This window comes from Rhizophagus irregularis, chromosome 1, assembly GCF_026210795.1.
Source record: "Rhizophagus irregularis chromosome 1, complete sequence".
Taxonomy (NCBI): domain Eukaryota; kingdom Fungi; phylum Glomeromycota; class Glomeromycetes; order Glomerales; family Glomeraceae; genus Rhizophagus; species Rhizophagus irregularis.
Genome location: NC_089429.1, coordinates 3,975,810 through 4,098,305, shown reverse-complemented (window position 1 = coordinate 4,098,305; position 122,496 = coordinate 3,975,810). Strand labels below are relative to the sequence as shown.

The 122,496-nt window shown below is 31.3% G+C and overlaps 22 protein-coding genes across 22 annotated transcripts; 11 read left to right on the top strand and 11 right to left on the bottom strand.

Moving 5' to 3' along the window:
• Positions 1 to 8,745: 8,745 nt before the first annotated feature.
• OCT59_000828 (uncharacterized protein) lies at positions 8,746 to 9,468 on the top strand (the record flags this gene model as incomplete). Its single annotated transcript, XM_066139145.1, has 2 exons — positions 8,746 to 9,198; positions 9,289 to 9,468. 2 exons carry the CDS (start codon positions 8,746 to 8,748, stop codon positions 9,466 to 9,468), a joined length of 633 nt encoding a protein of 210 aa, XP_065988577.1.
• Positions 9,469 to 9,536: 68 nt separating this feature from the next.
• On the bottom strand, positions 9,537 to 9,737 carry OCT59_000827 (uncharacterized protein; the record flags this gene model as incomplete). The annotated part of the gene is made up of 1 exon (XM_066139144.1): positions 9,537 to 9,737. The coding sequence occupies one exon, from the start codon at positions 9,735 to 9,737 to the stop codon at positions 9,537 to 9,539; it is 201 nt and encodes a 66-aa protein (XP_065988576.1).
• Positions 9,738 to 11,115: 1,378 nt separating this feature from the next.
• OCT59_000826 (uncharacterized protein) lies at positions 11,116 to 11,481 on the bottom strand (the record flags this gene model as incomplete). The annotated part of the gene is made up of 1 exon (XM_066139143.1): positions 11,116 to 11,481. One exon carries the CDS (start codon positions 11,479 to 11,481, stop codon positions 11,116 to 11,118), a length of 366 nt encoding a protein of 121 aa, XP_065988575.1.
• Positions 11,482 to 13,787: 2,306 nt separating this feature from the next.
• On the bottom strand, positions 13,788 to 14,039 carry OCT59_000825 (uncharacterized protein; the record flags this gene model as incomplete). The annotated part of the gene is made up of 1 exon (XM_066139142.1): positions 13,788 to 14,039. One exon carries the CDS (start codon positions 14,037 to 14,039, stop codon positions 13,788 to 13,790), a length of 252 nt encoding a protein of 83 aa, XP_065988574.1.
• Positions 14,040 to 15,380: 1,341 nt separating this feature from the next.
• OCT59_000824 (uncharacterized protein) lies at positions 15,381 to 16,281 on the top strand (the record flags this gene model as incomplete). The annotated part of the gene is made up of 8 exons (XM_066139141.1): positions 15,381 to 15,423; positions 15,512 to 15,557; positions 15,641 to 15,676; positions 15,745 to 15,781; positions 15,859 to 15,900; positions 15,992 to 16,032; positions 16,121 to 16,163; positions 16,252 to 16,281. The coding sequence occupies 8 exons, from the start codon at positions 15,381 to 15,383 to the stop codon at positions 16,279 to 16,281; spliced, it is 318 nt and encodes a 105-aa protein (XP_065988573.1).
• A 24,821-nt stretch (positions 16,282 to 41,102) lies between these two features.
• OCT59_000823 (uncharacterized protein) lies at positions 41,103 to 42,302 on the bottom strand (the record flags this gene model as incomplete). The annotated part of the gene is made up of 11 exons (XM_066139139.1): positions 41,103 to 41,143; positions 41,221 to 41,257; positions 41,346 to 41,382; positions 41,471 to 41,507; positions 41,589 to 41,619; positions 41,691 to 41,726; positions 41,796 to 41,841; positions 41,919 to 41,948; positions 42,031 to 42,075; positions 42,182 to 42,194; positions 42,281 to 42,302. 11 exons carry the CDS (start codon positions 42,300 to 42,302, stop codon positions 41,103 to 41,105), a joined length of 375 nt encoding a protein of 124 aa, XP_065988572.1.
• A 4,164-nt stretch (positions 42,303 to 46,466) lies between these two features.
• Positions 46,467 to 47,342, bottom strand: OCT59_000822 (uncharacterized protein; the record flags this gene model as incomplete). The annotated part of the gene is made up of 2 exons (XM_066139138.1): positions 46,467 to 47,142; positions 47,221 to 47,342. The coding sequence occupies 2 exons, from the start codon at positions 47,340 to 47,342 to the stop codon at positions 46,467 to 46,469; spliced, it is 798 nt and encodes a 265-aa protein (XP_065988571.1).
• A 933-nt stretch (positions 47,343 to 48,275) lies between these two features.
• Positions 48,276 to 49,186, bottom strand: OCT59_000821 (uncharacterized protein; the record flags this gene model as incomplete). The annotated part of the gene is made up of 2 exons (XM_066139137.1): positions 48,276 to 48,921; positions 49,140 to 49,186. 2 exons carry the CDS (start codon positions 49,184 to 49,186, stop codon positions 48,276 to 48,278), a joined length of 693 nt encoding a protein of 230 aa, XP_065988570.1.
• Positions 49,187 to 50,397: 1,211 nt separating this feature from the next.
• OCT59_000820 (uncharacterized protein) lies at positions 50,398 to 51,086 on the top strand (the record flags this gene model as incomplete). The annotated part of the gene is made up of 2 exons (XM_066139136.1): positions 50,398 to 50,473; positions 50,851 to 51,086. 2 exons carry the CDS (start codon positions 50,398 to 50,400, stop codon positions 51,084 to 51,086), a joined length of 312 nt encoding a protein of 103 aa, XP_065988569.1.
• A 1,368-nt stretch (positions 51,087 to 52,454) lies between these two features.
• On the top strand, positions 52,455 to 53,354 carry OCT59_000819 (uncharacterized protein; the record flags this gene model as incomplete). Its single annotated transcript, XM_066139135.1, has 5 exons — positions 52,455 to 52,470; positions 52,569 to 52,903; positions 52,975 to 53,038; positions 53,180 to 53,207; positions 53,276 to 53,354. The coding sequence occupies 5 exons, from the start codon at positions 52,455 to 52,457 to the stop codon at positions 53,352 to 53,354; spliced, it is 522 nt and encodes a 173-aa protein (XP_065988568.1).
• A 4,529-nt stretch (positions 53,355 to 57,883) lies between these two features.
• OCT59_000818 (uncharacterized protein) lies at positions 57,884 to 58,398 on the bottom strand (the record flags this gene model as incomplete). Its single annotated transcript, XM_066139134.1, has 5 exons — positions 57,884 to 58,000; positions 58,079 to 58,095; positions 58,173 to 58,205; positions 58,275 to 58,311; positions 58,396 to 58,398. 5 exons carry the CDS (start codon positions 58,396 to 58,398, stop codon positions 57,884 to 57,886), a joined length of 207 nt encoding a protein of 68 aa, XP_065988567.1.
• A 4,861-nt stretch (positions 58,399 to 63,259) lies between these two features.
• Positions 63,260 to 63,775, top strand: OCT59_000817 (uncharacterized protein; the record flags this gene model as incomplete). Its single annotated transcript, XM_066139133.1, has 1 exon — positions 63,260 to 63,775. One exon carries the CDS (start codon positions 63,260 to 63,262, stop codon positions 63,773 to 63,775), a length of 516 nt encoding a protein of 171 aa, XP_065988566.1.
• Positions 63,776 to 79,880: 16,105 nt separating this feature from the next.
• On the bottom strand, positions 79,881 to 80,351 carry OCT59_000816 (uncharacterized protein; the record flags this gene model as incomplete). Its single annotated transcript, XM_066139132.1, has 1 exon — positions 79,881 to 80,351. The coding sequence occupies one exon, from the start codon at positions 80,349 to 80,351 to the stop codon at positions 79,881 to 79,883; it is 471 nt and encodes a 156-aa protein (XP_065988565.1).
• An 82-nt stretch (positions 80,352 to 80,433) lies between these two features.
• Positions 80,434 to 80,928, bottom strand: OCT59_000815 (uncharacterized protein; the record flags this gene model as incomplete). Its single annotated transcript, XM_066139131.1, has 1 exon — positions 80,434 to 80,928. One exon carries the CDS (start codon positions 80,926 to 80,928, stop codon positions 80,434 to 80,436), a length of 495 nt encoding a protein of 164 aa, XP_065988564.1.
• A 6,018-nt stretch (positions 80,929 to 86,946) lies between these two features.
• Positions 86,947 to 87,995, bottom strand: OCT59_000814 (uncharacterized protein; the record flags this gene model as incomplete). The annotated part of the gene is made up of 4 exons (XM_066139129.1): positions 86,947 to 87,118; positions 87,187 to 87,392; positions 87,490 to 87,830; positions 87,929 to 87,995. The coding sequence occupies 4 exons, from the start codon at positions 87,993 to 87,995 to the stop codon at positions 86,947 to 86,949; spliced, it is 786 nt and encodes a 261-aa protein (XP_065988563.1).
• Positions 87,996 to 89,313: 1,318 nt separating this feature from the next.
• OCT59_000813 (uncharacterized protein) lies at positions 89,314 to 89,998 on the bottom strand (the record flags this gene model as incomplete). Its single annotated transcript, XM_066139128.1, has 3 exons — positions 89,314 to 89,549; positions 89,704 to 89,725; positions 89,804 to 89,998. The coding sequence occupies 3 exons, from the start codon at positions 89,996 to 89,998 to the stop codon at positions 89,314 to 89,316; spliced, it is 453 nt and encodes a 150-aa protein (XP_065988562.1).
• Positions 89,999 to 91,159: 1,161 nt separating this feature from the next.
• Positions 91,160 to 93,801, top strand: OCT59_000812 (uncharacterized protein; the record flags this gene model as incomplete). The annotated part of the gene is made up of 4 exons (XM_066139127.1): positions 91,160 to 91,206; positions 91,424 to 92,538; positions 92,647 to 92,888; positions 93,073 to 93,801. 4 exons carry the CDS (start codon positions 91,160 to 91,162, stop codon positions 93,799 to 93,801), a joined length of 2,133 nt encoding a protein of 710 aa, XP_065988561.1.
• Positions 93,802 to 94,734: 933 nt separating this feature from the next.
• Positions 94,735 to 95,546, top strand: OCT59_000811 (uncharacterized protein; the record flags this gene model as incomplete). The annotated part of the gene is made up of 2 exons (XM_066139126.1): positions 94,735 to 94,847; positions 95,030 to 95,546. 2 exons carry the CDS (start codon positions 94,735 to 94,737, stop codon positions 95,544 to 95,546), a joined length of 630 nt encoding a protein of 209 aa, XP_065988560.1.
• Positions 95,547 to 106,089: 10,543 nt separating this feature from the next.
• Positions 106,090 to 106,428, top strand: OCT59_000810 (uncharacterized protein; the record flags this gene model as incomplete). The annotated part of the gene is made up of 1 exon (XM_066139125.1): positions 106,090 to 106,428. One exon carries the CDS (start codon positions 106,090 to 106,092, stop codon positions 106,426 to 106,428), a length of 339 nt encoding a protein of 112 aa, XP_065988559.1.
• A 1,217-nt stretch (positions 106,429 to 107,645) lies between these two features.
• OCT59_000809 (uncharacterized protein) lies at positions 107,646 to 108,234 on the top strand (the record flags this gene model as incomplete). The annotated part of the gene is made up of 2 exons (XM_066139124.1): positions 107,646 to 108,134; positions 108,214 to 108,234. 2 exons carry the CDS (start codon positions 107,646 to 107,648, stop codon positions 108,232 to 108,234), a joined length of 510 nt encoding a protein of 169 aa, XP_065988558.1.
• Positions 108,235 to 116,812: 8,578 nt separating this feature from the next.
• On the top strand, positions 116,813 to 117,348 carry OCT59_000808 (uncharacterized protein; the record flags this gene model as incomplete). The annotated part of the gene is made up of 3 exons (XM_025310101.2): positions 116,813 to 116,909; positions 117,005 to 117,228; positions 117,280 to 117,348. The coding sequence occupies 3 exons, from the start codon at positions 116,813 to 116,815 to the stop codon at positions 117,346 to 117,348; spliced, it is 390 nt and encodes a 129-aa protein (XP_025186182.2).
• A 566-nt stretch (positions 117,349 to 117,914) lies between these two features.
• On the top strand, positions 117,915 to 120,388 carry OCT59_000807 (uncharacterized protein; the record flags this gene model as incomplete). The annotated part of the gene is made up of 4 exons (XM_066139123.1): positions 117,915 to 118,487; positions 118,565 to 119,203; positions 119,275 to 119,638; positions 119,709 to 120,388. Exons 1-4 carry the CDS (start codon positions 117,942 to 117,944, stop codon positions 120,386 to 120,388), a joined length of 2,229 nt encoding a protein of 742 aa, XP_065988557.1. The 5' UTR covers positions 117,915 to 117,941.
• Positions 120,389 to 122,496: the final 2,108 nt, after the last annotated feature.

Genomic DNA, 122,496 nt, shown 5'->3' with positions numbered 1-122,496 from the left:
ATTGTAGTCAGTTAATTTCACTATGGACACGATTTGTTGATGCTCCTTTCTCACCGAAGTTGCTCCGAGAACCTAATCATCTTCTTTGGCTTTCTATTCGACAACTTATCATGGATCGTAATCTTAATGTTGAATTGATTAAAGTCCCTGCTCATGGCGATGATACCTACAATATACAAGCGGATTCTTTGGCAAAAGATGCTCATTCGTCTTTACAACCCACTACTCTACTTTCAACATTTTGTTATGCTCCATGCTTGTTGACTTTTAACTCCTTGCCTATTGACGTGAATATTCGACATTTTCTCCGCTCTATTGCAGACGCTCGTGCTCTTTTATCTTTCTGTTCACTAGCGCGTTTTACTGCTCTTGGTTCTCCTTCACTTTTTGATTGGGCTGGTATATATTTTTGCCTTTCACAAATTAAAGGTTTCGCTTCACATAGGAATGGTCGTCCTGAATTTTGGACCTTCCGTATCAAACTCCTTTTGGATATGTTGCCTACCTTAACTACTCTTCAACAACGCAAACCTTACTTATATTCTCCTGACTGGCTCTGTCCGCAGTGTAATTCTGCTCCTGAAGATTTGAATCATCTTTGGACTTGTCCTTATATTTTACCAGATTTAAATTCCTGTTTAACACATCGGTCTGAAGTCATTAAATTTAGAGATTCTTGTTTATCTTCTTTCCTATCCTTAAAATCTTTGGATATTTCTTTTCATACCGAATTCTTTGCTTTGGATTGTTGGAACTATGAAGCTCCTTCTTCATCCTGTCTTTGGCTTACTCGAGGATTGTTGCCTGCGCATTTAACGGCATTTTTGAATCGACACTTTCCTCTCTCTGTTATATACAAGATTATTTCTCCCCTTCTTAATGACTTCCAAGTCGAATTGTATGGTGAAATTTGGCTGTGTCGAAATGTTCTTTTCCATGCTTGGGAAGAGTCGCAGGGTATCTCGGCTGCTTTCAAATTACGTGGCCCATCTACAAATTCTTCTCCTAATACTACTTCTCTACAACAACACAACTCTTCTTTGGCGTCAGTCTCTCAGGATTCCTGGATTTCTTGGATATCCTCTTCTATAATTCGGGGTGGATCTTGGATCTCGCACTTGGATTTTCTGCGCCGCTTAACAGTTCAACCTCTTAGGATTTCTTTCTGGTAACGGACTGGATTTTTGGATGTTAGATAGTTGACTCACACTGGCCTTTGGGTAAAGTTGGGGTATGCGATTCTGTAATAGTTCAGCTTTTCTTTGCTTTAATTTTATTTTAGTTTAGATTTCTTTACTTGTATGAATCGTGAAGCTACTTTTTTTATTTTTTATTAGTTTATTTTCTTATTTTTGTAATATTGTTCGATTATATTTTCGAAGTTCAAAGTATAAATAAAAGATAAAGTCATAAGACTGTTTGTAAAGCAAAAGGATAAAACTACCACCATTCGATTCATCTCGGTGAGACGATTCTAACAAGCTATGATACATCTTTGTACGATTATTAGATGCCAAGTTATTTAATATATTCTTTATATAACTGTGATTATAAACGGTTCTTTTTAATATAAGATTTTTGAGGATAGGTGTGATAGTGACTATAGATAGATTGTGACTATATAGGATAGTTTTTAATAATAAAGTGTTTTGAACATTCAACTGGTGTGACTATATAGTAGAATGTGACTATAACGGGAGTGACTATAGAGGGAGTTGACTGTAAATAAAAAAAAATGTTTTTTTTAAAAGTTTCGAAGTTTACTTCGAAACTTACCCATATATCCAAAGACCTATAACCGAAAGAACCTACAAAATATAAGAAAGAAAAAATTAAAAAAAAATTAATTATTTTTAAAGTTTCGATTCTTTTCGAAACTCACCATATAAATCTAACGCCCAAGAACTGAAAGAAACCTACAAAAAAAATTAAAAAAAATTAAAAATAAAATAAAAAAAAATAATTTTTTTTTTAAAAGTTTCGAAGTTTACTTCGAAACTTACCCATATATCCAAAGACCTATATAACTGAAAGAATCTACAAAATATAAGAAAGAAAAAATTAAAAAAAAATTAATTATTTTTAAAGTTTCGATTCTTTTCGAAACTCACCATATATATCCAACGCTCAAGAACTGAAAGAAACCTACAAAAAAATTAAAAAAAATTAAAATAAAATAAAAAAAAATAATTTTTTTAAAAAAAGTTTTGAAATTTTACTTCGAAACTTACTCAAATATTCAAAGCCCACCGAAAGTCGAAACCTACAAAATAAAAAATATAAATAAAAAAAATTTTTTTTCTATCAATGCCAATAGAAGAATAAGGGCGAAAGAAAGAAAAAGAACGAAATAAGGGAGGGAAATACGAAATGAGAGGGGAAATAACGAAATGAGGGAGGGAAATAACGAAATAAGGGAGGGGAAATAACGAAAAAAGGAGAAAAAAAAAGGGAGAAAGAAATAGATAGGGGTGAAGGAGCCACATTAAAAAACCCGCTTTTTTTTAACTTAATCTGGATAATCTCACGTTAAAGATGGTGCCGCAAATAGGTAATTGCGGTGCAATTACGCAAATAATCTGTAATTGCGGATAAATTTCGGAATCGCAAAAAAATACAATTTTAAACTAAACGATTATTTCTTATCATTAAAGTAAAAGAAAAAATCGTTTTCATTAATAAATTTAAAAAAAGAATGATTCTTTTAAAAAAAACTGATCAGCCGGTTAATTTGACGGTTATTGTTGATCCAGCTGATTTGATTTTTTTAATATTCAGCCATAAACCGGATAATTCAATGGATATTGGATAATCCGTCAAATTATCTGGCTGAATTTGGATTTCTTTATTTGCAAAAATGCATTTTTTTACCAATTCAATTGCATTTTTTGAAAAATATGATAGAAACTGTCAGTAAAATGTGTTTATAATAATGCCACAGTTCCACATTTGCAGACTAATTGCGGAATTGCGCAATATTATTGATATTAATTAATTAAAAATGGTTAAAAATCGTCAAAAAAGTTTTAAGTTGATCATCATTGTTAATAAAAAATCGATAAAAAAAAGTATTGGTCGATTTATGGTTTTTTTTATGTTACAACTCAACCAAAAATCGACCAAAAAACTTTATGCCAAATTTTTTCCAATTTTTATGATTAGCCGAATGTGTGATGAATCACGTGATGGCGATGATGAACTTTTGACGAATGGTATTAATGCTGAAAGAAATGATTTCGACCAGTGTACGCCACCTGAAACATCAAATTACGTTACAATTGCTTAAGGAAATAAGACTTACTCAAGCAAACTGGTGTATTACATTGATCAAATTCGAAGTGGCAATGTTTATACATCAACTGTTAAGAAAAAGGTTGATAAAAGAATCGAATTTGGTAATACGATGTCCGTTGCGAAGACTAGTGTTCAAATTGCTGTGGTGGAAGGTGCAACGGGGGAACTGACTGGACTTCTCTCTCAATTTATAATGAAATATCAAAACAACACAGGACTAAATATATATCAATGAAGTCCAAGAGACCTTTTCTTATGATGTTACGAAGAATAACTACCAACGGCAACCATTAGAACCGTTGGTTATAGTGGATAATAATAGTATTCCAGAGATATCAAATCCCGAGTATCACAAGCCAAAAGGGCATCCTCCCAAACATTATAAGTCGCAAATGGAAATGACCAGTAAACAAAACATAACTTCATCTTCTAAGACGTGTAGTTATTGCTTAGAAAAAGGTCATAATATCAGAAGCTGCGCAAAAAACAAAGCTTCTGTTCAGTAAATGTGTTTCTTCGGTATGGTAGCTAGATAAAAAACACACCCAATACTTCTTTCATTGGGAATATATGCACTCGTTGTGGGAATAAATGATGTACTGTACGTTATACAACATTTGATTGGTTTAATATTAGCGGGTTTAGAGATTAACGAGATTGTAGAATAAAAAATGAATGGGTGCAAACTTTAGTTAGGTTTTGGAGGTTAGGGTTCATAATTTTAAACGTCTAGCCATATTTTATTGTCAATTATAAACATGATTATAAACTTAATAAATAAAAATGAATGTTTTGCGATAAATTCACTTTCTAATTATAATCACGTGACACCGGTGATGATTACCGCCGGTGATAAATAGCAAACTTCTATTTATTAAGTAATTATTATAATTAAAAGAAAAATAAAACTATCACTTGTTCATGAAAAGCTTCATGATGATCACAACCGCAAATATTGACTTCTAAAGAGTCTGGCTTTTGCCAAAACTTTTGGCAGCCACAATCCTTTTTATAGCATTTACCTGAACCAAACATAATTTTACGAAAAAAAAGTAAACTTTAAAAAGAAATGGAAATTTATTGAAGTATAGATTGTATAGAAAAAATATATTAAATGTGAAGAAAAGTAAGTTGTTGTGAATGAAAAAGAGATTTTGTGAGAAAAAAGAGACTGTTATGAGAGAAAACGAGACATTTATGTAGAAGTACGTGTACAAGGAGCAATATATAGTAGTGGAACATGTTCACTAAAGAAAAAATTAGAAAACGAAAGTTTGCGAAAATAGGTATCATTGATATTTGGAAATTTGATGTTAGATTTTGGTCATACTATAACAAGTAATTCTAAATTTATAAAATTGCCTTTTATATTTAAAAAAAATTACTAAGAATAGTTAAAATTAAAAAATAGCAATATATATGCTAGATTTATTAGTAAATGATTTACTTAATCAGGCAACTGTTTGCCTATCAGTAAACTTTTTTAAACGGTTTGATGGTGAACGACAAAGATTATAGCTGTAAAATCAAACAGTTTGACGGTGATGGCAAAGGTTATGGTGAAATTGGTAAAATATTTGACTGTCACAGTTAACCTTAAACGTCAAATAATTTAACCCTTAACATTAAATTTCTGTCCAGTCTGGCATGCCATATCTGTCCAGCCTGGCATTCCATACTATTCTAGTAACTGGACATATTCCATCAGGATTTTCTAAATACGGTAGTGATATAGTGATAATCAAATCGAAAACATAATCACCATTTTACTTCTCTTATTATTCATATCTTGCAATAAAAGCTCTGCATCTTTAATGTTACCATGATCACGAAATAAAAAATATGGAAGTGAAATTGAGTTCATACACTGGTAAAAAAATGATTTATCCTACACATATCTTACACATATTGGGTACTCAAAATGTAGAAAATCATACACAAATAATACACATATCATACACATATCGGGTACTAATATATATATCATACATATATCAGGTACCTGATAGGTATACTATATATATAAGTACCCGATATGTGTATGATATGTGTATTATTTGTGTATGATTTTCTACATTTTGAGTACCCGATATATGTAAGATATGTGTAGGATATGTGTAGGATAGACCATTTTTTTACCAGTGATAGTGAATATGGAAATAGTTCTACTTAAGTGCAAACAGTAAAGGGCTTGAGATTGGTTATATGCAATGGCGAAAAGGTAACTATTTACATAAACATATTTATTTACGATAAAACTGTTTATTATCTAGTAGTTAAGAGGTATACAATAATGGCTGAAGAATCATATTACTTATTTTTTCACTGTTTCACATTTAGATATATTGTGGACTCGAAAGTTCTTTCTGTCGAGAAAATAATGTAAAACACAAGAAAATCTATTCTTTATTATTGTTGTTTCGCAACTGACAAAACATTTATCCTATATGGGTTGTGCGTAGTTACAACAAATACAATGAATTAATGGAACGATTTGGGAATGCTCCACATTTTGTTTTCGATTACTATCCTTATCTATTTCCTATCTGTCTGGACAATTTCTTTTGAGAATCTATTTGTTGTTTAAGAGCAATGTCGAATAGACCCCTAGTGATGTGTAGAACCATACAAATGTGCTATAATCAATAACCCTATCATGACCCAATGCTTAAGAACATGGCCACGTTTAAATCAGTGTTATTATGGACAGACATTTTCTCTTATATTTTAGAAGACGTGTTGTTAACAACATGGTATGATAAGGTAATTATGTGATTCTGACTGAAGACAATAACAAAAATGGATGATAACAGAAACATCAACATCTGTATGAGAGAAATGAAATATGTATCATGTGAACAAGATATCGATATAGGAATTCGATATAGGAATTCGATCACGTATGTATTTTGATGAAGGATGATTTCTCAAAACTAGTAATAGAAACAGGGATATTAGAAAAATGATGACAAAAATTATGCGAAATAATTTTATTTCCTGGTGGTTATTGTTTTCAATAATCAAAACGCCAGATAAGTAATGATAGACACAATTATTGATATTAAGCATTCAACTACAAATATCAATGGCAATAAGAAAATTACCTGAAGGGCGCTATTCCGGAGGAACTCTAAAGAGAAGCGTAACTAGTGGGAATGCGGTAATCATTTTTTTTAGTAATCGAAAACAAGAATAATGTCCGATATCTAACTATCCTATACAATAGTGTATCTTCTTGATAGTTTCATGTTATCCTAAGTTAATTAGTCTTCGATTGACTACAAAAATGGGAATATGTTCACTCCTAAGTCAAATTTCAATTACCCATGAATTATTAGGTATTTCGGATATTTTATATTTTTGTTGAAGCCCCTTTCGAATAGTGACTTATGTAAACAAGTATACATGCAGTTTAATACAAATTCTTAGTTCCTACGTTAACACTAATTACCTTTTCATGTTTATTCTAGGAATTACTTATTGGAGTAATAATATTCCACCGTTTATTTTGGATAGAGTCGATCTTCAACTAAAACGTTTGATAGACTTAAGAGGTGTGTTGTCGATGATGTGCGATACGAAGGATCATTTCTCCGAAACTAGAAATCGGAATTCAGAAATGCTGATAGATCAACAATATATTAGCGAGTTACTGTTAGATCATTTGCATGCTAATATATTCTGGTTGTTTGTACACAATAGGATTATTGCTTATATGTAGACAGCTAGAGTTACAATGTTATTAATCCAGATTTGTGAAACAGATCCCTGATAGTCTTGCCATTCATTACGATTTGTTTTTGAAGATTCCTAAAGTCGGTATGGTTCATTGAGAAAATCTGAATTCCGATAAAGTAAGATCCTATGTTTTATGCTGTCAGCAGAATGCAGTTGGAGCTATCCTACGTCCAAAATGTTAATACTTTTATTTCGATATTCAAGGATAGAATCGTACAATTTGGGATTTGCAATTCATGGGCTAAAACCCGTTACTCAATCAGATTATCGAATTGTTACCAAGCCCTACCGATATACTCTGCAAATCATCGAGTTCGTATAAATACTTTAAACAAGACAAGTTACTTTATTATGTACCACTTAGAGCTCCGAATAGGTCAGCCAAATTCAGGTAACCTGACCTAACCTGACCTGAAATTCAGGTCAGGTATGAGATTTTTAAAAAAAATTCATGTCAGGTATGAAGATTGACCTGACCTGATTGACCTGTTGACCTGAAACTATTGATTCTACTATATAATAAAAGTGAGTTGCAGTATTGCGATTCACTTTTTTATATTGATTTTATATAATAAAAGTGAGTTGCAGTATTGCGATTCACTTTTTTATATTGATTTTATATAATAAAAGTGAGTTGCAGTATTGCGATTCACTTTTTTATATTGATTTTATATAATAAAAGTGAGTTGCAGTATTGCGATTCACTTTTTTATATAGATTCTATATAAAAAAAGTAAGTTGCGGTATTGCGATTCACTTTTTTATATTGATTTTATATAATAAAAGTGAGTTGCGATATTGCGATTCACTTTTTTATATTAATTCTATATAAAAAAAAGTGAATTGCAATACCGCAACTCACTTTTTTTATATAGAATCTATATATAAAAGTGAATCGCAATACCGCAACTCACTTTTTTTATACAAAATCAATATAAAAAAGTGAATCGCAATACCGCAACTCATTTTTTTTATATTAATTCTATATAAAAAAAGTGAATTGCGGTATTGCGATTCACTTTTTTATATGATTTTAATATAAAAATGTTGAATCACAATATTTTGAGAAAAAACGGCAACGTTTTTTCATAATATTATATTAAAAAAATGTTTCATAACGTTTTTTTTTTGATATTTCAATAATAACGTTGCGAAAACATTTTTTTCATAATGTTATATTAAAAAAAACGTTTTGCAATATTTTTTTCAATATTTTAATAAAAACGTTGCAAAAACGTTTTTTTTCATAATATTATATTAAAAAAAAAAGTTTTGTACCGTTTTTTTTTCAATACTTTAATAAAAATAGTCCTGAAATTTTTCAGGTTTCAGGTCAGGTCAGGTCAAACAGACAACCTGATATAACCTGACCTGACCTGACCTGAAAAAAAATTTCAGGTCAGGTTTATCAATTAACCTGACCTGACCTGACCCATTCGGAGCTCTAGACTACCACTATGAAACTTAAAAAATTTTTCAACGTTAGTTTCCTTTCACGACACAATAATAAAACAAAAACAGATTATCAAACTAACTCTCTAAACTGACTGTCTTGCCGCTCAACCACGCTGTTTATATAGGAGGTCCTAGGAACCTGGGTTCATAGGCTCAGACGAGAATCCACAGCAAGTAAATAGTCCTGGTAAAACCTTAAAATGTTATATATTAAATTCTTTTTTAATGATTATGATAAATTGTTGCATTATAACAATAATGACAGATCATAGTCTAGCTATAATCTTACAAAAATTGAGTTCTCTCGAGAAGACTGTTCAAGAAATTAAAGGAGAGGTAGAGAATAATTTGAAGGAGTTAAAAGATGTCAAAGACAAAGTAGAAAAGCTCAATGAGAAAGTAAAAAAGCTCGATGAGAAAGTAAAAAAGCTCGATGAGAAAGTAAAAAAGCTCGATAAGAGAATAGAAAAGCTCGATGAGAAAGTAGAAAAATTGCGAACAGAAAATGGTCATACTTTTAAAATGATAGCTAGAAATGAGATTGCTAAAAAACATGGACAACATTATTCGGAAGGTTTCGTAGTCTTTGATGTAAATGGTCTCGTTAGGTTATCCACACCAAAAGAAAAACTTTCGTCCAAAGAATTGGAATATGATAACCAGGTTTCTATTTTAGAACATAGAACGAATAAGATAGCAAACCACATTTTTGTGAGTGATGACTTGTAATTATTGTTTCTCCTGAAATAATCACGCACTTTCGGAGTTTAGTTTTTATAATAATGTTTATTTTTCTGATAGGAAATGAAGTTAATTGATAAGTTTGAGAAAAATCTCAAAAGGGCTAGAGAAGTGTATCCAAATTCAAATTGGGATAATCCTTATTCTCGTGCGGACAAACTCATAAAAGAAGTTAAGGAAAGAAAAGGTAGAGTAATAGATGTTATCATTCATGAACAAGATAGTACCATCATGGGATAGACAAAAATTTCGTGATTATGGTGGCTACAATCTTACAAAAATATCGGATAGAGAAACTAACATATTTGTCAACGGTTAGGAAGTAAAGAACGACGCTCTTTTTTAATCCATGAACCTGGGTTCACGATCATGCTTTTTTCTTCTATGGTAATGAGTTTACAAAGCGCCATAAAATACAAACAAGTACCATTTGTAGAAAAACTGGAAATAGATGAATGAGGACTGTTAACACCTTTGACATCAAATGGCGAAATTGAAACGTTTAACATTGAGATTGGAGAGATAAAAACGTCTGATAGCACAGATATGGTAACCAAAGGATATCGTCAGTTATGGTTACGTTTAGCGGTCATCGGTTATGCTCTAAGTATTATCGATCCAAAACTAAAGTGTAACTTGATAGGTAATTTATATACACCTAAAATAGATAAGACCTTTAATTCGCAATATGATGATGGGTTTGACTTTGTGAAGAAAAAAAAGGGTTACAACTATTATATAAATCACATCCCTATCTAATGTTTCCGTTTATTGTTGATGTATAACTGTTATTTTAAGTAATAAAAATATTCGATTCTGTAAAACAATTAATAGATATCCTGAAGCTGTTATACATAGCGATAATGTAGTTTTTGTAAAGCCACTTTTAATACGGCAACAATTTTTCGTATTCAAATGATATTTCACAAAATAAAATACGTAAATAGTTTTGCTCATCACTAGATATTAATTCGAAAGTTACTACATTAACGCTCAAGAGCACATGACATAGGACCCTTGGGTATCGATGTCACGTTTAATGTCTGTTGTCCACTAATAATCTGTCCCGTGTGGTCATATGATACACTGAAAAAGTTCAAGCGGAATATGACATAACAACTGCGAAAAGGAATATAGTGGACAATATACCGTAGGTGATAACGTACAACGGATATCGCCCACAGAGAAGAATATAAGTGGACAACAATTGTTAGCCAAAAACCACGCTCAATTGCCTTGTAATATTATAATTAACCGAAACAATAAAATGTTTGCAACACTCATCTTATTTTTATGTTCTTCAAAGTTAACCATGGCTTTTCATTTTATTCACAGTTATTACTGTCCGCTCTGATAGATGATCTTATCGATAACATCATTTATACGCTTAGCATACTAAACTTCACCATGTTATTCTTAATCATTCAGAATGGATTCTTTAATTATGGATATATGCTTAGGTACATATGAGGTTGTATTAATATCGGGATAAAAAGTATCCAATAAGTAATTTATATCTACGTGTTTTCCAGATGACACAAAAACCCTCATGTTTGTGAACAATTGTATTCTCCCCATATTTTGGTGGTAAGCATAGTCTTCCCATATTTTTTAGATAAATACACCCTTGTATAGTTATGATTTTTTGTGTGTTAAAAGTTACGTGCTGAGACGGTGAACTCAGTTCAGGTATTACTGTGCCTGTTAACCAGAGAACATTTTCATGTGATAATCGTAGAGGCTATGATCAGGTTTCATTTTTTCCCTTAGATATAACCTACAAATCTCTATCCATTATTTATCCACAAACGTAGATGAACATGATTAACTGTACGTAAGTGGAATAAGTTTGTTAGTGTAGATAGCTTTTTTAATCCCAGAGTATCGTTAACTATCTTGCAGATATGATGAAACAATGAATATATAATCGAGTCTTGATGGAACTGAAAGTGTTTTGCTTTTGACGACAATTGAACCAAACATTAACGATATTCTTCCCTTTATTCTCATATGTTTCCAACGCAGGTAAAGCCACTCTGTCATATGATGTTTTAACGATTGCGTGCTTACAGAAATATATGGATTAGCTGAGATTCTGTGTATATGTGTCCCTCCAGAACTAAATAACAATGAACGAAGTACAACAGGTACTGATGTACTCGATACAAAAGACTTGATGTTGTTGCCAATACGGGATCCTTCAAAAGTTAGGCTACTTTTATCTTCATCATGATGGCGTATTTGTATCTCCATATCGTTAACAGATATTTTATTATTACCTTAAATAGCTAGCTCTATACCACATGATGTGCCGGTTCCTTGTATTCTAATCGTCGTGGACATCATCCCCATTATCTGTCTATTTTTATCCATCGATTCTGTGTGCGAAGACAAGTTTCTTCCTCCCTTCACTTCGTGAGCATAGCACGGGACTAGGCTCTGTATTACAGTGTACTAATTCCTTTAGGTGAAATTCTTGCAGGTAACTACGGGACTCCATGGCACTTCTCATAGGACTGTAAGTTGATGAATGTGGACAAGAAGAGAGATTACTTGTTTTTGCATCGTCTGTGAATAATGGAATGACAGAAATACCAGCATACTCGTTACCATCACACTTCGGGTTATTGGCAAATTCTGGGCGTTGTCCACGAGGTGAATGACTTGGTTGTGGCACTTCTTTGTTCTCCTTTCCTTTCGACCATGACTCGCTTAGGGGCAATGAACACGAATTATTAGTATCTCCATTGACAGTTGTGTTAGGTTTCAATTCACCTTTAGTGTTAGAAGTAAAGCTCCGAATGGGTCGGTTTGGTCCAGATTATAGATGGTTCGGATTAGAGCCGAAATCCGTAAGAACTGAACCGAAAAACTGGCGGTTCAGTTCGGTTTAATCCGATTTTTATAAAAATGCGAAAAATCGAATAGCTGGTCATCTAGTGATCGTACAAAGTCGAGCCATATATCATTGGATTCGTCTCGACGAAACGCGTCGAATGGTGGTAAGATCATATCTCTAGCATCGATAGATCACACGTTAGCCTACGCTAAATGATTTATAAATAATTGGAATTAACAAGCTATCTATCGGTGCTAGAGACATGATCTTAGCACCATTCGACGCGTCTCAGTGAGACGAATCCAATGAATATAAATTCGTCTGTGTACGACCACTGGATGGCGAATAATATCAAGTTTCGCATTTTTTTAAAATTTTTGAGCGTTAAAAATTAAAAATTCCGATACATGAATTTATTCGTCGTCCAATGGTCGTACAAATATAAATTAGGACTCATTGGATTCGTCTCGATGAGACGAGTCGAATGGTGGTAAGATCACGTCTCTAGCATCGATAGATAGCTTGCTAATGCCAATTTTTTATAAATCATTTAGCGTGAATTAAAATACGATCTATTAATGCTAGAGACATGATCTTACCACCATTCGACTCGTCTCATCGAGACGAATCCAATGAGTCCTAATTTATATTTGTACGACCATTGGACGACGAATAAATTCATGTATCGGAATTTTTAATTTTTAACGCTCAAAAATTTTAAAAAAATGCGAAACTTGATATTATTCGCCATCCAGTGGTCGTACACGGACGAATTTATATTCATTGGATTCGTCTCACTGAGACGCGTCGAATGGTGCTAAGATCATGTCTCTAGCACCGATAGATAACTTGCTAATTCCAATTATTTATAAATCATTTAGCGTGAGTTAACGTGTGATCTATCGATGCTAGAGACATGATCTTACTACCATTCGACGCGTCTCGTCGAGACGAATCCAATGATATATGGTTGGACTTTGTACGATCACTAGATGGCCGGCTATTCGATTTTTCGCATTTTTATAAAAAATTGGATTAAACCGAACCGAACCGCCAGTTTTTCGGTTCTAATACCCGAACCGAACCTAACCGAATTTTGAGCCGGTTTTGGATCGGTTCCCCGGTTTAGCCCGAACCGTTCAGAGCTTTAGTTAGAAGAATGTCCATTAATACTTGCTACGAAAGAAGCAATACATTCCGAATAGTCGGGGCGAGCTAGCATTTCTCGCAGAGCATCATTCATGACAACAGGTAAAAACGCAGACTCTAGGACCCCAGATATCTCCAAAACAGGTCATAAGTCACACTTTCGGCAGATTGGCCCATTTTTCAGGGCTCAAAAAATTGTTTTTTGTAAATATCTCGGCATCCAGTGGTCCAATTTTGATGAACTTTTTTTTAAATTGTAGAGCTAAATGAGGGCTACAAAATAAAAAAATGTTCATTAAAATTAAATTACTGGATGCTGAGATATTTACAAAAAACGATTTTTTGAGTTTTAGCAAAAAGGGGTGTTTTTGGCCAAAAGTCCATTATGACCTTTATATTAGATATCCGGGGTCCTCAGACTCTTGATTGATATGAATTTGTTTATTTTGGAATTTATTTTCGACTCTGTCAATACATGCTCTGAAATATTTTTCGAACAAACCATCGTGATAACCCTCTTCGGAAATGACAAGAAAGTCTTCAGGCTTAAGGTTCTCGGCACCGTATTTCTCTACGAGTTCAGCGTTAAACCTTTCACAGATGAATCTATATTAGCACGATTCCTGGCATGGTACTCAGCGTCTGTCCTTGCAAGATATTGGTCGATCATCTCCTGTTCTTTGGCAGTAGGAGTGTAAAAATCAAACTCAGCCATTTCTTTTTTATATAGGGGCTTATGTTTAAAATGATAATTTTTATTTTCATGTACACCAGCATTCAAGGATTGTTTTTCATCTGTTACAGAATAAAAGTATTCGACCATATCTTTTTTATATGATAACCCCTGTTCAAATCGATAGATATGCATCAGCGCTACATTTCTAAGTGCTACGTATCCCTCAAAGAGGCGAAAGTAATACAGAATATAAGCAGAGGTTTTTACTCAGATGATACGAAGTAGATGACATAAACCGGATATTAGCATGAACGTGTTTTACCTGGCTATGTGGCACAATTCTTAGTTACAACGACACATATTCTGTTACAAAAAATACATTTATGAAACAAAGATAAAATCAAACTTCATTACCCAACTATATGCAATGCAACAAAGAAAATACATCCATCATTACGAAAAAAATATATCAACCTTATTACAAAAAAAAATATACAGACCGTAACTAATATACACATCACTGTTACAAAAAAATATGTACAGAAATTGTTACCAGTGGCCATGCAACAACATATACTTCATCACTACAAAAGATATACTTTAAGCTCGTAATATCATCAGGAAGTTACAGGAAAAATGTTTATTACATGTACATTTTTGTAGATCATGTATATTATAATATTCATTATTTTAAATGAACATGTAATATTTAACATTAATGAGCATCATCAATGAGATTTTTATCATGATGTGCAGCATTAAATAATGATAATTCAATATTTATCAAATTTATAATTTTTTATATTAGCGCACTAGTCATGATCTACGATTAGACATTGGTCAACTGAAATAGTGCACTAATTAAAACATCACGCGTTACGCATATTAAAAGTTTAAAAAAGGATCATCATCATCTTTTTTTAAACTTTTCATTTTTCATCCTTCCCCTATCGTCCTTCCTTTCCCCCCTTCCCTTCCCTTATCTTCCTTTCCTTTCCTTTTGTCCCTCCCTCCCTTTCGTCCTTCCCTTCCCCCTTTTCTCACGCCTCTTTTTCTTGAAAGTAATGTAAGTTTCATTTCGAAACTTACATATTTTTTTTAATTTATTTTTTTTTAATTTTCTTTTTTTTTAATTTAAGAAACAACTTAACATTTCTTATTGTTATTTTTTTGTAGGACGCGCACTAGGAGGACGCCGGCTTGAATACTACGAAACCGGACTTTAGGTAGTGAGAAATGGGAAAGGAGGGGAGATTTTTGTTATTTTATTTTAAGAAACGAACTACTAACGTTTCTTTCATTATTTTTTTTTTGTAGAACGAGGACGCCGGCTTGAATACGAAACTGGACTTTGAGGTAAAAAACTGGGAAGGGGGGATTGGAGGATGGGGACTTGAACAAAGATCGTAAGAATCTTGGTTTTATTTGTTTTTTTTTTATTATTTTGAAACAGTTACTAATAACCGTTCTTTTCTTTTTAGATTTCGGATGGACTTCCAATTTTCGGAAAAGGAGAAACCAAGATTCGTAAGTACGTACGAATCTTGGTTTTTTATTTTTATTTTTTATTATTTATTATTACGAACGGTTACTAATAACCATTCTTTTTTTTTGTTTAGGTTCGGGTGGGCTTCCGAGTTCCGAAGAACGGAAGACCAAAGATTCGTAACGGTACTAAGTACGAATCTTTTTTTTATTTTTAATTTTATGGAACGGTTTACTAACCGTTCCTTTCTTTTTTTTCATAGGTTCGGTGAGCTTCCGACGAACGGAAACCAAGATTCGTAAGAATCTTGGTATTTTTTTTATTTTATGGAACGGTTTACTAACCGTTCCTTTTTTTCTTTTATAGGTTTGGTGGGCTTCTGACGAACGGGGAACCAAGATTCGTAAGAATCTTGATTTTTATTTATTTTTTTATTATTATGGAACGGTTTACTAACCGTTCCTTTTTTTATTTTTATAGGTTCAGTGTCTCAGAAGAATGGAAAAACCTAAAGATTCGTTGGTACTAGTACGAATCTTTTGGGGTTTTTTTTTATTTTTTTTAATATTACGAACGGTTACTAACCGTTCTTTTCTTTTATTTTTTTTTATAGGATCTGGTGGTCTTTCGAAGAACGGAAAATAATAAACTGAGGTTAGTAAGTATTTTACTACGAACTTAGTTTAGGATTTTTTTAATATTACGAACGGTTTATTAACCGTTCTTTCTTTCTTTTTTTTAGAGGATCAGGTGGATTTCCGAAGATCAGAAAAAGGAGAACTAAGGTTCGTAAGTATTATATTACGAACCTTAGATTTATTTTTTTTTAATACTATGAACGGTTCTAACCGTTCTTTTTGTTTTATTTTTTAGGTTTCGGGTGGGCCTCCAATCTTCGGATAAAGTGGAACCAAGATTCGTGAGTACGAATCATGGTTTGTTTATTGTTTTTTTTAAATATTATGGAACGGTTACTAACCGTTCTTTTTCTTTTTTTTAGGTCTCGGGTGAATTTCCGAAGAATAAAACAAGAAGATCAAGATTTGTAAGTATATACAAATCTTAACAGAACGGATTAGTAAGTTTTGAAGTTTTACTTCGAAACTTTTTTTAAAATTTTTTTTTAAATTAATTTTTTTATTAATACTTTTTTTATCTTTTTATTGTTAGGTTGTACTTCTTGGACAAGTTTCGAAGAATAACTGAACTTCAAACCTTTTTTTGTAGGTCCCGGAGTATTTAGTTAATTAATATAAAGATTGTAAGTTTCGTTGCGAAGCCTACTGTCTTTTTTTCATTTTCTTTAACAGTTGTTACTTTTAATAATAGAAAAATTTAGCTAATATTATTGTTATAGTGTATTTAATAAAATAAATTCAATAATATTATAAATTTAATATGATGTTTATTATCTTTAAATAATGTACATCGTTAATGGACATTAAAATTAGGTGATGCACATCGAATATTGTGACATTGGTAGTACATTGCAGGGTCCGATGTTTAGCGTTTCTTTATGATGTACATCAAGTGACCGATGTACATTTGATGAACATTTTTCCCGTGACTTCCTGATGATATTCAGTACATTATTGTTATGTTATTGGACACCCAATGGGTGATGTAGCAAAATGCATACCTCATTGTTCAAAAAATAAAATATACGTTACTGTTATCAATAGTATCTATAACAAATACGTTCATCGTTACAAAAATGTAACAAACTTGTAATAAACATATACGTTCATTATCATTACCAAACAAAAAATATATACGAACTCGTAACAAATATATACTATCGTTACCAACAGACTGCAGCAATACAATATACAGTGGTGAGCATAATTTTTTGGAAAAAGAAAAAGGCAAAAACCGTCTAATATAGCCATTTTTTCACATTCGTCATTCCAAATAATTTTGCTTTTTGAGCAGTCTCTGACTGATCACCACCATATATACTTCATCGTTACAAAAATATATACAGACCAAATATACTCAGCCATTCAAAAATATATACGAACTTGTAACTATTGTTCATTTCTAAAGGAAATGCTCTTCAGCTAACAGATCACAACAATATACAGTAACGATACGTCATCGACAAAAAAAATACATACGAACTAGTAACAGGCAATGACTTCCATGATTTTCCCTATAAGGCGCTAAAGAGTGAGGAACAAAGAAGCCTTTGGTCCATTCCATGAAAATAAAGAGTTAAAGAGGTAAGCGTAATGAAGAAATTTATACAGGGGGCATCGTCCAAATATATACCGTAGTTACCAGAAGATTACTGCCACAAACAGAACATTATCGTTACCAACAGATTTCAATGATATATTTCATCATTACAAAAATACATAGCCCACTGTTACTAACAAATTACAACAAATGTGTTCTGTATCGTTACAAAAAACAAATTCTGCACTGTTGGAATAAATAATCGTTTTCCAAAGAAACAGGTTTTAAGGATATGTTCTCGGGAATGTTTGGAAACATAACAACAGTACATAGTTACAGTAGTCCTAGGAGAAAACTAGTCCATAAATAGACCTTGTGAAAGTAGGGGGTTGTGTAACAAAATGAAAATCTGAAAGGATTCGCTACACAAATTTAGCACTAATATTATTTCATACAAATCTATATAGAATAGATGAGTCAGTTCTAAGGTGTAGTATACTTGAGTAGTTACATCGTTGGTCATGAAACATCTAATGTGATAATTTTCCCAGAGAATAGGGCAAGACGGTCAGTGTAGAGTATCATGTGTTTTCGCAGTAAGTAACAGTTGTCCACTAATATTCAACTCGCAGTAGTAACTCATAAAACACAGATCACATTCATCACAGCGGACAATATGTAGTTAAAATAGTTTGTCAGATAACAATGAGCATATTTTTTACATATTAGAAGTCCCATGAGTGTTTAGAAATCATGTGGTAATGTTGTTTTTATTTCTTTGTTCAGAAAAACGGTAACGAAATTCAGTACCCTTAATCAGAGTTGTTATCATGTAAGACAGTAGATATACTTGCGATATAATTAAAAGTTTTCATCCCATAACAGTATGGATCAGTTGCCATCAATAACTCGAAAGCTTTTCGTGCATGTTTTTTCCATTATAATTGTTTTGTCTATTTGGCTTTGGTGCCCTTTAGCGAATTTCTTCAGTAAAATAAACAAAACAACAGCATGTCTAAGCGGGATACAAAGTAAAAACTCGTAGAATTTTTTATCTATGGCAATGAACATAGCTCAGATAGAGGATATGGAACTACGTAGTGAAACTATTGTAAGTGCAGCACATAATATCGCTTATATAGTAAGTCCATAATTAGTATGATACTTTTGTTATATAACATATGTCAACTAGTTTTCTCTGCATAAACATGTACGTTTACACTTGGAAAGTTCGAGATTGTATATTTTTTCCAACAAAATGGGATCAATCGTTACATCTTGTTACACTATTGAGAACTAGCGAAGCTACCATAAGTGCGCCCTAAGACAGTTTTTTACATGTATTTCATTTTTTAATCTACTTTTGTAGAAGTTACAAGTCTCACGAATAAATAAAAAAATGTGGTTGAGTTCAGGCTAAAGCCATATGGGTAAGTACTTATGCACTTCCATGGAAATAGTACAATTACTGGTAACCGTTACAAATAAGAAAAACTTTTGTGAATCCTATCAATTCCACAATATTCATGTACGAATATTATTTTTGTCTAATCTTGTAAAATATGATGAACGTCATTAGTAAAGGCAGTTTCGCATTAATCAGAAATGGAAATGCATAAATATTCCACAGGCAGTCCCACTGAATAACTTGAAGTCGTTAACGTTAATTGAATTTGGCCAAAGGATTGGCTGAAAATAGATCATGTAATATTTTTGTCTATGTTGTCAACCCGAACTAAACACTATTTCTTCCTTCATAATGGACTGGTCATTCATATTTTCATCGCATCTGTTACCTATTGTAGGCAAAAATTTTGGCGGAACCAAAAAGGAGTTCCGTTATGCGTAAAAAAATGGATAAGCATCAAACATTAAAGTATATACTATCTACGCAGCCATTCACGTGACTTTGGAGTACAAAACTTGGAGTGGATGAACGGATCCAGACTCTAGATTTGATTTAAATAGAATTCTTTTTATTATAAATATTTATAAAGATTACATAATTTTTTCGGTCATACGGTTGATCTTCAATAATAATGTGTAAGGTTGCTTGTCTAAACCTCTTCAAAATCCTACGATTAGTTTCGTCAAAATTTTACTATAGATTTATTATAGTTTCGGCAGAGTTTTGGCAGTTTCGGCATTTATAATAAGTTTTGGCAGTTTTGCCATTCTCCAAAGTTTCGCCAGTTTTTTAATATAACTTTAATATAGTTTTGGCAGAATTTCGCTTTTCGGCGAAACGCCATCTTGCCTAAACCCCTAGGTTTCGGCAAGCAACCTTAATAATGTGCAACTTCTTTCATTGGGAATAATAAAATATTTAACTTGGTGCCTACTACAAATTAATGGAATAACATAAAAACATGATATATTTTGATGAAAAATAAACTGAAAATTATTTGCGTAATTTATTAATTTAACTACTAAAAATAAAAATTTATATTCATGAGGAACCTTTAATACAAAACATTCTAATTCTAGTTATTTCTCCACTACTCTAAAATGATACTAAAAAAATACTGCATTTAGCTTGATATTGCGTCAAATTATAGATATTTTACGTGAATAAGAAAATTTTTAAATTAATTGGTTAAATTTAAAAAGATTGATCTTAATTATAACATAACATGCAGAATTTTGTAAAATATACTTATTAATAAAAACAAAATTAGATATTATTTATTATATAGTTTAATAATAACTAAAAATTGAAAACTAATACATTAAAAAATTAATAAATTACAAAATCTTATAAATTTATATTTTAGAGGTCTATTTGGCTGGAACGAATAGATCTAATAGAATGGACAACATTAATATAAAATTTTATACAATGCTACAATTGTGTCGAACATTAGAGTACAGAATAACAATAACAATAACAATAACAAAGTTAGTTTAGAAAATATTGATAGTTTTTTACTTAGTTAACGTATTGGATATGAGGAACAACAACGAATAGACTTAGACGCGTTATACCTTACGCTTCATATTGGAACCCACAACATTAATGGATTGGCAGGGGACAATACAAAACTATATAAAATATTAAATTGGATGCAGGAAAACCAAGTAAACATTATGGCTTTAAACGAAACCAATTTAGACCAGAGGAACGGTTTTTTTAAAATGCCTGATAGTTTTAAAGAACAGTTTCATATTTATTGGTCAAGTAAACAACACGACAAAAATAAGGGATCAGGAGTCACGTTAATATGTTCAAGGAAATGGAACAAACATTATCAAGGACATAAAATCCATTCACCATATCTACTCTCGGTATACCTTTTATTTAGAAATGTTATGTTCTGTATCTGGATTGTTTACGCGGCACCACAAAAAAAGCCAACAATCCTTCACGATACCCTTAAACAACTTAAAAAAGAAATGTGTGATGAAATTATAAGAAAAAAATCAAATAATATAGTACACATATTAATGAAAGACTTTAATTTAATTACAAACGGTCATATAGATCGAACTCCACCACAACATATCTCAAGACCCAAATTTTTTAACAATCTTGAGACACTAGGTCTTATAAATTTATATAGGAAAATTAATAAAGAGGAACTAGGGAACACTTGTCACAAAGAAAGTGTTAGCACGAGAATAAACCAAATTTGGGTATCAGAAACCCACAGTAATAAACTGTTAAATTTTTCAATTACTCCTTCAACATTCATCATAAGCAGTGACCTGAGGTTGCTTGCCGAAATCAAGTAGTTTAGACCAAGGCCGAAACTTTTTTAAAACCGAAAGTTTAGGCAATTAAAAGTAAATTTGCCGAAATTATACAATGCCGAAACTTTACCGAAAGGCCGAAATTTGTCTGAAATTATTGGCCAACATTAATACTATAATTCTGGCCGGAATAATGATCGACACGTAAATTTCCTTTTATGGAAATTTGTGTAACATTTGTGTGACACATTTCTCCGATTTTACTGGGAAACAAAATTTCCTTTTTTTGGAAATTTGTGTAATGTCACGTGACACAATATCATAATTTCGGCTGAATTTTAATTTTGGCCAAAATTAAGACCGAGTTTCGGCCTAATTTCGGCATTTTCGGCATTTGATTTGATTGGCCGAAACCTTTCGGAATTTCCTTTTTAGTTTCGGCAGGCAACCTTACAGTGACCACGATATTATTACATTAACCATGGACACCTCAGCCCTCATACGGAATAACAGGAAAAATACGGTATATGATAAATTACCCACTGATATTGCCTACACCAGAGTCATATATAATTGTGATAACATCGAAACGGAAACGTGGGATAACTTCTGGCTTAATATAAAAAACCAACTAAATAATCTTGATCAAGATTTTCTCGAAGATAGTGCCAATCTAACGGAGTATTCCCAGGAAAATATAGATAGGTATTGGGAAAAACTCAACGGCATCATAATAAATGCAGCGGATATAGAACTCCCTAGGAAAGTTCTCAGGCTCCATAATACCTTTAAACGGTTTAATAAAAAGAAATCGAGACCGGAATGACATACAAATAAATTGCTGCAATTATTACATAACTATTATTATGACAGCTAACGAATGCTCACAAATAAGGACGCAAAATCAAGATGGATAATTAAAATTGCCAAATATAATCAAGACTATATTACATCAACCGATGACAATAACAAATGTAACATAGACACACATGACATATTTTCAGAAGAATGGTTTGACACTCTTAAAACAAAAGTGAATTATCGCTTAAGAGCAGATTACAAAAAATATAAATCAGCAGAAACGAAGTCCATTAAAGACAAAATAGACAAACGAGTAGAAATTACACGAGAAGATCAAACAACATGGCTGTCAAACTTATTAGATAGAAACACTCACACTAATATAATAATAGATAAGGTACTAGTGAATGAGGAACCAGGAATTTCGACTAAGAGACTGGCTACAGAACTGGGTGAAGTTAAGAAAGCAGTGGACAATAATTTCGCGAGAATGTTTAGAAAAAGAAACACACCACTGGAAATAATGACACCACTTTGGCAACAAATTTACGAACCCGCAGGTAAATTCAAAGAGGCGATGGAATCTACAATAGAGAAGATCACTAAACAAGACAGTTAGAGAATTAAATAAAAAGTCGGCTGCAGGGTTGTCTGGTATTAATTATAAAATTATTACACAATTACCTGAGGAATTAGTCCTCCTCTTGGTCAAATTCGGAAACTTGACGTTACAAACTGGACTTGTACCCATGGCATGGAAAACATCGGTCATTCTCCCCATACCTAAGCCCATCAACTTTGAATACGACATTCTGAATACTCGACCTATTGCATTGTTAGATTGTTTTTGAAAAACCTTTACAAAGATGATCACGAACAGGTTGAGCTCTGTATTGAAATGATATAATGTACTTCAGGGCTACAATTGTTGCAGATTACCAGGAGAATGCACAAACGAACCAATACACCTAGTCAACAATTTTATTGAAGACGCTAGGGAAAATAAAAAGGAACTATGGGTCCTCACACAGGACATGAAAAAGGCATTTGATTCAGTTGGGTTAGATGTTTTAAAACGAGCCATGCTTCGTATAGACATTCCAGCATTGTTGGTCGAATGGATTATAGCCCTTTTCAAACACAGATCCCTTAGAGTAGCCACTGCATATGGTTTAAGTGATGGGTTCACCAGAAAAGACGGAATTGATCAGAGCGATGCACTCTCTCCACTACTATGGCGAATTTTCTATGATCTGCTTTTAGTAAGAATACAACAAACTAAAGATAGCGGCTATGAAATGAAAGTTAACTGGCCGAATGATATTAATGATCCTAAAACATGGACGCAATACAGGCTTCAGGTTCCCGTATGTGCATATATAGATGATACGGTATTTCTAGAGTCCTCAAAGTTTAGGATGCAAAAGATAGTAGATATAGCAAACGAATTTTATTCGATTAATGATATTGACATCAACACTAAGAAGTCGGAAATGATAATCATCAACCCGACAGTAGAACGACAAGAACAAACTATTGAATTAAGTCGGGATCGTCCCATAGTTCAAGCCACAGACGACGAAATAATGTATCTTGGGGTCTGGTTCTCCAACAAGCCGAATAGGAGAAGATGGATGCAACGCCTATCCGCGACAATTAAAAATTTTTGCGACACAGTCCGTAGGAAGTTCGTTCCAGCTGGTCAATGTATTTACCTAATCAATAGAGTATTAATACCTAGACTAATATATATAGCTCAAATCATGACATTGACAGAGCAAGATTGGAATCACGTATTCGCTCCAGTAATGAAGTTGGTTAAAAACTGGATGAAATTACCTAAGAACACACCTTTGTCACTGATATTTCATGAGGGGTGTCTCGGATTGGACCATTCATGGAAAATATTTTGTATCAATACTATAACGGACTTAACGATTAGAATGAATAGTGATTCACATGCAGCGATATCTACACATATCAGACTCAGAGACGCGCAGCTTAAATTACTGATCACAGATCCGATTTTTGACTTTGATCTTCACGTAATGCCTTGGATAAAACTTCAAACTAGGAAAAACGTCTCATTTAATGCATTAGTAATAGCTAAAGTTCTCGATATATCTATGGCAACGGACCCGATTGATAGAACAACCTGGAATGTTTCAGGAGGAAAAGAGCCGTTATTAAAGTTCTTTAAATAGTATCAGCTTACAAAATATATATTCTGGATCAACCAAAGCCCACATTACCCGATATTCTATATTGATCAATTATTTATTAGAGGTATACATCTTATGAAATGGAAGCAATACCGTAGTTTAGCATTACTCCCGGTACAAGGAAGGGTAGCTAGATGGTATCGTGATGTGGCTCATTTGTGCACATCCAGAATAGATAATATGACAATAATTGATGATATGGAAATTGCCGAAGTTAATCATTGGGCCTTTTTACTGGATATCATACCAGACGCGTGCCATAAACAAGTTATTTTTATTTGGGAAGATTCAGATATATGGTCATTAGGCAAAATTAATAAAATACGACGCCATGAACAGGGGATTATAGTGAATTATCGTCCGGTGAGATCCCCCAATTCCCTCTGTCATCAATTTACAGAGTTGCCACATCGAACGGGCATTCTCATGGTCAAACGAACGAATGAACGAACGAACGAACAATTAAACGAACAAGCAAATAGTCAACGATATAATTAACAAACAACATACAACAACATATAACAACAACATTCTTGGTTCACGACATAAATAGCGTTAGTAATATAAAACGTTGAACGATATAAAATAAAATTAACTTCTCTAAATTTTCCCCAAATTATATCCACTTTTACCTTTAATTTCAAACTTCGATAGCTCTCGCTACGAATTATTACTTTTCAAAAACATATATTTAATTCACCTTAAAATTTCCATTTATTCAATTAAAATTAATTAAGCAAACATTAATTAAAGTTTAGGGCGAACCTATTACCTTTAATTAACATTAAACTTTACTAACAAATAATTAAAAAAATAAAACTTATATTTTTATTGAGTTCTGTGGATGAGAACTAAGGAATTACCTTGAATTCCGCTCTCTATATATACAATTTTTATGCTACTTTCTATTCTATCTATATACTATCTTTTATGTTCTTTTTACATATTATCTTTGAACTATCTTTCTAATATACTATCTATATTTTAAATACGCTATCTTTTAATATGCTATCTTTTAATATGCTATCTTTTTATATATGTTCTTTTTAATATATTATCTTTTACGTTCCATCTTTATACTATCTTTTTATATTATCTTTTACATTATTTTGTGTTCTTTAATCTTTCTGACATTATTTTATATGTTCTTTTAATTCGCTTTATGTGTTTTGCTTATAATCTATCTTTTGTGGCTTATAATTATTCTTTCTTATCGTTCTTATTGTTAAAGATTGCTAAGCCGCAATTGATCGACTCTATTTATCCTATTGGTTCCTTGTCAATCATTCAATAAATATTACATCATGTAGATCATTACTCTTCCTAAATGTTTATCCTTTTCGGCTAATTATTTATCCATCTTCGCCAATCCACGATTAATTTGTTCGTTCTTAATATTTAATAATTACATTTGGTGGTTGAATTTTATCATCTTTTCGTGCTTGATATTTGACCGTTTACATTATCCCCCTCTTCGCTATTTGTGACCTCACAAATAACTTTAATAGAATCGAACTCGTGTCTTATCCATAATAATTTTAATCAAATCGAACTCGGGTCTTATCGAATACCTCTTTTCCTTTAATTACTATTTTTGGTGTAAATCCCCTTCGATCATAAAATTTCTTTAACCATTCTCCATTTTGTGGTGTTTTTAGTATTCTTCCGTCTAATTCTTTGAGTTTATACGCTCCATTTCCAAATTCTTCGTGAATTAAATATGGTCCTTTCCATTTGTTCTGCAATTTTCCCGACCATTGTTTCTCTCCTCCATGCTTCATATAATAATACTTTTTCTCCTATTTCAAATTTAGGTTTTCTAATTCCCCTTTTGTCGTGTTGTTGTTTTTGTTTCTCTTGAGCTTCTTTCACATTTTCTTTTATTTTCCTTCTTATTACCGGTAGCTCTTCAATTAATATTTTTACTCTGTCAGCTAATGTTATTTTATTTTCGTCTTTATCCAATGGTAGTTTTGCTCTCCTTCCGTATGTCGCATAAAAAGGTTTAATCTTTGTTGATGATTGCTTCTTTGTTCTATATGCAAATAATACAGATGGTATATGTTTATCCCAATTTTCTTCTCCTAATTTGGCTAATCCTTCGCATAAAGTTTTATTGAATCTTTCGACCAAACCATTTGTTTGTGGCCTATATGGTGTACTTAATCTATGGTTTATTCCACACCTTTCTACTAATTCTTCCATCATTCTATTGTTAAAGTGAGTCCCTCTATCACTAATTATTTTCTTTGGACACCCATGTCTACAAATTATGTCCCTCCAAATAAATTCTACTACCTCTTTCGCTGTAGCTTCTTTCAGTGGTGCGGCCTCAGGCCATTTTGTAAAATAATCCATTGCTACTACAATATACTTATTTCCCTTTTCTGTCTCTTTTAATGGTCCAACTATATCTATTCCAATCATCTCGAATGGTTCATTTATCTTTATCGGCATTAATTCGTTCTTTCCTCTTGGTTTTCCTCTCATTTGACAATTCCAACACGTTTTTACATATTCTTCTACATCTTCTTTCATATTTTTCCACCAATAATTTTCTTTTATTCTATCTAATGTCGCTTCTACTCCAAAATGTCCTGATAATTCGTTATCATGCATCATGTACATCAATCCTTCGTATTCATAATCCCTGATTACTCTAAATTTGTTTTGTCCTTTTACTCTATATAGAATTCCTTCTTTCAATTCATATTTATTCTCCTTTTCGATATTGTCAATTATTCTCTTGTAATTATTTTCTTCCATAATACCTCTTTAATTGATTTCGCTTCTAAATTTGTTATTTTCGTTATGTGTTCTGTATTTTTAGTTCTGTGCTCTTCTCCATTTCTCCACCTCTTTAAATACTTTTCTCCAACTACTATTGTCATTTTTAACTTTTACTCGACTGTATCTTTTAGTATCTTTGTACACGCCCTGATTTTCTTCAAACATTCTAACCATGTCCAAATATTCATCCTTCTTTAATGTTGGATATGATGATTTTTCCGTTTTCTTTGTTTCTCTTCCAATGTAATTTTTCCAACATACGTCGCCATCTTTTTCTAAAAATATCACTATTGATTTATCTATTGTTTCTTTCAATCTGAATATTTCTTTTTCCATCTCATGATTTCCATGTGGAGTAATTAATCCTCTGTCAAAACTTTTCGTCTTTTGATAATAATATTCACAATATGGTGATTTGTCCAAAATTATTATATCTGTATCTTCGTCATATTCTAACATTCTTCTGTTTATTTGTTCTACTACTTCTTTTCTGAATTTCCATTCTGTCTCCATCTTTGATTCATAAAATTCATCTTTATCTTTTCTTCTTCTCTTATAAGTGTTGAATCTTACTTTTAATCCTTGCTTTTCCCATTCTTTAATTAGATTTTGTACTATACTTGTTTTCCCTAATCCATCTACTCCATCAATTATTACTATTTCTGGTTGATCCTCTACTATCTTTAATAGCCTACTTAATGCGTCAGCATTCGTATTTTCCTTTCCTGATCTATGTATTACTTCAAAATTATATTGCTGTAATTCCATTACCCATCTTGCTCTTTTTCCTTTCGGTATCTTTGCATTCATTAATCCTTTTAATGCACTGTGATCTGTTATTACTTTAAATTTTCTATCGATCAAATATTTATGAAAATGTTGAATTCCCCAAACTATTCCTAAACATTCCAATTCTGTTATCGGATAATTCTCTTCTGCTGGTAATAAACTTCTACTTGCATATGCTATTACTACTTCTTTTCCTTTTTCATCTTTTTGGCTTAATACTGCACCTAATCCTTTTCCTGATGCATCTGTTATCAATAGAAATTCTTTCTTCCAATCTGGATGTCGCAATATTGGATATTGTATTAACTTTTCTTTCAACTTTTCAAACGCTTCTTGTTGTTCTCTTCCCCAAATGAAAGGTATTCCCTTCTTTCTCAAATCACTTATTGGTCTTGCTATCTTTGAAAAATTCTTCACAAATTTTCTGTAATATGAACAAAGTCCCAAAAATGATCTTACTTCTTTCACTGTTGTTGGTGCCTTCATTTCTTTTATTTTTTCTATCTTTTTATCGTCTGGCCTTAATCCATCATTTCCTACTATATGTCCTAAAAATTCTATGTTTCTTTCCAAAAATCTGCATTTCTTTAATTTTATTATTAAATTATTCTCCTGTAACTTCTTCAATACTTTTTCCACATGTTCCATATGGTCTTTTAATTTTTCTGAATATATCATAATATCGTCAATATATACTACTACAAAATCGTTTATGTATTCTTCTAATATTTCATCCATTAATCTTTGAAATGTTGCTGGTGCATTCGTTAAACCGAATGGCATTACATTATATTCAAACAATCCTTTCAAACATACAAATGCTGTTTTTTCTTTGTCTTCTTCTTTCATTTCTACCTGATTAAATCCTGCCGCTAAATCTATACTTGAAAACCATTTTGCTTTTCTGTATTTGTCTAATAATTCATCCATTCTTGGTAAAGGAAAACTATCCATTATAGTTATCTTATTTAACTTTCTGTAATCAATGCAAAATCTATATTTTCCTGTTTTCTTTTCTGCTAATGTAACAGGTGAACTCCATGGACTTTTTGATTTCCTTATCCTTCCCTGTCTTAACAATTTATCTACTTCTTCGCTTATAAATTTTGCCTTTTCATCTGTTTCTTTATATCTTCTTTGCTTTATTGGTTCTACCCCATCTTTTATTTTTATCTCATGTTGCGCTGCTTTTGTTCTTCCTTCTATTTCCTCATCGTATTCCAAAATATCTTGATATTCTAATAGTAATTTTACCATATTTTCCCAAATTGGTTCTTCTACTTCCCCTATACTTAGTTTTTGCATAAAATTTTCACTTGGTTCAAGCATCTTTTCCGTCTCTCTCTCTTCAGAGCCAAGACTCTCTATTTAAAATTCTGGTGCATTTTGAATACCTCTCCTTCATCATTGCTTTCATATTCTTCATCGTCCTCACTCTCCTCACTTTCATATGCTACTTCTCTTTCATATCCTACTGGAATCGTTATTATTTCTCCCTGTTCTTCTATTCTTAAGGTATGATCTTCAAAATTTATTTTTGCATTATACAACTTCCATATGTCATTTCCCAAAATTAGATCCTCTTCTTCTGAATCGATTACTTCAACTTCTTTCAGTATTTCTAATTCATCTTTGTACCTCAAAGTTATATTCGCCTTTCCTAACGCTGCTATCTTTTGCCCATTTGCTATTGTACATCTAAATTTACTTTTTCCAAATATAGGTATATTCAATCTTCTTCTTAATTTATCTGTTATCACGCTTACTGCTGCTCCAGTATCTATTATTACATTCACTAATTGATCTTCAACTTCTAATTCTGTTCTCATTGCTGTAGTTCTCTTTTCTTCGTTTTTCATAGTTTCCACCGAGTGTAGTCAATTTCTCTCATTTACACTTCTTGGCTTATATGTTCCTTCCCTTAATTGTTTATGATACTTAGTATTCTCATTTGTTAATTGTCCAAATGTTATATTCGCTCTACAATTTTTCACGTCTCCCACAATGTCGTAAGGTGGTATTCCATCAGTTAATCTCGGTCCATATTCTCTGGACTTTCCTGTCCCTGATGGCTTTGTTCTAACCCAATTTCCAAATTCGTCTTGCCGCATTCCAGGGTAAAATGCTTTGCCTTCTTTTGTGAACATTGGTTTATAAAATCTTCCATCTTTTGTCATGGGTCGACGACCATAATTATAATCTTCTGGTCCTATTGGATTATCCCAATTTTGACTATCTTTGTATACATTATTTTGTTCTGTCCTTTCGGGCGTATATCTTGGTGTTGTTGTTCCACTTGGTATTTCTCTATCATCCATTCTATTTCCCGCTTCTCTTAATTCTTCTTGTAAATTTCCTTCTTCATTATTATTTTTATATCCCACTACTGGATTCGACCTTCTCGTTTGTCTTCTTGTTTTTACTGCGTTATCTTTCGCGTATAATTCATTGTGGTAATTTAATTCCCTATCTTCATAATCATCGTAATAACCTTGTGTATAATACATTTCACTGTATTGTGGTTCCTCATCTTCATATCCATTATAACCATATTCTTCTTGGTCATCGTATTCGTCCATCATATTTACTCTTGCATTCCTTCTTTTCCCCAGACACTCTCTTGAATAATGACCAATTCTACCACATGTATAGCATGTCGGTACCCTTTTTTGATTTGATTGATAACTATTCCTATTACCATCATTTAATCTCCTTCCCATATTTGATCGATACCTATTATTATCGTTATTTAATCTTCTCTCTATATTTGATACCAGTCCTTCTAATTTACTAATTCTTGCCTTTTCCTCAAACGCTTTGACTAATTCGTCCTCATAATTTTCGTTCAATGGTTTTGTGAACATATTTTGTCTATTATCATCTCTTCCGATGTCTATCTTTGTACTAACTGGTAAACCTATTATTTTCCTATAAAATTCGTCCCTTGCACTTTCTTCTCTTTCTGCCATTTCTATTGCCCCATTTAAGTTCTCCGGATTCTGTCTTCTAATTTGAAACCCTATTGCTGGTTCCAATCCATCAATATAATAATCTACTTGACAATCATCTGCTAAGGCATGTCCTCTAGTTGCTATCCTTAATATTTGTCTAAATCTTCCTGTGTATTCCTCAACATTTTCATTTTTTCCTTGTCGAATTTTTCTTAATTCTTGCATTTTCTTTCTTCTGACATCCTCTCTAGTAAATCTTCTTTTTATTCTATGCTTTAAATCATTATCATTATCTGCATCCGCCCAATTCACTAAGTTACCTGCATTTACTTCTTTCATTTCATTATACCATTGTGATGCTGCCCCTCTTAAATGTGCTGCTGCGTATGCCGCTTGTCTTACACCATTAGCTCCTGCTGCTTTTCCGACTGCTGTAAATGCTACCTCAAATTGTCTAACCCAATCGTTAACATTTTCGTCTTCTTTTCCATAAAAGAGTGGTACACTAACCATTCCTCCTGCTTCATTCCCTGCATTTTCAATTCTATCTATCAAACTCGCTCCTGCTCCTACTGCTGCATTCAAAGTATTAGCTGGATAACCTAAAGCGTTCTCTATTAATCTCTTTACTTGATTCTCGGTTGCCATATTTTCTTGAAATAAATCTTGTAAATTGTAATCAGATAATTCACTTTCGTTGTCCGAATTCTTAATATTTAATGAACTATTCGTATCTGAGTTTTGACTTAAGTCAATACCTCCTCTATTTATAACATTTTCAATTTCATCTTCGAACTCTTCTTCATTAAAATTTTCGATATTTTCATTCCATATTTCATCTGGACTTAATATTTCTCCAGTTTTTTCTGAATCATCTGTATTATCTTCTTCTGATTCTTCATTATCACTCTTTTCACCACTTTCTTCACTATCTATTATTCCTGCTTGTTCTTTCAATAACTTATCTAACTTTTTCTTCAATTCTTTTTCTGACTCATTCTTGTTTTCTTGAAAGATCTCAATGAATTCTTTATCTAAAATTTCTCCATTTGTATATCCCATACTGGTTAATCTTAACAATTCTTCTTCAGTTACTATTGTTTCGATATCTTCAAAAATCTTCTGCAATCTTTTTACCCGATCATCAATTTCATCAACATCTTCTTCTTCACAATCTTTGCATACAGTTCCTCCAAATCTAAACATATTATTCATCCATCTTATTTCGCACCTTTCGCACCAAGTTGTATTCTCATTTAACCACTTATGAATTTCTCTTCTTAATTCTTTATCTTCCAATTCTATTATTCCCATATATTCCATTATAAATTCTTCTGTTATTAATATTCGATTATTTACCCCAAAACTCTTCATTCTTTGAATTTCTGATACATCTATTTCATATCCTAACTTTTCTATCTCATCTTTTAATTCTGCTAACTCATCTTGTTCATCTTTCTGCATTTCTTTAATACATTCCCCACATTCATTATCTGTTTTGTCCATTTCGAACCTTCTATTACCGCATCTTTTACATATTACTGTTTCTTTTTCTAACCATTCTCTTATCTTCAATTCTTTTTCCCTTTCGTCGATTTCCTCTATCTCCTGAACTTTATCTATAAATGTTTTCGTTACCAATATATCCATTTCTATCATCAACTTTATTCCTATCTTCCAAATGTATCTCAATTGATCTTCGTCTATAGAGCTTGTCCTTCTTTTTAATTCACTAAATTTCCATGATTTGTCCCCTATTATTATCTCTAATTCTTCCTCAGAACTATTTTCTAATTCATAACTTGCTGGACTATCTTCACTTTCTGAATCTTCTGGTTCTTTTGTAAAGCCCCTAGTATCTATAAATATTCTTATTATCTTTTGTACCATATTCCTGTGATATTCGTGAACATTTTCTATATTTATGTTCTCGTATTCCATATTGGACATTAATTCCTTTACTTTCTCCTCGTTCGTAGCTATTCCTTCTTCTTCATATAGTAATTCCCTAAATGTCTTCATTGCTCCCATCTTTACTCGTAATGGTCCAATTTCTTTCGATGTGATTCTGTACCATTGCCAAAATTTCCCAAACTTTCTTTCAACATCCCAATCTTCTAAAATATATTTGTGTTCTATCAATTCAGGATTTCCAATCAATCTATCAAATACTTCATTTCCCAGATTTCTTTCAATACAATCCCTCACAATCACTAATATGATTGTTCGTAATCCCTTCTCTTTTATTTTCGGCTGTATCCTATATCTTATTGATTCTGTTATTCTATCCATTATGTCTCTACATTTCCCCTTATGTATTGTATCTTCTCTTTCTGAATTATCCATACTTAATAAATCTAATAATCCTTTAATTGTTACATCATTATATATTATTATTGCATCTTCAAATTTAAATAATGCGTCCCAAAATTTCTTGAACACTATTGGTTCATTTACTATCGGATGACACAATTCACAATTTAAACATTCGTCCAATTCTTCTGTTCCTAGTTCGTGTTCCTCCTTATGTGTTCTATATTCACTTTCCCATTGATGGTACCATTCCATTGTATGCTTTAGTTAAATTGCTATGAATATCCATCCAGAATCTCAATCGGATTCCTCTCTTTATATATATATATTTCACTCTTATCATTTCTATTTTTGATCTTCTAAACATTCTTTTATCTTTAAATAGATTACTTCTTTCAATCTTTAAACTCCATCTTTCAATTTTATATATTTACTACGCCATGTTTTACTATTAATTTTACTGCGCCTCAAAATTTCAAAAATTATTCTAAGTCCACGATCTCCTCAGACTGCGGAGGTTTTTACTGCGCCATAAAATTTATCTTTTATCACCGATATCCATAATTTCACATTCTAAAATTTATCTCCTATCACCGTGATTCATAATTTCACATATCACATATCACATCTTTCTTATCATCCACATAAATCCTTCTTGCTCTATATATTCTATATTATATAAATTAATCTATAACGCACAAAATGTCGTTCTTTTCAGATAAATGTCCTTCTTTTCAAATAAATGTTCTTTTTCAAATAAATATTCTTTTTCAAATAAATGTTCTTCTTTTTAATAAATGTCCTTCTTTTCGGATTTTACTCTATTATTAAATACTGCACATAATATTCATTATACAGCTCGTTAATGTGTAAATATCCTTCTACTTTATCTTCTTTTAACAGAACATTGTAATGAAAGCGTGACCTAGCACACTACACCAGGAACCCTCATCTGAAATGTAGCCTAGGACCTGTAACAATACAACGCATCTGTCTTTCCTCCTTCGTTGGCCGACTCGTCTCTTAACGGGTGAATCTAACCTTCCAAAATCCAGTTTCAAAAGTCATCAGCTATCCATAAAACTCATCTAAACCAACTTATCTTTCCTCAAATTGGTGGACCTATACTGGGCTTATCTCTATCTTTTTCCCATTGGGTAAAAGCATGATAGTTTACAGGTTTGTCCCATTTTATCCATTCAATGTTTCTTGATAGTAGGTGTCTTTACAATTTTCGTTCCCCGTCCCCAAAGCAATTTGCGCATTATTGAGCTGGGTATCCAGATTTGACGTAACCCATACGTTATAATCTTTAATGTCGAAGAATAAAAATTTTCCAATCTCGAGCATTTATCCAAAATTCAAACTCAGAGGTAACCCATACCACACAGATGAATCCCAGATAATACATTGGTGTTCTCCCATTATTAATCTTTATTTCAAAATTCATCTTTCGCTTCCACATCTCCTTATGAAATTTCTCAGGTACTTTATTCCCGAAAGAAATATTCTTGTGCTTTCTATCGATTAAATGATTACTTGCACAACAACAAACTCCAATCTTTCACCTTTCCAAGTTTTTAACTCGATTAAATCCTTGTTGACTTATTGGTTCCTTTTGAACTCGTCAAAAACCTGAAATCTAAAAATAAATTCTAAAAATAAAATATTGATTAATAATACCTATCAGTGACTTACTAACGAAATTAAATTTTCATATTCATTATAATAATAATCATGTGATGATGATCATTTCCTTTCTTGCGAGCATGCACCATATGAGATCCCCCAATTCCCTCTGTCATCAATTTACAGAGTTGCCACATCGAACGGGCATTCTCATGGTCAAACGAACGAATGAACGAACGAACGAACAATTAAACGAACAAGCAAATAGTCAACGATATAATTAACAAACAACATACAACAACATATAACAACAACATTCTTGGTTCACGACATAAATAGCGTTAGTAATATAAAACGTTGAACGATATAAAATAAAATTAACTTCTCTAAATTTTCCCCAAATTATATCCACTTTTACCTTTAATTTCAAACTTCGATAGCTCTCGCTACGAATTATTACTTTTCAAAAACATATATTTAATTCACCTTAAAATTTCCATTTATTCAATTAAAATTAATTAAGCAAACATTAATTAAAGTTTAGGGCGAACCTATTACCTTTAATTAACATTAAACTTTACTAACAAATAATTAAAAAAATAAAACTTATATTTTTATTGAGTTCTGTGGATGAGAACTAAGGAATTACCTTGAATTCCGCTCTCTATATATACAATTTTTATGCTACTTTCTATTCTATCTATATACTATCTTTTATGTTCTTTTTACATATTATCTTTGAACTATCTTTCTAATATACTATCTATATTTTAAATACGCTATCTTTTAATATGCTATCTTTTAATATGCTATCTTTTTATATATGTTCTTTTTAATATATTATCTTTTACGTTCCATCTTTATACTATCTTTTTATATTATCTTTTACATTATTTTGTGTTCTTTAATCTTTCTGACATTATTTTATATGTTCTTTTAATTCGCTTTATGTGTTTTGCTTATAATCTATCTTTTGTGGCTTATAATTATTCTTTCTTATCGTTCTTATTGTTAAAGATTGCTAAGCCGCAATTGATCGACTCTATTTATCCTATTGGTTCCTTGTCAATCATTCAATAAATATTACATCATGTAGATCATTACTCTTCCTAAATGTTTATCCTTTTCGGCTAATTATTTATCCATCTTCGCCAATCCACGATTAATTTGTTCGTTCTTAATATTTAATAATTACATTTGGTGGTTGAATTTTATCATCTTTTCGTGCTTGATATTTGACCGTTTACACCGGGATATAATGATAATAGAACATTTGGTTGGCAGGACATGGGACGATCCATACCAGCTCACTGCTGTAAAGTGGCAATATTAAATAAAGAATCTAATATGTGCGGCTGGAGTTTTCCTAGTGAATGGCTGTCATCAACCCATCAATTTAATGTCTCGATACCTGATGACAGGTTATCAACATCAGCTCCAAATCCCATAATTAGCCTACCGATGGTCCAAGACATATGGATTCACAGATGGATAGATGATGATAACTTGAAAACGCAACTAATGAATATTAGAAATATACTAGCAGAGAGAACAATGGTAGAATATTATACAGATGGTTCTCTCAAGCCAAGCACCCCTACAACAATGGGTAAACAAGATCTTAATTTAGTGTACACAGACATGGGTGCGGCGTTTTGTGTTAATAATGAACCTGCTTTGTCAGCCCAAGCAAATGTATCACTATGGCCTTCATCTACACGTTCAGAATTAGTGGCTATATTTCTAGCATTACTCACAGGTCCTATGAATGTAAATATGATATTAATATGATATCGTTCCAACATTAATTCAATATCAATATGATATCGTAAAGATATCACTTTATAATTATTTAATCGACATCATAACGATATTGACGAAACATCAAATCGATATCATTTCGATATTTCGATATTGTTATAACAATAATGAAAAATAGAAAGTAAATACGATATTAATATGATATCGTTCCAACATTAATTCAATATCAATATGATATCGTAAAAATATCACTTTATAATTATCTAATCGACATCATAACGATATTGACGAAACATCAAATCGATATCATTTCGATATTTTGATATTGTTATAACAATAATGAAAAATAGAAAGTAAATACGATATTAATATGATATCGTTCCAACATTAATTCAATATCAATATGATATCGTAAAAATATCACTTTATAATTGATCACGAAGTTAAACCAAGCATTTACCAACTGTTTATTAAATGCTTTAAGAATATTTAATTTAAGCGCTTATTAAATAAGTTTCAATGCAACTTGTATTTGATAAGCATTATTTTTTTATTGCTAATTGAATAATAATATTATGTATTAATTTTGCATTAGAAATTAGTATAATTAAAATACTTAACTTTGCTGAAACTTGGAGTTTACAATCAATATTGATTAGATATTGCAATGATATCATTACGATATCATTACGATATTTTGATAAAAAATAGATTCGACGTCATTAAGTTAGTCGTAACTATATTTATTTGACATTGATTAGTTTGATATCTCTGCGATATCGCAGCAATCATTATGCGATGTAAATATTATCACGTAATCACATCGTAGTGATGTCATATTAACATTGAATTAATATTACAAAATATTTGACATTTTATTTGATATCGTAATCACATCGTATTGATATCATATTAACATCGAATTAATATTCAAAAATATTTTATCTATTTGATATCGTAACCACATCGTAGTGATGTCATATTAATATTGAATTAATATTACAAAATATTTGACATTTTATTTGATATCATAATCACATCGTAGTGATATCATATTAACATCGAATTAATATTGCAAAAATATTTTACATCTATTTGATATCGTAACCACATCGTAGTGATGTCGTATTAATATTGAATTAATATTACAAAATATTTGACATTTTATTTGATATCGTAATCACATCGTAGTGATGTCGTATTAACATTGAATTAATATTACAAAATATTTGACATTTTATTAATTACATCATAATAATATCATATTAATATCGAATTAATATTACAAAAAATGTTTTACATTTATTTATTATACATTAATAATAATAATTTTTTATTAGTGGATTATTATGGGTGAGTGGAGTACGTTTCTTTTCTTCCTTTTTTTTTATTCTTTTCTTCTCTTTTTTATTCTTTTCTTTCGTATGTAAGTGGATGGATACATCATTTTCAATTTTAAAAAATATATATATATATATATATATAAAACAATCATGATTAATAAAATGTACTCTTTGTAAAATATATTTAAAATTTAATACATAACCTTGGGATAATAGTTAGAGCAGGTAATTCTGGGATTTTGTAAAGAATAATAAAAATGATAATATTTTTAAGTTAGTTCTTTCTTTAAATTTTTTTGAAAGTGTTTTGTTTCTTAAAATCATAATATTGTAAAAAAATGCTGGTTGCTACGACTGACGGACAACGACAAATTGTCAGGCTATCTCCGGACAAAGTAATTGGAAGGCAGAAAATGTCATAAAATATCCAGCCCTATTTTATAACATTTTCCTCCAGGCTAAAGCAAATATTACAAAAGAAATTGCAAATATATTTAACAAGCAATAGATACATGGCCGTTGAAAAATATATTCACACTTCATATTGTAATACCACAGTTTAACAAAGAAAGACAAAAAATTGCAAATATATTTAACAAGCAATAGATACATGGCTGTTGAAAAATATATTCACATTTATACCACAGTCTAACAAAGAAAGACTCAAACCACAACATATTGTAAAAAAAATATGAAAAATACGCGTATATCCTATTTTCATACCTTGCTTAACAGCTCCACTATTTATTTAAAAGCGGCTTTTCTCTCTTTTGTATGTGGGTAGTGGGTACATTTTTCCTTTCTTTTATTCTTTTCTTTCGTATATGAGTGGCGGGTACATTTTCTTTTCTTTATTCTTGCTTTTATTCTTGCTTTTCGTATGTGAATGTCTTACTATGTTGAATATATAAACTAATAAAGTATTGTTAATATTGTAAAGAGATAATTAAAGTATACTTTAAAAAGAGAAAAGAAGAGACGAACTAAAATATCGAATATAAGAGACAAGAGAAAAGCGTATTTTTGAAAATAAACAAAAAAATCTCATTAATAAACGCGAATTTTAGCTATTTTTAGATATCACATGCATGTAATTAAAGTGATTTTAATTGGTTAATTTTAAATTATTATTACATCATGCATATGATTTTATTGGTTAATTTTAACCAAAATTTTATACGATACAAATTAAAATAATTATTTTATTATATTTATATAATTAATATAATTATATGGCTGTAAAATAAAAATTATTTTTTATCCAAATTCTATTTGTAGTATCATGATTTGGTAGTTGGCACCTTTCTGAATTACAATTATGAATAAAGTGTACTTTTTGAACATTATCTATTACAGTAATTGGAAAAATACGTCTCCATTTATCTCCTGTTGCTTGAAGATGGTAAAGTGGACATTTTAATACTGAATGTTCAACCATAGTATCTTCAAACCAATCTACAACAATAAATGCATAATATTTGTTATTATTACCCTTATATTGAAAGATACCTTTGATTATTGCATAAGATTCTTCATGATCTTCTTCATAAATTGTGATAAAATCATCAAGATGTAGGTGAACTTTTGAAAGGATACCTAAGGTTGCTTGCCAAAACCTAGGGGTTTATGCAAGATGGCGTTTCGCCGAAAAGCGAAATTCTGCTGAAACTATATTAAAGTTATATTAAAAAACTGGCGAAACTTTGGAGAAAGGCGAAACTGCTGAAACTTATTATAAATGCCGAAACTGCTGAAACTCTGCCGAAACTATAATAAATCTATAGTAAAATTTTGACGAAACTAATCGTAGGATTTTGAAGAGGTTTAGACAAGCAACCTTAAAGATACCATTTTCTTCTTCAATCATATATGATGCAAATTTGTACCAATTAATTGAAGAGTTTATAAGTGCCGCCTCAAACTTCATATTCACATAAGATAAAAACAATTCAGTTTTAAAATTATGTAAAGTTAAAAGAAGTTTATCACGTTCCTGCTTTGACATTCTTTTTTTTAATGAAATATTGGAAATAAAGTTTACTGGAGATATAACTAAATTAAAAGATTAGTAAATATAAATATCAAACATGTACTACTATATGCAATAAAATACTTACTTGTTGTATCATCATCATCGTCTTGAACTTGTTCAGTTGCTTCAGTTGAATATTTATCTTCTGTAACATACCAATTTAAAAATAATTGTCCAAAATTTGAATTTGTAAATCCAGTCACTGGTCGAAATAGTCCAAATCAACTAGAAATCGGATGTCCGATTTTAGGCTGAATTTGGTGATAAAGATGGCCGAATTATCAATCCAAAAAAAGTTCCGATTGGCAGGCCGATCGACGCCGATCAGAATATCCGAATTGTATCTGGATTGCTTAGTATTTTTAATTTGAATTGTTTAAAAAATATATTCATAAATTTACCAAATTGCAAGTGAATTTATTCTGAATTATGATAAATTTTGATAAATTGTGATAAATTTTAATCTGAATTGCAGTAAATTTTAATCTGAATTGCGGTAAATTTTAATCTGAATTACAGTAAATTTTCTATTCTGAATTGTGGTAAATTTTCTATTCTGAACTGCGGTAAATTTATTCTGAATTGCGGTAAATTTTATTCTGAATTGCGGTAAATTTTAATCTGAATTACAGTAAATTTTCTATTCTGAATTGCAGTAAATTTTCTATTCTGAATTGCGGTAAATTTTAATCTGAATTACAGTAAATTTTAATCTGAATTGTGGTAAATTTTATTCTGAATTGCGTCTGAATTGCAGTTAATTTTATTCTGAATTGCATCTGAATTGCAGTAAATTTTATTCTGAATTGTATCGCAAATTACAGTAAATTTTATTCTGAAATTTAAAATATTACATATACATATAAAACAATTTCGCCCAAAAATCAATATTCCAGTTGCCTGAAAACTTGAAAGGTGAAGTAGCTGTTTAAAATCACCTTACTGAATTTCCATGCGTTTAAAAGACCCCAGAATAACGTTAATAATGTTTAATTGCGTAAATAATAAAATACTTTTTTATAAAAGTTTTGAATTTTTTATTTCGAAACTAACCTGGGATTCCGGTATATGTTAAATTCCTTAATTCCCAGAAAATCAAAACGTTACCTGTAGGATGGCAAATTGGAGCCGATTTCCCTACAAAAAAAATAATAAAAATAATAAAAAAACGTTAAATTAAACGTTTTTTATTAAGTTTCGTCAAAAAGTTTCAAAAATAGAAACTTTACTTGCGGGATTTTGGTATCCAAATTGGAGCCGGTTTCCCTGCAAAAAAAATCAATGAAATATAATTAATGTTTTTATTAAGTTTCATCAAAAAGTTTCAAAAATCGAAACTTTACTTGCGGGATTCCGGTATCCAAATTGGAGCCGATTTCCCTGCAAAAAAAAATCAATGAAATATAATAAAAAAACGTTAATGTTTTTATTAAGTTTCGTCAAAAAGTTTCAAAAATCGAAACTTTACTTGCGGGATTCCGGTATCCAAATTGGAGCCGATTTCCCTGCAAAAAAAAATCAATGAAATATAATAAAAAAACGTTAATGTTTTTATTAAGTTTCGTCAAAAAGTTTCAAAAATCGAAACTTTACTTGCGGGATTCCGGTATCCAAATTGAAGCCGATTTCCCTACAAAAAAAAAATAAAAAATAATTAAATAACGTTAAAATAAACGTTTTTTTATTAAGTTTCGAAAATACGAAACTTTACCTATAGGATTGGCCAAATCAGAGCCGATTTCCTATAAAAAATATAAAAAACGTTAAAAATAACTGTTTTTTATGAAAGTTTCGAAGGAAGAAACTTCAAAACTTTACCTATAGGATTGGCCAATTCAGAGCCAATTTCCTATAAAAAAATATAAAAAACGATAAAATTAACGTTTTTTTATTAAGTTTCGAAAATACGAAACTTTACCTGTAGATTTGGCCAAATCGGAGCCCCGCACTTTGGTGTTCTGGACCTACAAAATTAAGAACGAACGTTAGTTAACGTTTGTTAAAATAAAATAAAAAAAAAATTTTTTTTTCGAAGTTTCACCTTCGAAATGCCGCCTGGGAAGCCAAAAATCTAAAAAAAAAAAAACCGAAACGTTAGTCAACGTTTCGTTCAAATAAAAAAAGAATAAAAAATCGAAATTTCGAAGAGGTACCTTTGAAATTCCATCCAGACATACGGAAACCGAAGAGCCGAAAACCTAAAAAAAAGAAAATCGAAACGTTAGTAACGTTTCGTTCAAATAAAAAAAGAAAATGCGGAATTTCGAAGAGGTATCTCGAAATTCCGTCCAGACATATGGAAACCGGAGAGCAAAACCTAAAAAAAAATAAAATAATGAAACGTTAGTCAACGTTTCGTTCAAATAAAAAAAGAAAAAAAAATGCGAAATTTCGAAAAGGTACCTTCGAAATTCCATCCAGTCATACGGAAACCGAAAAGCTGAAAACCTAAAAAAAAAGAAAATCGAAACGTTAGTAACGTTTCGTTCAAATAAAAAAAGAAAAAAAAATGTGGAATTTCGAAGAGGTACCTCGAAATTCCGTCCAGTCATACGGAAACCGAAGAGCTGAAAACCTAAAAAAAAGAAAATCGAAACGTTAGTAACATTTCGTTCAAATAAAAAAAGAAAAAAAAATGCGGAATTTCGAAGAGGTACCTTCGAAATTCCATCCAGTCATACGGAAACCGAAGAGCCAAAACCTAAAAAAAAGAAAATTAAAACGTTAGTAACGTTTCGTTCAAATAAAAAAAGAAAAAAAAATGCGGAATTTCGAAGAGGTACCTTCGAAATTCCATCCAGTCATATGGAAACCGAAGAGCCAAAACCTAAAAAAAAAGAAAATCGAAACGTTAGTAACGTTTCGTTCAAATAAAAAAGAAAAAATAAATGCAGAATTTCGAAGAGGTACCTTCGAAATTCCATCCAGAAATACGGAAACTGGAGTGCCAAAATCTAAAAAAAAAGAAAATCAAAACGTTAGTAACGTTTCGCTGAAATAAATTTTTTTTTTCCCTAAATTTAAAGAAAGTTAAAGAATTGGAATCTCCTTCTTTCTTACATCATGTCAAATATAACAGAAATTTTAACACTTCTAACAGAATTAATAGAAGTTTCGCACCTTGATACTCCTTGATTATTAAATTGTCTTTATCAAAATAGAAAATTTTTTTCTTTGGCGGTTCCATTAATTTGGGAAAATTTGGGTGATCGTTATTGGGTGCTGGACCAAAAACTCCATTGCGCTGGCTTTTTTTTTATCCTTTTTTTCTTTTTCCTTTTCGGTTTCTTTTTTCAACCCGATTTTTCTCTTTATCCCTCTCCCAAATTTTTTTTTCGTCTTTATTTTTTCGATCGAAGGTTTATACCTTCAAAATGGAGTCCAGCGCAGGTAAAAAAAATGGTCTATCCTACACATATCCTACACATATCTTACATATATCGGGTACTCAAAATGTAGAAAATCATACACAAATAATACACATATCATACACATATCGGGTACTTATATATATAGTATACCTATCAGGTACCTGATATATGTATGATATATATATTAGTACCGATATGTGTATGATATGTGTATTATTTGTGTATGATTTTCTACATTTTAAGTACCCAATATGTGTAAGATATGTGTAGAATAAATCATTTTTTTACCAGTGGCAGCGTCCTGGACCTAATAAAAAAAAAAGAAAACAATGTTAGTTTATACCTAACGTTCCGCATTAAATAAAAATAAAAAAATTCTTCGGGGCATTACCTTCCTTTCAAGGTTCCTAAAAGTGAAAAGGGTCTTGAGGGTCTACAATAAAAAAAAGAAAGTGGAACATTAATAAATGTATATTAACGCTCCAATTTAAAAAAAACAATCCCTTCTCCTCTCTAAATACCTTCTAAGTGCCGTTCCATTAGTTCTGAGGTTGCCCTAAATGAATTTTTCCGCCATCCGCATGAGGATCAGAATGTAAAATGGTGTCCGGAAGGTTAAAAAAAAAAAATTTTTTTATAAAAAAAAAGATGGATATCCGATGATCCATCTGATCAACAAAAAAAGAGCCGTTTTTGGAAACACCGCATATCGATCTACCGTTAAAAAATTAGGCTTTTTTTTGCATTTATTATAATATTTTGCAGAAAAAACGTTCTGGTATTTTGCCGATTGTTCAAATTGCTTGTTCATACTTGCAATTACAGCAATTTCCTTTTTCATTTTGAATAATTTTTTCCAAACCTCCACCATTTGATTTAGCTGATTTGATCATTAAATTGGAATGCCAGAAATACAAAAAAAATTATTAATACCGGCATACCGATATCCATCTACAAATAATCGTTAAATCGGAACATTGGAACCTGCAAATGATAAAAAAAGATATTTTTTTTGATACCAGCATACCCGATATCATATACAAATAAAGAATATTTTTATTAAATCGGAATGCCGGAACCTGCAAATAATATTAAAAATAATAAAAAAAAATATATTTTTATTATTTCATTTCATTACAGTAAATCGGAATGCTGGAATAAAAAAAATTTTTTTTCTTCAATACTGGCATACTGATATTTATTAAATCGGAAAAAATTGAGATTCTTTTATCAATTCCCAATTTGAACCATAGAGCAATAAAAGAGAAATATTTTGTTTTGAGGAAAAAAAAGGTTAAAAGGTTGTAATCTTAAATTAATCTTAAAGCTAAAATTATACTAATTATACTTTTAATACAATACGCGTCGCATCTTATTATAATTGATCAACAAATAGTAAATATTATAATAGTTTAATTTTGATTGATACCCAATTGAAAAATGAGCAAATTTCTAACTATTGAATAAATCAGGTGACAGATTATGATTTAAACTATTATATAGTTTAAATCATCCAACAATAATATTAGGGACCGTTCATGCAATTTTTAATGAGGATAACTGAATATTTATTATTTATCATAAATTACATATATCAATAATATGAAAAGATTCAACCATAAATCATTAACCAGTATGCCACAAATCAGAAGTGCCAATTTGTAATTTTAACCAATATTGGGCAAATTTTAGGCTGATTTGCCATTTGTCTGATTTTTTTTGATTTTTAACTAACATCAATCAGCCGTCAATCAAATATGATGATTTTTTTGCCGAATTTTTATCAAATTTTTATTGAATTTTTATTGAATTGTCAATTTTTCATAAATCTGAAGTATCATATTTGAATATTGGGTAAATTTTAGGTTGATTTGCCATTTTGTCCGATTTTTTTTTTGATTTCAACCAGCATCAATCAGCCATCAATCAAATATGATGATTTTTTTGCCGAATTTTTATCAAATTTTTATCAAATTTTTATTGAATTGTCAATTTTCCTGAAGTATCATATTTGAATATTAGGTAAATTTTAGGTTGATTTGCCATTTTGTCCAATTTTTTTTTTGATTTCAACCAGCATCAATCAGCCGTCAATCAAATATGATGATTTTTTTGCCGAATTTTTGTTGAATTTTTATTGAATTTTTATTGAATTGTCAATTTTTCATAAATCTGAAGTATCATATTTGAATATTGGGTAAATTTTAGGTTGATTTGCCATTTTGTCCAATTTTTTTTTTGATTTCAACCAGCATCAATCAGCCGTCAATCAAATATGATGATTTTTTTGCCGAATTTTTATCAAATTTTTATCAAATTTTTATTGAATTGTCAATTTTCCTGAAGTATCATATTTGAATATTAGGTAAATTTTAGGTTGATTTGCCATTTTGTCCGATTTTTTTTTTGATTTCAACCAGCATCAATCAGCCGTCAATCAAATATGATGATTTTTTTGCCGAATTTTTGTTGAATTTTTATTGAATTTTTATTGAATTGTCAATTTTTCATAAATCTGAAGTATCATATTTGAATATTGGGTAAATTTTAGGTTGATTTGCCATTTTGTCCAATTTTTTTTTTGATTTCAACCAGCATCAATCAGCCATCAATCAAATATAATGATTTTTTGCCAAATTTTTGTTGAATTTTTATTGAATTTTTATTGAATTGTCAATTTTTCATAAATCTGAAGTATCATATTTGAATATCGGACAAATTTTAGGTTGATTTGCCATTTGTCCATTTTTTTTTTTGATTTCAACTAGCATCAATCAGCCGTTAATCAAATATGATGATTTTTTGCTGAATTTTTATCGAATTGTCTGATTGGCATCAATCAGATGTGCCGATTTATAATGTTAGCCAATTTTGGTCTGATTTTTGGCCGATTTTCCATATATCCGATTTTTTTGATTTCGACCAGTGAGTACGAGATCTATTAAATCTTGGATCAATACCACCATCTGCTAAATGTCGAATTGCAAATAAAGTATTGTAACGCTTTAATAAATCTAAATCTATGTTTTTGAATACGATGGACCATTTCTTTTATACCAACTTGGGTATTAATAAGTGTTCCAAAGGTTTTAGCATGCATCAAAAGATGCATATTAACGTGTATATTTGGTAAATTAACAAAATTTATAAAAACCTATAAAAAGTAAAATATTGTTAATTATTTGAAATTATTCCATATTTCAATATCAAATTTGTAACTATACCTTTGGAAGGATTGAAAACTCTTCTTCAAGACATTGTTGCAATTCCTCATAGCTATCTGATGTAAATTTCTTGTTAAAAACCGCTTTCATAGTTTTTGCAACATGTATCCAACAAGATATAATAATTTTTAGAACTGAACTAACTCGAAATGCATCAATTCTTTGTTGAATCATGGCTGTTTCATTACGTTTGATACTTGATTCTTTTAAAAACTGGTTTAACAAAAATGGCATAATCATAGCTAATCTAAGTAAATCCGACATCATAAAACTATTGTAGTGAGTAATCGGATTTGGTAAGTGAGACCATCTTTTTGGGATTTCAAAATTTTTCCAAATTTCGATAAAATTATCTTCTCCTTCTCGTGAAAATAATTCACAAGTTAATTTTAGTAGTCGCCCAATCTTTCCTGCAGTCGCATGATAAACATCCTGCGGCGTCTGTAAATGTCTTTCCCTTTTTAATTTATCTAAAATACTAGGTAATGATCGTAAACCATATTCCGTACAAAGTTGATCTCTTCTTGACATTATAGTCTTATGAGAAATTTTTAAGATTTCTTCGTCTGTAATATGATGATAACGTAATATTGTTACGATATCCTGATTGTGAGCACTCAATGATTCTTTAGTAGTTTTACAAGTACGACAACCCTTATTTGCATTATGTCTAAATTTATTTTTTAAACAATTTTAATAGTTGTCATAAAATTATATTATTATATTATTAATTAAATTGAAAAAATACCTTAATACTCCTGTCAAATCGTTACCTTGAGGTAAATCTGCCGTAACAACGCCTAAACCAGCAATTATCCATGCATCTTGTCCTTGGACAGTCATCACCTTTCCTTTCTCTAATTCCTTCATTTCTGAAATAAATGGTATCATAAATTCGTCAAATTTTCCTCCAAATGGGATAAACCCAATAACAAAATGATTCTTTATTAGCTTTCTTTGATGTGCTGGCATATTTCCAAACTGTACATAAACACCACCTAGAGAATGGTATACATTTCTAAATATACCAAAATCATCATAATAAAGATCTAAAAACAGCTTATAGATTGGCATAGATGATGATGGTGGATTTCTGATAGAAATGTAATCAGATGGATGTAGGTATGAAAGCTTTACATTACGAACGTGCCAACGGTCATTACATTTATAAATTATTTCACTAATCCGTAATGAACCATCAGGAATATTTTGATGTTGAAACATCATCAATATAGTTACTTTTTCTAAAATTTGAGAAGTCATTATAATTAAAAATGGTTCGTCTTGTAACCATACTTCACCGGTAATAGAACGACGTTGTCTTGGTAACCCTTTTAAATTTCTGGGTAAATCTCTATATTCCAAAATTTTTTGAATTCATAACTAATAATATCCATCATCATTTTTTAAAATTGATCTTAATCTTCCAAGTTTTTTTTGACCATTATCATCATGATAGTAAACAAAATCACCAGATCGGTACAATACTATTTATTAAAAATAACTTTAATAAATATTATCAATGATAATAAATTATAATTGTATCAAAGTGTATTATTTTATAACCTTCTGATATTAATATTTCGTATTGTCCAAAAAGTGGGGATTCCCCCCATAAATTTCCATGCCAAAATTCTGATTTTTCTTCAGAATTAATGCCGGGTCCAAAATACATATGCTTCATTAGCATCGGATTATTAAGAACACGCCATATAATTTCACTGATTGAGAGTTGATACGAAAGTTTTGATCCTCGTGAGGTTGATGGAGTTTTTTTTAGTGAAATTTTAATAGACTTTGTTATTATTGGTAGGAGAGGAAGACGTTTTCTCCATGATTGGAATCTTCGGATATTTTTACCATATGGGTAGGTTCAAATTGAGAATTGTGAATGATATCGACAAGATCTTCATATGCTTTTGTAGAAACATTATGCTTCTGAAGCCAGCAAAATAATGCCGTAGTTGTATAATTATTAAAGTATAGTGCAAACTCACTATTGCAGAACGGTATCTTGTCTTCATCTAACGCTTCAACAATTTGATCTATTTCTTCTTCTTCATTATTACGTTCCTCTTCATCGTTATTACGTTCCTCTTCCACTTGATTATTATTATCATCATTATTACCTTCCTCTTCCTCCTCTTCGTCATTGTTTTCATTATTATCTTCTTCCTCTTCCTCCTCTTCATAATTGTATTCGTTATCACTTTCTTCTTCCTCTTCAGTATCAGATGAATTGACATTATCTTGCGAAAATATCATCTCATCATTGTAGTCTTGAGGATTAATTGATCCATATGCATTATCGTCATCATTAATGTCTTGAAAACTTAAATCATCTTTATGATCATACTGAAAGTCCATATCATCGTTATCATTATCAGGTGAACGTACAGGCGAACGAATTGCAACTCTCTCGTCAGAATCTGTTGTCTCATTAGGTTTGCTGTAAGAAAACCGATTTCGAATTCAAATTGGCTCTATTGGTTTATTGTGACTATATCGTCTTCTCATCCTTTGACAATTTAAATCCTTAACTTAATTTAGAATTTTTATAAAATTCAATAAATCTTTATAAAAATTATTTATTAAATACCTTAATACCTTTTATATTGTTTAGCGTATCGACAAAAAAACCAAAATCAATTCAGTTAAAATTATTACCGATTTGCTATAGATTCTGATTGGAGTTTTGAAAGTAACACAATCATCAAGTTTTGGAACACAATCGTATACAAAATCAAGTAGCACATTGGAGTTTTAAAAGTAACACAATCGTCAAGTTTTGGAACACAATCGTATACAAAATCAAGTAGTACATGCTTTTTTTATCGTTAATCAATACATAAAAATTCAATTAGTATAAAAAAAATTTATTTCATACTTGCTTAAATCTCACGAATGCGTCAAAAAACTCGAAAATTAAACTAATTGAATTGCGAAGTTTTTGACCTGTAAATTCATATGCAGGATTATAAAAAATAGTGGTTGAAAATTATACTTAATAAATAGAAAATGCTCTTGCGAAACAATAATTTAGTTAATTTAGTAGTAGAGTATTAAAGTTTACGATTTAATAAAATAATAGATAAAGTATGATTTATTAATTTACGATTATATATTTAATTTACGATTATATTTTTCGAACATCAAAACTAATGAAGCGAATTCGTTAAACACCATGATTGTTATTAGCAGACCAATTAAATTAATTTTCGTTAATTAATTTTCATTAATTTTAAGTCATTGTCAAAATAAAATAAATGTTGTGGTAAAACTTCTCTGATTGAACCTCTAAATCAACCACCATAGAAGATAATTACGTGTATAAAAACATCTTTATTATTCCATAGTAAGTCCTCAAATTGACCCGCAACTCACCCACGGTAAATGCTTTAATTTACCATAAAGACACTGCGACACACCCGTGACACACCCGCGACATATCCGCGGCATACCCATGGCTTATCCAAATTTGTTTAACAAATTTGTTTAAACTATTTATTCTACATCATTGCAATTTCTTATTGTGTTCATAGATTGTAGGCATAATAATTTGATTTTATTTTTTTACAAGGATTTTTTTTTTACACAGATTTTTTTTATTTTCCCACTCTTTTTACAAAATTCTTTTGTTTCATTAATTCTTTCGTTTTCATTAATATAATTCTTCGTTTTATTAATTCTTTCATCTTCATTAATATTTCATTAATTCTTGTGTTCATAGATTGTAGGCGTAATAATTTGATTTTATTTTTTTTTACACAGATTTTTTTTTTTTTACACGGATTTTTTTTTTTTACACGGATTTTTTTTTTTTACACGGATTTTTTTTTTTTACAGATTTTTTTTATTTTCCCACTCCTTTTACAAAATTCTTTCTCTTTCGTTTTCATTAATATTTTATTAATTCTTTAATAACATGTGGACTGATAGACAATTGCGAGTTTTAATTAATAAAAGAAAAAATCAAAACAATAATTTTCACGAACTTAATGGTAATATGAAGCATAATTTTTGGAAAGGGCTAGCAAGCAAAATAAACCTTGAATTCAGAACCACGTATACTGGGAGGAAATGTAAAAAAAAATTTAACGGCTTAGTGCGAGCTTATAAAGTATATAAACATTATTTCAGGTTCAACTACTATTTTAGCATATTAAATAGTACTAATATAATTTTATAATTTTATTAGAAAATGCAATTATATATCGAGAATAAGCCAAAGGGAAGGAAAAGTGCTCTAGGAACGAAGTACTACGAGGAATTCCGGCAGTGAACGTTTTTGGGAAAAATGACTTAAATATTAGAAAACCACGTAAATATTTTATTTTTTTTTTATTTAATTCATAAATTAATCTGATTATTTATTTAGAAATAATTTATGATATTGCTCACGAAATCAACACAACAAGCCATACAACAACTTCGTCATCTTCACCACTACATTCACCAATATGCTCACCTATATCACCTCTCCGTTCACACTCATCATTATCACCTACGCCTCTCCATCACTCATCACCTACACCTCTCCTCCATCACTCATCACCTATACCTTACCGTTTACGAGGCTCACCTTCATATTATGAAATCATTGAAATTGAATAATTTCGCCTCTCCGTTTACACTCACCTCACTTCATATGAAATTGTAAATCTTTCAAATCATAATTACTATTTTGTTATATTGATGTCTGTACAACATTTAATTTTGCTTAATATTATATTGCTGTACAACATTCAATTTTTTGCTTAATATTATATTGCTGTACAACATTCAATTTTTTTATTTTCTGAACGATGTATCTTTCATTATTTAGAAAAAAATACTATTTACTTTACTACATAAAATAATAAAATATGCTAAATCATTAAATAAGCAAATAAGCAGATCGTCACTGTATTATTTCAATTGGAATATTTTAATTATAACCTCCACAATTAATCATGAAAATTATTTTGAGAGTATTCTAGCAACCATCAAACTGTACTATGTTTCATCCATTTATCGTTTAAAAATTTCTCTTCCTTTAGCAGTTAAGTTTATAAATTTCTATTTAATGGTACTATTGAAATGTAAATTCGTTACCAACTCTAAATATTTTTGAATTTTGTAGCTTTACATAATATTCTATAGACTGCTCACGACTTTCTTTTCATAATTGTACAATAATATACAAAAATCATATGTTAAGGAGTTGCATTGTCTTTTCGCAAATTTAGTAATCAGTCACATATGAGTAAAAAGGTTTGATTGGGTTATTTGGATGCAATAATATCTTTAACATTACGTAATTTAATGCCGAATGATAATAGTAGCTATAATGGTTATACTTTTTGAGTTTGGTGCATATTATTGTATCACATAAAATGATACTTCACATGATTAATTTCTTCTCACTTCTTTCTTCTAATATTTTTCTTCTCACTCCTTATATGGCCTAAAAAAGTATAATAAAATTTATGAAATTGAATCGTAAATACGCAATAAAATAAAGATTTGGAACTGATTTGAAGTAATCTTCTATATAAAAAAAGTGTCCAGTATTCACTTTTATTATTAAATGAAATACAAATTATTTATATAAATTAAATTTAATTTTCGATCTTGAAATCATAATTTTTAGTTTTCCCATCTCCTGATATTTTTAACTGATCCTGCATTTTACACAATACACAATGATATTGAGATCATGTATATTTTCCAATTAAATACTACAATCATAATTACAATAGCTAAAATCTCAAAATTATATCATGATAACCTCGCCCTTTTTTTTGTTCATTCAATGTTTATCACCTACTTTTTTGAGCAAGAAAGTTGCTCCACATTTTTTATTCATTCATATTTCCTCGATATATATCACCTACTTTGAAACAAAAAGGTTGTTCCACTTTTTTTTTTGCTCATATTTTTTTTTATATTATGACGACTAAACGTAAATCACCTAATAAATCGTCTGATGATAATTAAGAAATGGAAGTTGAAGGAGGTATGTAGATATAACTCTTTTGTAAATTTATAGTAAGTTTTGTTATATAGTTATATGTAAGAAGAATAATTAATAAATACCAAAAATATGTATAATAGGATCGAAAAGAAAACAAATTATGAAAAAAAGAAGAGATATTGACATTGAGAAAGCCAATCAGTTGATGAAAAAAAGTAAAAACCATAGTAATAAAGAAGCTGCCGAATCTGCCGATAAAGAAGTTATAGTAGTAAATGAAAAAAGAAGTAATGATGATGATGATGATGATGATGATGCGAGTAAGACGGAAGATCATAAAAAACCCAAAGTATTTCAATCAAAGTCAAATTTAGAAATAGTTGCTTGGTTCGTCGACCATCCAGAAATTTTAAGATTGGCACTAGAAATAAACAATACAGATGTTGCTATCTCATCATCCAGTAAAATTATGGACGTAAGTATTAAATTAACATGATAATATTTATTTGTCTAAATCTTTTAAATAATGTATTTTTAATATTTTAGGATAAAATTCGTCTATGGGACGAAAGTGTCAAGTGTCTTTTTTTAGGTGCGAGAAGTCCACGTGGTAAAGTTTTTGATGAGTTGATAACAAAAATTTTCAAAATAAAAATACATTCGAACGAAGCTAAAAGCTACCTCAAAAAAACCTGAAAATTTTTCATCGACTTCAGAAATAAGTTTAACCAAATTATTTTAACTTCTGTAGAAGAATTTAAAGAAATAAGAAAAAACAGGTATTTATTTAATTGTTTCCTAGCTAACCAAATAGTGCTGTTTGTATTAATTATTAATTTAATTATAGAGCATCTACCGGAAGTTTATCTCAAAAGGAACTTATAGATTACGTTGATGAAGAATTTGTTCAAAAGATTTTAAGCTGACAGCTTGTAGCTGTTAATATTTCAGAATTAACAAGAAATGGAGGGTTCGATATCTTGGTTGATTTCGTAAGAGAAACCTTTAAGGTTTCGTAGAACAGAAAAAATTTGTCCGCCGTTAAAGAATTAGATAATATAACCAAAGAATTAACGATCCCTTCTAGGAGCGGAAACAAGATCGTTGATTCTTTATCGGTAAGTTATTTTATTTATACTGATACTTCATATCCTTTAATCATAGTTATTAATAATATTATTAAATTATACATAGTTATAAATCTTAGCAAACGCTCTAATTTTTTTATAAAATTATGCATTTTATAACGATATTACATTGAATAAATTTAGTAAATTTTACAAGTAAATGATAATATGAAACATCATTATTCTAAACATTATACCATAATGTCAAGTGATAATAATATAAAATAAAATGGATGTATAAAACTATAAAATGTTTGTCTAAGATATAACACTTTCAAGTTTAAAAAGTAATTGTTGTTTTGTTAAAAATGGAATGGTTATTATGTGACGTTTCTTCTTTAATGTATACGGCCTAAATATCTCTATATATTTGACATTATTATACAGATCAAAAAGAATACATTTACGTAACATTTGCGTAAAGTAAGAACTTTAAAGTTTAAGCCAATTCTGACTGGTAATTTACAAAATAACAAACACATTTCTTAAAAAAATTCTGAATCAGAATACTTTTCCGGTTTTCATCTTCGATTCTGCAAAAAATTGAAAAGTTCAGGTGATAATTCAAGAAATATCCACCTATAAAAGACTAAACAATTATCAGGTTGATCAAGTTCGTGTAATACCAAATTTAATAAATTGTCTGATTAAATAATCACGTATATTAAATGATCGCGTATATTATAAGGCTATTAATTCCTAAAAAGTCAATTAACCACTATTTTATTTAAAACTATTTATTTTGTACATTTTTTTTTTTTAAAAAAAAAACTTTCTTTCTGAAAGTAGAGTCTGCCTCCTATACCATTTGCCGTCATGCATAGTGTGTTATAGGAAAAGGCGGACTTGAATTATATAGGTGTAAGCTTATGTTATATAGGCGTAAAGCTTATATAATTAACGCAATGAAAATCCATTAATCAAGGGTTAAAATAGGCATGATGGGATATTTTCATATATCATGAACTCTGTCTGTTCAAAGTGTCGTTTTATATATAATTAAGTAGGCTTAAGTCGTAAGTAACTTTTTTATAACATTGATTATTGGAGAATTAAGTGGCAAGAATAATTTTTAGTTTGTAAGACTTTAACTCCATACCAACTTGTGTGTGTTTGGCGTATATTTTATTCCCTAAGCCTTAGACCCACTCGTGAGTTGGTAGGTTGCTTTGCACTTCTTGCAACCTATCTTTAATGGGTTTTAGGTCCACGTTTGCCCATTTAAAATTTATTAAACAGGATGTCATTCATCCAAACACATTGCAACGTTTGTTGATGAAGCTATGGTTGTCTAATAAAAGTTCGCTTTGCCAGGCAATTTATGGTGGATTCAATGGATCAAATTACAAACAACAATAATGCAGTCATATGAGAATTCCAGGCCAAAGAATAAGGGTGAATTGTCAAAGTTGAAAATATATTTGTATTTTTTTTTTAAAGCCGTCATTCTCATGAACTTTTTCATTGTATCCCTAAGTTCAATGATTTTGGTAATGATGAAACTGCAGTTATTTACAGGGGTTTCCCGCCAAACTTCTGAGGTGAATTTATATCTGGTGTTTTCGAATATACTTATCCTTTTTGCAATAGAGTCGTAGCGAGTCTTCTTAAAGCGTACCTGTGACACCCCATCCAACTTGGGTAGTGTCGCTGAATCTAAAGCAAGGTACCCAGTTAATCCTCAACTTTGGGTTGATGAGTTATGATTCTGGAGTATTAAGGTATAATGTTTTGACTTACATCACCAATTTAACTCATAATTCTAATTTATTGAATTAGTTTATTATAGATTTATTGATATTTTTTTTTATCTGTTATATAATATTTAAACTAATGTATACTTTATCTGTAATTAAAATTGTTATTGTAATAAATAACCGGTAACTTAAATCTATTATTGAAATTAACTTTTAAATTAGATTACAAATTATTAAATATTATTAAAATTGAATTTAACGATATTTGATTGATTTGATATTTTTAAAGGTAAATTCAATATTTATAGATAATATCATTTTGATATTATTTTGATACTGAATTAATATTAAAATAATATTATATTGATATTGCATTTATTAAAAAAAAATCATTATTGTTATAACAATATCAAAATGATATCGTTTCGTTATATCAAAACGATATCATATTAATATCGTATTTACTTTCTATTTTTCATTATTGTTATAACAATATCGAAATGATATCGATTTGATGTTTCGTCAATATCGTTATGATGTCGATTAGATAATTATAAAGTGATATCTTTACGATATCATATTGATATTGAATTAATGTTGGAACGATATCATATTAATATCGTATTTACTTTCTATTTTTCATTATTGTTATAACAATATCGAAATGATATCAATTTGATGTTTCGTCAATATCGTTATGATGTCGATTAGATAATTATAAAGTGATATCTTTACGATATCATATTGATATTGAATTAATGTTAGAACGATATCATATTAATATCGTATTTACTTTCTATTTTTCATTATTGTTATAACAATATCGAAATGATATCGATTTGATGTTTCGTCAATATCGTTATGATGTCGATTAGATAATTATAAAGTGATATCTTTACGATATCATATTGATATTGAATTAATGTTGGAACGATATTATATTAATATCGTATTTACTTTCTATTTTTCATTATTGTTATAACAATATCGAAATGATATCAATTTGATGTTTCGTCAATATCGTTATGATGTCGATTAGATAATTATAAAGTGATATCTTTACGATATCATATTGATATTGAATTAATGTTGGAATGATATCATATTAATATCGTATTTACTTCCCATTTTTCAAAAAATTCATTGTTGTTATAACAATATCGAAATGATATTGATCTGATATTTTTTCAAACAAATATCTTTACGATATCATTTCGATATATTGAATTAATATTGAAATGATATCATTGCGATATCATAATGATATCATTTGCAAATCGATATCGCCACGATATTTATTTAACATCATTATTATATCAATTCGGTATTGTTTAAAAATTCAAGGTTTCTGTAAAGAAATTAATTACTATATAATAAATAATAGTATATTACGCTATTTTAATATTGATATTTATTATTATTTTACTACTCAATTTTATTATTATATATATACATATTGTCCTGTTATATTACATATAATATTACAACTAATTAAAATTTTCAATACTTCCAAAGACCCTCCCTGCCATTTAAAATTAAAAGATTTCCAATTCTTTAACGAATTTTCATGCATCTGGAGACCAGGTTATCTAATAAAAAAGAGAATGAAATTAAATAAATAAAACTAGGAAATATATTCAAAAAAAAATACTTCAGATTCCTCTTACCAAAATTCTATGCTTTCAAAGATCTGGTCATCTGGTCATCAAGAAAAAAAAAGATAAAAATCAAACGTTAGTATAGAGTTCCAATCCGTCATCTGACGGATAATCACATTTTGACAGTTGTACGCTCATTTAATTAATATAAAAGAGCATTTTTTTTTAAGGATATCCTAAGAGCATAATACAGTATATAATTTAATAAATAAACTTTTTTTTCAAAAATGAAAGTGAGGAGAAATTAGGAACGGATTAAAATATCATCTGACGGATGAAAATTTCAATCCGACTAAGATTTCACCCCATTTATTTTATGTTCAATTAATTAAATAATGCATAGTCTGATCACCTTACATCGAATGCAGTTCCTAAATTATAAATTATGAAACATAAATGTCTCTTTCCAAAAATAAATGAGAAGAGATTGATCATCCGTCGGATGACGGATTGGAACTCTACGTTAGTAAGACGTTTCATTAAAGAAATAAATCAAAGAAACTCCAATACTTACTGAAGTAGAAGTACCTAAATCCAACGTGTTCAGACCTGGAGAATCAGAATCCAAGTTCCGTTTAAAAAAAAAATAATGAAACATTAATAAACGTTTCATAAAAATAAAAAAAAAACCCATTGGAATCAATGTAGCTATCTATTTATTTGATGTATTACTATTAGATGAAGTACGAGAAGTAGGATGGACCTGTTTTTCACTTTCAAGTGTATTATTATGTTTATTATTATCCATATCTTTATTAAAATTCCCGATAGAGAACCAGAGAACCAGTTGCCTAAAAAAAAAGAAAAAAGAGAAACCAAAATGTTAGCAAACGTTTTGTTAAAAAAAAATTTTAAAGAAAAACAATTACCGAAATCTCACATGTCCAGGTCCATCTAAAAAAAGAAAGAATGAAACATTAGAATACATTTCATTCGTTTCGTTAAAACAAATAATAGCGAAAAAATAGCTCACCTAATCCAATGCGTTTTCTATTATCCCATCTTGATTTTCATCATTTTTAGTCACAGATTGTAACAAAATGATTTCATTCAAATAATGCATGCCATCCAAGTCTGAAGAGCAAGCTGTCTAAAAAAGGAAGATAACGAAACATTAAAGATGGTTCATTAAATAATAAAATTAAAAAATTTTCTTCTGGTTTCTTACCAGAATCCAAGATCCGTCTAAAAAAAGAAAAATAATGAAACGTTAGTAAACGTTTTGTTAAAATAAATAAAAGAAAAAAAAGAAAAAAACTTACGAATCCACGTCAAAGAAGTTTTAAAGAAGCTGACTAAAAAAAAAGAAATAAGACAAAATGTTAATAAACGTTTCGTTAAAATAAATAAAAGAAAAAAATTACTTACTGAAATGTCATGTCCAAAGAGCCGAAGACCTGCCTAAAAAAATAAAAAAATGAAATTGTTAGGTTAACATTTCGTTATAATAAAAATGTTTAAAAAACAAAAAAAAAATATATATACCATAATCTGCGCGTATAAAGTAAGGTTGCTTGCCAAAACCTAGGGGTTTAGGCAAGATGGCGTTTTCCCGAAAAGCGAAATTCTGCCGAAACTATATTAAAGTTATATTAAAAACTGGTGAAACTTTGGAGAAAGGCGAAACTGCCAAAACTTATTATAAATGCCAAAACTGCTGAAACTCTGCCGAAACTATAATAAATCTATAGTAAAATTTTGATGAAACTAATCGTAGGATTTTGAAGAGGTTTAAACAAGCAACCTTAGTATAAAGACTTGAAGAAAAAGAAGCTGTCTAAAAAGAGAAAGATAAATGAAACGTTAGTAAACATTTCATTAAAGAATTATAAAAAATAGCCCCTCTCTTACCAAATTCAAGTACTCAAATCCAAGCCATCTAAACTCCAGAAACTAGAAAGATCTGCCTAAAAAAGAAAAAGAAATGAACTATTAGTATAGTTCGTTAAAAATAAAAAATTTAGTAAAAAAAATTAAGACTTACCGAATTCCTAAAGAAATGTGACAAAAATTTGAAGAGCCCTAAAAAAGAAAAAAAAGTGAACTGTTAATAACAGTTCGTCAGAGTAGTTAAATTAAGGAAAATAAAAAAAAATATACCGAAAACTTACATGTCAAAAGAAACTAAAGAACTGTTTAAAAAAAGAAAAAATGAAACTGAATTTCCACGCATCTAAATATACAAAAAAAGAACAAAACCGTCTAAAAAAAATTAAAAAAATGAGCCATTAGAAACTAGCTTGTTAAAATAAATATAATTGAAGAAAAAAATAGTTTACCGGAAATGTTGTGTCCGGGGAGACCGAAATAACCATCTAAAAAAAGAATTTTGGATTTTTTTTGTAGGTGATTTTAACTTTTTTTTTAAACAGAAGTGGGGAAGGATGAAAAAGAGGAAAGAACGAATTTGAAGAAGAAAAAGAATGAAGGAAATGGAAATGGAGAGAATAAAAAAAAGAACAAAAAAAAGAAAACGAAGGGAAGGAAAATGGGAAAAGGAAATGTAATGTAAATCCTGATAAATAAGCTTATAAGAAATTCGGTGAAGAAAAAATGGAAAAGGTGAAACTTCGTTGGAAAAAAAAAAATTATCAATTTGATAATCTATATCACATGATTCTCGTCACTAATTTTAGGAATTAAGACATTTTTCCTTCAGATCGGGTCAACTGGCGAAACTTTTTTTCAGGTTGAATCAGATCAGGTGACCTGTACCGAACCTTTGACCTGAATAGGTCAGGTCAGTTGGTTAATCTGATTTTTTCAGGATGGGTAATTATTCATAAATAAAAAGTGAAAAAACGCCGATTGGCTTTTTTTCATAAAAAATAATGAAAAAATGCCACAAACTGGCATTTTTCATAAATAAAAGTGAAAAAAATGCCATAAACTGGTATTAAAGTTAAAAAACGCTGGAATGGCATTTTTTTTTTCATAAAAAATAATGAAAATGCCATAAGCTGGCATTTTTCAAAATAGAAGTGAAAAAACGCCAGAATGGCTTTTTTTTTCATAAAAAATAATGAAAATGCCATAAGCCGGCATTTTTCATAAATAGAAGTGAAAAAATGCCAGAATGGCATTTTTTTTCATAAATAATTATGAAAAAATGTCACGGCCTGGCATTTTTCATTAAAAAATGTGAAAAAACGCCAGAATGGCATTTTTTTTATAAATGAATATGAAAAAAATGCCATAAATCGGCATTTTTTATAAAAAAAAGTGAAAAATGCCAGAATGGCATTTTTTTCATAAATAAATATGAAAAAAATGCCATAAACCGGTATTTTTCATAAATAAATATGATAAAAAATGCCATAAACCAGCATTTTTCATAAATAAATATGAGAAAAATGCCATAAACTGGCATTTCTTATAAATAAAAGTGAAAAAATGCCGGAATGGCGTTTTTTCTCATAAATAAATGTGAAAAAATGCCATAAACCAGCATTTTTTGTAAATAAAAGAAATAAAAGTGAAAAAACGCCAGAATGGCGTTTTTTTCATAAATAAATATGAAAAATGCCATAAACTGGCATTTTTAATAAATAAAAAATGAAAAACTATGTTTTTTATTTTCAGGTTAACAGGTCAACCAGGTCAGGTTGAAGCTTTCATTATTATTTCAGGACAACCTGATCAGGTCACCTGAAATCACCTGACCTGTTCGAAGCACTAAGTCAAAGTTTATATTATTATACTAAAGGTACTTATGAAAAGCCTCTAAGGCTTAATATAAAAAATAATAAAATTTAAATGCCCATATTTTATACCTTTTTAATGATAAATTCAAATGCTTAATTGGTATTTTTTTTCATAGCAATTAATAAGTATTAATCTAAAATATTTTTTAAGCGTTTTGTTAAAGCAGCAATTATAAAGTATTTAATGATAAATATTTAATTTGTAATCTATTATAATGATAACTAAATACTGATTTTAAATACAAATAGGTATTCATAAAACATTAAGCATTCAGTAAATACAAAATTTAAGCATTTATTAAATAATTTGTGTTTGATGAATACATGTCTAACATTTGATCAACTTCGTGATGTTATCTAATCGACATCATAACGATATTGACGAAACATCAAATTGATATCATTTCGATATTGTTATAACAATAATGAAAAATAGAAAGTAAATACGATATTAATATGATATCGTTCCAACATTAATTCAATATCAATATGATATCGTAAAGATATCACTTTATAATTATCTAATCGACATCATAACGATATTGACGAAACATCAAATCGATATCATTTCGATATTGTTATAACAATAATGAAAAATAGAAAGTAAATATGATATTAATATGATATCGTTCCAACATTAATTCAATATCAATATGATATTGTAAAGATATCACTTTATAATTATCTAATCGACATCATAACGATATTGACGAAACATCAAATCGATATCATTTCGATATTTCGATATTGTTATAACAATAATGAAAAATAGAAAGTAAATACGATATTAATATGATATCGTTTTGATATAACGAAACGATATCATTTTGATATTGTTATAACAATAATGATTTTTTTTTAATAAATGCAATATCAATATAATATTATTTTAATATTAATTCAGTATCAAAATAATATCAAAATGATATTATCTATAAATATTGAATTTACCTTTAAAAATATCAAATCAATCAAATATCGTTAAATTCAATTTTATAATATTTTAATAATTTGTAATCTAATTTAAAAGTTAATTTCAATAGATTTAAGTTACCGATTATTTATTACAATAACAATTTTAATTACAGATAAAGTATACATTAGTTTAAATATTATATAACAGATAAAAAAAAATATCAATAAATCTATAATAAACTAATTCAATAAATTAGAATTATGAGTTAAATTGGTAATGTAAGTCAAAACATTATGCCTTAATACTCCAGAATCATAACTCATCAACCCAAAGTTGAGGATTAACCGGGTACCTTGCTTTAGATTCAGCGACACTGCCCAAATTGGATGGGATGTCACAGGTACGCTTTAAGAAGACTCGCTATGACTCTATTGCAAAAAGGATAAGTAGATTCGAAAACACCAGACATAAATTCACCTCAGAAGTTTGGCGGGAAACCCCTGTAAACAACTGCAGTTTCATTATTACCAAAATCATTGAACTTAGGGATACAATGAAAAAGTTCATGAGAATGACGGCTTTAAAAAAAAAATACAAATATATTTTCAACTTTGACAATTCACCCTTATTCTTTGGCCTGGAATTCTCATATGACTGCATTATTGTTGTTTGTAATTTGATCCATTGAATCCACCATAAATTGCCTGGCAAAGCGAACTTTTATTAGACAATTATAGCTTCATCAACAAACGTTGCAATGTGTTTAGACGAATGACATCCTGTTTAATAAATTTTAAATGGGCAAACGTGGACCTAAAACCCATTAAAGATAGGCTGCAAGAAGTGCAAAGCAACCTACCAACCCACGAGTGGGTCTAAGGGTTAGGGAATAAAATATACGCCAAACACACACAAGTTGGTATGGAGTTAAAGTCTTACAAACTAAAAATTATTTTTGCCACTTAATTCTCCATTCTCCAATAATCAATGTTATAAAAAAGTTACTTACAACTTAAGCCTACTTAATTATATATAAAACGACACTTCGAACAGACAGAGCTCATGATATATGAGAATATCCCATCATGCCTATTTTAACCTTTGATTAAAGGATTTTCATTGCGTTAATTATATAAGCTTTACGCCTATATAACATAAGCTTACACCTATATAATTCAAGTCCGCCTTTTCCTATAACACACTATGCACGACGGCAAACAGTATAGGAGGCAGACTGTCGTCGGGCTGGTAGTGTGTCTCGCTACGCTCAACCCACCTCGGCCAGGGGCCTCGCAGTACCTACATCTCCCCTCCGTGGGGTAGGAATCCCCTATATCTGTCACTATCTGTCATTAACATCTGTCATATAATAATATACTAAAAAAGAATGAAATAAGGGAAAAGAGAGGAAAATACGATAGAATCAGAGGGGTATGACAGATATGACGGATATGACAGATGTTTCAGAAAAATCGGGAGAGGTGATACTCCCAGAAAAAAGTTTTGATTTTACCCCCCCAGATCTGTCATTCTGTCATAGATCTGTCATATGATCAGGATTCAGTCTATTCATCTGTCGGAAGCAGTGAGATAGCAAACCGAGTAAACAGGTAGGTTAATAGCCCCTAGAAGGTCTGTAAAGCCACAGAGAGATAACCGGGTAGAAGCGCGGATCTTTGGAAAAAATACATTCGGCAATTGAAGATTAGGTAACTATAAGTAACATACAATGATAAACTTACACGCCGCCACTTCTCTTGCCGAAGATCTTGGTCTCGATCTTGTAGACATCTATGGAATCCGTAAATGGATCCAAATGCAGGCTTCGCCCTTCAACGACCCGGACATAGTAAGAGAGATGGTCAGAAACCTTCCGATCAAAGAATTCGGAAAACATCTCAAGATAAACAGACTCTGGTACAACGGTTGTAAAGCCGAGTTGTGGAAGCGATATAAAGAAGCTGAGGAGGTATACAAACAGGCAGTAGACTACTACAGGGAGGCCATTGGCAATTTCAATGAAGCCGATCAGAAAAAATACACTAGGTTCGCAGGAATGGTGGCAGTAGAAAGAGCTCTTCTCAGATGTGGCTTTATAACGCAAGAGTCCGACTGGGAGAAATGGACTCAAATAACGTACAACATCCAATTGCTTAAGGAAGGCCGCACTCTTGATGACTCGGACGATGAATCAGATGATGGAGAGGTATCTCTCGATGACTCGGATGATGAGGAATACTTTTAGAAGGCGGTACTAATCCGTCTTCCTCTTTTTGCCTCCTTAAGGCATTTATCAATACACTGCTTACACGTGTCATCAGAATCTAAGATTTTCTGCCCGAGTTTTTTGCATTGCCGATTGTACGCCGTCTGATGTCTTTTAGCCGCAGTTTCTTTTTTCTTCTCCTTGGTTTTCTTTTTGATAACCCAGTCTATCCCAGTAAAAGTATTCATATGCATACCACAAACTGTGCAATCGCCATGCAGCCGGTAACGCCCATTTGTGGTCATATCTTGTATTTCACTAGCAGTCTCGGTTTCCTTCTTACACTTTAGGCAGTAAAATCGTGTCATTTTAAGATTTGAAGTCCAAAATCTTTCCTTTAATTTGTCGTAATATGTCGCAATTAGAGAATTACTACAAATACTACAATCTCTCCGGAGTACCAGCACGAATTCTAAAAGGTGAGGAGCACTACAACCTATACAAAAAGCCCCTAAAGGAGAAGTCATCAGAGCGTCCACGAGTAGTTGTATGGAAACCAAATGCGACGCATCAGGCAGATCTCGCAGAGATGCCAGTCGACCCCAAAGGATTCCACTATTTCCTCGTATTGGTGGAAGTCGCGGGTAAACGAGTCGACGCAGAACCCCTAAAGGATAAAACTGCAAATAGGGTTCTCAATGGATTTGTTAAAATCTACAGAAGAAATCGCATTAAGCCACCAACACATCGAATAGAGACAGACTCTGGATCAGAATTCACCAATGATCAGGTACGTGATTTTTTCCTGAACAGCCTAGGGGTGATGATGAGGTTTGGAGAACCGGGAAGACACAAACAGCAATCATACGCTGAACGAGCTATCCAAGCTATTCAAGAACCCCTTCTCAAACGAATGGTAGCACAGGAGTTGAAGACCGGGGTGACATCCGTGGAATGGTCAGAAGATTTCCATGATGTGGTTAGTAAAATAGATGAAATCTGGCAAAGAAATCCCCCAGACATTCCGACTGGATCACCAAAAGTGTCAAAAAAGACGGACCTTCTCTCTGAAGGAACGCGTGTCCGAAAGTAAAGTTAGATGAACCTATCTCAGTACTCGGTAATAAACTTCATGGAAAATTTCGTACAGGTGACATAAGATGGAATCCCAATATTCGTGTCATCAAAAAAATGATACTCTCACCCGAACAACCTCCTACGTATCTTCTTTGGACCACACGGGCGACTAGGTGTATCCAGATGTGCGTACACCCGAAAAGAGTTGCAGATTGTTCCAGAAAATGAATATCCCCCACCTGACTCCGTGATAAGAGGGCAACCCGAAAGATTTGTACCTGAGCGGATACTCCGGCATCGCATCAGGAAGGGTCGAGACCAGTATCTAGTCAAGTGGGAACGATACCCAGATACCGAAGCCACTTGGGAACCCGCTGACCGGTTGGAGGAGGATGTCCCTGCCTTAATCCGCAAGTTTTGGGAATAAAAAATAAATATTCCCTATTTTTTGTCTCCTCGATTCACGTCAGAAACTATCGGGATAAAAACATTCTTCTCATTACAAGTAAGGGCGATATGTTCACGTGATTCATGGACATCATAATTGTAACGTTTCAGACACGTCCGGCTCAATCCAATCTCCCTATGCTTGTAATCGCTTAAAACCGCGAGATTCTCAGTGATTACACAATCAGGGGTTAGTTTGATTGACACACCTTTTACCATGCCGAATGTCCTACCAGAACCCGGAGCGCCGGATATGTTATGTGTAATACTCTTGTCGATATTCAACCCTAATTCTTCAGCGGCTTCCCTCTGAATAAAAGACGCGTTAGCACAAGTGTCTGCTAAACACTGAATTGCTATCCCATTGACCTCCCCATCCAGCGCTAAAAGATCTTTAGTATTCTCCAAACGAGCTATGTCAATATCCATCGGATCATCTTCCCTGATATCCTCTTCTTGTTTTTCCTCAACTAGGTCTTCCGGAATCTCCGTACTTTTACGAGCAGACTTTAATTCTTCCCGAAGAATCTCGCGGAGTAATTTTCTAAAATCTGCAGACCTTAATAAACTTAATGAATCATTTTTGGTGACGGCTTTTATAAGTGTGGGCTTACTACTAGTAACCTTCACAGGAATCTTAATAGGAGTCATTTTAACTGATTTTTTTGGAACAGATTTAAGAAGTTTCGAGATACTTACACCCTTATCCGAGTTTACTTTTTTTTTGTACTTCGAACCGCACAAATCCGAAAACCACCTTCCTCATCAGGAACAATTTTCAAGTCATCAAAACTCGCGGTATTAGTATCAATATCCATAGCATCATCATTAAGATCGAGGTTTCTCATTGCTCGGGCTAATTCCAAATCATCGCGTCTATCTTTAGCCTTCTGAAGTCGCTTTGGAAATCTTTTAGACGTCTCATATCCCATAATAAGATCAATAACATGTTGATCATCATCACTAGTCCATTCAGGAGCATCAGGGGTCATCACCAACATCATGATCTACATAACCATCATCCCAATCGCGGATCCTGATGATCCTGAACAACGCGTGGCCGTGGCTTCGGCCGAATAGGTTTAATCTGTTGTCTATAGACCGGTGGTTTACGAACTGGCTTAGATGCTTGTAATTGTTTAAATTGTGCCTGGAAGTTCTTGGTAAGTTCCTCGGCTGCGGCTGGAGCAATTCTTGTAATCGTTCTTGAGTAATAACGTCTGTTGACCTTTGTATTACAGCACCTTCATGTGGAGTCACGGGATGAGTATAGCCAGCCAATTCCTCTTTTTTAGCTTTTTCAATACCCTGACGCCTTTGTAATCCATAGAACATTTCGCCCTTTCGTCGCTCAAGATCACTCAATCTATCGATTAATATATTAAGAGGTGCCGCCCCGATTCTGGAAGCTTCAATAACGTTTTCCGGCAAAAGTCCTCTATAGAACTGGTCAGTAACCATAATTCGATTATATCCTACAATATCCCCAGCCCTCTCAACTCGCTTATAGTAAGATCGAACAGGTTCACCTTGTTCCTGGTAAAGGTTACTAAATCGTATTTGAAGTCTTTCTTCCACGACGGTTGGAAAATTTGTGCGCATATGCATAAATGCTTGATCCAGGAGAATCCCCTGTAAGACTATCGGTTGATTCTGGGCAGCAGCATTGAATGGACCTCCATGATCTCCCAACCCATTAACGGGTTGATGAGTAGGACGTCCGCCCGCACGCCTCCACTGCTCTTCAACTTTAAAATTCGTTCTAACGATATCAGCGCGTGATGGGAAAAATGTTTCTCCAACGGTTCTCGCCGCATTACCTGCAACCCTTGAATATACATCAGCATCAGACCCGGGAGTAAGTAGTACAACATGTAATCCATTAGCAACCTCAGGAACAGCTAAAGCTCTGAACGCTCGGCGAGTAGCACCGGCTCCACCATTTGCAGTAGCCACTAACCGAATATTCGAGAGTTCCCAATTTTTTCCAGTAAGTTCTGCATCAAACCACCTCGCCGCTTCATCTCTCATACAGCTACGAAGAACCCCCATTGCTCGCACCCGACCCGGAGGCGCACCGGCATCGTCCAATGGATCAATACCAACGGTATTAATATACCCTAAAAAGTTATCAATAAAAAGATTAAGATCTTCATCTTCCCGACCATGAAATATGGGGGCAGCTATACCAACGGCAGCCATATCGTATTTTGTGGATGGTTGAGAGGAGGTGGAGGAGGGTTCAATTGTCTAATCCGAAACCATTGTACTTGGATACGCAGAGCGGCTATTTGTTGGAAAAGTCGATTCCTAAGACGTCCCAATGTCCGAATTCCAAAAAGAACCCGATTATTGGCATATACAAGCCGATTTCGTGCCACATCACGCTCGCCTATAGCTCTATTACGTTCACCTATAGCTCTATTACGTTCTCCTCTCATAAGATTATATTGCTGCTGAAGACGACGATTAGTCGTCCGCATACCACCAAACTCATGTTCCAATTCAGCCAAATTAGCTTCTAAACTAGTAATAGTATCTTGTACGTTATTTAGCTCATCTTGTGTAAGACCTAACAAACCCGTTTGAACCTCGAGTTCATCTTGTAATTCATCACGTTCTTTTCGAGATCGATCACGTTCTGCTTTTAATATATCGCGTTCTTCGTATGTTTCTCTACAGCGATGAATTAATAAATTAAGAGCATGTTTAAGACGATGGTTTGCATTTTGTACATCTCGATTAACAACCATGCGATCACTGACAGTTAAAAAATCTGTTAGATCCTTAATTACCGCAACTAATGGTATATTATTCATATCACGCAAATCCCTAGGAGGCGGTCCAGTAGGCTCTGAAGGAGTATAAATTGCAATTGGTGTCGACATCGTATTTAAACTAAGATAGAATAAAATTCAAATGGATCTTTATGTATACAATTTGGACGAGTACACGACCGACTCGAGACAGGGTAATGAGTTTGCCCCATCATGGCCTTTCCGTCTTGCCGTAGCAGGAAGTTCTGACTCGGGTAAGACAACTATGATTATTAATTTGTTAATGGGAGACAAGAAGGCAAAGGAGGATGGCGAAAGGTACATATTATGTGATGCGGTAATTCTAGTTGGCAGATACCTCGATGAACCGAAGTGGGCAGTCGTACGTGATTTTTTCAAAGAAGAAGAAATTCCGTTTACCGCAGTATCCCATAGTGAGATTCCAAATGTTAAGGACTTCAACTCCACCCAGGCTACTGTGGTAATCTTCGAGGATTTGATGGATGCGCCTAAAAAAACCCAGGATCTCATCACTGGATTTTTTACACACGGGCGTCACAAAAATATCTCGTGTATCTATGTGGCCCAAAGATTCTTTACCATTCCCAAGGCTATTCGTGAAAATGTGAATTATATTTCCCTACATGGAGGTCACGGAAGTTTGACCGATACTAAGAGGATCATCCGCCAGTATACAGAAGAATCGGAGTCACTAGCTCCAGTAATCGATGACCTTACTCTACAACGCGAATTTATAGTATTTGATCTTAGAAGATCCAAGAGCGATCCGTTATCTATTCGGGTTAGATGGGATACTAGTCTCAGTTCGATCACTGATCAATCTCAGTTCAATCCTAGTTCGAACTCAGTTCAATCCCCGTTCGATCCGAGTTTGAACCCAGTTCGATCAAAGTTTAGTCCTTATGGCCAGAAAGCTGTAGCTGAAGCAAAAAGTCCTCCCAGCTAATTGAGTTTCGCTCGGGAATATCCATCGCCTAAAGAGAGAAAACACCTCCTCGTATCTGGTATTATAGCTAAGAACGCAGATACCTGGATTAAGTACGTCTTTCGGGAAGCCTACGGACTATCTGGTAAAACCCTGATCAGACTTCCAAAAATTCTTAGCAAAAGTACGGGATAGGACCGCGAAGACTGAAATTCCAAAATCTGAGACCGTAAAGGAGTTATTCTTCCGATATGAAGTCCTAAAGTCTAGTCACCCTTTGGATAATAAAAAAATAATAGAAGGCATCGGGGTCCTTTTACAGATCTTTTCTAAGGGTCATATGGACCGTCGAGCATTACGAGTAGGGATCAATAGTATTTTGTAAGAATCTGGTTGCTTTAGCAACCCATCTCACGAAGTTCTTCCGCAGAAGCCCTAAGAATCATGGCGCTTTTTTTACGTCCTTCGAAGTCAATCCGTAGCATCCTAGCTTTTAATCCAATAGCTCCTAAGGCTCGAGAAGCAAAGTTCTTAGTCATCGGATTTCTTACATGATTTACATAGTTCTCATAGAATGTAGTAAAGGGTTCGTCAATACCATCCGGGTATATATTCCGTAAGAACTGATATAAGGCAATTTCCCCACTGTCACATCCAATGGCTATAAGCTGTTCAAGAAGCCACTTCCTAGTATCCTCGTATGAATCTCCGTCCATAATTTTCATATCTAGTCTTTGTGTGAATAATTGCGTAAAATCCGCATTACTTGCCCGACGGATAATCTGGACCAACTTATCCCTGGCAAGTCCCAAGGCTTGTAAAGGTTCACTCTCGTCACCAATCTTCTTTATAATCTGTCTATACAACACGCTGGATAATCCTCTATATGCCGCTTTTGCAGAGAATACTCCACAGTTCTGACACTGGTTTATTACGATTGATGTTGACATGGCTATCTTTCTTTGATTATTCGCTCACTTAGTATCCTTCACAATCTTTTTTATATATTGTTATCTTTAAATACCTGTCATTTGTATAAAAAAAAAATAACTGGCATTAAGGGATCAACCGTTGGAAAGACCGGAAGACCAGAGGACCGGAGGACTCACCATTAGGAAGCGCAGTCCTTGCACAACTTGTCCGTTAAGTCACTTGGGCTTACAGGCATGAGACATTCCCTACACAACTCAATATTAAGCTCTGCAAGTCTCGGGGCATGGTCCTCCAAAGTTCGTGGATGACCGGAAGGACCGGAGGAAGGTGTCCCGTTAGTCGTATTCTGCTGTAAGATAAAATCATCATATTCATCTTGGTCAGCTTGAATAGCGGCTCTGATTTGTTGTATATTATTGAAAGTTAACCGCTGGCCATCAAGATTTTCCTCATTATAGCGTGTTTCATTGATGATTTCATCTATAAGCTCCTCCTCTTCAGAATGAACAAGGTAGTAGTCCTCAACTACCTCGTAGTCACTCTCAACCAGTCTATGATACGTTCTAGTACCGTGTTGAATATAGCGTCCTGTATCTGTATTTAAATATACAGGTTGTTCCTGGGGTGGAGGCGGTACGGTTTGTCTACGGACAAGCCTTCCATCGATATAATCATGGGATTCCATAACTATTCGATTAAAGGTATCTCCACCAACACGGATTGGACGTCCGGTTATAGGATTAGTTATATAAGGGTATGACATGTCTTTTTTCTGTACGTGTCTACATACCTAATTGTTATCTTCAATTTACAATAACCAAGTGACATCGTCATCAGTCCTTGTCAAGGCAAATATGGCATAGTAGCCTTTATCTTTATTAAAATTATTTAACGAACTTACAAAAAAATAAAATAAAATTTTCAAAGTACAAAAAAGAAAAATAAAATTAACTAAAAATAAAACTATATAGTCTCCAAAACAGTAATAAAGCTATAAAATTAATTCAGAAAGGAAAAAATCGCATAACACTAAAACTATCCTGATCCCCCGCCTAGATATATTCCAACCTAAGAAGAAGCAACTATGCAAGCAAACCAACGAACAATGCGCCCATTATTAAAATCGACACACCACCCTGCTAAAGCTGTTAGTAAGTTGCACCGTTAGACGACCCATAAAACCCGAATAGTGATTAAACCAAGGCAAACCATATTTCATCGAGTTCTTTAAATAATCAACGTCGGAGTCACGTGCGGCGTCGGAAAGGGTCGGAGGAGGTAAAGTTGAGAAAGGTAAGTACGTAGACTTTGGCAAATTTGAAGGCCGAGAAAGTTTAAGTTTTTGAGTGATGTTCATCGCATTTTCCCATTTAGATTTGTCATAGGAACGCGGTAGCCAAATTCGTTTTCTGATCTTTTGGATAAAGTGATTGTGGATGGCAGAGATAACCTTCATCGCAGAATTACGTGGGATAGAAAGTTCTTCAAAAATTTCAACAAAGGATTTCGGAAGGCAGCCACGGACAAGGCTATATGAAGTCCAATTTGAAGAAGAAAAGGACCAACAAGGAAGAGATTTAAATTTGTTAATAAGTAAAGAGGGATCTTTCTTAACGAGATCACCAGCTTCTTGAAGTTTGGTGATAAAATGATGTTGGTAGGAGAGGAGAATCTGTTCCATAGCGATTCGTCTACATTTGCACATAAAAAGGTGCATGAAATCTTCCTTGGAGTCGAGACATGAACGACATGATAAAATGTCGATATACAAGTCCGGGCGAATTCTTTTAAGATGTTCCAAAGTAGGCAAATCTTCCAAAAAGAGTTTGAATTTGAAGGTGCGATGAGAGGAAGCATGAGCTCGAGTAAAAGAGGCATCATGTTGAGGTTCAGAATTGAGCGAAAACCAGGTAAGATCCCAATCAATCACGAAATCTGAAGTAAAAGATAAATCAATGGTGAAATTAAAACGTGATAAACGCGTTAGTCTATGCATCCACAGCATTTGCGAATATTGCTTGAATAGGCGTCGTGGGTTGGATTCGCATAAAATATCATCATATTTTAATAAGAAATCGTGAGGAGATACTTGATCCAAATCAGAAAGAAGAACTGCTGAAGAGGAAGTATGCGCAGAATTGGCCAATGAGTCCGCGTAGTCATTGTAGAAATTACCAGAGTGACCTTTCACTTTAACAGCCGTGACAGATAAAGATTTAGAGAAAATGAGACGTTCAATAATAGCCCAAAGTTCAAAATTGGTGGTCTTGTAATAGAGCCTACTATTGGAATAAGAAAAGGTAGCACATAGACGAAGACCATCTATGGCAGATTGAGAGTCAGTATAAATAGTCGACCGTTGAGAAGGGAGGAGTGACTGTAAGAGCAGCATGTATAGCGGCAATTTCAGCCTTCGTAGAGGAAGGCCAGTTACGAATAATTCCATGAGCGTAAGCAGCGATAGATTGGAAAAAACCAGCGCCATCGAGGACTTGAACCCAAGACCAACCCATAGAAACATCAGGAGTGCCAAGGTTAATTAAAGAACCATCAGTATAAAAACAATAATGGTTATTAGGAGGAGTCGCTAACGGTGAGGCAGCAAAAGCGAGAGAAGCAGCCGAGCCCAAAGAGGAAGAAGAAAGAGTAGGAGAGGAGTAACCATCTCTACTTGTGAAAAATTAGGTTGAGTGTCCAAACGACCATAATATGATCTTACAGTTTCATCAAGGTCCGCCCAAGTGAAAGGAGAAGTAATAGTAGAGGTATCATGTCTAATACGCTCCTGCGTTGTCGGGAGAATTAAAGATCTAAGAGGAGAAAGTTTTGGGATGATACATAAAGGAGTAACATCTGTAGGATTACTTTTAGTATGGGTAACCGGTATATGTTTAGAACAACCAGGACAAGGAGTGAGCGTGATAACATCATTAGGTCGAGTCACACAATCAGAAGTCCAATGGACAATCTTGCAAGAATATTGTTGTTTGCCGAGCTGTTTTCCAAATAAAGGGGGAACCATCTTCGTCCAAAGACACGATCCATTTCATGGATTTTCTAGAGGAACCAAAGGCAGGAACCAAATCAACGCCTGAAGGAACGGCTTCGGAAGAGAATTGATCCAAGAGTAGAGAATTGGAATTTGGAACGGTGACATTTTGATGAATGTCATTGAACCACTTATGCGGGAGGACTCGATGACCTTTCCTACTTGATAAGCTGGAAAGATAAACATTCCAAGTGATCATATGGGTTCCTTGAGGCGTGATAAATTGAGATAGGTAATAGAGTTGCAGACTTCTTAGACGTCGGAAGTAAGAGATAAAAATCTTTGGGGTCATTATTTCAAATAAAGGCGTATGACCATCGGATATAGTAAGGTTAGGCAAAGCTGAAAGTGGAGAATACGACAACTTGAAAGGAGTGGCAGTCAGGAGAGCAATAGTGCAAGCGATATAATCCTGCTTAAAAGCAAAAGTTTAGACCATATAGTCCAATCTTTAACTAACAACGGAGAAATAAGAATCAAAAAAGAAAATTGAATTAAACGTAATCTATAGAAAAATAAATTTTTCATAAAAGAAGAAGAAGAATTAGCTAATAAAAATAAATTAGTTAAATGTGTTTGTGATTGGTGAAAAAATAAATTAATCAATCCCAAGCCTTGAGATAAAAACAAAATAGAATCTGGGAGTACACGTGAAAAATTGGCCTTATGTTTAACCATGGAACGAATACTACTGGTTGCCGAGGCACATTCAGATTCGGAGAGGTGAGTGACTTGCATGCGATATTCCAATTTCGGGATAAGGACGGTGTTGTGCAAATAGACAACTTGTTTAGCAGATAATTTGGCAGGACGAACGGTAGCAGCGAAAGAGTTACATTCTCTAGCAACTTGCTTTTTAACAAAATCGCGAGAACCAGCGACATTGAACCAGACGCCCAGGAAGCGGAAAGAGCTATTCATGGAGATGGGCACAATAGAAATGGAAGGAACTTTGTTCAATCCAGATAAATGTAAGTCAAACACGACAGGAGAAGGTGAAGGAACTGAAGTGGAAGGCAACGAATTAGTAATTAAAACATATTTGTTGTGATTAGCGGAAGTATTATTAATTTGATAAAATTCTTCCGTAATAGAGAGCATCGATTCCATTCCGGATTTGGATGATGAAATTAAAGTGGAATCATCCATAAAGACCAAGTTATTGATACGTAATCCATCAGAATTGGTCATAGCCAAGGGATTAGATAATAAAGGAGCATGAAGCGTATACGGATCCATCATTTCATTCTTAAGAACAGTTAACAAAGGGTCTATATATATAACCCAAAGTAAGGGAGAGATAACTTCGCCTTGATCTATACCAATTCGAACACGGTAAGAAGGAGTAGTTCCATGAGCAGTAAAAACGCGATTGGAGCGATTCATGAAAAGGGATAAAATAAATTTTGTAGCAGAAGCAGGAAGTTTAATGCGTTCAAGAGCGAAACGCAACATCTTGAGATCAACCGAGTCGAAAGCCTTCGAAATATCTTGCGAAAGGATCCAAAGCGGCGATTTGTTGACATGAGCATCATGGATAATAGATTCAAAAACGACAATAGGGTCGCGACAAGAACCACCAGGCAGACCAGCGAAGTTTCCTCCTCTGAGCACTTCATTTGAAGCCAAAATGGAAGCGAGACGGTTGTAAAAAAGTTTAACCAAAGATTTCCTAATTACTTCAAGTAAAGTAATAGGTCTTGTGTTCTTGAGTTGACATTTCCATTCGTGAGGTTTAGGGATAGGGAAAACCATAGCTTGACGCCATAAATCAGGAATATCTGCAGTACGAAGACATGATTGGACCAGGATTAAGATCAAAGCGGAAGTGTTAGGGCCCAGATGCTTAAGCATCTCATAAGTGATCATAGAGGGACCAGGAGCTTTGTCATTAGGCATAGAAGAGACCGTAGACAACCATTCGTCCAGAGTAGGAGGATCCAATAAAGAATTATAAATGGAGGAATCCACATCGTCCATAGGGCGATAAGCGGAAGACCATCTTTCCGGTAAAGCAGAAATGTTAATAGGAGGAGTCGATTTGATAGGTACGGAATTTTGGAAATGGTTGATAACAGCGTTATCAATGTCGAGTGGGTCCGTTAAAAGTTTGGGATGCGTAGGGCAATCAATAAAGACACGATCCAAAGTGATACGGCGTCGAGTTCTTGAAAGAGCAGAATTAATAAAGGAAGAAATATCAGTTTCAAAATTGTTGTCCCGATCGTCCAATTTGGCACGAATGGAAGAGTCCTGAAAGTCTTTTTCTTTGAGAAGAAGGAAACCATGGAGGGTATTGGAGATAGACTTTAAAGATTCCAATAAACATTTAAAATCGTCTTGCCTACATGTGGATAAAGAAGTAGGTAAAATAGGGGGAGAAGGAATAACCTTCTTATAAAGATGAAGAATCTTTTGAAGTCGAATGAAATGAGCGGACCAAGTACGTTCATATCTATTATAATATGTGGAAGGATATTTTCGCAATAAACGTATCGAATGCAGAAGACGGCTGAGGAAACGATAATGTTGAGTTAAAGCTTCCAAATCCTTAGGCATCGTAGGTGTAAATTGGTTGCCAACCGCTGACAGACGGAAGAGAGGCATTAGCAGCTTTCACGATACGGGAATGTAAATATTCACATTGTTGATTGATGTGCCATGTTGAAAAGGTGGAAGGAGAAACGTTGCATAAGGAGTCAGTACAAGTAGAAAAGGATTCCCATTGCTGAGCAGTGACGGAATCAAATTTAAAAATGCGACGAGTCTGTCGTTGAAGTTGTTTAGCACGAGCAACCTTGATAGACGCAACCAAGAGTGAATCATCAAAATACGTGATGATAGGATTGTGGTCCGAAGAGCAGGTGTCTTGGGCGTCAAAGATATAAGAAGTGAGAGCGAAGCCTTTTAGCATTGGGCAAGACCAAACATAATCTATACGAGTAACTTGGTCATCACGGTGAAAGGTGCCTAAGGAGTCAGAAGCGTTAACAGGAATAGTTTCTTCATAGCCATGAGATAAAAGATGATGTAGCAAACGATATGATCGTTGCGAAGCGGTAGCAGGGCGATTAAAGTAAATAGGGTAATAGGTATCTAGGTGCATATTAAAATCACCACAAATGGCATGATAAAATTTTTGTTGTTTAGTTTGCACCAAAAGTTGTAAAAGAAGATCAATAGTTTCTGATCGTAATTTAGAATCAGAAATAGGGGGAATATAGATCACAAAAATACGAAATTTAACGTTGCCTTTAAAATAAAGGTCAACAGATAAAATTCGTGAGGAATGTGAAACAAAATCTTGTACATGGGAAGCAAGGGATTTTTCAATGAAAAGGGAGACGCCACCAGTAGAATTGACCTGTTTGGTTTTATCTATATCAGATGAAAAGACAGTATAATTAGGGAGGCGTTTAGATAAGAAATGAATTTGTTTAGGGGTTAAATGGGTATCAACGATACCACCAAAGGTAATATGTTTAAGATTAAAAAAGTTTGAGATTTGTTCAAATTTAATTTGACTATTATGGCGAAGACCATTAACATTAAAAGATGAAATATTAAAGGAATTAGGGATAGGGGAAGAATTTGGGGTAGTAAATAAAGATTCATGTTCAGAAAAGATATAAGTATCTACGGGGTTGGGTGGGTTTCGAACAAATGTATCATAATTAAAATTGTCTGACATTAGAGCACAATGATAATAAAGTACGGGGAAAAAAAGGTGAGAAGTCAGTTATTGCGAAGGAGCTGAAGCTCGATCGGAGGGTGAACCACCAAGAGAAGCAATGAAACCTTGAATGGAACCAGTGAGCGATTGTAAAGTATCTTTAATCGCCTTTTGATCTTGAATAACTGAGTTCAATTCGTCTTGCTGGGAAGGGTTAGAAGTAGCAAGCGAGCTATGGAGCCTTGTTGGAAATAGATTTAGGGGAAGGGGGTTTCATAGAACCAGAAGATGATGAGGGAGCATTGGGATGTTGGATTAAAGTGCCAGTGATTTCGGGAGGATCTTCTTCCATTTGATCAGGTTCAGAATTAATGATAGGTACAGAGGGAGGACTAATGCCTAAATGACCTTCTATAGCAGAAAGCCGTTGGTTGTTTAGTTCAAGGGAGGAAATGCGGGATTCCACACGAGCAACATCTTGTTGAAGGTTCTTTAGAACATTAAGAATGTTAAGAGCGGCCTCTAGGCGCACTAGAAGAATTCGAATCAGAGAGCGGAGCACGAGCATTGGACGAAAAAGAAACAGATCTATCTTTGCCTTTTCGGGTAATCGAAGGTGCACGTCCATGGGCAGGCGAACCAGAAGAGGGGGGTTTGTTATTATTATTGTTATTACCATTAGTATTAGAACTATTGGAATTGGAATTAGAACGGTGAGCAGAAGCAGAACGATCCCGAGATTTAGATCGAGAACGAGAACGTGAATTATTGCGCGGTGCGTTCTATTGGACGGGCTTTTGGCCAATATTGAAACGTTCTTTAAGAGCAGCCACAGGGTCACGTGTACGTGAGCGACCACGGCGTTGATTAAGCGGGCAAGAGGTAGGAGCACAACCAAGTTTACCACAACGATGGCAAAGAGCTTTCGAATCATTGGATGAACCCCACCGAAGAGTACGACCTTGAAAACCAATAGTTTGCTCCATAGCGGCATCCATTGTTTCCTGCGAGTTGAAGGTGACATAAGCCCAAGGTTTAGGTTTATAAGAATTCAGGGGAAAGGGAATGTTAATTGCTTTTGCTCCATGTTCTTTAACCAGAGGAGCGAGATGAATATCTTTAGTATTAGCGGGAAGTCCAGAGAACAACACGAACGCTCTACGAGCGGCTTTTTGATCCAAGGAGTAGTGGCACGGGGTAACACGCAAGCAGGGTAGAAAAGCAGTAAACTGCCCATTGAGTAGTGAAACGGGAAATGGCATCGGCATGATCATAGACAATGCGGGCTTGTTGCATCTTAGCACCTTTCCTCGAGTAAAGATGGATGGTAAGGAGGTTGCCAAACTTCTTGAAATAGGATTGGAGTTGCGGTTTAGTAATGAAGAACGGGATATCTGTTACTTGAATTGCACGGAGGTCTTCATCGGACCGGGAGCTGTTTGGGATCGTACAGGTGGAATTGAAGGTCCGGAAAGTCGGAATGTGTGCTACCAACACACAAGTCACGAGCTTCCGCAGTATGAAAATGTATGATAAGACGTTTAGCGTCCCCGAGCCAGTCATACGTGCACGACCGGTATATGATTCATACGTTTCTAAAAATAAGTTGTTAACGGCTTCTATAATTGCCTTATTGGTTTTAAGTTTCTCAAGAGTTTGGGGGAGCGGAGTTGGGCGCAGCCGCAGCCAGGAAATCTTGACGATTAATGGTAATGGTAGGGGAGGGATCAACAGCCTGATCAGGGCGATGTACCATCATTAACGTCCATATTAGGGGACGCGTTAGGGGATGGGTTATTTTCTTTGTTTCGAGGTGTATGAATAGACGCGTTAGCTCCAGAAGACGCGTCTTGGCCAGGCGCAGTAGGCGCAGCAGAATTTTTCGGGGTAGAAGCTTGAGTATTTTCTTGGGCAGTGCTGCGGGAATTATTTTGTTGAGGAATAGCGGTCGAAGTTGAACCAACTAAACCACCGTCAGCCGGCGCGTCGGCAACGAAATCTTCATAGTCTTCATCCATGGAGTCTTTTGTAAGTATACGGGAACGTTTTTGGGAATTATTATCGCTATCGGAACCAGAGTTATCAGAGAGTTGTTTTTTATTATTTTCTTTTCTTGACGAGCAGCCTTATTACTGTTAGGGTTATAGCTGCCGCCACCTCTTCTAGCAAGGTTTCTAGACATGTTAGAAGGTATGAGTTGGGTAAAATATAAGAGTTGTTAGTACGAAGATATAAAATTTTCTTTCCGAAAATTTTTGGTCAATAGATCAGCGGTAAGAGATCTATCATCATTCCTTATCAGTCCTTGTCAAAAAATGCGAGGATGCCTGATGATGAGGTTACATGGTCATCAGTCCTTGTCGCAAAACACGAGGATACCTGATGAATAAGTTATTGGATTATTGGCCTAAAAAGCATTCATGGAAAACTATGGATTATATTACAGAAAATGTGAACGGAGTTCATGTCACGTGATACCCTGAACAAATGTGTAGAGTGTCACGTGATTTCATGCGGTACGTAGATCATTTCCTTTTTGTGCGATACCCGTTCCACAAAAAATCGATTTGGTAAGAATGCGTTTGGAACCTTGTGTAACATAAATTTCCTTTTTCGGTAATTCGGGATTACGCGGTAATGCCGGCCGGATCTAAAAAATATGACTCTGCAGGGTAATTCCTACGAAAGTCAAGTACAAAATGCTTACTCCTGTTGAGTCCATTCATACCACTCCCAGTCCCCAAGGATCGCCTCCCCATCTTTGTTCACTTAATGCATACTCTATGGTTTCTCTCTTGGGGGGTCCACGACCATCCCATTCCTAAGCATTTTCTCCATAATATAAAGCCTGATCCCCTCGTGCAGCTGGTTTATCCATCTTTTATAGAGGTCGTTTACATCTTCAAACGTTATCCAGTCAATTTCCCTCTTATATAATGCTTTCCGAGAGCTCGATTTCACAGTACACATCCCCGATCGTAGTGGCATAATTTTTCCACCTCTTATACGCCTCTCGACGAACTTCCTCGCCACCACACTCTATCTACCTTACTCGCTGCAATAAGGTCAGTATCCGGGATCTTTTGCGACAATGCGTTCGACTATTTCTACTGGTAATCGGTCCAACATGATGTTATGTTACTTATACTATAGTCTATCTTCAATTACTGTATGCCTATTACACATGGATAAAAAATATAGACTAAATTCGTACTAGGGATCGTAGGACCACAGGGAGCCGCTTATGCAAGAAGTTCTGTTAAGGTTTTCTCAGCCTCGTTTTTAGTAATAGCTCGCTTTGGGGGACCGGTTGATGAGTCCTTAGTCGCATTATAATACAATTCGAAGAGGGCCTCAAGCTTATCTAGGAGAGCTTGTTTATTCTTGTATGATTCGCGGATTTTTGCTATTTTAGCAGTATATGCCGCATTATCTGGGAAGAGTTTTCTGGCCACGAACTTCACATATGATACAGGAGAATTTGCCGTTTGGATTCGCTTGATATACTTCACGTGGTCCTGGACGAGGTAACTGGTTTTGCTAAACCCAGATACTAATGCGACTACTATAGTATCTTTTAATGCGCGGATAATCTTGGGGACAGTTTCGTCAGTGATAACACTAGGCTGAATGCGCGATGCCTCGTAAATAACCTCATCACTAGTGCTGTCAGTGCTGTTAACAATGCTTGCGAATTCGGTATATGTTGACATGATTCTTTGTACTTTGTAAAAAATATAAATCTTCAGTTACCTGTTCATTCGAATGAGAAAAAATAAATATGAACCTCAGGGTTTACACTTGGGATACTGCAAGACAGTAGAAGCGTCGCTCGGCCTTTTGCATCAATGGAGAGCCTGGTCTATATAACCAGGGGATAGCGACTTTCTGGATTATCCTAGCCGCTTTATTGTTCCTTCTTTCTATATATCTCCTAAAGGCATTCTGGATCATTTCAGCATGATGAGTATAATAGTCGAAATTAAAATGCTTTGGGCAACTATATAAATGTAGTCGCACCGCTTGATCCATGAAAGCGTCAGCTCCCCATCCGCGATCAATAAAAGATTTACAGTAGGTACAGTACCACCTATTTGGTAGTCGTGATACTATTCTCCTAATGTGCACAATATAAGCATATACAGCTTGACGAGACCTTGGATAAGGTAGCCGCCTATGAAAACCTATTCTACTACAAGTCTCATAATATTGCACAGCATTCTGAATGCGCTTAGCCCACGCGTGGAAACTTTCATCGTCTTGTCTACCTAATCCGTCGGTGTTTTGCATTTGGGTATCTCGTAAGATTACATATCCCATAGGTTTATTCAATTATGCCATCACGATATGTCAGTAAAAAATAAACCTACCAGTTCTTAGCAATCATGTCCAGATAACCTTGTTCGCATTTTTCACATGGCAGTATCCCGCGGTTTCAAACTTGAAAGTCTTTAGAGTCGTATCTGCATTCTCTGAACAAGTGAAAAGCGCGGGGCTATCTGGCTGCTCTTCTAAAATAAATCCATCCGTATGGATACGTCGTACTTTATCCTTGTATGGTTGAATTGCCTCAGATGTGATTTTGCGACCACGTGCTAATAAGAATGGGGCGATCCTGGGATACTCACCTTTGAAGGGATTACCCGGGTTTGTGAACTGGAATCGCCACTGGTCAGATCCTACTGGTATGATAGAGTCGAGTGTATGGCCCTCTGGAAATGTAAACGGGTCTGTTTGATCTGCGGTGAGTGTCTTGTAATTACGCTTCCTCTGGCATAATGCTCCCCATAATGTGTTGAGGACTCGCTTTGCCACGCGGCCAGCTACGCCACCCTGGTTTTTAATTTTGAAGAGGAAGTGTACATACTCACCGAATATTACAGTTCCAGGGATTCTCGCTTCTCTATCGTATATCAATGCATTTGGCTTCCCATCCTGTATTAACTGTATATTGAGACCAAGTTTTTTTGCTCGTTGTAAGTCGATGAATGTATAGATTCCCCTTTTATTCTGTCGGAAGAGAATATTATTCCCACTTACCTTGGCACGGAATAATCCATACAAGGCATAACCCCTGTGGTCAACAAAGTCATTAAGTGTCTGGAATTTACCCCGTCTGATTGGAAAGTTTGCATTCGATTGTTGAATACTCGGGTATAAACTTGTTGCATCGTACTGTCTTCCATAGCCCTTCCACTCGTTATCTGCCCAGATTAATCCTCCCATCATTGCATCACTTAACCACTCTGCTTCTATCGGGTCAAGAGGATCATTGGCTGGAATCCCTACACTTAATCGTTCGAATAACCAGAGAGCCGTTCTTTTGTAAGACCAGTTATGGTATGATAAGTCGATTCCTAAACCGAACTTCTTTGTCTCCTGTAGAAAGGAATTCCGCTCCTCGTGGATTCTCTGATATGCTTCTTCAAGAGTTTCATATACTCCAGTCTTACGGTTTTTCTTGACGGGGATGAAAGAACTTTTGGAATTCTTAGTTTTTTGAAACTGCGCAATTGTGCAAGACTTAACCGTTTTGCCGTTGTATATTGTGACTACATTATTGGTCCCATCTTCATGGTATACAATGGGTAAATTACGCTTTTTATCTAATTTACTGGAGTGGAGTCTTCCGGGATTTAACGCGAGGGAGTAATGGCCTTCTGACAGGATGAGAGTCGCACGTCTATCGGACTTACTCTTAGAGATTCGGGTAATGTCCCCCACAATATTAATTGCGAGACTTCCTGCGAGTTGTTCAACCTTGTCCATGCATGAAACTGGGATGGGAGCATCGCGATTGAGACCTAATGCCTTTTTGATATACTCGGGCTTTTCGATTGACTTTGGCATTTTAGAGAATGTGCCGTAAATATTTTTTAGGCATTCATACAGGCAATCATTTAGCTCCCCATTGCATCCTCCTGCGGCCGGTGGACTATCTCTTGCATAAATTATGAATCGTTCAAAATAATCAGGGTCTGCGTCATCCGGTAGTTGTGCTTCATCATAATGGTCTAATAGTGAAAAGAGGCTGGCTGGTTGGTTTCCTGATGTCCATCCACCGGGTTTCCAGTTTTCATAGGGAAGTAGGGATCTGGAACTTTCTATCTGGAAATCGCGTCTGGAGAGTCTGACCGAGTCTGGCGATAGCTCCTCTGGAAAAGCGAGCACCGGAATACTGAAGTTCCTTGATGTCAGGTCGTGTTGGTAAAGTGCGGGCAATTCTTGAGTATTGCATTTTTATGTATATGATTTGTCTTCAACTATAAATAATATCTTTCTATATATATACGAAAAAAAAAAGAAATAATCTCAAATAGCGCTTACAATATGTCGTTGATAGCGCCCTCAGTATCCTCTTCGTCCCAGTCATCGATGATTCCATTGGCGGCCTCCCATTCACGTTCCATATCAGTTTTTGGACGTTCCTCAGGGATCTCTCGCGCTTTTCCCTTATCTGCCCTCATAGTTTCATAACCAGAGGGGGTGGGAATAATCTCGGCATTACGATTCTCCTTGTATATTCTTATTAAATCTGCGAGTTCTTTACGGCTAGGTATTTTAGGTAAGTATCCATTATATTCAATCCAGTCCTTGAAGCGGTCTACTACCTCCATAAGGTAGTACTGGTACTCGTCCTCAATACGCGTTGTGGGACATTCCTCTATTTCAAACGCGAGTATTTCCCAGTCATATTCGTCTGACGCATCTTGGTACTTGGCCCATAATTCCTTACCTGTATTGTAGAGATCATTGAAGACCTGGTCCTTTAAATTTTTAACCCATGGTTTGCGATCCCATCGGTGTCTTTCTTGCCAAGCCCAGTGCGCTCGAGTGCCTTCCCTTTGGTTCAGGATCCCGGTCAACTTCTGGTTCTGTGTCGGGTTCTGGGATAAATTGCTCTTCAGAAGCCGGTTCTGGGTCAGGCTTAGTGACAGATGCAGAAGATTCTGCGGGATACTCGGGTTGTTGTTCAGGAGCTGGGTTTACAGTTGTAAAATCTGAGTCAGATAGCAAGTCATCTAAAACGTCGTAGTTATCTGGCTCGGGGATAGGTTCTTCTTGGTTGGGTTCCTCGTCAGATAGATAACAGTCTGAGAAGTTATCTATAGGTTCATCGGTGTTTGACTCACTAGTATCTTCATCGGGATCCGGTTGTTCTTCCCTTAACTCTTGTGGACGTTCTTTTAAGTGGTCATGCTTGGGTGGAAGCGGTGGAGGAGTCTTGCGAATTACAGATGCGGGTTTTTCCTCGGCGGGTTCGGGTTTTTTCTCAGCGGGTTTTTTCTCAGCGGGTTTTTTCTCAGCGGGTTTTTCCTCGGCGGGTTCGGGTTTTTTCTCAGCGGGTTTTTTCTCAGCGGGTTTCTCTTGTACGTCTTGTGGATTGTTAGCTGGATTATATATATTTGCCAAGAACTTTTCCAAGGCTTTGGGGTCTGATGCGGGTTTCTTAGAAGTCTCTATATCAATTCCTTCTATATCTATCTCGTCTGTTTCGTGGATCCAGTTTTTGCCGAGGTATTTATTGTAAAGATCCTCCCTGGATATGCTATATACTCGGGTTAACTTTTTATTTATATAAGTCCGATTACTATTTATACTCAACTCATTTGATAGGATTCTAGAAGCGTTTATCTTTGATAAGGGTGTAATGCCACGAGTTTCGCAATATGAAGTATATACCCTATAAAATTCTTGAACAGGTAGGTCGGTCATATAATTTTTCACTATGAGGTATGTGTCCTTTATAAATTGGAATAGCGGTGGAAGAGTTGAGATGATATGTTCCTGTTTGGATGTTGTCATGGGTGGCGGATTTCCATTGAAGTCTGAGTAAGTATTCGCAATGGCTCTCAAATAAGCATAGAATGCCTCACTGGCGCCTGGGTATTTCATAGCGTCACCGAGTTTTTTGAAGTAGTTGAGGTCTCCCTTGCGGGATGGTGACGCATCCAAGAACACTGTGCGCCTATCATCATTATCCACTCTGAGAGCATTTTCGTTGGTTAGGACGATAGTAGACATAAAGTTTTTATAATGTGTTGGTGTCTTGTATTTTTCATGGATTTCCATTATGTCACTCGTTACCTTATCCTTTAAAGAGCGATACAGATTATTCCACTGGCTTTTTTCCGTGGGCATTTCCTCGAGAAGAAGAAGAATCTTACCCTGTAATTGCCCATTGAAACTTCCACGAATCGTCTGAGGATCGCTGGTCTTATAAACGAGTTGAGTGCCTAGGACGCTGCGCTGAATGAAATCTGTTATAATGCCTTTGCCCCAACCCTGTCCAGATTTCAGGTAAAGGATCGAGTACATCTTCCTTCCAGCAGATACACCGGCCAACCACTTGATGATATACTCAGTGAGATTCCAATCACCCGAACACCAGATATCCTGAATGTGAGAGAAGATAAATTTAACCGCGAGGTGAATTGTAGACTCAAAGGTGGATATCGGACGCAAGACGTGGAGGAATCCCGGGAAGATATTTAGATAGAGTTGGCCGGTTAAGGATCTGAAGATTCGCTGTTTATGGGGATCACAGGTTGCATTACATACATCGGTATTCTCGACCATAAACCATTTGTAGATGTTGAACTCGGTCTTTTGAGAGGGTCCTTGTTCAGGTTGTGTGTAGAATACCTTCATAATTGGACGGATAAGTTTACCAATATTTTTGTCAATAACGTGTTTCAAACTTTTACTATCCGGGTCCCACCAGAAAACCCCATGAGGATCTGCACAGGGAATGAAATAACTGCAAAGATACCTCTTGGCTTGATCGAGGTCACTCATACTCTTTGCAGCGACAATAAGCCGTTTAAGCTCATTGATACTAAAGGCTTTCGTTTGTTCACCGAATTTGGGGATAACTTGAGCTTGAGTGGTCATTTTTTCGTTCTATTAAATCGAGTACTAATTTATAGTTACCTAATCTTCAATTGCCGAATGTATTTTTTCCAAAGATCCGCGCTTCTACCCGGTTATCTCTCTGTGGCTTTACAGACCTTCTAGGGGCTATTAACCTACCTGTTTACTCGGTTTGCTATCTCACTGCTTCCGACAGATGAATAGACTGAATCCTGATCATATGACAGATCTATGACAGAATGACAGATCTGGGGGGGTAAAATCAAAACTTTTTTCTGGGAGTATCCTCTCCCGATTTTTCTGAAACATCTGTCATATCCGTCATATCTGTCATACCCCTCTGATTCTATCGTATTTTCCTCTCTTTTCCCTTATTTCATTCTTTTTTAGTATATTATTATATGACAGATGTTAATGACAGATAGTGACAGATATAGGGGATTCCTACCCCACGGAGGGGAGATGTAGGTACTGCGAGGCCCCTGGCCGAGGTGGGTTGAGCGTAGCGAGACACACTACCAGCCCGACAACAGACTCTACTTTCAGAAAGAAAGTTTTTTTTTTAAAAAAAAAAAATGTACAAAATAAATAGTCTTAAATAAAATAGTGGTTAAATTGACTTTTTAGGAATTAATAGCCTTATAATATACGCGATCATTTAATATACGCGATTATTTAATCAGACAATTTATTAAATTTGGTATTACACAAACTTGATCAACCTGATAATTGTTTAGTCTTTTATAGGTGGATATTTCTTGAATTATCACCTGAACTTTTCAATTTTTTGCAGAATCGAAAATGAAAACCGGAAAAGTATTCTGATTCAGAATTTTTTTAAGAAATGTGTTTGTTATTTTGTAAATTACCAGTCAGAATTGGCTTAAACTTTAAAGTTCTTACTTTACACAAATGTTACGTAAATGTATTCTTTTTGATCTGTATAATAACGTCAAATATATAGAGATATTTAGGCCGTATACATTAAAGAAGAAATGTCACATAATAACCATTCCATTTTTAACAAAACAATAATTACTTTTTAAACTTGAAAGTGTTATATCTTAGACAAACATTTTATAGTTTTATACATCCATTTTATTTTATATTATTATCACTTGACATTATGGTATAATGTTTAGAATAATGATGTTTCATATTATCATTTACTTGTAAAATTTACTAAATTTATTCAATGTAATATCGTTATAAAATGCATAATTTTATAAAAAAATTAGAGCGTTTGCTAAGATTTATAACTATGTATAATTTAATATTATTATTAATAACTATGATTAAAGGATATGAAGTATCAGTATAAATAAAATAACTTACCGATAAAGAATCAACGATCTTATTTCCACTCCTAGAAGGGATCGTTAATTCTTTGGTTATATTATCTAATTCTTTAACGGCGGACAAATTTTTTCTGTTCTACGAAACCTTAAAGGTTTCTCTTACGAAATCAACCAAGATATCGAACCCTTCATTTCTTGTTAATTCTGAAATATTAACAACTACAAGCTGTCGGCTTAAAATTTTTTGAACAAATTCTTCATCAACGTAATCTATAAGTTCCTTTTGAGATAAACTTCCAGTAGATGCTCTATAATTAAATTAATAATTAATACAAACAGCACTATTTGGTTAGCTAGGAAACAATTAAATAAATACCTGTTTTTTCTTATTTCTTTAAATTCTTCTACAGAAGTTAAAATAATTTGGTTAAACTTATTTCTGAAATCGATGAAAAATTTTCGGGTTTTTTTGAGGTAGCTTTTAGCTTCGTTCGAATGTATTTTTATTTTGAAAATTTTTGTTATCAACTCATCAAAAACTTCACCACGTGGACTTCTCGCACGTAAAAAAGACACTTGACACTTTCGTCTCATAGACAAATTTTATCCTAAAATATTAAAAATACATTATTTAAAAGATTTAGACAAATAAATATTATCATGTTAATTTAATACTTACGTCCATAATTTTACTGGATGATGAGATAGCAACATCCGTATTGTTCATTTCTAGTGCCAATCTTAAAATTTCCGGATAATCGACGAGCCAAGCAACTATTTCTAAATTTGACTTTGATTGAAATACTTTGGGTTTTTTATGATCTTCCGTCTTACTCGCATCATCATCATCATCATCATCATCATTATCATTACTTCTTTTTTCATTTACTACTATAACTTCTTTATCGGCAGATTCGGCAGCTTCTTTATTACTATGGTTTTTACTTTTTTTCATCAACTGATTGGCTTTCTCAATGTTAATATCTCTTCTTTTTTTCGTAATTTGTTTTCGTTTTGATCCTATTATACATATTTTTGGTATTTATTAATTATTCTTTTTACATATAACTATATAACAAAACTTACTATAAATTTACAAAAGAGTTATATCTACATACCTCCTTCAACTTCCATTTCTTGATTATCATCAGACGATTTATTAGGTGATTTACGTTTAGTCGTCATAATATAAAAAAAAATATGAGCAAAAAAAAAAGTGGAACAACCTTTTTGTTTCAAAGTAGGTGATATATATCAAGAAAATATGAATGAATAAAAAATGTGGAGCAACTTTCTTGCTCAAAAAAGTAGGTGATAAACATTGAATGAACAAAAAAAAAGGGCGAGGTTATCATGATATAATTTTGAGATTTTAGCTATTGTAATTATGATTGTAGTATTTAATTGGAAAATATACATGATCTCAATATCATTGTGTATTGTGTAAAATGCAGGATCAGTTAAAAATATCAGGAGATGGAAAAACTAAAAATTATGATTTCAAGATCGAAAATTAAATTTAATTTATATAAATAATTTGTATTTCATTTAATAATAAAAGTGAATACTGGACACTTTTTTTATATAGAAGATTACTTCAAATCAGTTCCAAATCTTTATTTTATTGCGTATTTACGATTCAATTTCATAAATTTTATTATACTTTTTTAGGCCATATAAGGAGTGAGAAGAAAAATATTAGAAGAAAGAAGTGAGAAGAAATTAATCATGTGAAGTATCATTTTATGTGATACAATAATATGCACCAAACTCAAAAAGTATAACCATTATAGCTACTATTATCGTTCGGCATTAAATTACGTAATGTTAAAGATATTATTGCATCCAAATAACCCAATCAAACCTTTTTACTCATATGTGACTGATTACTAAATTTGCGAAAAGACAATGCAACTCCTTAACATATGATTTTTGTATATTATTATACAATTATGAAAAGAAAGTCGTGAGCAGTCTATAGAATATTATGTAAAGCTACAAAATTCAAAAATATTTAGAGTTGGTAACGAATTTACATTTCAATAGTACCATTAAATAGAAATTTATAAACTTAACTGCTAAAGGAAGAGAAATTTTTAAACGATAAATGGATGAAACATAGTACAGTTTGATGGTTGCTAGAATACTCTCAAAATAATTTTCATGATTAATTGTGGAGGTTATAATTAAAATATTCCAATTGAAATAATACAGTGACGATCTGCTTATTTGCTTATTTAATGATTTAGCATATTTTATTATTTTATGTAGTAAAGTAAATAGTATTTTTTTCTAAATAATGAAAGATACATCGTTCAGAAAATAAAAAAATTGAATGTTGTACAGCAATATAATATTAAGCAAAAAATTGAATGTTGTACAGCAATATAATATTAAGCAAAATTAAATGTTGTACAGACATCAATATAACAAAATAGTAATTATGATTTGAAAGATTTACAATTTCATATGAAGTGAGGTGAGTGTAAACGGAGAGGCGAAATTATTCAATTTCAATGATTTCATAATATGAAGGTGAGCCTCGTAAACGGTAAGGTATAGGTGATGAGTGATGGAGGAGAGGTGTAGGTGATGAGTGACGGAGAGGCGTAGGTGATGATGATGAGTGTGAACGGAGAGGTGATATAGGTGAGCATATTGGTGAATGTAGTGGTGAAGATGACGAAGTTGTTGTATGGCTTGTTGTGTTGATTTCGTGAGCAATATCATAAATTGTTTCTAAATAAATAATCAGATTAATTTATGAATTAAATAAAAAAAAAATAAAATATTTACGTGATTTTCTAATATTTACGTCATTTTTCCCAAAAACGTTCACTGAATTCCTCGTAGTACTTCGTTCCTAGAGCACTTTTCCTTCCCTTTGGCTTACCCTCGATATATAATTGCATTTTCTAATAAAATTATAAAATTATATTAGTACTATTTAATATGCTAAAATAGTAGTTGAACCTAAAATAATGTTTATATACTTTATAAGCTCGCACTAAGCCGTTAAATTTTTCTTTACATTGCCTCCCAGTATACGTGGTTCTGAATTCAAGGTTTATTTTGCTTGCTAGCCCTTTCCAAAAATTATGCTTCATATTACCATTAAGTTCGTGAAAATTATTGTTTTTATTTTTTCTTTCATTAATTAAAACTCGCAATTGTCTATCAGTCCACATGTTATTAAAGAATTAATGAAATATTAATGAAAATGAAAGAGAAAGAATTTTGTAAAAGGAGTGGGAAAATAAAAAAAAATCCGTAAAAAAAAAAAATCCATGTAAAAAAAAAAAAATCTGTGTAAAAAAAAATAAAATCAAATTATTACGCCTACAATCTATGAACACAAGAATTAATGAAATATTAATGAAGATGAAAGAATTAATAAAACGAAGAATTATATTAATGAAAACGAAAGAATTAATGAAACAAAAGAATTTTGTAAAAAGAGTGGGAAAATAAAAAAAATCTGTGTAAAAAAAAAATCCTTGTAAAAAAATAAAATCAAATTATTATGCCTACAATCTATGAACACAATAAGAAATTGCAATGATGTGGAATAAATAGTTTAAACAAATTTGTTAAACAAATTTGGATAAGCCATGGGTATGCCGCAGGTGTATCACGGGTGTGTCGCGATGTCTTTATGGTAAATTAAAGCATTTACCGTGGGTGAGTCGCGGGTCAATTTGAGGACTTACTATGGAATAATAAAGATGTTTTTATACACGTAATTATCTTCTATGGTGGTTGATTTAGAGGTTCAATCAGAGAAGTTTTACCACAACATTTATTTTATTTTGACAATAGCTTAAAATTAATGAAAATTAATTAACGAAAATTAATTTAATTGGTCTGCTAATAACAATCATGGTGTTTAACGAATTCGCTTCATTAGTTTTGATGTTCGAAAAATATAATCGTAAATTAAATATATAATCGTAAATTAAATCATACTTTATCTATTATTTTATTAAATTGTAAACTTTAATACTCTACTACTAAATTAACTAAATTATTGTTTCGCGAGAGCATTTTCTATTTATTAAGTATAATTTTCAACCACTATTTTTTATAATCCTGCATATGAATTTACAGGTCAAAAACTTCGCAATTCAATTAGTTTAATTTTCAAGTTTTTTGACGCATTCGTGAGATTTAAGCAAGTATAAAATAAATTTTTTTTATACTAATTGAATTTTTATGTATTGATTAACGATAAAAAAAAGCATGTACTACTTGATTTTGTATACGATTGTGTTCCAAAACTTGACGATTGTGTTACTTTTAAAACTCCAATGTGCTACTTGATTTTGTATACGATTGTGTTCCAAAACTTGATGATTGTGTTACTTTCAAAACTCCAATCAGAATCTATAGCAAATCGGTAATAATTTTAACTGAATTGATTTTGGTTTTTTGTCGATACGCTAAACAATATAAAAGGTATTAAGGTATTTAATAAATAATTTTTATAAAGATTTATTGAATTTTATAAAAATTCTAAATTAAGTTAAGGATTTAAATTGTCAAAGGATGAGAAGACGATATAGTCACAATAAACCAATAGAGCCAATTTGAATTCGAAATCGGTTTTCTTACAGCAAACCTAATGGGACAACAGATTCTGACGAGAGAGTTGCAATTCGTTCGCCTGTACGTTCACCTGATAATGATAACGATGATATGGACTTTCAGTATGATCATAAAGATGATTTAAGTTTTCAAGACATTAATGATGACGATAATGCATATGGATCAATTAATCCTCAAGACTACAATGATGAGATGATATTTTCGCAAGATAATGTCAATTCATCTGATACTGAAGAGGAAGAAGAAAGTGATAACGAATATAATTATGAAGAGGAGGAAGAGGAGGAAGATAATAATGAAAACAATGACGAAGAGGAGGAGGAGGAAGGTAACAATGATGATAATAATAATCAAGTGGAAGAGGAACGTAATAACGATGAAGAGGAATGTAATAACGATGAAGAGGAACGTAATAATGAAGAGGAAGAAATAGATCAAATCATTGAAGCGTTAGATGAAGACAAGATACCGTTCTGCAATAGTGAGTTTGCACCGTACTTTAATAATTATACAACTACGGCATTATTTTGCTGGCTTCAGAAGCATAATGTTTCTACGAAAGCATATGAAGATCTTGTCGATATCATTCACAATTCTCAATTTGAACCTACCCATGTGGTAAAAAATATCCGAAGATTCCAATCATGGAGAAAACGTCTTCCTCTCCTACCAATAATAACAAAGTCTATTAAAATTTCACCAAAAAAAACTCCATCAACCTCACGAGGATCAAAACTTTCGTATCAACTCTCAATCAGTGAAATTATATGGCGTGTTCTTAATAATCCGATGCTAATAAAGCATATGTATTTTAGACCTGACATTAATTCTGAAGAAAAATCAGAATTTTGGCATGGAAATTTTCGAAATCGGTTTTCTTACAGCAAACCTAATGAGACAACAGATTCTGACGAGAGAGTTGCAATTCGTTCACCTGTACGTTCACCTGATAATGATAACGATGATATGGACTTTCAGTATGATCATAAAGATGATTTAAGTTTTCAAGACATTAATGATGACGATAATGCATATGGATCAATTAATCCTCAAGACTACAATGATGAGATGATATTTTCGCAAGATAATGTCAATTCATCTGATACTGAAGAGGAAGCAGAAAGTGATAACGAATACAATTATGAAGAAAAGGAAGAGGAGGAAGATAATAATTAAAACAATGACGAAAAGGAGGAGGAGGAAGGTAATAATGATGATAATAATAATCAAGTGGAAGAGGAACGTAATAACAATGAAGAGGAACGTAATAATGAAGAAGAAGAAATAGATCAAATTGTTGAAGCGTTAGATGAAGACAAGATACCGTTCTGCAATAGTGAGTTTGCACTGTACTTTAATAATTATACAACTACGGCATTATTTTGCTGGCTTCAGAAGCATAATGTTTCTACGAAAGCATATGAAGATCTTGTCGATATCATTCACAATTCTCAATTTGAACCTACCCATGTGGTAAAAAATATCCGAAGATTCCAATCATGGAGAAAACGTCTTCCTCTCCTACCAATAATAACAAAGTCTATTAAAATTTCACTAAAAAAAAACTTTATCAACCTCACGAGGATCAAAACTTTCATATCAACTCTCAATCAGTGAAATTATATGGCGTGTTCTTAATAATCCGATGCTAATAAAGCATATGTATTTTAGACCCGGCATTAATTCTGAAGAAAAATCAGAATTTTGGCATGGAAATTTTCGAAATCGGTTTTCTTACAGCAAACCTAATGAGACAACAGATTCTGACGAGAGAGTTGCAATTCGTTCGCCTATACGTTCACCTGATAATGATAACGATGATATGGACTTTCAGTATGATCATAAAGATGATTTAAGTTTTCAAGACATTAATGATGACGATAATGCATATGGATCAATTAATCCTCAAGACTACAATGATGAGATGATATTTTCGCAAGATAATGTCAATTCATCTGATACTGAAGAGGAAGAAGAAAGTGATAACGAATACAATTATGAAGAGGAGGAAGAGGAGGAAGATAATAATGAAAACAATGACGAAGAGGAGGAAGAGGAAGGTAATAATGATGATAATAATAATCAAGTGGAAGAGGAACGTAATAACGATGAAGAGGAACGTAATAATGAAGAAGAAGAAATAGATCAAATTGTTGAAGCGTTAGATGAAGACAAGATACCGTTCTGCAATAGTGAGTTTGCACTGTACTTTAATAATTATACAACTACGGCATTATTTTGCTGGCTTCAGAAGCATAATGTTTCTACAAAAGCATATGAAGATCTTGTCGATATCATTCACAATTCTCAATTTGAACCTACCCATATGGTAAAAATATCCGAAGATTCCAATCATGGAGAAAACGTCTTCCTCTCCTACCAATAATAACAAAGTCTATTAAAATTTCACTAAAAAAAAACTCCATCAACCTCACGAGGATCAAAACTTTCGTATCAACTCTCAATCAGTGAAATTATATGGCCTGTTCTTAATAATCCGATGCTAATAAAGCATATGTATTTTAAACCCGGCATTAATTCTGAAGAAAAATCAGAATTTTGGCATGGAAATTTATGGAGGGAATCCCCACTTTTTGGACAACACGAAATATTAATATCAGAAGGTTATAAAATAATACACTTTGATACAATTATAATTTATTATCATTGATAATATTTATTAAAGTTATTTTTAATAAATAGTATTGTACCGATCTGGTGATTTTGTTTACTATCATGATGATAATGGTCAAAAAAAACTTGGAAGATTAAGATCAATTTTAAAAATGATGATGGATATTATCAGTTATAAATTCAAAAAATTTTGGAATATAGAGATTTACCCAGAAATTTAAAAAGGTTACCAAGACAACGTTGTTCTATTACCAGTGAAGTATGGTTACAAGACGAACCATTTTTAATTATAATGACTTCTCAAATTTTAGAAAAAGTAACTATATTGATGATGTTTCAACATCAAAATATTCCTGATGGTTCATTGCAGATTAGTGAAATAATTTATAAATGTAATAACCGTTGGCACGTTTGTAATGTAAAGCTTTCATACCTACATCCATCTGATTACATTTCTATCAGAAATCCACCATCATCATCTATGCCAATCTATAAGCTGTTTTTAGATCTTTATTATGATGATTTTGGTACATTTAGAAATGTATATCATTCTCTAGGTGATGCTTATGTACAGTTTGGAAATATGCCAGCACATCAAAGAAAGCTAATAAAGAACCATTTTGTTATTGGGTTTATTCCATTTGGAGGAAAATTTGACGAATTTATGATACCATTCATTTCAGAAATGAAGGAATTAGAGAAAGGAAAGGTGCAAGAACAAGATGCATGGATAATTGCTGGTTTAGGCGTTGTTACGGCAGATTTACCTCAAGGTAACGATTTGACAGGAGTATTAAGGTATTTTTTCAATTTAGTTAATAATATAATAATATAATTTTATGACAACTATTAAAATTGTTTAAAAAATAAATTTAGACATAATGCAAATAAGGGTTGTTGTACTTGTAAAACTACTAAAGAATCATTGAGTGCTCACAATCAGGATATCGTAACAACATTACGTTATCATCATATTACAGACGAAGAAATCTTAAAATACGATCATTACCTAGTATTTTAGATAAATTAAAAAGGGAAAGACATTTACAGACGCTGCAGGATGTTTATCATGCGACTGCAGGAAAGATTGGGCGGCTACTAAAATTAACTTGTGAATTATTTTCACGAAAAGAAGAAGATAATTTTATCGAAATTTGGAAAAATTTTGAAATCCCAAAAAGATGGTCTCGCTTACCAAATCCGATTACTCACTACAATAGTTTTATGATGTCAGATTTACTTAGATTAGCTATGATTATGCCATTTTTGTTAAACCAGTTTTTAAAAGAATCAAGTATCAACCGTAATGAAACAGCCATGATTCAACAAAGAATTGATGCATTTCGAGTTAGTTCAGTTCCAAAAATTATTATATCTTGTTGGATACATGTTGCAAAAACTATGAAAGCGGTTTTTAACGAGAAATTTACATCAGATAGCTATGAGAAATTGCAACAATGTCTTGAAGAAGAGTTTTCAATCCTTCCAAAGGTATAGTTACAAATTTGATATTGAAATATGGAATAATTTCAAATAATTAACAATATTTTACTTTTTATAGGTTTTTGTAAATTTTGTTAATTTACCAAATATACACGTTAATATGCATCTTTTGATGCATGCTAAAACCTTTGGAACACTTATTAATACCCAAGTTGGTATAAAAGAAATGGTCCATCGTATTCAAAAATATAGATTTGGATTTATTAAAGCGTTACAATACTTTATTTGCAATTCGACATTTAGCAGATGGTGGTATTGATCCAAGATTTAATAGATCTTGTACTGGATTTACAAATTCAAATTTTGGACAATTATTTTTAAATTGGTATGTTACAGAAGATAAATATTCAACTGAAGCAACTGAACAAGTTCAAGATGATGATGATAATACAAAAAGTAAATATTTTATTGCATATAGTAGTACATGTTTGATATTTATATTTACTAATCTTTTAATTTAGTTATATCTCCAGTAAACTTTATTTCCAATATTTCATTAAAAAAAAGAATGTCAAAGCAGGAACGTGATAAACTTCTTTTAACTTTACATAATTTTAAAACTGAATTGTTTTTATCTTATGTGGATATGAAGTTTGAGGCGGCACTTATAAACTCTTCAATTAGTTGGTACAAATTTGCATTTAGAGCTCCGAACGAGTCGAGTCGAGTCGAGTTATATGTAAACTCGATTTGACTCAAGTTAAATCGAGTCGAGTTATATGTAAACTCGATTTGACTCGAGTTAAATCGAGTTGAGTCGAGTCGAGTTAAAATTATAAAAATATAAACTCGACTTGATTCGAGTCGAGTTGGCCCGTCAAACCGAGTCGAATTAAATCACGTGATTTTATTCGGCTATGCCGATCATTTCCTTTTTTGGCGATAGCCGTTCCACAAAATTCCATTTTTGTAATTTTCAAAAAAATTTCGTCTCGGATTTTGTGTAACATAATTTCCAAAAAAGGAAATTCCATAAATTTGGCTTAATTCGGCTTAACTCGACTCGACTCGATTTTATTAAATTATTAACTCGACTCGAATCGATTCGATTTGATTGTAATTTTCAACTCGACTCGACTCAACTTGACCAACTCACGAGTCAACTCGACTCGTTTTGGAGCACTATTTGCATCATATATGATTGAAGAAGAAAATGGTATCCTTTCAAAAGTTCACCTACATCTCAATGATTTTATCACAATTTATGAAGAAGATCATGAAGAATCTTATGCAATAATCAAAGGTATCTTTCAACATAAGGATAATAATAACAAATATTATGCATTTATTGTTGTAGATTGGTTTGAAGATACTATGGTTGAACATTCAGTATTAAAATGTCCACTTTACCGTCTTCAAGCAACAGGAGATAAATGGAGACGTATTTTTCCAATTACTGTAATAGATAATGTTCAAAAAGTACATTTTATTCATAATTGTAATTCAGAAAGGTGCCAACTACCAAATCATGATACTACAAATAGAATTTGGATAAAAAATAATTTTTATTTTACAGCCATATAATTATATTAATTATATAAATATAATAAAATAATTATTTTAATTTGTATCGTATAAAATTTTAACCAATAAAATCATATGCATGATGTAATAATAAATTAAAATTAACCAATTAAAATTACTTTAATTACATGCATGTGATATCATGCATGTGATAACTAAAAATAGCTAAAATTCGCGTTTATTAATGAGATTTTTTTTGTTTATTTTCAAAAATACGCTTTTCTCTTATCTTTTATATTAATACTTTACGGTATTTTAGTTCGTCTCTTCTTTTTTCTTTTTAAAGTATACTTATATTATCTTTTTACAATATTAACAATACTTTGGGACACTTTAGTTTATATATTCAACATAGTAACTAGTAAGACACCCACATACAAAAAGCAAGAATAAAAGCAAGAATAAAGAAAAGAAAATGTACCCGCCACTCACATACAAAAGAAAAGAATAAAGAAAGGAAAAATGTACCCACCTACCCACATACAAAAGAGAAAAAAGCCGTTTTTTAAATAAATAGTGGAGCTGTTAAGCAAGGTATGAAAATAGGATATACGCGTATTTTTCATATTTTTTTTACAATATGTTGTGGTTTGAGTATTTTTTTGTTAGACTGTGGTATAAATGTGAATATATTTTTCAACGGCCATGTATCTATTGCTTGTTAAATATATTTGCAATTTCTTTTGTAATATTTGCTTTAGCCTGGAAGAAAATGTTGTAAAATAGGGCTGGATATTTATGGCATTTTCCGCCTTCCAATTACTTTGTCTGGGGTAGCCTGACAATTTGTCGTTATCTGTCAGTCGTAGCAACCAGCATTTTTTTACAATATTATGATTTTAAGAAACAAACCACTTTCAAAAAAATTTAAAGAAAGAACTAACTTAAAAATATTATCATTTTTATTATTCTTTACAAAATCCCGGAATTACCTGCTCTAACTATTATTCCAAGGTTATGTATTAAATTTTAAATATATTTTACAAAGAGTACATTTTATTAATCATGATTGTTTTTTTTATTTTTTATATATATATATATATATATTTTAAAATTGAAAATGACGTATCCATCCACTCACATACGAGAAGAAAAAAATAAAAAAGAGAAGAAAAAAATAAAAAAGAAGAAGAAAAAAATAAAAAAGAGAAGAAAAGAATAGAAGAAAAGAACAAAAAAGAGAAGAAAAGAATAAAAAAAAAAAGGAAGAAAAGAAACGTACTCCACTCACCCATAATAATCCACTAATAAAAAATGATTATTATTAATGTATAATAAATAATAAACATATATTACAATAAAAATATTTTTGTGATGTTAATTCGGTGTTAATATAATATCATTACGATGTAGTTATGATATTAAATAAATGTAAAACATTTTTTGTAATATTAATTCGATATTAATATGATATTATTATGATGTAGTTAATAAAATGTCAAATATTTTGTAATATTAATTCAATGTAAATACGACATCACTACGATGTGGTTACGATATCAAATAGGTGTAAAATATTTTTGCAATATTAATTCGATATTAATATGATATCACTACGATGTGATTACGATATCAAATAAAATGTCAAATATTTTGTAATATTAATTCAATATTAATACGACATCACTACGATGTGGTTACGATATCAAATAGATGTAAAATATTTTTGCAATATTAATTCGATGTTAATATGATATCACTACGATGTGATTATGATATCAAATAAAATGTCAAATATTTTGTAATATTAATTCAATATTAATACGATATCACTACGATGTGGTTACGATATCAAATAGATAAAATATTTTTGAATATTATTCGATGTTAATATGATATCACTACGTTAATACGACATGGTTACGATATCAAATAAATGTCAAATATTGTTGTAATATTAATTCAATGTTAATACGACATCACTACGATGTGGTTACGTGATAATATTTACATCGCATAATGATCACAGCGATATCACAGAGATATCAAACTAATCAATGTCAAATAAATACAGTTACGACTAACTTAACGATGTCAAATCTATTTTTTATCAAAATATCGTAATGATATCGTAATGATATCATTGCGATATCTAATCAATATCGATTGTAAACTCCAAGTTTCAGCAAAGTCAGTTTTTGAGGAAAAAAAGGTAATAGTAACATATACTTTTTTTTTTTTTAATGATTTATATATGCTTTATTGATATCAAGTTTATATAGGACCCCGGATATCTCCAAAACAGGTCATAAGTCACACTTTCGGCAGATTGGCCCATTTTTCAGGAATTTCAAAAAATCGTTTTTTGTAAATATCTCGGCATCCAGTGGTCCAATTTTGATGAACATTTTTTTAAATTGTAGAGCTAAATGAGGGCTACAAAATAAAAAATAGTTCATTAAAATTGAATTACTGGATGCTGAGATATTTACAAAAAACGATTTTTTGAGTTTCAGCAAAAAGTGGTGTTTTTGGCCAAAAGTCCATTATAACCTTTATATTAGATATCTGGGGTCCTGTTTATATACCATACAAACAAATTATTATGAGCTATATCCACCCATAAGGATGCAATCATCAAAATGCTAAAACAAATAAAAAAATAAAAATTAGTAATACTATATTTATCTATCTATTATATATTATTATTATTATTATATATTATATATTATATATATATATATATATATTTTTTTTTTTCCCATTCCTTATTCCTTTCAGAATTGCTGTATTTAAATTCAGAATATTAATAGTTATATTGTTATTAGGTCTGCTATAACATTATCAATAATATTTTTTGTCTTCTTGTAAGCCCAACTATATTACCAGTTATTACTAATCAGTAAGCACATCTGATCCTGAGCTTTTTTTCCCATTCTATAGTACTTTGATAAAATGAAATTTTCATTCACTGAGTTTTCAGATTGTACTGAATCCAGCTCAAAAAGAATATCATCAAGTACTACTGTTTGACCTTTCTGTGAAATTGGTAAATTATTCTTCTTTGAGAGATGTTTATCCTGTCTTGAATGATTATCCTGTTGGTGAGAGGATTTTAAATAATGATCCATATATTCAGATTCATTTAACTTGTCTTTTCTTCTAATATTTCTAGCCTTTTCCCATGCAATAGTAGCATTACATCTTGGCAGCCAAATTAGTTCTTTAAAATGAATAATAAAGGAGTCCAGAAGTGAGGCCAAAAATAAAATGTTTGTTGACTCTGAAAATCCAAATAACTGTTTTGATACTTTGGAAAAATTAGTGTTAACTTTAGTTTCCAAAGCAAGAAAGCAAAAGTCAATAAATTTGTTGTTGTCATGTTGAGATCCTAGTATCTGGTCTAATTTTTCTCTTATAGCCTTAGATGTATTTTTTGACATATTACTCTATTTTTGAATTATATGAATTACATCATCTTGCATTCTGCTTTTAATTACAGGCTATAGATCCTTATTGGCATTGCATTCAATAAAATGATATATGTCTTCTTCTTTGTTAGCATTACACCTAGAACAAACAAAATCTTTATATATATCTGGTTTTCGCTGTATTAGAGTAGTACCTAAAGGGAGAATTTTAGCAAATAGTTTAATAATAAATATTAAATGCCAATGTTTTTTAACTGAAATACAATTAAACCCTTTATATCTATGAATTAAATTCCAAGTTATGTTCCAGGCAATTGGTATTCCATGTCCATTGGTTTTTAGCATTGACCATTCTGCTGCCACTCTGGTATTCATTAGAGTTTTGATAAATTTTCTTAAGTTGTATTCAATTGGAATCTGTTTAAAAATTGGAAAAAATCTAACTGTCCTATTGCTATAGTTAAACCTGTTGTTGAAGTAACAGCTGCTGTTACTTGTGTTTTTAGCTAATTCATCTACCATTTCATTCATAACATCTCCACTATGTCCCTTAACTTTCACCAATACTAGATTCATCTTTTTTTCCTGTAAAAAAATATCTATCTTAAGTAATAATAAAGAATTAAACTGCTTCAATAGTTTTCTGTCCGATTTATTATGTTGATTGTTAATCTTGTAAATGATGCTTTGGCTGTCTGTATAAATCTTGATTTTAGCATTCATAGGACCTGTGAGTAATGCCAGAAAAATAGCCACTAATTCTGAACGTGTAGAAGAGGGCCATAGTGATACATTTGCTTGGACTGACAAAGCAGGTTCATTATTAACACAAAACGTTGTACCCATGTCTGTATACACTAAATTGGGATCTTGTTTACCCATTGATGTAGGGGTGCTTGGCCTGAACGAACCATCTGTATAATATTCTACCGATGTTCTCTCTGCTAGTAGTTTATTTCTAATATCCATTAGTTGTGCTTTCAGGATATCATCATCTATCCATCTGTGAACCCATATGTTCTGAACCAATGGTAGGCTAATTATAGGGTTTTGAGCTGATACTATTGGTAACTTATCTTCAAGTATCGTGATGTTAGGTTGATGAGTTGATGACAGCCATTCACTAGGAAAACTCCAGCCACGCATATTAAATCCTTTATCTAATATTGCCACTTTACAACAGTAAGCTGGTATGGATCGTCACATGTCCTGCCATCCAATTACACCATTATCATTGTATCTCGGACGATAATTTACTGAAATCCCTGTACGTGATGTCGTATCTTGTTAATTTTGCCTATTAATCATGCATCTGAATCAGCCAGGGGTTTCTGAATAAAAATAACTTGTTTACGATGCGCGTCTGGTATAATGTCCAGTAAAAATGCTCAATAATTAACTTCAGCAAGTTCCAGATCATCTGTTACTGTTATGTTATCAATTCTGGATGTGCACAAATGGGCCACCTCACGATACCATCTAGCTACCCTTTTTTATATTGGGAGTAGTGCTAATTTACGGTATTGCTTCCATGTTATAAGATATTTACCCCTAATAAATAATTGATCAATATAGAATATTGGGTAATGTGAGCTTTGGTTGATCCAGTATATGTACTTCGTAAGCAGATATTGCTTAAAGAACTCTAATAATGGCTCTTTTCCTTCTGAAATACTTCAAGTTGATCTATCAATCAGGTTTATCGCCATTGATATGTTGAGAGCTTTGCCTATTACCAAAACATTAAATGAAACGTTTTTCTGAATTTGAGGTTTTATCCAAGGCATTACGTAAAGATCGCAGTCAAAAATCGGATCAGTGATGAGTGATTTAAGCTGCGCATCTCTGAGTCTAATATGTGTAGATATCGCTGCGTGTGAATCACTATTCAGTCTAATCGTTAAATCTGTTATAATATTGATGCAATAGATTTTCCATAGATGATCCAAACTGATGAGACACCCTCATAAAACAATAATGACGAAGGTGTATTCTTAGGTAATTTCATCCAGTTTTTAACCAATTTCATTACTGGAGCAAATACGTAATTCCAATCTTGCTCTGTCAATGTCATGATTTGAGCTATGTATGTCAATCTAGGTATTAATACCCTATTGATTAAGTATATACATTGACCAGCTGGAACGAATTTCCTACGGACTGTATCACAAAAGTTCTTTACTATAGTGGACAGGCGTTGCATCCATCGTCGCCTATTCAGTTTGTTGAAGAACCAGACCTTGAGATACCTTATTTCATCATCTGTGGCTTGAACTATAGAATGATCCTGATCTAGTTCAATGGTTTATTCGTGTCTTTCCACTGTCAGGTTGATGATTATCATTTCTGACTTCTTAATGTTAATATCAATATCATTAATCAAGTAGAATTCATTTGCAATATCTACTATTTTTTGTATTTTGAGGATTCTAAAAATACCGTATCATCCATATATGCTTATACGGGGACCTGAAGCCTGTATTGCATCCATGTTTTAGGATCATTAATATCATTCGGCCAGTTAACTTTCATTTCATAGCCGCTATCTTTTGTTTATTGTATTTCTACCAAAAGCGGATCAACTGGGTGGATATAGCTTATGATAATTTATTTGTATAGTATATAAACTACATATCAATAAAGCATATATAAATCATTAAAAAATATATATATATATATATATAAAATAAAGATAAATTTATTAAAAAAGTGTATTTGAATTTTTTACTTTAATTTTAGAAATATTTTAATATTATTATTTATTTACTATTTCTCTATAAAAAGTATTTATATTTAAATACATTTAAATTTTTTATTAAAATATATTTAAAATAAGTATCAATTTAATTTTACAATATACTTATAATATGCTTAAAAATGCTTAAAATTTTTTTTTTTTTATTATACTTAAAAGAATCACTATACATTAATATAAAGGGGAGATTTAAAGGATATAGGTGAATTTCATAAGGTAATGGTAGGGTATAGGAGCAATCTTATGGATGGGAAACTGGTTTGAAGTTTTAATAAATTAGTTATATAACAGATGTTTTTTTTATATTCTTACATATAATTAATAAACTCACAAATTGCATTACCTTAGCTAAAAAATAAAAAAAAATAAAAAAAAATATAAAGGGGAGATTACATTTCTAATAAACCTTAAACGATCGAAAAAATAGCCTACTCGTCGACATGCTTAAAATATTCTTAAAATATATTTTTAATATACTTATATTTTGTTCAAGTACTTAAATTCTACTTAAAATATATTTAAATTAAAATTTAAATACAATATAAGTGTATTTTTTACATTTTTAAAATATATAATTTTTCATATAATAAAAGTGAATCACATTTTTATACAAATTTTTAATATTTTCATATCAAATTTTTTTTGTAAATCATTAAACTCAAGATAAAATGTGTATCTATTTAATATAAAAATTTTGAACTTTTACTATGTGGATATCATTTATTACAATTATTTATATATAAAAATAAAGTGAATCATATTTTTACATGAATTTTTAATAACTTCATGTCAAATTTTTTTTGTAAATCATCAAATTTAAATTAAAATGTGCATCAATGCAAAATTTCAGTATATATTTCTTATAAAAATTTTGAACTTTTATTATGTGAATATCATTTATTACAGTTATTTAAGGACTCCGGACATCACATATATAACTTACATTTGAGTTTTAGCAAATTCAATCAAAATTAGGTTAAACTCATAATTTTAGATAGAGCAAATTGATTGAAAATTAATTAATAGTCATAATTATGAGTTTTAGCAAATTGTATTGATTTTACAAAGTCATATTTTATATTTGAGCAAATTGGTACTTTTTTTTAAATTTAACTTATCCTTTTTTTTTAACTTTATAAATAATATTTTTAAAAATATTAGTTTCAGGGTCCGGGTTATATTTTGGCCAAAATTAAGTATAAATCCGGCCAAAATTAAGCATAATGCGGGCCAAAACCCGTCCGTTTAGTTTCGCAACATTTTATTTTTTAATAATTATTTATTTAATTTATTATTTTTATTAATTATTATTTTATCTATAATCTACATATTTTAATTATAAAAATTGGCAGTTTAATTTATATTAATCATTTATTTTTTTATTGATAATAAAAGAAAAAATTATTAACTCATATTTTGAGTTTTAGCAAATTAATATAAATTTGAAATGTGATAATTTGATTTTTAGCAAATTAGATCTATTTTAGCAGGAGCAAAAAGTACTTAAATTCATGCAGATCAGTTATGAGTTATATATGTGATGTCCGAGATCCTGTTATTTATATATAAAAATAAAGTAAATTATATTTCTACATGAATTTTTAATAATTTCATGTCAAATTTTTTTTGTAAATCATCAAATTCAAGATAAAATGAGTATCAATACAAAATTTCAGTATATATTTCATATAAAAATTTTGGACTTTTACTATATTAATATTGTTTATTGCAATTATTTACATATAAAAATAATGATATAGAAAAGTCCAAATTTTAAATGAAATATATATTGAAATTTTGCCTTAATTTGTCTTGAATTCAATGATTCACAAAAAAATTTTAATATAAATATATTAAAAATTGATGTAAAATATAATTCACTTTATTTTTATAAAATTGCTACAAATCACCGGCAGTGATCATTATCAGTATCACATAATTTTTAAAATTTTGGCCAGAATTAAGTGATCTACATAAAAATTTCCTTTTTTGGAATCTTGTATAATGTATTTCTCCATTTTTGATGAAAAATAAAATTGCTTTTTTTGGATTGTATAATATCATTTAAACCCATAAAAAGAAATTAACATGTCAATTCCTTAATTTTGGACAAATTTTATAAAATCATGTGATACCGGTGATGATCACTACCAGTCAGTGTTGTCATAGGGACGGGATATGTTCATGGATGGGACAGGACGGGATAGTCCAGGACACGTCTAAAGATTTTAGCAATGTCTAGGATATTGGGATATTAAAATTATGTGATCTTAATTATAAATTATAGCCTATTAGGTGTTGTCTTAATAAGACAAATTGTAAATTTGGACAATTTTTGGATGGGATGTGGATGGGACAGGACAATGTCTGGAACATTAAAATTTTGGCGGGACATGTCCCATGTACAACACTGCCACCAGTGATAAATAGCAAGCTCCTTATTTTTATATATAAATAATTGTAATAAATGATTTCTGCATAGTAAAAGTCCAAAATTTTTATAAGAAATATATGCTAAAATTTTGCATTGATATACATTTTATTTTGAATTTAATGATTTACAAAAAAAAATTGATATAAATATATTAAAAATTGATGCAGAAATATGATTCACTTTATTTTTATATATAAATAATTGTAATAAATAATATTTGTATAGTAAAAATCCAAAATTTTTATAAGAAATATATATTGAAATTTTGTGTTAATACACATTTTGACTTAAATTTAATGATTTACAAAAAAATTTGACACAAAATATTAAAATTTATGCAGAAATATGATTTACTTTATTTTTATATATAAATAATATAGATATTAATAAAGGAAAAGACGAGATTTTTCTTTAGCTGGCCTAAATAAAAAACAAAAGCGAAGGTTATACAAGATGATAAACAATAGAGTTACACACGGAGAAAGGCTGAAAGGTAGAGAACAATGCCAAGTTCCGAGCATTTTTCTCAAAAACAATCAAAACAACAACGCGTCGTCCTCCATACAACACGCGAGTAATGAGCAATCACAACAAACACATAACAAACATAAGACGAATGGCAGAATAAATACAGGAAATACACACCCGAAAACAACTGAATTAGTGTATGAAAAAGGAGATTGCCAAAAAGATCCAGACAATTTAGAGGAAATAGTCGAATCTTTGACAAATGAAGAAAACGTTAACATATTCTTAGCAAGACAGAGGTTAAGGTTTACTAGGGGAATCTAAATAATCAAGAAACGAATGATTCAATGTATTTAGATTTGCACATAGCAGCACATAATATAGATGGAATAGCTAGTACTCCGTCTATACAAAAACTTCACAGTTTGTTGGAATTTATCGAAGAAAAGAACATCGATATTATGGCTATATCAGAAACTAATATAGACTATCGTCAGGAATACTTTATAAACCAAGACATTGAGTCAAAGGTTTACTCAATAATATTCAGTGAACGAGATCAAAAAACCAAAGGATCAGGAACGGCACTTGTGATCCATAACAGATGGATGAAACATTACTATGCAGTAGAACGCATATCTCCATATATCATAATAGTTAAATTCTTATTCATACAGAGAGAGATATGGATCTGGTTGATATATGCCGCTCCTAACAATCAAGACATGAGGAAAAGCTTGATTGACAAATTGAAAATGGCTATAGAGGGACATAACCGATCAATTCACAACACCGTAGTACTACACATTGTATTAGGCGATTTTAGCGACACAATTGACAATAAAATAGATCGCTCGCCTAGTACTGAACAACCAGGATCACAATTTCTGATACAGTTAGCGCAACTGGGACTTTATGATGTTTGCCGAGCTCTTTATCCGGATACAGAGCTATTTACACATGAGAAATGGGATAAAAATAAGGATAAATCAAGCCCTATATCGAGATCAAAAATCGATTAAATCTGGATCACACATGAGGCCGATGTTATTCCAGTAGAATTCTCAGTGCACTCATCACAGATGATCACAAATAGCCATCATAGTATTATTTCAACAACGGTAAATATATCAGGATTTATTAAGAACAACTTCCGGCTTGCTGTCCCAGATCAGACACGGGATGCGAATTTAGTTGATAGACATCAGAACAATCGCATAGTGGACATCAGTAAAATTACTAATTTACAATGGGAGAATTTTACCGAAACATTAGACAGAGAAATAGAGGCATGAGACTTTCAACAATTAATCGATGAATTCAATCATGAAATACAACTAGGATATGAAACGGACAATGATGGGGAAAAAATAAGATGTAAATTTAATAAGCTTTGGAACAATATCATGAGCGCAATATCAATAGCGGTGAATATAGAGCTGCCTATGAAGACAGTTAAATATCTGGGAAGTTGCAATATAAGACATAAATTATCATTTGTAGATAAAACCATGTGACATACCACTAAACTGGGAAGTTTAATGAGGAAAATAAGCAAGGATCAGGGATTCATTGACAATAAAGATGATAAATGGATTAATTTTTGGATAAATAGAATCAATAAATACAACAAAGATTACAACAGGAAAGAATATGACAAATTTATTGATAATCATAAGGAACTTACTATTCCTACACACGATCTCTTCAGTGACACATGGATAAAGAATGCTAAAGAAGTATTTAAAAAGAGAATCAAAATAGATAAAAACTATTTACAAGCACAACGGCTACGTAAAATCCAAGATAGTATAGAAAATCGGTGCAATATAATACATTCAGATATTCCTAAATGGTTACACTCCACACAAGACAACGTTAAAGAACACATTATAATTGATAGAGCAGTAATTTCTAATGAGAATGAAGGTGTTAGATTAGCCCTTGATCCTAATACAATTAGAACCCATGCAAAAGATACTTTTGCAGGAATTCTACGAAAACGCAATACTAAGTCAATAGAACAGGACGTTTTCTGGAGTAATATATATAGGCCGAAAGGGGAATTCACTGAATGTATGGCTAACCTAATGGACGAGATAACAATAGGAGAATGGCACCAAACACTAGAACTAGTAAATACGAATTCAGCGCCAGGTCCTTCAGGCATTGGATATGCTATAATCAAACATTTCTCAGACAAATCTAGTTATATTTTATTAAAATTCATTAATCTGTCCTTGAAAATAGGAGTTGTGCCAGACCAGTGGAAGCAGTCACTTATCCATCCGATTTTAAAACCACAAAAATTTAATTATATTTTGGCCAACACACGTCCCATAGCACTATTAGATAATATCAGGAAATGCGTCACCAAAGTATTAACAAATCGGTTAAGTGCAATTTTGACATCTAATAAAGTTTTACGCGGATTAAATTTTTGCGGTCTCAAAAGGGAAGACACAGCAATACCATTACGACTGATGAATGACATAATTGAAGATGCAAGGGAGAATGGAAGGGAACTTTGGGTGGTAATCCAAGATATGATGAAAGCTTATGATTCAGTTAGCCTAGAAAGTCTACAATTAGCATTAAGAAGGCTAGACATACCAGAGAAATTTGTCATATGGATTACAGGCCTATTCAAGAATAGACAAATGAACGTAATAACAGCTTTTGGCCCTAGTCTAACTTTCACAGGAGGAGATGGTATAGACCAGGGGGATGCGATTTCACCTCTCTTATGGAGAATCTTTTACGATCCATTGCTTGTAGCCATTCAACAAGCGTGCAACCACCAACAAGGGTATGAAATGGTGAATACATGGCCCTCAGACATTCAGGATCAATCAACATGGCAACAATATAGACTAAGAGTACCAGTTATAGCCTATATGGATGATACAAGTTATTTGGATAGTTCAGGGGATAAAATTCAAGAATCGATCAATATAGCCACACAGTTCTATAATTTTCATGATGTAGATATAAATGGAAAAAAGTCTGAACTGATTGTTATTAATCCTAAATTACCTAGAGAAGATCTATATATTATTATTGGACGTGACAAATCAAAAATTCAAGCCACAGATAAAGAAATACGTTATTTAGGATGTTATTTCTCTTCTTCCAATTCAAGAAAAAGATCAATCAAAAGAATTAAGGATATAATTGAAAAATTTTTGAATCCTATCAGACGAAAACGTATTACAGTAGGACACATTGCTTATCTAATTAATCACGTCCTCATCCCAAGAGTAATATATGTAGCCCAATTAATGACATTATCAGAAAATGAATGGAATCTTTTATTCACTCCAGTGATCAAGTTAGTTAAGCAAATATGTGGATTGCCTAGAAGTTATCCAACATCAGCATTATATCATCGATACATTTTAGGAATTAATAATCCATGGGATCAAATATGCGCAAATCAGATCACTGCTTTTACATATCTAATAAATAGCAATTCATTGGCATCTAGATCCATAATGATAAGATGTAGAACAGCGCAGCTACGTTTGGCTATACATGATAATATTTTTGAACATGAATCAGAATCATTATTTTTAGGTCATCAAGAAGCCAAATCTAATTTAAGTCTACATAATATTATTATAGCATGAAAGTTAAATATTGTTATACAACAAGATTATATAAATAGAACAACATGGGCTATCAGTGAGTGGGAGTATACCCATTAGAGAAATATTTATAACACATAGATGCCTCAATTTATTACGAAAAATTGGAACCTCAAATTCATACCCACTTATATATGCTAGTCAATTAATATTACCTTCTGGATACACTATGAAGCTGGGCATGTTACCGTTTTATTGCAGGGTTATCAGCCAAAGGACGCATAGCTAAATGGTATCAGCTGTTGACCCAATGGATCAAGGGAATATTGATAATAGAAACATCCAGATTTTCCATATCTAATTTCCTGAATAATACATTACAGCCAGTATTAGAGGACAAGCGAAAACACCCATATGTGATAATAAAAGATAAAAATAATAAATTATCAATAGGACTTGTAAAGAAAAGAACACATATTAAAAAAAAGGGGGAAAATTGAATGTTTAATTATAGAAGTATGCAATATTAAAATATGTTCAGATAATCCTCAAAAAGCAATTATTCAAAAACAGGAATGTCCAAAGATTATTACAATAGCTCAACATAATGCATTAGTTTTACCAATCTTTACTCGATTATCAACAGGCGCAATTACACATATTGACTGGTATTATATGGTAGACTCAGTAAATAGAGTTGAAAATATTACAACTAACATTGATATACAATAAATGGAAAAAACACCCACAATTGAGTTAAATGGAGATAATTTAAAACCATGGATCAATCGCTGGATAGAACAAGATACACTTAGACAAGAATTTACAAATATACGATATAGATTAAGGTCATTAAAAAACATTGAATATTATACAGATGGATCACTAGCTAATCAAATTATAGATAACAATAATCATTCACATAATAAGGCAGATAATAATATGATAAATTTAGGGGCAGCATTTTACACAAATAATGAAGAAGGAGAATATTCAGTATACTCAAGTCTATCTTTCTGGCCATCATCAACTAGAGCAGAAATAGTAGCTATTTTCTTGGCATTACTGACAGCACCAGAAAATTCTAATGTAACTATATATACAGACAGCTTAGGTGCTATTAATTCAATTAACTCAGCTTTTGATTCAACAACTAGAAAATGGCTCAAAAAAACTAATAACCTGATCATTATTAAAATAATTATGCTGATCAGAGAGGCATCAATAAATATAAAACTGGTTAAAATAAAAGGACATAGTGGCATCATAGGCAATGATATAGCTGACAAATTGGCAAAAAAAGGCCAATGTGGAAAAAATATATTTAAAAACAATGTAGATTTTATTGATAACATACTATCTTATTTTCCTGTTTTTATAGACAATCCTATTGAAGTTAATATTAGGCGATTTATCTTGAAAATATTAGCTACATATGAAGCTACTGAATGGTCATTACTAAAAAATAATCAGGAATTATGTTATGCAAATGTCAATCAGATAGACTGGAAAATTACTTGGCTTATTTTTCATTATTGCAAAGGATTTCATTGCACTAGTATGCAAACTAACTATTTGTGGACTTTTATAGCAAAACTGTTTCATAAAATCCTTCCTTTAGGATCCATTCTAGCATTAAGAAAGCCAAAACTGTATAAGGAGATGAAATGTGTTATGAACTGTAACAAAAAGGAAAATTGGAATCACTTATTTGAATGTCAAGCATATGAATTGATTTGGCAAAAAATTTTAGAGATTACAACAGAAGAATCTATAATTATATGTTTAAAACAAAAGCAAATTAAATGCCAAGGTGAAGATTTTATTAGAAATGTATTACAAGATATATTAGGAGTTACAGCAAAATCAAAAAAATTTCAAAAGTTCCAACACTTGGCATTGGAAGTGAAAGTTGAAACTTGTTTAACAACAAAATTACAAACAGATTTTAAGATAACTCTTACTGAGGCACAGATGCTTATGGCCAATATTTTAATACGGTTTATTTTAGCATTCAAAGAATTATTATGGAAACCAAGATGTGAACAAGTTATTTTATGGGAAAAAAGAAAAGGCATTACTTGAACAGATAAAATTACTACAGAATCCAAAATAAAGGACAACACAAAGGACAACTTAAATCAACCTTCAGATAAAGCAAAAGATATAAAAACAAGAAAAGCAGATCGAATACAAAAGTCAATTCCTTTGGTAAAGAAATCAATGGATACCTTTATAAAGAAATACATATGTGAGGATTGGATCCCAATAAAGAAGAAGTTTGATAAGGTTACACTATATATAAGCAAAAAACTATTGAAGTAATACTTAAAAAAAAAAAAAAAAAAATTTTTTATTTACTTTTTATTTATAATTTTATTTTACTTTTATTTCTCTTTTTAGTTTAATTTTGGTTTACAGTATGGTATTTTGGTTTTAATTCTTTTGATTTACTTTTAATTTTGTTCTTACTTTATTTGTGATATAATAATTAATGTTTGATCGGACTGGCCAGGAGCTGGGAGTATCATTTACAGAATAGTTGTGATTATTATGTAGTCCAAATGTATTCTAATAAAATGATACATGATTCAACATTTAAAAAAAAAAAAAAAATATATAAATAATATAATAAATAATATCCATATAGTAAAAATCCAAATTTTTATATTAAATATATACTGAAATTTTGTGTTAATACATATTTTATCTTGAATTTAATAATTTACAAAAAAATTTGATATGAAAATATTAAAAATTCGTGTAAAAATATGATTCACTTTTGTTATATGAAAAATCATATATCAAACCTTGCAAATTAGAACTTATCAGTAATTTTGAAAATGGCAATAAATATATTTTAAGTATATTTTAAATACTTAGCCACCTATTAAAAGTATATTTCAAGAGTATTTTAGGTATATTTTGAGCATATTATAAGTATATTATAAAATTAAAATTAATACTTAAAATATATTTTAAGTATAAAGACTTTTTATAGGTTCTATAATATTAATATAATATAAAATAACTTTATTTATCATGCTTGATTTAATTTTTAATCCATTATTTAAAATTTAAAATTTCAATAATTTCTTCTTGCTTATTAATATTTTTTGATTAATTCATTAAATTCAATATTAAATTGTAATAGCTTTTTCATATTATTACTAATAAATTTATAAAAATAATATTCCATTCAGTCTAATGGAATTCAAATACTATTCAGATCTTTCAATATTAATTTTTTTATAAATATTTATAAGAACAGAATTAATTATTAAATTTATAAATGAATACTTTATTATTTATTTTCAGTCTTGAAAAATAGTATAGAACTTAAGTAAGACTCTGCTTATTATTAAAATAAATCATCTTATAGTCTAAAGTAAGATTTACATATAAAACTTTAGGAAATTTTATATTATATTGTTATAATTTTTTCCTTTTTAATTAATTAACCAATAGAATTTAAGTAAATTCTAAGGTAAGATTTCATATGAAAGTAAAATTTCTATTAGTAACATATCTTAGTAGTAGATGGATTCTATCTAAGTTTAAAACTTATTCTTTTTATAATATTTTTACATTATATAAATAAAATAAAAGAAATAATTTCTCCAATTTTTTTTTTCAATTCTAAATTATTCTACTAAATTCCAAATTATTCTATAATATTTTACAAATTCTTTTACTAATAATTACTAATGATAAAACTAATTATACTAATTTATTATAACTTATATTATTAATATAATTTTTTTATAACTAATTATAACTCATCATAATAATTGTAATTTGTAATCGTTGATTTTATTATTCTAAGGTTTTTTTTAATAATATTATTATAATATAATCAGTTAGTAATTTATTCTTCAGTTAAATATTTATTTCATTATATAATTATTATATAATCTGATTTTGAATGCTACAATTACTTGGATTTTATAAAAATGAAATAAAAATAAATTTATTAAAAAAATATGTATTTGAATTCTTTACTTTAATTTTAAAAATATTTTTTTAAATATTATAGTTTTTGAATTTTATGAAATAAAAATAAAGGTAATTTTATTAAAAAAATATGTATTTGAATTTTTATTTATTTTAGAAATGTTTCTTTTTTTTAAACATTATAGCTTTTTAAATTTTATAAAATAAAAATAAAATGTTTGGATTCTTTACTTTAGTAATTTAAAAATATTCTAACATTTTTTTTTTTCTCTTTTAGATATTGTAACTTTTTTGACTTTATAAAATAAAATTGGATTTTATATAAAATAATAAATAAAAATACAGTCAACTCTCTTTATAGTCACATATTTGGGACAGTCCATATTTGGTGATTATTTTACAAGTGTATTGTACGTTTAGTGGCCACTACTTTCCGCACCCTCTATTGAAGGTTATGGAGGTAATATTTGGTGATTATAAAGAGATGTGACTATATAAAAAATTTCTTATATTTGTATATCATAATTCCAGCCAAAAATTAACATAATTTTAGCCAGAATTATACTTAAAACTTTATTGTATCGTAACTTCGCCAATATTAATCGTAGAGAGATGATCTTACCGCCATTCAATTCATCTTGATGAGACGGTCTAATGGTATAAAATATGTTGAAATCCAATCACTAGATTAATTTCCAAAATTAAAAAAATATTAATGGTTTTTGTGTAATAACTCTGCCAATATTGATCCTAGAAAGACGATCTTACTACCATTCGATTCGTCTTGATGAGACGAATCTAATGGTATAAGATACATCGAAATCCAATCACTAGATCAATTTCCGAAATTAAAAAATATTAAATGGTTTTTAAGTAATAACTCCGTCAATATTGATCACAGAGAGATGAGCTTACCGCTATTCGATTCGCCTCGATGAGGCGATTCCAACGAGCTATAAATCGTCTTTTTACAATTACTAGGTACCGAGAAATCTAGCAAAATGTTAAATGGCACAGTAAACGTAAATCAAGAAATATTATAATGCCGATGTTTAACATTTTGTTGAATAACTCGTCAGCCAGTGATCGGAAAAGGATAAAACTACCACCATTCGAATCGTCTCAGTGAGACGATTCTAACAAGCTATGATACATCTTTGTACGATTATTAGATGCCAAGTTATTTAATATATTCTTTATATAACTGTTATTATAAACGGTTCTTTTTAATATAAGATTTTTGAGGATAGGTGTGATAGTGACTATAGATAGATTGTGACTATATAGGATAGATTTTAATAATAAAGTGTTTTGAACATTCAACTGGTGTGACTATATAGTAGAATGTGACTATAACGGGAGTGACTATAGAGGGAGTTGACTGTAATAGTAAATTTGTTAAAGAACATATGTTTAAATTCTTAACATTAATAGCTTTTGGATTTTATGAAATAAAAATAAAGATAACTTTATTAAAGAATATGTATTTGGGTAATTTTAGAAATGTTTTAATATTTCTTTTTTCTTTTTTTTTGTATTTTAAACTATATAAAATAAAAATAAAAAAGAAAAATATTTGGATTCTTTAGAATTTTTTTTAAAAAATATTGCAAACTCTTAACTTCAAAATAATCAGATTCTTTTTTATTATTGATTTTACATTTTTTATTGTTATAAAGTAACCTTATTTTTAAATTAATAAAAATATTTTTTTACTTTTACTACAACCTAATCCCAATAAAAAAATTTTTTATATTATGTAATACTTAATCCTATAATTTTATTGGTCAGATTTATTTAATTAAGTTATAATTCTTAATTCTAGCCAGAATTATATATAAGTTTAGTCAGATTTACATAGTTAATAATTAAACGAAAGTAATTTTGGCCAGATTTATATGTAATTCTGGTCAGAGTAAAATGGCCAAATATTTAATTTAATAGTAAAATATTTCAACTTTAAATTGCTACTACTTTATTAAAAAATACTTTACAGAAAATTTAAAAACATGGTTTAATTAAGCTTAACCTGGTTTATTATTGTATATTTATACTTTATGTTTATCTTTTTTTTTGAATGAATAGTAGTGATTTAAATTTCATCAAATTTAATTGCTAGGACTAAGTTGTATGAACTGTATTTATATCAAATTTGCTTTATTTCTTTAAAAATTATTACAAATTTTCAATTAATTATTAATAATCAAATTATTTGAATATCTGAAGGAAATAAATACTATTAATATACTTTTTAGAAATATAATTTATTAAAAAGTATAAGACTTGTTCAAATTCTTTTTATAGTTAAAAGATTACTAGCATCTGAAAATAATTATTCAAATGCTATAAAATAAATACAGTATAAACTGCTAAATATTTTTTAGCAAATTTGAAACTTTTCATACCTTTCATACCATCAAGTAAAGCAGTTATATTCTAAATCAATTTTCTCTATTTTTAAATATTTTTCAATTTCATCATATACAAGTATTTGGATTTTTAAGATTGGTTAAAATAATAAATTGTTTCATTTTTTTAGTCTTCTTTTTTAATTGCTTATTTGTAATGGATGGGAAAGATATAATATTATTCAATTCTTAATTGAACAATAGAAGTAAATTATAGTGGAGTTCAAACTATTGTAAATTTTGTTGAACGTTTGTATGGAGTGAAGTTAAAAAGAAAAAATATAACTGAAAATAGTGATATGAAGCAGGATTAGCAACATTATTTGATATTTGATATGAAGTCAATTGAAGTATTATTATTGTCTTTTTGTTTTTAATTATTTTATAATTTATAAACTAAATACGTAAATATATTTAAGGAAAATTGTTCAAAAAAATTATCATTGAAAACAAGGCTTTATTTTTTACTGGAATTTGTTAAGTCTTTAAATCATGATGATTATTTTTATGTTCGAAAGCTTGATGATATTCAATTATTAGAATTACCATTTGATAGTAAATTTATCAAATTAAATGAGGAAATAATAAATAATTTACAACCTTTATTCAAAAAAATGGAATAAAAACATCTGGATAAGATTCCGCATCGAGAAGGATATTATTTAACAAATATCTTAACAGGTGAATATATTTGTTACGATTATATTTGGAATGGGCCATTCCGAGATGTCTGTAAACATGCAGCATGTCTTTTTCGAAATGCTAATCTACATTCAAATAAGGGATTATTTTCTAGACAATGAAGGAGATGCTGATGTAGCGTATAATGAAATAATCAGATTCTATTATTTACAAGGTAAAGATTTTTTTTTTTAAAAAAAAATATTTTAATTTTATATTTTAATCTTATATTTTAATCTAATGATTATGTTGTATTTATTATAAATTTAGGAGGATCAGTATTTTCACCAAAGACAATATTTCTGAATCCTTTTAGACCACCAGAATTGAAACATAAAACTAATAAAGGGGCACCGCAAAAAGTTGTAGCGAAACCATGTAAACCATTACAGATTCTTCGAACCCTTCAATCAAATTCTCAAAATGAAACTAATACATTTGCTTCGGAAAAAAGAAATACTAAAAGAACAAGAAAGAATCTCCGAAATACAAAAGTATATTTCAATCAATTTATTATTTGTATAAATAAATTATATTTTATTTAGGAACCAACAAAAGAAGAAATTGCTATAATGTTACAAAAACTCAATCTTATCATGATGCAAGCAATTTAATTCATATGAAAATTCTAGTATTGTATCTATTTACTCTAATACGAATTCACAACCCTTACACAATTCACATTTTTCTCCTAACAGCTTTTCTTATATTCCTCCCTTCTACTAATACTTTGCAGTCTTTTCCTAATAACAATCAACCCTTGTATAATCCTTATACAACGACTGCTAACTCACTCTTCAGACTCATTGCCTACAGATTTACAATCACACGAGTCACTTAATATGTTGAATTCACCTTTTTTTTACGATAATTCACATAACTTACCTAATTTCTAATATGTTTGGCTCCACATTACAAAGTTATTTGAATAATAATTGTTCGTTTTTCTTAATATAGAGAAATTTTTTTCCATAGAAAAATCTTTGAAATAAAATGAAATAAATATATAATAAAGAATAAAATGATAAATAAAACAAAAAAAAATATAAGTGATTAAACACGCACCCATAGTCCAAGAAAGATCCATAAAAAGGGGTGCATAATTTGATCGTATAAGAAAATAGCACGTGATCGTATAAGAACGTTGATGTCCAAAAACAAGTTTTGTAAAGATTTTTTATTCTCCTTTTCAATTAAATTATTGAGAATGGAAGATCGTGGACAAAGCAAACGGGAATTCAAACACCCAAGGTCCCCGCGGCCTCAAAAAAAAGCGAAGAGTGATGAGAAAAGTACAGGAAAAGAAGCGATTGAAGCAGCTGTTTCATTTTCAAAATTTATTCCATTGATTTCTGAAATTGGAAATGTTTTTAACGAAATCCTCGACTTAGTAGAAGCTGCTGAACATAATAAACGAACTTGTGGAATATTAAGAGACCGAGTTAATGTTGCAGAATTAGCTGTACGAGAACTTAGAGTTCGAAATAAAGACAAAAAAGATTTTTTTAATAGTAAAAATTATAAATCTTTGCAAAATTTAGTTATTATTATAGCTCGAATTAAAAAATTTATATCAGATATTTCTCAAATGAAACCTTTGATAAAACATATTAAGGCGAAAAACATTGAGAAAACTTTTGTGGAATTATGTGAAGAATTTGATGGTTATGTTAAAGTATTATGTTTTTCTATTCACCTTACGACTGCTGATGAACTTGAACAATTAAGAGCCGATCAAAATGATTTAGCTGATGTAAGATTAAAAATTTAGGTCTATTATACATTTATTTAAGTATAAAAAATTAATTATAACTATTGTTTTTAATATAGTATCTAAAAGAAATGGTGGATGGTATGAATGAAATGAAATCTGACGCAAATAGTATGATGCTCGACGTAAATGATATGAGAGATGACATGAATGAAATAAGAGATGATATGGGAAGTAATGCAAAAGAGATCAAAGAACTTCTCAAAAACTTAAGCGATCAGTTTTCCTCAACAGTTGTAAAAGTTAATACAATGAATACTACAATGGAAAAATTTATGAATGAAAATTTACAAAATCAAACAAAAATTGATAATATCTTTCGGACACATTCACTAAATTTTTGTAATTATGAAGCGGATAATAATGAGAAACCACGTAAAAATGGACGTGTAACTAAATGGTATAATATAATAAATAAAAGTGAAGAATTCGCTTTTAAAACTATTTCTGAGAAAGAGGACCAAAGGATTGTACAAAATCATGTTACAATTCTTAAAGAACTTCATGATTGGCAAAACATCATAAAATTTTATGGACTTACTTGTGAGGGAAATAAATGGTATTTGGTGACTGAATGGGCCGAATTTGGTAATTTACGTGAATTTTATACAAATCATAAAGATCGATTCAATCTTGAATTAAAATTACGTATTTCTTTTAATATTGCTCGCGGATTAAATTTTTTAAGAGCTGTTGAGGTAATTTTATAACCAGCTTTTAATTAATAAAATTTTTATTTTTATTTAATTGTTTAATTTTTTTTTTTCAGATTGTTCATCGTGATATTAGAGCCGAGAATATATTAATTACAATTGATGAGACGGCAAAACTTGCAAATTTTAAATTAAGTCGTTACTTAACTTCAGCTACATTAAATCAAAGCCAAACTTTAAAACGAGTTCGTTATTGTGCACCTGAATTGTTAGAGAGGGCCCCAAATTACAAATATGATCAAAAATGTGAGGTTTATAGTTTTGGAATATTACTTTGGGAAATTGCTGAAGAAAGAATTCCATATGAAGGTAATGAAGATATTGTGGATATAATTGATAGGGTACGTAATAAAAGGTATAGAGAACCATTTTCTGGAAATAGTCAAATGCCAAAGAAATTCAAACAATTAGAAATTGATGGTATGTAAAATATAATAGTTAAATTATAATTTTATTTTTTATACTAAATTTTTTTTACATATTTTTACAGCCGTTCGTCATGACCCAGATTTTAGACCAAAAATTACAGATATGTTTGATATTCTTAAAAATTGTTATAAAGATCATATCAAAGGACATCCGCAAGATTCATCAAGTTCTAGTATTTCAAACCCAAGCAGAAACAACTCCATGCAAGAGCTTCCCCCAGAACGCATTGACGAAATCGATTTACTTGAATCATTTAAATACATGACACTTACCGATGCATCAAAACAACACAAGATAATTAATAAAGAAGGTAAACTTGTTGGAGATGTAACAGCTGCATATAAATGTTTTGAAGCTTATCCAGACCAAATCAAAGCAAAGTATTATAAAGCACTTTATATTTCAAAAGGATATGTTGATTGCCCTAATAAAGATAAAATTGTTGCTGAATTATTTAAAGAAGTTGCTGATGATGAAGCAAATGAATTCCCTGAAGCAAAAGTAAGATATGGTGATTGTTTGTACAATGGCAAAGGTGTTAAACAGAATCATTCGGAAGCTCTTAAATATTTTGAAAAAGCTGCTGAAGATGGTATCAAAATAGCAATGTATAACGCTGGAAATATGTATTATAATGGTAATGGTTGTACAAGAGACATAGAAAAAGCTAAATATTATATGAACTTGTCCGCTTATAATGGTCATGAACTTGCCATTGAATTTCTGGATAAATTTAACTAATAAAATTTTCTTTTTATTATAAAAAAAAAAATATTCATTTAAAAAAAAATTATTCATTCAAAAAAAAATTTTTTTTTACTCTATTATTTGTTAGATATTTTCATTTTCATTTAACTATTAGATTATTTTATTAGGACACTTTTTACTTTTATTATTTTTTTTTTTATCAATAAATACGAGTTTTAGGATTATTTTTAACTATTCAAATCTAGTCAGTCTTAACCGGATATAACGAAGTCTGTTTCAGAGAGTTTGGTATATAGTATAAGTGATATATATATTTTTAAAACCTAGCGTGATTATACTTTATATATCAATAAAAATTTCATACATGTAGTAGTTTGGGCTGGGCAAATGAAATATTTAGATTCTCGTAACATAAAATTATAAAATGATGCAGGCGCGCAGATTTTTTTTTATCTATACAAAATTTTTTATATGCATTCTTTATTATCCGGAGTGATCACAAGGAAAGTAAATGAGTACAGTATCAAATCGTTTGCATGCATAACAATAATTTTTTCTTTATAACGATTCAATTTCTTCCTTTTTTATTTTTAAAAAATGCCAACAATTATTGCAAGTGTTAAGTATCTTTTTAAATCAGTCTTTGGCAGAAGTTGAATAAAATATAAATGTTGTTGAATTTTAATTTATATATATTTTAACTTTTTCAGAATCTTTTTATTTTGACTTATTAAATTACTTTCAAAGTAAAGCTAAGACAAAAAGAATATTTAGTTTCACTTATTTCTACAAGAGAATTTGTAGAGAATTTGCATTTTGGATCATATGCTAGAGATTGTTGGTTGGCTTGTCCAAATAATGATAATACAACAAATACATCTTTTTCCAATTTGTATTGATATGAAAACACTTATTACAATAAATAGACATGATTTTATCGATTTTGATAGTAATAACTAGTGATAGATTTGAAGCTCTTTTGATTGATAGAATTGTTAGATTTGATTTCATTACAAATCTTATTATGTAAGGTTTAGACTTTTAGATTCTTAGATGGAATTAAAAGTAATATCACAGTTTCAAATTGAGAATATTTACCATTCCAATTGTACTTTTGATTCAAATTAAAAAGAAATTTATGAACTGAAGTAATTTATAATTTGTAGATGTATCTAATTAGTTGAAAGGAATAATAAAAGGTATAGGTATATTAGCAAATAGGACAGTTAATGGTATAGCAGTAACAGATGCAGTAATATAGTTGTATTTGAATATTAAATTTATTGCTAACTAATATGCCTAAAATTGCACTAAATGTTAAATATACTTTTATTTATCTACAATAATAATTAAATTTTAAAAATATCCAAATAAAAATCAATTTTATTGCAAATAACTTACAATTTCTCATGTTTAAACTTTAAAGCTATAATTTTGCTGGATTAAGTTGTAAATAATGATTATCTTGAATATAACATGATATTATATGTGAATCATTATACTTGTATTTTTCATATAATGCAAAAATTATTTTATAATGTTTTTTCTTTTTTTAATAAATTACTATTAGTATAAAATTTTTCTTCTTTTTAGTATATGTTACTATTGATATTTTAATTTTAAAAATCTAATTTCTTAATATAATTATTATAATCAGAAGAGAGATTAGGCTGGAACGAATAGCTCTAACAGAATGGACAACATTAATATAAAACTTTATTTAATGCTACATTTATGTTGAACAATAGAATAAAGAATAACAATAACAATAACAAAGTTAATTTAGAAAATATAGATAGTTTTTTAATTAGTCAACGTATACGGTATGAGGAATAATAACAAATAGATTTAAATGCATTGTACCTTACACTCCACATTGGAACACACAACATTAATGGATTGATAGGGAACAGTACAAAACTTTATAGAATACTAAATTGGATGCAAGAAAACCAAGTGGACATTATGGCCTTAAACGAAACCAATTTAGACCAGAGAAATAGTTTCTTCAAAACGCCTGATAGTTTTAAAGAACAATTTTATATTTATTGGTCAAGTAAACAATACGACAAAAATAAGGATCAGGAGTGGCGTTAATATGTTCAAGGAAATGGAATAAATATTATCAAGGACATAAAATC